Source organism: Leptosomus discolor, chromosome 3 (assembly GCF_034619465.1).
Source record: "Leptosomus discolor isolate bLepDis1 chromosome 3, bLepDis1.hap2, whole genome shotgun sequence".
Classification (NCBI taxonomy): domain Eukaryota; kingdom Metazoa; phylum Chordata; class Aves; order Leptosomiformes; family Leptosomidae; genus Leptosomus; species Leptosomus discolor.
In genome coordinates this window covers 79,942,965-80,085,058 of record NC_141393.1, presented here as the reverse complement: position 1 = coordinate 80,085,058, position 142,094 = coordinate 79,942,965, and the positions used below count along the sequence as shown (strand labels likewise).

The window sequence follows — 142,094 nt, the reverse complement described above, 5'->3', positions numbered from 1 at the left end:
AATTTTGAGAATTTAATAATGGCATCGGAAGTAGTTATCCCAGTTCCTGGGTACATGGGGCAACAAGTATGCTAGAGCTGTGCGTTCCTGGAAAGAAACCGGTGAATTCACTGGAAAGATCCAGTGAGTGCTTGAATTGGAGGCTGGTCTTTTCTGTGCTGGAATGCGGCTGAGCCAGTACTTGGGGAGTGGAGGTTTTGCAGCAAAATGATTAGATGGTGAATCCAGTTGGATGTGCCAGGTCCCATACATCAGTAATGATCGATCATAAATGCACTAAATCTGCTAAGTGTGGGTTTTGCTGTGTGGATAGGTCTAGCATAAACTTGAATAAACTCGGGCAGAAAAATCTAGCAGATGATGCTCCTGCATATGTTGAGGAAGGGGACATTTGATTTAATTCTTCATGGCCGCGATTTATTGTCATGTCAACTACAGGAATACAACCACAGCCTGAACCGAATGTTCAAGTAAGGATTGACAGTACTTGCTACAAACAGGTTTGGGTTTTTTTTTCAGTTCTAAATGTGAAGAGCTACTGCGCTTTATGTATCTGGGGTGAAGATTTGAGAGGCATATTAAACTATGTAAAGATTACATTTTAATTTTAAGGATGAGTGTTCATATGGTTATTTTTTTAAATACTTTAGAGATGTTCTTTTTTCTTGTTTCAAAGAAAGTCATTGATTTCTCCCCTTCCCCCTCAGCCCCCACCAGGATAACTAATGTTGTTGGAGTAGTAGTATTGTGTGGTGTAACTTTGAATGATTTCCACACTCATTTCAGTAGGAATTAGTCCAGTTTTGGTATTAGTTCAATACTGTTAGTAGTCAGTAGTCATACATCTTCAAAGCATTGTACAAGCATTAATTAGGCATAGGCAATGTTACACTGCCCAGTGTAATAATGTTGGTATTTGAGCAGTTGATGCTGTGGTTTGAAGTTAACACTTTTCACATGCTATGGGACTAGAAGTTGGTGCACTATGAGGAGGAAAAAGATGTTATCTTCATGTCAGGCTTCGTGGAAGGGTGACTCATCTAGAGAGCAAGTAATTGGGAAAACAAACAGACTTGTTATAAAAGTAATTGTCAGAGATTAAAGTATTTCTTGTAATAGCACAGTGCTTGGGATTGCTGCTTATGGGCCAGGAGTTGGCTTCATTAATGTTGTGTTCAAGTTTCGTTCTGTCACCTACAGAGTGAAAAACCACAGCTGAATTAGGGAGCAAATTCAATGTCCTTTTTGTTTCAGGTACAAATTTGTTTTCTCAGACAGCAGTGCAGCCCATGGAAGGGAACTAAATTTATCAGGGCAGTGGCAGTGCTAGTAATGCAGAAAAATCCGAAAGTCTTCCTCATCCCATCCTGCAGTAAAGGAGACTTCACTTCTAAAAATGTTAGAAAATCTGTATCATGGAGGAGTGTGAGCAACAAAGATTTTTTTTTTTTCCCTACTGTAATGCAAACAGCTAATTGATACAGCTTTTCATGCATAGATGATTATTTCTCAGGCAGGTATAATTCAAAATGTAAATAAAGACAGTTGCTTCTTAAATGTGCATTTTCATACATCTTCCATATTCTCTCATGCTGTTATGTATTCTATACCTGTGGTAATTAATTGGGATTGCTGGGTAAGGTGTATGCAGCTAAACTCATTACCCTTAAATTACAAATAACTTGTTTTCTTGTTTTCAGTGCGCGCTAATGTTTTGAAACTTGAAACTGTTGGAAACAATCATGTTTTCATGTCTACAAAAATTTTATGGTTTTTGAGATGCTTACAAAATTGTTTTTAAAAATACAGTCCTGAATAAAATTTACACAAAACTAAAGCTTTATAAAGAAATGAAGTTGATTTATCTTTATAAAATGAAAAGGGCAGTTTTTGACTGAATGTGAAAAAGGTATTTATTCTGTCTGCAGGATGTGGAAACACAGGGTGAAACTGTCTGTCACTGCTCTAAGTGAGTAATCTTTTCCAAAGTGTGGAAAAATGTTATTTTACCTGTTTTAAAAGTGTTAGTTGATGTTCTGAGACAATGATCACCCCTCAAACTTTTCTCTTGGGGAAAATGATGAACTGGCTTCCCTTCATAGATGCAAAGGATCTAGGGCATAAATCACACAGTCCTGTGGGAAGAACTGTAGTAGCAGACAAGCCTGGAGGGAGAGGGCATTTCATTGATTGCTTCAACTGGTTTTGATTTAATTGTGTGATTGAGAATTGGACACTGCCCTGAAATGAAATCGCTGGTATTTACTGTGTTGTAATAGCATATCTTAAAAGTCTCTCCTTTATGAACACAGACTAGAGCTGCTGAATGCTGAAGTAGTTTTTTCCTATGTATCTGTGTTTGCACATATTTTTGTAACCCGCCCCGGTGGTGTATATATTCCAACCTTGGGGGCGGTTTGGTCCTCAGATTCAGTCAAATTTTTTACGTGCTGCTGAAAATGGTGTATTTTTTTTTAGTGTGGGAATAAAGGTCATAGGAAATCGTGACATGGTAACTTCTTTTTGTAGACTACCTATTAAAGACACAAAGGTAGTAACAACGCAACTGAACGCTCGTGTCCTGTGTATTTCATTTTCAAACATTATCAGCTGAGGAGATGTGGACATAAGGAGAGTAGTCAAGGTAGCGGTAAATGCAAAGCAAAAACCCCTGGCTATTAGAAGCTGAGTTTGTTAGGGAGGGGAAAAGAACAGTTAAGAAATGGTGTGTATTCTTCCTTTTGCATTTCACCTTGTCTCGGAGGGAAGAATATGCAAAGACAAAGGGGCGTGGGTGGAAAAACTCACTGGGATTCAGTTGGGTCCCTGTTCGATTTGATCTGCCTTTTAAGTCCAAAGAGCAGGCATTGGTCTTCGACTTTAGTTAAGTAGAGCTCAAAGCAAGTAATGTCACAAAAATAAAATTCCTTCCTGAACAAGTGATTTCTTTATTTTTGGTTTTGTTTCTTTGCGGTTACTTGAAAATTTCTGCAGTGAGTCTCTGATCAGAGTCTCACTCTGAACAATAACAATGATAAACAGAGCTGTAGCTGCTTTTATTAATGCAAGGGGGAGACATAGAAAGATAACGGATTTGCTTAGTGGGATGTTCTATGCACAGCACACAGTGTTCTCATTCCTGTTGTTGATTTATTTACCGATTCCTGTTCTTTTGAAGTGATTAATGGTGGGAGGGAGAGAGTTTTCTTGGATATGTGAATTACCTTGAGTTTCCTTCCAGTCTGTGATCCTTTGACAGTTTTTTTTTCGTGCACTAATTAAATGTGGTGTTATGCAACATGGACATCGACTTCCTCGTGAGAAAAGGAGGAACCACCACAGATTTGAAATAGGAAGGGAAGGACACCTGAAATTAAACCACCGGCCACTGAAATGAAATCTTTTAAAGGAGAGGACTTAAGACCTGCGGTTGCATGGAAGGTGGGACAATCAAGGGATCGTTGGCCTTCTCAGTTTCAAATGAATGTAACTCCGACCTCATTCAATGAAACAGGATCTGATCGATGGCAGCAGCAGGAGGTTGGTATTCGGTTCCAGTGCTTGTGCTTTTGCTTGCCACCAGGCGGCTGTCAAGTTCAGGAAATGGCTTTCAGCTGGACGCGTGGAAACTACCGAAAACTGTTAACTGAACCTCGCAGGCTATGGTGACAATTCATCAACCAGTTTTAATTTAAAACTCCTTTAATGGGATTAACCAGTAACCCAGGATACTGATTATGTTCAGATGTTAAGGAAGATTTTGCACAACTGCATACAAATTTGTGTTTCTGATCATAATTTGAAGTCAGATGATAATAAAATATTTTAGCAAGTCCGAAAATGGATGGTGCTGAGCCGAGGCTACACATTCATTTTTCTACAGCTTGAATTAGAATAGTGACAGACTGTCCATCTTTCAGTATTGATACAGTATGTCAATCCATACACCCTGCTTGAAAGCTGCTAGCTAATCGATGCAGGTAACAGTTACTATTCAAGTCTCTGGTTATTATCTCAAAACTAATAATCGTTATGTCTGCAGATAAGATAATATGGTGATGAAAAATTTTGAGCATCAGAATTCACCATAGCTATACCTAACTCTACATCTTAGATCCAGCTCGGTGTTCTTTTAATGCAAGGAAATGTGCAGGGATGGAGTTGGTAAGAGAATGGAGAAGAACTTAGGTTAGGTGAACTGGAGAGACCAGATATTAAGGTAGCAAAGCCCTGGCATTTATGGTTATGTTTTGATATAATTCTGAAAGTATGTGCAATGAAAGCAAATGGATTTATAGTATTCAAGCATTAGAGTTGAAAATCGTATTTTGATACCATGATTTATGAGTAATCCCTTATATTTTGTAATTGTCCAGCCTCCAGCTTGGGATACAGTTGTACGTTATCAAAAGGAAATGCTGAGTGATCATGTGACAGTCTGGCTTCGCTGGCAAGAAAAGAAAAAAAAAAAAAAGAAATTCCTGTGAAATAAGAGGCTGCTTGTACTTAGAATATTGCTAGTTGATGCTGATTGACACCACATTTCCTCTGCTACATATGGCCAAGACGTGCTCTTGGCTATAGTGCAGGCAAGAAGAGTGAACGCAGGATATTTCATAAAAGCAGATGGAAGTTCTCATTTTGCTCTTATTTATAGCTGGTGTAAGTAGCGTCCTTTCAGTTCTGTTATCCGATCACTGGTGATGTCTTTCTGTTTTGCTTGCTGAGACAAGAGAAAAAGAGCAAACATACCTTTCTTCTGCTATATAAAATGCATTTCAGTACAGCCTGGAAAAGATGGGGCGTGTACAGTTGTTCCCACAAAAATTCAGAGATAGGAGAAAAATTAGAATTAGGTGACCCTAAGCAGTGGCTGAGGCTGCACTAAGTGCGGTTTTCCTTCTGCCTTGAAGCACGGGTGGTGTGGTCTAATTGACATCGTTTCCTGCTAATTTTCTGCTTAAACAAAAAAAAAAAAAATAAAAAAAAAAATCAGTACTCAGAGCAAAACTGTAAGTTTATTTTACCTGCTAATTGAAGCAGGAACCCAGTGGAAGTAAGCCTCTCATCAGACCTCAGCTACACACTCTGCTGCTGGTTGTGGTGAAATAACCAGCCTCTGAGAGACAGAGGAAATCTGTGGAGAGCTCAGCACCCACTGAAGTGTCAAGACACGTATTCTTTTGTCTTAAAGTACTTCCTGAGCTGTAAAGTAACGATTACCCACTCGCCACATGAAGGTGACATCAATATTTTTTAAAATTAGAGCACTTGGAGTGCTGGTGGTGGGGGAAATACATGTATAAAGCGGGGAGGGAGGTAAATTCTTTTGGTTTTGAAGCAAAAAGAGATACTAACGGTTTTTGCAACACTTCATTTTCTTTGTGGAGTAAACCCCCAATTTTAATATGACAAAGAGACTGCTGGCTAGCAGAGAAAAGGATTAATGGCACCTCACACTGAGAAAGAGATATTTGGAAGTAATTTGTTTGGTCCTGCTGATTTTTTTGTGGCAGTGGAAAGCTAAGCTGCTTCTGTCTTTAGAAAGTGTGCCCACAGGGAGTGCCAGACAGCTTTTCTGCCACTCCAAATTAATCATGCAAATCGTTGTTCTGCCAAGATAATATCCTTAGGTACACTTGTAAACTCAAATAGAATCTGTTGAGAATTGGAACAGAATTAACAAAATATGTAACTATTGTAATAACGGGAGTGATGTGGATTCATCTAAAAATAAAATGAGGCAGTTTTCTTTTAAAGCCTGCATTAGTTAGCTAATGATTGGGGAACCAGCTAAATATAACAATGAGTTTTCTAAGCTAAAAGTAACTTATCTTCCAGAAAACGCTAATGGTTTACAAGGCTACTAGAACAACGCAGTTTGTTACGAAGCCTTTGCTGCGTGAAGAAAGTACTTAAATATGTCTTTAATGTATTCTTGAGTCCCTTTAGTGAGACTTTTTAAATTTTTTATTTATTTTGTTTTTCCCCTGCTGAAGACTAATGTTTTCAAGGATGTGACTAGAAGAATAAAAATCTGTAGGGTAATATTTGTTTAATTACATCTAGGCCTAGGGCCAGTTGCAATCCCTGATAATGGAAACGGTGTCAAAATTCTGAATGATTAATTATAACGTTTCCAGCAGTATCCCGAGGAGCTGCAGTAGACTCTTCCCCTCGTCTTACAGCTAGGTCATTTCACACCCTGAACCGCTGAACTGGAGGAGAGCACAGCTCAGCGTGTGTATGGGAATCTAAAGCAAGAGTGTACTCAAGCAGGAAAAGGGCCCGATGACGACTGACGTCGGACTTTCGGCTAAGCTGAAATGGTAAGTGATGCTGCCAAGACTTCTGTTTTATTTTTAATGAGTTAATTGGATCACATGGTCTTCATTGATACATTGTTTATGAATTCCAGGTTCTGTGACAACTTACCTAAGTTCTTTTTTAACTAACTTAATCCAATTACCTTTGTAGCTTATTGTTGTAATGACCTACGATCTTCTCTTTATTGATGAAGAGGTGGCTCCTAGTTTAAGTAAAGGTGAAATGCACATCTCTGTATATGTACCTGATACGTGTATGTACTTCTGGTTTTGGAAGAAGTACAGGTTGAAAGCAAACTAAAAATCAGACACCAATCTTGAAATCAGTTGTGCCCATATTTCAGTCCAACACTAATAAAGCCACTGAAATCTGTTGGCAAGAAACAGGCTTTGCATTTGAATTTTTTTGAATCCTGTAATATGAAAACTGCATGAAAGGCATTATGAAGGTTTTTATCCAGTATCACACACACTTGAAAAGCTTACACTGTTTTGTGTGGGTTTTTTTTTTTCCATATTTTAAAATAATATGTCCAGATTAGATTAGAAGTACTGCCTTTCCAGGAATGCTGGAAGGAAGCATTCCTTCGTTTCCTTATAGTGTATATATGTTGTCCAACTCTCCCCAATCCGTTTTGTTTGCTTTACCTGAAGAAGCAATGGGTATCGGCAGGAGCTCAGATAACTGTGAACTGTATCCTTTGAGTCAGATTTTGTGCTAATTCTCTAGAGGTGTTTCTACGTTGCACGGTCAAGGTCCAAGATCTGAGCTAGTTGTGAACGAACTGGTCCAGCTAAATGGCTCATCATGCTGCCACGCAGAAACACTAGGCTGGCTCCCAGAAACAGCGTGTTAATGTGTACGGCTTCTGCCCTGATCTGCCTGCCTTACTTCCCAAGTCTAATCGTTAACCTCTGAACATGAATAATTAGCCAGACTGCAGTAGTGCTCTAATGCAACGATGCAGTTTCCTATTCCGGCGCTAGCTCGTTCAAAGCCAGTGCAGTAATATCTTTTGATTGCTCCTCTGTGTAGCGTACATATGCTCTTAAAAGGTAGGTATAGCCCAGAGGCTGCTGTGTAGCACCTATCCTATTTTACACAGTATTTCAGAGCAGCCTCTCAACCTGTTCTGGAGGTTGTGAAGTTACCCAGAATCTTGGCAACATCGTCCAGCTCCTTGCTTTACCCTAGGGCTTGTTAAGATGTTTTTTGAAGAGAGTTGCACAGAAAGAAGGAATCCTGTTTGTCCTGGGAACACCTCTCCTTAGCTAGAATTAGGCTTTTTAAGCATTACTGAGGAGCTAAGTATTGTATTTATGTGCCTGTGATACAGGTTGCTGTTTCCTTCTAAAATGGCTAGAGATCAGCATAAAACATTCAATTTTGTAATATTGCTCTGAACTGAAAGCAAATCCTGACATGTCGAGAATGTTGGCACTGCACATTTTGCAGAAATGGGAGTAATTAGTTAATTCTTAAATTAGAGTTAAGTAAAAGAACCTGAGGGTTCAGGTATCAATCAACCACCCACAAATATATATATATATATATATATTACACTCTCTTGATGTAAGTTTCATGCAATGAAAGGTCAGTATTTCAAACCCAAGTGCCACGTAAGTGCCTGACTTTCAAAGCTTCTGGATCTGTAGATCTAGAATTTAGGACCAATTTTCCAGTAGATTAATTTTCAACACTCCATTGGGGCTTCTAAGGTTGAAAATTTTAACTCAAATGTTACTTTTTTACATTTAATTTTTAGATATCTAGGCTGAAACAATTGGAAAGATGAGTTTTCCTGAAATTATCAGAAAGTGAAAAATCCTAGCTCTCCTGAAGTCAGCAGCAAATTTCTAGTTCCTTAAATGGTCAGGACTCTCACCCCCAGTGTTTAAAGGTTCAGCCTAAAAATTATGCTTTTTTAAAAAAATGTGCCAAGTCAGGCATCCAAACCCAAAGGTGCCCAGATTGTTGGGTGCATTTATAAACCTTGGTAGTATGAATTAATGCGTGATTAAAGATTCTGAAATCCCTCTTTCTAAAACTATTGCATATGTAGCAAGTTATAGCATAGGTATTAATTTAAGAGGGAGGTATATTAAAAAACATATGAAATGAGCAAATTCTTTTAATTTTTACTTATGTTTTGAATGAGGTTATCTTGTATCATCTGATTATATTTTTTTGAAGAATTGTATGAATGTGTGTGGCAAACAGGTAGCTAAGCAAAATGTTGATTGAAGTTTACAGCATTTAATGGGAATTATTTTTTCCTGATCCTTTAAGGCATGTAAGTTGAGTGAATTCAAATACATATTTATTCAACATTTTTATCGTTTATTTCTGCTTCAGTACCTGAATCCTCCACATGTATCCTGCTTGGTGAATATTTTCAGTAATGCACGCGTTCTACAAACTGAGTTAATGTGTCAGAGTTCAATTGAAGTGTGCCCAAGTGTGGAATTTAATCTCGAGTCTAAAATTTGGGGGTTATATGAGCACCGGCTTGCTAAAACATACATGTCGGCCACCACAGCATGTGGTACATTGAGGCATTCTGTGGATCCCCGCAGACTCAAATGCATTTCTCATCTAAGGTGACTAGCTTAATCATTTCACTCCAGAAATTACATTGTTGGTCCGTGATCTGCTTATTTTGATAAATTCTTGTGTTATTATTATTCTAATGCAATAATTTCATATCCATCTAGAAGAACCTGCATTTTCCTTTCATATGGAAAATAGGACTAAGCCTAAATTAAGCGTGATGCAAAGGAACATGAAACTTAAAGGTGACTTGGAAATGAAAGAATGATTGGATTTAAGCCATTTTTGTTTCATGATATAGACTCATGACAGCAGTATTTTCACTGAGTTTTTATTGCAGCCTACAAAAATGATGTTAAATAAAAATGCGAGGCAAATCAAGAAACTGATGCTTTGAGAGGGGGATCCTATTCAGGTAGCTTTCAAAGCCTTTGCTTTTGATTAGTAGCTTCGTAACACACTCGGTGGAAAAAATAATCTGTGACAAGGATTTAAGACCCCTCTTTTTCTGGTGTCTGAGGAAACTCCCTGTTAGTCATTCAGCGATGTAATTCATCGAACTACTCCATCCAAAACCAGTCATTTTACCTCAGACGTCAGCCTCGCGATTCCTAATTTCTCGATTTATGGTTTACTCACACACCTGTGAGGTAAAAAACAAACCCCAAACCAACCCCAAACCCTTCCTCGTTTCCCGTTCCCGCGCCGCGCCAGGTGAGGGGCGGAGGCCCCCGCCGGTGCGCACCCAGGCAGGCGGCGCTCCCGCCTCTCCCGCCCGTGAGTCAGCGCTTTCCCGGCGGGAGGCGAGGAGGCCTCGCAGCCGGGCGGGATACAAAGACCGGGAGCCTCGTTGCCGCCTACCACCAGGCGACCCCCGCCCTTTCCTCCTCCTTCTTGAGTAACGACGCCGGCCGCGCCAGGAGCCGCTTCGCACCGGGACCCCCCCCCCCCCCCCCCCCCGCCCCGCAGGGACTCCGCCGTGCCTGTGGCGCCGCGGGAGCGGCGGCCTCACCCCGTCCCGTCCCCCCGCCGCCTCAGCCCGCCCCTCTCCCAGTCTCCTCCGCGGCTCTCCCCCCTCCCCGAGCCAGGCGGAGCTGGAGCTGGCAGCGACGTCGTTCCTCGCCGCCGCCTCTCCCCAGTGACCGAGGGCACCGGCGCTGCCCGGCGGGACCCCCTTCTCCGGCCGCCGCCCGACGCCTCATCCCCGCCGTCGCCTTTGCTGGAGCCGGCGTTGCCCGCGAAGCAGCCATGAGCTGGGGCACGGAGCTGTGGGTGAGTCCCGGCTCGCCTCTCATTGTGTCTGGGATTCGCCGCCTTCCCTTGTCTGCTGAGGCGGCTTCCCCGGGGGAGGCGCGGGGCGGCCGGAGTTGAGGCGGCCGCCGGGGCGCTTTGTTCGGCCCTGGGGCGGCGGGCACCGGGCAGGGGGGGCCGGGCGGGAAGGAGGGGGGCTTGGGAGGGGGGACGGGGAGGGGAGGGGGGGCGAGAGACGCTGGAAGCGGCGGAGGGAGGTGGCGTAAGCGTTGAGGAAGGGGGAGCCGCGGAGGGGCGGACGCTCGGCGGGGGCGGTGGGTCGGGGAGCGCCTCGTCCGGGGGGTGGGTGCGCGCTTGCGGCCATGGCGCTCACTGCCGGGGGGGGGGGGGGGGGGGGGGGGGGTAGCGCCGGCCGGCCCTCCGCCGATCGCCCGGTAACGGTCACGGCAGGTCGGGCCTCTTTGTGTGCGCCCCCCCACCCCCGCCTTCCTCGGAGGCGAAAGGAGGGGAGGGCTCTCGGTGCGAGGCGGCTGGGGCCGGCGGCGCGGGGCGGGGTCCCGGCGCGGCTCGGGCGGGGGCAGCGGCCGCGGCCCGCACCGGCACCCTCGGGGCGGCGGGGCCGGGCGGTCGCAGGGCTGCGCTTCTCCCGAAAACCGCCGGACTGCTCTGACGGGTAACGCGGCTGGAGCTATCGCCCCTAATTGGAAGCAGCTATTCTATAGCTTTGTCTCTAAAAGTACCCCAGAACACTGGGCTCGTAATGTATTGTGTTTTATTTATTTTTTTTTTTTTAAATACGAAGAACTGGCAGCAGGGCGACCGTTTGCGCGCCTCTCTCTGCGTTGCGGTAGATCTTTTCTTAAACCTCCGCTCCTCCTCCGGAGGTTTTTTGGAGGGCGGTGGAGAAGGGGCTTCTCCCGGGGGAGTCAGCCGGAGCGCAGCGCGGCGGTGTCGCTCGCAGGCAGTTGCGGGATGTTTTATTTTCTCTTGTCAGGTTTCCTACTGTTGCGGCTGTAACTGGAGCTGACGCTGATCGTGGGAAAGCTTAAGCAAAAAAAAAAAAAAAATCACAGTACCAGGGAGGGTTTAACGTCCCCGTTTCAAGATGCTGCCTGCCCTCTGTTTATTTGCTTTTAAAGGCTGTGAAGCACAGACACTTGCGCTCAGAAAAAATCACAGCAAGCTAAACATTGCAGCTTGGAGTGTATTCAGGAACTCTTCCCTTGGACCTAGTGTTCTATTTAATTTTTTCCTTTGAAGTTGAATTAAATTCCTTTATCAGTAGTTTCTGATGCAGGGTTATTAGTCTCCAGAGGAGCAAAGATCTGCTCAGCACTGAGACAAGTGGTGGCCCAAGTGGACTGGGGAGTCAAAGGCAGGGGGGTGGGGGTGGGGGGTAGGAGTTGGGCCAGTCAGGCTCCTGAAGCTGCCCGAATGAGTCGTGTCTGGCTATGCAAAATGGAGATGCAATAGCATGGCATCAAGTGTACGACGGCGAGAAGCCTGATTTAAAGATATTTAGGGGTTACTTCAGTGTTTTGGACAGTACCTTGTACTTAACTAGGATTTGTAAGCATGATGAGAAGTCAGATAAAATACACTTGTGAAGTACTGACAGCATGGCTGTAACAAAACTAAATACAAGACTGTTGTAATATTAACAGTAAGGGGTAAGTCAAAGCTGTGATTTATATTGGCAGCACAAGTGTGTCTTTGTATACTTCCTATGAGAGGTTGTAGGTCAGTGTTTTGGAAGAGCGGGGTTTTGCATTTTAGGAGGCCACTGAACTTTCTTCTTTGAGCACTTAAGTATGTATCACTTTAGAGGACACGAGTTTTAAGGTTACTCGTCTCTCTTCATTTTGTCAGCCCTTAATTTTATTTTCTTTGTTCAGCTTGTACATGACAGTTAAGGTTTTGTAGTCTGTCTTGTATTCAGTTGTGTAAGAAAGCGTTTGGCTTGCTTGTGCTTAAATATATACAAAAAGGTGGATTTTGACATCAGACTTCCTTTTAGTGACAGGCATTTCATTCACAGTGTCATGGAACTAGCTGAATTTTGTCTAGCCCTACTATATGCTTACCCGCCCCCCCCCCCAAGTCACTGATTCTTGTATATTAGCTTGAAGAAATAATGCCAGAATTGTAAGCTAAAAGTTTTACTGCAACACTTTTATTTCAGCAAAATTTACTATATTTTTTCTTGATATCAAGAGATACCTGCAACTCTACATTAATGAGGTAACTTTATGCATAAAATGGTCTGTTTGTCACTATACAACTAGACTCTGACACTACAACTTTTTACATTAAAGTGTACCTTTTAAATGGGTTATTTTTTGTGTTGAATCTGATTGTACTTTAAAAAAAATCTATTAGGGCTGTAAAGCAAACTGCTCTCATAGTTGGAAAAATATCGAGTGCTTCTCTTCCTGATTGAAAAGAATATTGAACGTTGTGTTGGGCAGATAAAGGTTATTTTTAAAAAATCTGTCACAAAATTAAGTTCATCAAAAATTGGCTTAAATCTGGGTGAAGAACGCACGGAAAACCTGTATTTGTGGAGCTTCAAAGGCAGGGCTCTGAACAAGGAGTGAATAAACTCTTGGATATGTGTGTGCTCTGCTGTAGCTTTCTGTTCATCGCTCCCAGTTGCTAGCCCCAGTGCAGCTCAGAAGGCAGCCCGGACCGCGCTGGGCATGCTGGTGGCAGCAGGGCTCTAGCAGCTCACCCTGTGCAGGGTCTCCAGCTGCAGAGGGCTGCTCTACACAGGTTTTCTGGAGACCTCCTCCAGCCTAAAGCTCTCCCTCATAGCGCTTGCACCTGTGGTCATGGAGTAGAATTTTTCAGGTTTAAGACTGGTATCTAGTTGATAGTTTTTTGGAACATTTGGAAATATGTATGGAGTCTTGGCTGATTCACTGAGGCAAATTTGATGATTTTGTATTAGGTGTTGTAATATCCCCTTAACCCTGCCTTCTGGAATTGTGTCTCTTCCTGCTGATTATTGGTGGTTTATGCTGATGCGTGGTTCTGATAGAATTTTTTTTCTGGAGTCTGAGCATTACGCTCTTTCTGATAAAGTAAAAAATGTGCACGGATGAATTTGGAGACAAATAAAGAGCCAGAAGAAAAATTAGAGGATTAGGAAAGCCACTTATGTCTGGTATTTATGTGGTATTGATTTAATATGGCTGTTCCGGTATTGAAATGATGCATATACCAATTAAATGGTTATAGCAGGGACATGACAAGGGAAAGATTTTCTTTTATGGGCCAGTATTTTCTTCTGTGTTTAAATTCTGTAGCTGCTATTTGTTTGAGGATTATGGGGGGGGGCTGTTTCTGTGGTTTGTGTTGATTTTTTTTTTTTTTTTTTTTTTTTTTTTTTTCCCCGAGCACTTTTTATAAGTACAGCACCATTCTCTGAAGTGGGTGTGCGTCAGCCAAAACATACATGTCTTGAGTAGGCTGAAGTAGTTAGAGGCACTTTGTGCTTTTCGGTATGTCTTGGCTAAACAGCGTGCTCCCTGTTGTGTTTCCTTTGATAGCATTGTGTGAAATAATGTGAAGTAATAATAGTAAAATAAATGTTGATTCGTTTAAGCCATCCTGTCATCAGGCCTGTTTCATTCTACGTTTTCTACACTGTGTGAAATGTGTTCCCGTTTTATGCTTTTTTATCCCAACAAAAAATTTTGATCGATTTTGAAAGTGTTATTGCATCGATAGTTCTGTTCTCATCAGTACATCTGTCTTTATGGTCACTACAGCATATTCCTTGTGGTATGTCCACACAAAACCTAAGATACTCAGTGAACTGCCTTGCATGATAACATTCCCTTAATGGTTAGAACAGAGTAGGGAGAACTGGGAAGTCTAGTCTTCTGTAATCCAATTGAAATTATATTTTCTGAGAATTTGACTGTTGTGTGCTAAATTTTCTGATCTGTAATATGTAGCGTTTTCCTAGGTAATATTTGTAAAGCAATAATCATCTGATGAAGGGAGCGCATAATCGCAAAGTAGCATTGCTGCACTTCATTAGTAGTAGAAAACTGTTGCTGTTTATTTAGATACACTTTTCAGAGTTTTAACCTTTTTTTAACACGCTTTTTTCAAGCGCAGCTTGCTTACGTTCACTTCGTGAGTAGTAAGAGGGTTTACACCTTGAAGCCCTGGCAGGCTTGCAGATTTGCTTTATAAGGTGCCCTGTCTGACTTCTATCAAACTGTGCTGCAATGGCCAAGGCAAGAGTAGGTGAATGGAACTAAAATTGTGTTTTTTTCAGTAACTAAATATTTGGAAATAAAAATGATGGATTCTGGTACGTTGAAGAATCTACTCAGCATGAGCATCTGTTCAGTGTGTATGTTTCTGTACATCTGGAGTTCTTTTTGTGGTGAGCATAAAGTGTACAAAAAACATAGAATATTTAACAAAATGTGTCTGGTTATTGTTGTCTTGGGTTTTTGTGCAGTTAAATTGAATATGTAGTGTACATATGCTTTGATGCTAAAGGCTCCCTGAGCTTTCAAGACTGGAGGATGGTTGATAATGAAGTTCTTGGCTTAATGAGTGGTGACAAGTGAAACTCTGTGATTGGCACTCTGAAGTGGCTTCCTTGGAAATTAATTAAAGAGTTGGTGCTGTCTCTTTAAAAAAAACAGGAAGGATGTTTTTCAACTTTTGATGCACATTCTGTCTTTCGAGCCTCTGTGAACCCCTTAATAGTAGTTGGCAGAAAAAGAGTTTGAATACCATGTCAGAACGTTTTCAGTCTGTAAAACCAGTCTAGCCATCTGTTTCTCACCTCTTGATAAATATTTAAAGCAGAAATTTTGCTGAGGGCTTTTGTGTTAAGATTTCATGATTAAAAAAAAGAAGGCTATAGAAGATTTAATGGTACTATTGTTGTGAGCTCCTTGGGGCCAGAAGCACACCATCTTTTATAATTAAGAAACCACTGGCACTGTAGAATACTATTTTAGAAATGAGTTACATTGGACCAAAGAAAGATCAAAGTGTATTTGGTGATGTGCTCTTTTTTAATCTTCCTTAAGCAAAATTAACTTTGTGCCTAAACCCAAGTTTTATTTAGAAAAATACTAATTTTCAGTTGCATCTGTAGTTTTTCAAAAGCTGTTAAAAGATTTCTTATGCTTTCGATGCCTGTTTCAGATAATGTTTCCTTCTTGCTTTACAGTCATATTCTTTTTTTCGTAGAAGAAGATACATTGTGCGGTGATGATGTCTAATCTTAAAAGTTGCCAAGTTTAATTATATGGAAAACATGCACAGAATGTAAATATGTAAAAGCTGACTTCAAAAAGTAGCGAAGTATTGTGCAGCATATTTCTGTTGTAATAATGTATTGTGGTTTTGTTCACTAGATTAGAAAATTTGGGTTGTTTTTTTTTTTTAGCGAAGTAAACTTTTTTTCAAAGCAGTTTGCAACTGAGAAACCTTTCTCTACAATAAATATGACTGTCTGGTTATGTAGTTACTAACGTTGTTAATGCTAGTAAATAGGGGGTTTAAACAGTTAAAAAAACCATTGAAAATAATTCTAAATATCAAACCATATCCCATGTGGAAGTTCTTCTGTGCTTTTGGATCTTAATCTTTTGTAAACTTCTTTTCCAGGCTGTTAACATATACTGTGTTAAAGGCAATATTCTGTTTAATACGTAGATGTTTGTGAGATGAAACCTGGATTTTTTTTCTCATATTCTCTTTCAACTTAACCCAAAGATGGCAAGTAGTACTCTGTATGAATTCTCTTTTCATTCAGTGTTCTTTGCTGTTGTGGTCTGCAAATGTGTGTGAGGAATGTGTCTTGTGGCTGAAGTATGAAATGACAGAGATTTCCAGATGCATGGGTGGCCGTACGTTGCCTCTGTCACGGGTAAGATACCGGGTAAAATGCTTGACCTCGGTGAGGGTACAGCCTTTCACAAGGAGTATTGTGCAGCTTATCTCATCCTTGTGGAGACCTCTGATTTCCCAATAGATAGTTATGTGAGGAGCTAGTACTTGATTATTGAATGTGTGGTTACTTGAGGGTCCAGAATGAAAACAGCTATATCGAGTTTTAGTTAGAAATAATATTTGTGTGTATTTTTCCAGCAATTGTCTGGTTCATAAACATCTGACCTTTTTACTAATTTTTCCAGGAAGGGGTGAGTCATTGTCTTGAGACTTTATCAGTTTGGTTTTGATGTTGGACATAATTTAAGAATGCATACGTGTTTGTGCCCTTGAGTATCTGTTTAGAAAGGGTTTTTTTTTTCAGTTTTGAAAACTGTTTATCACCTGATATCTATTAAAATGGCATCTGTTTTTATTTATGGTCCTGCTTGTGTATGTACTTGGAAATGTATATACTCTTCAAGGAAGTTTGTACAAACATGCATGGGACTTTACTATAATCTGGAAATGCTGAATGCTGGAAAAATATTTCTGTCTTTTTAAAAATGTGTGTTGTATCCTTATGCATAGTACAAAATCTGAGAGTTGCCTATATCAAGATTCTAAATGCTACAGCTGGCAGTTTAATTTCCTGAGTGAGAATAACAGGAGGTTGGTTGAGATTGCAAGATCTTTTATCTCAGCCAAGGAGAGGATTTCTTTAGAGAGCGTATCTGTCAAAATAATGATGCTTTGGAACAGCAAATCCATCAGAACTTGGGATGGAGAAAAGCATGAGTAGAGAAAAGTCTGTTGTCAATGTGTTCAGGTTTCGCTTCTTGGTGAGGGGTGTCCAAGCAGGTATGATTTGTGCTTTTCAACAGTTTGCAAGTAAATGCTGGAAGACAGAAGGTTTGTCTTAATGCGTGTAGAGCTGTCACTGATGCTACAGACCTCCTGAAATAAGTCTGAAATGTCTAAAAGTTCATTTGTGTATTTAAATTAGTTCTTATACTGGATTGATCTGGGTGAGACCCTCTATTATCAATACAGTTGTTTTTTAGCATGCCTTGATAAAGGCACTAAGCCATTAGTTGAGTAACACAGGGTGGTTTTTTGTTTTGTTTTGATTTTTTTTTTTTTAAATGAAGGGGAGGTTAACGCATTTCAGATTAAATTTTCATTGTTCATAGCACACATGTGCATACTTTTTCAGCAACTTGAATTCTTTTTGGTAGAAAAAGAATTCCCCAAAGTCCAGATATGTTCAGTTTTTTCCTTGTGTTGGTGAACAAATTGTTCAGTGAAAGCTGAAATTCCAATCAGCTTGTTTCATTTAGCCCCTAGTGAGTTTACGTACCCCAATCCCAGCGCTCTCTTGGCAGAAAGTTGGGAGGTTTGTCTTCAGATGCATGTCAGTGCTTCAGCTGGGTGGGAGGAGAAGGGGGAAAAAAAGTATTATGCTAATGAAAACCTTCTGATTTTCATTAAAAGGCAGACCCTCTACACTGATTTTGTTTATGGAATTATCTGCAATAAATTTGTTAGTCTGACTTGCTGTTTTTTCTCAGCTACAAGCTTTGCTCCAAGAGGAGAGTGGCAGAAGTAGTGTATTTCCTGCTAGGTTACAAGAACAAGAAAGGGCTTAATTTCAGGCATACTTATTTTTCTGTTAATTTCAATCATACTGAAATTTGAAATAGTTACACATGAGATTCATGAATACGTTTTCCTTGATTTTTTTTTTTTCTTTAGTCAGAACTGTGCTTCTGCTTTGTCATTTACAATGAAAAGGGCATTAGACTGATAAAACTGCTTTCTGGCATTGTGGTTTGTACGTTTGTACATAGTTTTGTTACTTTCTGTGTCTTTCAAAGGAGAAGTGCAGTCTTACAGTGATCTAAAAAGCTAATATTGCCGGACCTAACTTTTTCTTGGGCTTCACTGTAAAACTCTTGTGTGGTCTTGGGGAAGTAAACTTATATTTGTCTCTGTTAGTTGGGTTGTAAAATTGGAATAAAGTTTGGGATTTTTTTAAAAATCAGAGCAATATTGTAACAATACCTGCATTTGTAGACTACTTCAGCATTCTTTATCGTGTAAGTTCAAAGCAATATAGTGTTTTAAAATGTTAGAAGTAAACCCAACAAGTTCTAATAACTTGGCCAGATTCTCTTTGGTCAGACTGGAAGTAACTATTTGAAACTCTTCACCTGAATGGGTAGAATCTGCTGTGTACTCGCAAGAAAGTTGACCATTTTATCATAGTATCTATTCATGTAATGCTTAGCAAGTATTTGTTCAGGAGGCAGGTACTGTGCAAATCGCTTCTTGTTGGCTGGTACACAAGAAGTAGTACAACGTGCTTTGTTGTAGTTCCATGTTAAGTAAACAATATTTTTTCAGCATTATGCAATGGAGTGACATCCACTTGATTTGAGTTTGGAGTGTTATTTAAGTACTGAAAAACTTCTGAAATATGACAGCAATTGCACTGGAGAGATGAGAGGCAGCCTTACTTTTGGTGTTCGTGGGGGAACCAGATGTGAGTGAAGGTGATGAAGATGGGTGTGCCTTTTGGATTTTCATCTGCTTTGTAAATCCTGTGGAAAGACAGCGTTTGATTGCTGGATCCTTTCTCATGGTGGGTGCCCAACTCAAGTGGATGTGAAAACCTGACTTTGTAAATTCTGGTTGGCAGAGTAAGTGAGGGGGTTTTCCTTCAATGTAGTTGTGCTTCTTGACACTTGGCGTTTCCTCCCACATGTTTAATTTCTTTCAAAGAAGGTAAATAATGTTTTACTTTTCTTATGATGTTTTCAGATAAGCATTTGCTCTGAGTGACATAGGGTTTTCTTGTGGCCGTAAGTAGGAACGTAATTGATACGTGTGAACCCAAGACAATACCTGTGCTACGATGCAGTTGGCTTTCTCTGCAGCAGAGGAATGTTTTGGTAGAGGAAGTAGTAATGTTTCTAATGCCCAGCACTTCTCCCCAGTAAGTGGATAAATTGTTCCTAATTTAGCCATCTGTTACGGCATCTAATTGTCCTGCAATTTTTTCCCCCATTTATACGAAGTCAGTCACAATTAGAGGAGTATTTAGGGTGTTTGACATCTGTAATCAATAGTTGGAGTGTATTTTTGTATTTATTTAGTGTCTAGAACCATTAATCACATGGTGGGCTTGTGCTGCGTTCCACACAGAGTATAAAGACCATCCTCAATTCAGTTAACTTTCAATTCCAGCAGAAGATGGGTCGTTTAGTGATCGTGCCAAATGACATGGTTGTGCAAACCCCCAGTATTGTTCAGCGTGACAAGCAGTGATCTCAGCTGCAGCATCCTAACTGTTTCTTTTGGTGAGTCTTGCAAGCAAAGGGTAGCAATGGGGTGGTCCTTTGTGGTGTTTGCAGGGGATTAGCATGTAAGCAACCAAGGAGAGTGCAGGAAATACTTGTTGAAATGTAGAAGGGAGTGTTGGAGTCTCATGAAAAGCAAACAGCAACCCTTTGGTATAATGAGGTAATAGAGCTGGAATCAGCCAGCAGTGCCCTTGAAAGTGAGGTTAAGAAGCTAATGTTTGATGCAATAGAGAAGGATGCGAAGAGACGGGGAGAGATAATGCTCAAGAAACGCATATGGGTGAAATGATGACCTCTCAATGCCAGAGAAGAGGCTGTTGCTGTAGTTGGGAAATGAGATGGATAGACAATGGATAAAAATTGCAGCAATTGGAATGGTTAGAAAGAGCCTGATTTTGAAAACAAAATGATGTAGAAATTGTTAATGAGTCTTAGGATAGAACATAGATTTGAGATTCAGGAAAGAAGTCAAATGCTCAGGTGAAAGAAAAGTTAAAGGTTAAGACCCTAGTTTATAAAAGATACGAGGCAGTAAAGTGCAGTGGCTGATAAGAGATGGTGCATTTTAATGTTTTGTCTTAGTTTTTCTCTGAAAATAAGTTCACATTTGTGATTAGTAAATGGAGAACTATATGAAGGTCCATTAATGAGGACTGATAAAACAATTTTGTTTATAAGAGTCAAGTGTTGATTCCCTCACCCTCATTAGATCTACTTTTATTTAGGTGCTAATAGTGCAGATACTTGTCTATATATTTAATTTTACCAATATTTGTTCATTTTATGAGCAAAGGTCTCACAGGATCAGTGAAAGTCATTAATGTCCTTGAGAGTAAGCATCGTATATCAGGAACTTTCCAGAGCAGATTTTTTTTTTAAGAGGGGGTAATTGCAAAGCCGATTAAGTCTGCACGTACTCTGGTGGTATTGCAGTACTAATGCGTTCCTCAAGGTAATCTTAGAGGACAGTCTTCTGTTTTTCACCCTGCCTGGCCCCTCCAATGTGTTTCTGTGGTAAAATACGCAGTGTATCCTGGGGTACCACTTGCATTAAGCTTCCTGGCTCTGCCTGTCAGTGGTGGTTACTGCGCTGTGTTATTTAGTCAGCAAAAATTACTGATGTTTTGTTGTTTTCTTTAATTATTTAATAGGATCCCTTTTCAGGCTTATGAGCTCTGACTGCTGTAAAGTGGGATTTAGTAGAACAAGGATATAGGTTAGTACTTGTATTCATGAACGGTGAAAATTTTACTCTGAAGTGACTTAGAATTCATCTAATTAATTAAAAGTTTTATCTTAATAACTATGGTATTTATTATCTGGGAAGTTTACTAAACAGTAGGTGATGACATTTGAGATCTGTGCAGTGCAGTCAAGAAGGTGTTAGAAATTTGTTTGGAGGAGGTGAAGAAAAGGATGAACTTGTGTTTAAAGGTTCTTCAGCATGTTGTAATAAAATGGGAAAAACCAGACTGGAATATCTGGTTAGGTCTCATATCTAAGAAGATTGTTTAAAAGAGGAAAAATTCATTTCTTGAAAATAAATAGTAACTTATCAGGAAAATCCAAATGCCAGGGATTTTTCTACTTCGTAAGTAATGCGAGGGGAATGTAGACTGTACAATTCCATGAAACTTAAATAGAAATGTCACCGTGTGAGGCAAGCCAACCAATTTTGTGAAGTATCCTGACTCTTTGGCATGATACTCAAATATTTACTCTTGTAGCAAGAGGTGTGGTGGTCTGATTAAGTCTTTAGGTTGAGACTAGGGAAATAGGGGTTGCCGGTTATTTGTTTTGGTTTAGCTTGATTGCTTCTTTGTTTTATAAAAGCCGCCAGGCCCTTTGTATTCCTTGTAGTGTTCTCAGTCCTGCTGAAGTGTTGTGTTCATATAACCTAGATTTTTAACCTACCTCCCTGAGTTTGAAGCTCCGTTAATATTAAGTAGTTTTTTCCTGACTGATCTCCCTCTGATAACAAGGGCAACTTCTTTCTAAAATGTTTTTTTAAGCATTTCTACTTCGGTACTGATGCTAGGGAGATAATGAGGATCTCTTTGGAGGAGCAATGTTGCAGTTCCTCCTGTGCTAGCCTAGTGCTTGTAAGACCCAAGCCTGATTCCCTGAAGTTTCAGCTCTACCTTCTGCATTCCGGACAGCGAAATAGTGAGGTACCAGTTGCTGTGTGTACCTAAGAAGTTTTTACTGGAAGAAGCATTTCATCAGTGGATTGGAATTGGAGTCTTGTCAAACCAGGAATTGGCTCTCTATGTTAAAACCTTAGTAGGTGCAAACAAAACCGCTGGCAGGCTGGGTGTGCTAGCTGCCCGTTGTGCTTGGATGGCTTACCACCCGCTGACTTTCAGTTACTTTGGTTCTGTCGTTTAGTTTCGCTGAAATTTCAGCAGTTGAACTGAAGTAATTTTCTTAGACGTTTAGAATAAAATCTTAAAGACGAGATGCCAGTGGTATTTATGCCTAGTGATTCTTGGATAAAACATTTTTCCTTGTTCTGTCTGGTTTATGCTGCAAGGCCGTAATTGTGGGCTGTGTAACAGATACATCTTGACATCATTTGTGTAAAATGCTGTGCAATTTTTGAGAAACTACATAATCAGCTGAAGGTGCTAGTGCTGGATGGCCAGCATTTGTGCTTTTTTCAGCGATGAGATACAATGGAATATCAGTGCTTCAAACACAAGTTTCAACCTTGAGTTTTAATTCTTCTGTTTCATCTTCATAGAGACCTTAGATGGTAGTACCGCTATTAGTGTGTTTATACTGGATGCTGGGAAACTGAGAGCAGTGAATTGCGAACAAAGACCTTATATGCAAATATTTCTTATGATCTTGGTAGACTATTCGTAGTACATTGTACTTAGCATTTTGAACTTTTATCCTGCAGACGTGATCGTAAGTCAAACCTGAAGCTTGTGGCTTTCGTGACTGTTTTTCTTCATTAGGTCATTGGAAAAGAGGCTTAATTTTTTGCTGACTTCTGTTCATTTGTGGGAAGAGGATCATACTCCTGCATCTCCAAGTTAATCTGGCAGTTGTTTGGATGTTGCCTGTGATGCTTTTAGGACTGGTACCAGTTACTCTATGACTCTTCTCTGGAAGACAGCGTAGCTTTTCATACTGTCATTTCTTCCTATCCTTTCTTAGGTTGTTAATTCCTCTTACTCAATACAATGTAGCCTCGAACTTGTTAATAATTTCAGTGGATTTATAGATGACATTTCGGTAATTAATTTCACTGTGTTTCTGTTGTGGAATACTTTCTCTTCAGTTCTGGTTATATATTTAGTTCATTAAACATTGAGGAATGAGTGATGCGTATTTTTAAACTTCAGTAAATTTTTGTCTTGTTATTGGACATGATAATGAAGTACAGAGGAAAGACCGAACACTTGTAGGCTTCATCCTAAAGCAGTCAGTGTAAAACGGTGTTTCATATGGTGTAAAGGGGTTTTTGTTCTTTAAGTAAGGTGGTGAGTTTTACAGCATTTCTTCAAGAGCAATTTGCAACTTTTTAATTGATTTCCGGTTGATTTCAGTTATCTCAAAGTAGTATGGTATGCAGTTTAACCTCATTACAAGAAATCTTTTTTTGTGTGTGTGATATAACTATATTTTGTAGAGAGATGATGAGGGCACCTGAAAAACCTAAATAAAAATCTTATTCCTGTCATAAGTAAAGGGTTGGAGGCTTTGCTTAAAGTTGGGTCTTTTATCTTGCAGTATTCCCTGCCACTGAAAAAGCTAATGCAATAGTGAGTTTATACCAGGAAATGGCACCCTAACATATTAAGCAGTTTTTTGCCATGAGATTCTGCTGCTCTTTTTCCTGAAAACAATTTTTTTTGGTCTTCCATTTGCTGTAAGTTCCTAACGATTTACTTGCTCTGTTTTTAGTTTGTTTAGACTATCTTATGTTATTTTTAGTCACATTCTTTTATCTCTTTAGTTACAATTCATTCTGTTGCTTCAACAGCATTAGTTTCTGTCTTCTGCTTAGTATTAACTTATATTTTATGAGGAAAGTAGAAGAATAAAGAGCATGGGAAGTTAACAACGAAGTAGTCAGTTATGTAAAGTTATTTGTAAGAAGGTCTTCTTTTGGTGTACAGCATGCTTTCAGATGTGTGCAGTTTTCTTCTGGGTTTTGTATGAGCTGTGGTTTGTCCATCTCTATTATATGGTGTAAAACGTCTGCAACATCTTAGAAAGGTGTTACCGAAGGCTTTTGTGTTGATATTTTGGCAGGCTTTCATAATCAGTATTGCCCTATGAACAACGCTTTTCAGTAGCCATCATCGCTTTTTTGAGTGGAAACAATGGTAGATATGTTTTATATAGTGCTTAAATGTGCAGTTTATGAGTTTATCCTTTGGCTTTAAACCTTAAGGGCAGTATATGAAGGGACATTTCCACTAAAGCCGTATTTAGTACTAGCTGACACAGAAGGTAGCACAGCTCATCCAATTACATTCATCTGGCTGGAAACTGTTTACTGTTGCAGCTGTGAGTAGTTTATTTGAATTACAGTTTATATGCTGTTAACCTGCATTACTATTGTGACTAAGTTACACCTTGAGAAAAACACCTTTATTCAGTATTTTCTCCATGATTTTATCTATCTGATTTCACCTCAGTATTTGTGTACTAGTTGTGCATGTACCAATGTTGTGGCCCAGTTTTACTGCTCTTAGGTATTCTGCTGCAGTTACTGGGAATCTGCTTGTTTCTATTTGATTTCTTTACCTATTACATTCATTTTATCGAGGGGAAAAAAAAAAAAGCTATTATTGGTTTACACATTACAGCTGTAAAAATGTATAGTTCCTAAGATACAGAGGTTCAGAAATCAGAGAGGACTATGCAGATGTAGTGATGTGTACTGTGTAATCTCTCCAGTTGTTTGGTGAAATGGAGAAAGCTATTTTGCAGCATGGTGAAAAACATTTTAATTAACATTTAAGTTTATTGTTGAGTTTGGAATCCTTGATGTGAGATGTTTGCAATACTCATGAGCAACAAAGTTCCGTATCAATCAAAACACTTCATACAGGCTTAGTTACAAGTATGATTATTAAGTTGTTAGTATGTTGTATCTCAGCGTGATTTTAAAATCCAGGTAGAACAAATGAAACTGATGATGGTGACAACCATAAAGATGGATGTTGAGAACATTTTAGAGAGTATTAAATTATTGTTAAACTACTGCCCTGTTACTAGTGATTGCCTCTATGAACTGGATGATACGTTCAGTTGTTGCGTGGATGAACCACTTTGTGGAGTGCTAAAGATTCAAGCATTTATATGGGTTTGTGCTACTATGTGTTCTCGAGAGGCATAAAAGTTTTGGATAGTTTGTATGTTACAAAAAGCTAAGAAACTTTAATTTTACTATCAGGAGTACATTTTTAATTGTATCAGATTGATATCAAATGAGTGTTTCCAGCCTAATGGACTAATGCAAAATGTGTAAGCATTAATGCTGGACAACATCTCATGTGAGCTGGTTCCTGCATATACATAATCCAATTTGAAAGCTGAGTTTTTAACAGTTATGATAAAACCAAATCCAATAAAACTTTCAGAGATGAAAATAAATTTTACTACAGTATAGGCTTTCTTTTTGCAATTTAAGAAATGCCAAGAATTAACCTGTGTTTCATGCCGTTGTCATCAGGGTCCCATTCATTTAAATGACTTGGGCTAAAACCCAGCTTTCTGGATGGCTCCCTCAGGTGGGAAGGTGAAATTGGAAGCAATACTCTCTCTCCCGATTTTCTCTCCCTGTGTAAGTCTTTCTAGACTGTACGAGGTTACGTTCAATTCGCAGAGGAGTGCGGTTGTTTCAGAGTAAAGAAATAGAAGAAGTCTAGCATTCTGAAGTAAAAACTTGGCACTGAGGATTTAATTGCTAAAGAGATGTTTCAGGATACCGCTGACAGGTTAAGATAAAAATATATTCTTCACTGTTAGCCGATTCAGTTTTCCTACCTTTGCTTCAGTTTATTAATTTACTTTGAAGCTGGAGAATGGAGATACTTAATCGGTATAAAATACTATTTAATGTATCTCAATTTATCAGTTAAATATTTTGTTTATGCTTCTTTATGATATGAAAACAAATTCTGCTGTCAATAAACCTTGTGATTTTTTTTTTTAATGTGAATTGACTGTTCTGCTCTTGTAGAAGTATAATAATTTTGCTTATTCTTATCAGGCATTTTAAAGCATCTGGGAAATAAATCCTTCATGTGACTGTTTTATGATATCATATGTGATACAGAAGAACATTCCAAATTTATATATATTTTGATATTTTTTGATATATGATCTTTTGAACATTTTATATATGTAGTATTTATCTGAGACTTGTGGGGACAATACTACAAAGAAAAAACATTTATGACACTGTTCTCCTCCTTTGCAGCAATGATAAGTAGTTGTCTTTGACTCTTTTCTTGAGATTTTCTTGCTTCCTTCCCAAACAATTCTCTTCAGAAAAAATGGTAGCTGGGGAGTGTCTTTAATTTCCCATTATATGCTAAGGATGCATTGAATTCAGGTACTGACATAGATAAGGAAATGACTAATTAAATTTTACTTTGTTTTTATGTATGTTCTTTCTAAAAGATAGTGTGTGATGTTTTATGAGATAAAAAAAAAGAGATACTTAGGGAAAAGGCAGTTGTCTTGCATTTTTCTACCACAAAATCCTGCTGTGTTTTTGATTACATTTTGAAATTGGTATGCTTTAATCACTGGTTTGAAGGTAGGATATAAAGTGTTAAGGCTCCTCAGATATGAAACACAGATTTTTTCAGTGGGCTTTTAATAAAGCTCATAATATTAAAAACTAAGTTGGAACTCCCATATACAATTAGGTGTTTCAGCTTTATAGTCAATGGGATAAGAAAAGACGTAGCAGTTTTATTCAGTATCAAAGAAACGGGTTTGTGTTTTTGTCATTATTTCATGTTTTGTTCAATATTTGAGGCTGGTTCTTGGAATTTATTTAGCATTTTATGACCATTCCTAAAACTTTGGTTATTTACTGAGATTTATCACTTATTGTTTATTTTGCTGTTTTATATTTTGCTATTTTAATTCCCTGAGGACTTAGTGAAGTGAGTACTTAGTTAAGACATGAGTAGCACTTTATGGTGAAGAGTGAAGTTACAAATAGTTGTGTTTTCTATATAGGACGTGGCAATGACGTAAAATACAGAGAGGTTCCGCTTCTTTAGGTGAGAAAAAGATCGTGCAGCTTTCTTCCAGTTACAGGTCAATGTGTCGTAAGGAGTGTTAGTTTTATTAGGGTTCTTTGTTTAGGACTGGATTTTGGAAGGGAGATACTGTGGTTCATGGTGAGTTACTGTGCTGCTCTGCAGTTGAATTTTGAACATCTCCAGTATGTTGCTGAGCACTTTCTTACTGTTTTGCTCTTCATTTTTTCTGATTTTGTAATACTGGAAGGTCTTTAGGAAAGAAACCTACTAATTATTTACTACAGTAATAGGTTTTCTGTGGCTGTCATCAATGGAACAAGCTGCTTTGCATAGAGTATAGAATTAACATAGTGCTTAACATGTTGCTGTTAAATTGATTTCCCAAAACATTTCTTGATTAGGGCAGAGAGAAAGTTCTCAGTCTGTGCCTATGGAGTAAATAGTGAAGTTATGTCAGGAGGGTAAATTGTGCAAAAGAGGCTTAAAGAAGGAGTTAAAAGGGAAGTAGTGGATGGACAGGAGATGAAAAAATTAGATTAGAAGATGATTAAAAAATGATCCTGAGACATTATGAGAGGGGGAAAAGTGTCCAAGAGACTTCTATTTCAGTCACAGATAAAGTACCTGGGTTCGGTGCATGTTTGTCTATACCTTTCTGATCTCCACTGTATTTCAGTGTGAATACCCCTGTATTTTTGTTAGTTTAGACAGGAAGGAAGTAACTGCAGAAGGTAGGCTCCTGCTGAAGGACCTTTTAATTTCTGCATTGGCTGTTTGATTTGCTCTCAGAAAGAAATTGGCCCCTCAAAAAGAAACGGGTACAGTCTGGCGTCAGTATTGCCAGATGTGACCATGTTGTTCTATGTTTGCTTGGCCTGAACGTGAGTACTAGTTGTCTTGCTTCAGAAATATTTGCATTGATTATGCTATAGATTTGCTTGCTTTCAGTATTGAACTCCTAGTGGTGTGGAATGTATTTATGGAGCCCATTGTGTTTTTAATACTGATGTAATTGCTATGCTGGATTACAGAAACAGTATGAGATGGAGCTGTGTTGAGTTTGGGCTTTGTATATGTTTTAGAAAGAATGAGAAACATGGTTTAAAAATGTGGGTTTTTTTTTTTTCAGTTTGTACTCAGCTTTTGTGTGTGCAACTTCAGTGTCCAAATGCGTTGTAATAGAGTTTTTTTACCATTTTAAAAATGTAACTTTTCTAATGGAAGTCCATATGCTTATGGTTAAATTACCTCACTCTGATAATTTTTCTTGTAATTTAAAGTATTTGGAAAGTAAAAATAACCTTGTTAACTTGGAAGGGGAACAGTATGTGTTTGTATTACTGGATCTTGCAAAGATCTACTAGGAAAAAAAGTTTTATTAATAATTTTAATGTTATTCTTACAATGCAGATTATGATTCTGAAGTCTGGGGTGAAATATAAGAGGACTTTACTGTGTATTTCTAGGCTCATATCTTAAAAACTCTGAGAGAAACTGATACACAGCAGAAGTTTGTTACATTTTAATGTTATCTGAATCACAAAATCTTGAAAAATTCCGTTGTTTTGAAGATGCCAGTAGTAACATCTGGTTTTGGTTTAAATTCTTTATTCAGTTATGTTAATGTTACTACGAATTTTGCTTTAAAAACAATGAGTGCAGTAGATTCCATTGTGAATAGAGGATGATTTTTGTGGTGGTGTTGTTTTTTTGTGGGGTTCTTTTTGTTGTTGGTGGGTGGTGGTTTCTTTTGTTTGGTTTAGGTTTTGGGAGGGATTTGATGGTTTCGAGTGTGTTGGGTTTTTTTTTTTTTTCCCAGGGTGTTACTTTTATCTGAAATAATGTTCCAAAGATAGGAAGGCTCTAATTTACTGCTGTGTTAATTTCCTGTTAAGTACATAGATATGTGTTCATAATCCAGTTTGAAAATGATTTACTGTTGTTTGCAAGATATTTGTGGTTTTGTATTGCAAGAAAAGATGTGGCTTACGTATTCTTTCTTTTGAACACTAAAATATTCACAGGTGATACTGAAAAGGGAAGTTCACCTTAGAGTAGGACTTTTTACAGAAAAATCCCCTAGTCTATTGAGTTGACAAAAACAAACAGCATACGGTGAATCAGTTAACACAGGAGCCTTCTAGTTCCGTAACTGTTTACCTAACCAGTCCCCTGTGATCTCTGATCATCTGAAGTATTGAACAGTGTCTGCTCCCATTTAATGGGAAGTGAGTGTGCTCAGAACAGTCTCTGTGGTGATTAATTCTGTTAATAGATGCAGCCTTTGCTAAACAACAAAAGGCTAATGATTCAGTTCCATAAAATTGGAGAGCTGATCAGAATACCTGTGTGGGGGTGTCTTACTCTGAGTGATTTAGAAGAGCAAAGATTTGTTGACAGTCTGTACAGTACAGCCGTGTCTTTTGAATACCTGTAGCAACAAATGAAAGGTATATGCCTTCATCTTAAATCTATCCAATGGGAGCTGATAACAGCACGAGACAATACCTTCTTATATTCCAGTCGCATTCACTGTATGTTCCTACATTAGGAATAGAGAGTGGTCGAAACAGCTTATCTCAGAGCTGTGCTAAATAAGGAGATTCTGTCTAGGTCTCTCTGTCTCTGTTTAAAGGCAAAAAGATTCGTTTTTACCAGAAGATCCAGTATGTATTATTTCAGTACCAAGTTCTTGTAGGTTTATTGGGTTTTTTAATTATATCTATTGTGAGAAGTGATCTAAAAGTTAACACCAGAATACGGTTGTTTTATTCCTGTGCTAATTGTTTACTTCAGTTACTGTTTAGAAATAGTGCCATGAAATGTATTTTGTTTAAGCAACTGTTGACATGAGTTTAATATTCTAGATAGCATGCATCTTTATTGAATAAGTATGAGGAAAGTTATACAGGCTATACCTTGCTCTCTGTGTGTGAACAGTGAAGTTCTGCTGCTGATACTCGGTGCTTGAATTCCGTATAGGTATTTTTATGTGTCCTGATTGTCAGAATGATAAACAGTATGATTCAACCCATACCAAACAGGTTTTTTTTCTTTCTACTTGTTCCACTGTGGTAAGGCTTAAATGTGCGTCTTTAAATGTGAAACACACCAGATTGACTCCTCTGCATGGGATTTGCACATCCTACTTGTTAAACACTTCATGGGTTTTAAGTTGGTTAAAAATGGTATCCTCAGAACAGTCTACTTAATAGCTGAGCAGATAAATACAAGGAAGTGATACCTGGATGACAGGGAAGTTGACGCTCTCCCTTCTTTTTTGCCTCCGCCAGCTGGCAGAAAATACTTCCTTGTTTTAAATTTGTATTGCTTGCTGTCACAGTTATCTTGGCTTTTTGGTGAGTTCAGAGCTATGACTGTGGTCTAGTTCTGAACTATAGTCTATAGTATAGACTCTGACTGAGTGATGTGCAAACTAATAGTTGTTTTACTTATGTCATATTTCAATTCTGTAAAACTCACTAAGTAGTGCCATGTAAGCTGACTCTCACGGTAGCACAACTGGACTGTAATACAGCTTGTACGGAGTTGTGCGTGTACATGTCAGGGATGGAGATGGAACTTGATAAGCAATGGCTGTGTCCTGCAAAGCAGTCCATGCAGGCTTATTGCAACAGAGTGAGTAGCAAAGCTGGTGGAACTTGTTTTCTTCTGAATTTGTGATGTAGGGCATATAAGCGTTCTGTAATAACATCCAGTTTGCAAAACCTCTAGCTTTCTCCTGTTGTCTCCTCTGTACCTCTCCCCTTGTCATTACACCTCCAGAGTAATAACCTCCTACTCTCAGGGAACCATTTTGCTTTGTAACATCAATACCACTCCCTTCTTTTCTTGAGCACACTGTTCTAAGTTCACTCTTCGTAGTGTATGGAGAGGAAAAAAGCAGTGCATACTCTGTTTGTTAGACACTATGCCAAACTGGCTGGAGCAGGAACTTAACTCTTCTCTGAAGAAGTTGGCAGTGGGTAGGGTCTCTTTCCTGTTTCTACAAGTTTTTAGAAAACGGATCCTTTGGAATGCAAAAATAGATTGTCTCGTGTGCAAGAACTGGAGAGTGTCAGGACCGCTTGCTTATTCGGTCTCCTGTGAATGCATTTTTAATAATATTCTGGAAGTATCTATAATTTGTAGAGAGGTGTTTAAAAGTTTTTAAAGTTTTCAGTAGTTTAGCCAACAGATTGTTTAGTCATCCACTAAAATACCTTGTACATTGAGTGTCAAACCATGTAATAATCTTTTCTACCTGAAGAACGAAATGATTCTTTACGCAATTTTAAAAAAAAAATATATATCTTGGCACATTGTTTTCCAAGCTAGATACTTTGTTCCTGCAGATTTTCTGCAGGCTAATGCTGGTCATGCAGTAAATGCGCTGGTTTTGTACAGAACTGCTTCGTGTGAGGCCTCGCATGGCTGTTGGTCAACAGCAAATTCTGCTGCTTCATTGACGTATAGCCCCACTGCTGTATACTCTGTGTTACTCCAGTGTTGCTGTAAAGATGGGATTTTCTCCACCTGTTTCTTAGAATGAGCAACAGCATCTCTGAGTGTTGTACAAAGAATATTTTTTTATGATGATGTATCCTACCACGCTTAGTTCTTTTATGGTTAAAGTCTTCCTGGCTCCTTTTGCAAGTGACATAACTAGGACTAAAATCTACTTACGCTTCTGTCTGTTTCTTAACAGCATTCAGCCACTCCCAGAAGACTTGGAAAGTGCCTGTTTTTTGGCTTGGCTATGGTGAAAATAAGATTTCTTAGTGCTGAGGGGAATGGACATAATTATGTCCTTTGTATATGCAAGGCAAGTGTAGTGCTGTCCCTGTGTTAACACACAGTAATAGTGGCAACTATTTTAATCCAATAAGGCTTGAAAACATATTGATATGATTTGTCATCTGCTGTTGTCTTGGTGGTCTGATGTGTGTTAAAGTGGGAATTAAGATTAAAGTAGAACTAAGGGGAGAATTACTGTTTCAGGATTAAGCTTTGGTTCAAGTGCAAGTAAGACTCGAGTGTTTTAAAGATCTCTGTAAAAAGCATATATGAAAAAAAATCTGATTAAGTTTTTTTAAACAAATTTCCTCCCAATTAAAAGTTTAGTGAGATTAAGGAGCTACTTAGGCTAAGTGAGTGGATTCTGATCCAGTTTTCAAAGTAGTATTTCCTGGTATGCATTTTATGTAGGCTTGCATTCTGCAAGCAGGGGTGTATGGTTAGTGGTACCTGCGTTGTGTGTGTGTGTTTTCTGTTTTTGTCAAGTGGTGGTGGTAAGGAAGTCCACTCTGTTTGCTTGGGACAGAGTGTCTTACCCCCTTACTAATTTGTAGGTGAAGATGTTAAATTAAAGCTGATACGTCCCCTGTTCATTGACAAGCATGATGTGAAGAGGCTGCAATGGGTAGCAGAGAGGAATAATGCCTGTAACCGTGTTCTGGCTACTACACACTGTGGTGGTAGAACTTCCTGAGGAGGAGATGAGGAGATGGTGCACTTAGAGATGGCCCTCCCTGCGGAGTGAGGCAGGCCTGAGTCTGCCCTGGGAAGACAGAGCCGGAGAGAAACGGAAAGCGGACCCATGGGTAAACTTGTGAAGAACTGAATTTTTCTTTCCTTAAGTTTGCATCCTGATACAGTGGGTAAATACACTGGTTTAGTTCATTTGAACATGCCCATCCATTAACTGAAGAGTTCTGGAGGTGATTCGTAAGCTGGACAGATAGGAGTGGTTGTTGAGGTGCCCTCTGTGGCAGCACATTCCTTTCCTCTCTTGTCTCGGCACTGGTGTTTGGTGTCCCAGCTGTGACCTGTTTCAACCAATTTGCTCTGCTGGTAGAAAACTAATGCTGTTAAAATCTAATTGTTAGTCCAGCTGATACATTCAGTGGCATGGGTGAACTGGAGGGCACAGCCGTAATCTCTAATGCCAGTCTCTAATGTCTTTCAGCTGATCTCCAGATGAGAACTTGATTCTGTTGTGGTGCTGGCTGCTCATTCCAAAAGCAGTCACAAATGTTTCTGCTCCTGTTCTGTCTGTGGCAGATTCCTGCCCTTTCCTGGAAAACAAAAGTGTCTGTCACACCTGTGAAGTTGTTAGCTGCCAAACAAGACATCCCCTCCTGCCAGACCTGATTTTCCAACAAAAGGTTCCAAAGCCTTTCCTTTGCGGCTGACCTGAGGAGATCTTTAAAGAGAAGAACACAGACTTTGTATTTCTCTTCCTCAATTGTGGCTCTCCATTTTTAGCTTCACTTTAGGAACCTGGCTTGCTGTAAATGTTATCTTACAGCATGGCTAGATCTCCAGCAGTACGGTACTACTTTTGAGTTGTTTGCTCAGTTTATCATGCAAACATTAATCATAGAAATTAGCTTTTTAAAATAAAAGTTGACAGTGGTATTGCTTTTTAAGAGTATATACAAAAGTTTAACAGGCAAATGGATTTTTCATACTGTGTTCATTTATTAATTCTTTATGCCTTTGAGCAAAGTAGTCTTTCATCCAGCTAGAAGTAATTTTTTCATTTCCATTGTTTTCCTTTTGCACATGGTGCACTTCAAGTTTGCATTTCTAGCAGACTTTCTTACTTAAATCTTTTAAAGCTGCAGTCTACAGTTTACTGTTAACACCAGTGTTTCAGTTTTTGCAAGCAAAATAGGTCCATGTCCTGAACATTAGCCTGTAAATGGTTTTCAGAAGTACTTTTTAGGGATTATTTTTCCTTTTCGCGTCTCCAACAGACTAGTAGGCTTTTCTTCATACTGTCCTGCCTGTACAGTCTATACTGAACTTTTGTTTTAATATGAAATTAAAATGCAAAGTACTGTTTAGTTTATGTATGTGCACCTGTAACTTTTTTTTCCCCATCTTAATCTGAGTGTCTCTGCTTTATTTTCAGTGTAGCTATGGCTTTTGATGTTGCTGTGTGAACCTTCTCATTGATATTAATCTTCTAGTCTATAAAATGCTTAGCCTTTAAGTTTGCTCACAGCCACGTTTTTTCCACTCTCTTAACTTTAATACATAGATTGTTTTCAGAGAGGCATGAGGTATAATTTGCAGGTTAGTCTGGAAGCTAAAATCTAGGACTCATAGAAAGCAGAGAAGCAAGACACTTTCTGTTTTGTTCTTGGTATAGAAACAACTCTTTGTTAGTTTTTAGTTGTAAAACTAACAGGATGTTTAAAAAAAAATAAACTACTGTTTAGCTGGAAGCAGTTGTTGTCTGCCAGTTAGGGAGAAGCACATTGCAGTTGTGAGGAAAAAAGAAAGGCCAGAAGACCAAATTGATAATTATAAAAACAAGCAGGCAGGAAGAGAGAGAAGCGATAATCAGTTCAGACAGTAAAATAGAAGAGCTATTATCCTAGGGTAGAAAAGGAAGCAGGAATGCATAGAGACTAAAGTAGAAGACAGAAACAATTAGGCACTGAAGAGGTTTCAAAGATCAGAAAAACTGAAATGTACTGTCACAAGTAGATTAATGTAACATACTCTAATTAAAATGCAATTTTATAATCTAATTTGTCCTGAAGACAAATAGGGAAAAGTGTACTATACTATACCAGTAACTTCTCATTAAGTTATGTCCTATTATGGTTCCCATAATTTTTAGTGTAGCACATCAAGTAATTATTTACACAAACACTGCAAGTTTTATTTTAAAAATAAATTAGTTTACCTGGATTCATGTAAAATGTTGAATCATTTGAATTTAATTCATGGCCTTGATCTGTATTAAAAAAAAAAAAAAAAAGGCAGCATAATGTTTCATAGAAATAGTTCAGATATTTCAGAAGAATTTGATTGAAATCTTAATATATGAAGTAGTCACTTCATAATGTTTTATAACTTAAAATATTTAACTTCTTGAATAGACTTGGATATTTTTGTCTTCTGCAGTACTGCTGATACAGGAAAGAAGGACGTTATGCAGAATTTAGCCTATCATTTAAATTTATCCGTAATTCAGATTCATTTGAGAAACCTTCAGGGGCTTTAATTGAGTAAACAAGAACTGCTATGATCAGTGTTGAGTTGTATAATCAGCTACTTTTTCTCAGTTGGATTACTGTGGGCTTGCAGTTGTGCGGTTAAGTAATTTGTTGTTTTTCCTAAAGTGATAATAAAATACAACATTTCTATCCACAAACGCACCAGGGCTTTTTCAGTGCCAAATGTTTTTGGTGTGTTCCCCCCCCCCCGAACAAACAAGACCTGATTCTTGCTTTTCTATGCTCTGAAAACTTTCTTTGTGGAATTTTGTTAAGGCATAATATGTATTTCCCTATACATATTATATATATATTGTATAAGTATTAAGAATTTAGAGAGCAAAATACAGGATTGAGCTTTTAATCTCTCACTCACTGAATCGGAGGTTTAGACTGCCGAAGCTATGCAGCCTGGAGAACAAAGAATTGGGAAGAAAACCCTAATCTTGTGCCAGTGCTTCAAAACTGCAAATAGGATCACTTGGGTAACTGCAGACTAAAATTGTGGTCAGGTAAAAGTATGGAAATAATGTACAATTGAATCAAAAGAGAGTGAAATGATGGTAGCCTAGTTCATGCGAAGTGTCATGGTTTCAAAATAAAATACTTTATTTAACTATATTTTAAAGATATTGTGGATTTAATTAATTATAGTAATTAATTGAGATAAGCTGCTTAAACTTGTAAGCTGATGTAGTTCTATGTTTGATGTGATTCTTAAGGCTTTCGGCTGTGTTGTCTGGAGATCATCAAAGTGGAGGTCAGTGAAATGGAGGCTAATCAGCTACTCGATGTTGATGCACTCTTTATTGTAAAGGAATAATTCTGTAAAACGGAAAAATTTTTAACAGAATTTGATACCGTAATCCTAGCTTTTAATGCAAGTAGAAATGCTTTCCAAAGTTGGTGAAAGCTGGGAACATTAACCCTTTAAAAATCTCAGTCTGGTTTAACGCCTTTTATTTGAAACTCTCATGTAAAACAGTGTCTGGCCTAGCTACTGACAGCTTTAGGAAGACTAAAGGGTTTGTATTTATGCTGTAGCATTCTCTCCATGCTCATCCCTCTGAAGAGATCCTCCATTTGTCTTTTTATTGGTTCTTGAGGCTTGTTTGGGGAAAAAACAGTGTCTGTCAGAGGGGGAGAGCAAATGTTGAGTTTAACCCAGGAAAGGCTGTTTTGTCTTTGGTGCAGCTTTGATTCAGCTTGGCTCCTTGCTCTGATGCTCCAGCTGCTGTTATTGTAAAGCTTCCCGGTATCTGCAAAAACCTGATAAGTTTAGAACTGCATACCTGAAGTATTCGTAACAGTGATCTGTGGATCCAGTAAATAATCTGGAATTGGAATTTAGGGAGGTAATATTTCTTTTGGAATGGTCTGTATTGACCTACTACAAACTTCATGAAAGATCAGATTTGTTTGTTTATAATATAGAGAGTTTGGATTACCTTCCAGCTTTTGAGTGGGCAGTTTCTACTTAGGGCCACCATCCATTAGCTGGCATTAATCAGTTTAATAATAGTCAGCTGCAGTTTTAATAAGGTTTTTTACGAAAAATTGCCTGCTCAGCTGCTAAGGGGGATGGGGAGTTACTGGAAAAACAGCAATATATATTTGCCTTGGAATATTGTTGAGAACATACTTTGCTGTCAAGGTAGTAGATAGACAGATATTGTAGGATGTGCTGGGGTTTTTTTAATTGCCTTTTGCTGATCTTTAGTTAATGCAGTTTTCATATTTCTTATAAAGGAGCCAGCCAAATTAATACACGGATATATTTATTTTGAACTTTCAGGCTTAAATTTTATTGCAACTATTTGGTCCATCTTCTCCTCTGTACAGTATTGCCTGATTTTTGTGCCTTTTTTCCACTCAAGATATCGCTTGGCTTGTGTCTCAGAGCATTACTTTGATTGCCTCTGTAGCAGCGTGGAAGATTTTCTGCTTGTGTTCCTGGATGAAAAAGAAACTTTTTGCTCTGAGGCCCAGAGCTCAAACGTGGATGCTTCTGGAGAGAAGTTGAGAGGACCATGAGTAAACTTGTGACTCATCTCTAGAAGCCTTTCTGAAAAGGCCATTCCTTTCTGCTTATTCATTGATGTCGCCTTTATCTTCTGCTCATTTATGTCATTACTGAGCAGTGCAAGGTGATTTTTGTGACTGTGGGCTTTCATTCACTGGTTTATTGTTTGTAGACAATTTGAAAAATTGTGAAGCTGATGTGTTTGCTTAATACTTTATCTGTTGAGAGCTCTGTTCCACAGTACCTACGTGACTTATAGGGAACTTATGAGACCTGGTCATTATGTCAAATTTAATCCAAGGAACAAATGTTTATGTGAGTGGTTTTATTTTGAATAGAAATCTACAAATAATCTGTAGATTTTAAATTTTTTTTAGACATCCAATTTTGATAGTTCATAAACCAGTTTTCAAAAAATGCTTTGGTGCTTCTTGAAAGTTGGGGTTTTTTTGTCCTTCATATTGTATACTTCATTTTAAGACAGTGTAATATAATTGCTGACCAAAAACCAGCAGTGAACGAAGCTGTCTCACTCTTCAAAAAAGTGCAAAAGTACTACTGCTACTTTCTTTTAATTCCAGTAAGTGTGGACTAATGGCCCACTAAGTTAGGATTTCCATTCCTTATCTAGGAGATCATTAATGCATCCATGAGTAGTTTCATAGATGTCAGTAGCGGTGGAGGAGCTGGACTAATGTAAAGGTCTGCAGAGTGCTGAGGATAGCTAATGGGTTTTAATTTCTGTCTTACATGGGATTTACTCCGTTCAGGTTGTTCTCTGTATGTTCTGTGCATGCCCATCATATAGGGAGGGAACAATTCTTTTTGCCTTTGAGGGGCTATGGGGTAATCCTGCAAAGCTGCCTTTGCACAGAGCATATGGTTTCTAGAATAGAATCTTTCATAGAATCAGATGAAGAAGAGGAATTGAGGAAAGGAAGAGTTTTTTGCACTTGGTCAGTGACGAAACACTTCTAGTGAAGTGTGAGGGGAGAATAGCATGTCATTTCCATTCCAGTTTCATATGAGTAGCAAAGAATTAATTATGACCAGTAGAGTCCTTTTTTGTTTGAACAAAATGTTTGGAAAGCCATCCTCTCTGGTTACATGTTCAGAAACATAAGTAATGTCGTGTTCTGCAATGCTAATGAAACCTTAGCAGCAAATGAGAGCTTTGTGGACTAAAGAGCCTAAGTAGGACAGCAAAGGCTTTGTTCTTCTGTGTGCGGAGGGAAGTCAGTTCTTCTTGGTGGCATTGGGTGTTGGCTCCATGCCAAAAGCACCTTTTGGATGCCAGGTTAATGTTGTCAGAGTAATTGCAAAACGAGTGCAATATAGAGAATTCTTGAGATTGATGGTGTGTTTTTATGCATATGTGGAAGAGTGGTTTGACAGTACAGCATGGTAACAGTCTCCCTCTTCCCACACACAAACGATGCGTATGCAGCTTTTCTGAAAGCAGTAGCTGGAATGTCACTTTATTTGAAAAAAGATATTTAGTGTAGAAATGCCCGGTTGGTGTGAACAGGGCACATCAGGACAGTATGAGATGCAGGCCATGTTTTCTCAAATGTATTAAAATCCTGTGTTCAGTCCCTCACCTGTCTCTTGGCTGTTGATACGATTCTCTGGTGAAACAGATCAGGGAAGGTCATCGTGGTTTTGGTGGAGAGGGGGATGCAGATGCAGGAGCACGTGGCTGGTAGTGGCACAGGATGGGTGCTTTTGGTTGGCAGTACTTGCATGCCATTGGATCGAAGTGTTCAAGGCACTAATGGCCGTGGTCGTTAGTCTGTGGCGTAGGTTACCAAGCCACAAGGTTACCAAGCCACAAGGCAAGGTTTGAGAGCAACCTTAATCCTGTTACGTTCTTTTTTGTTATTCTTGTTGCTTGCATGGTACCTCTTTTAGTGAATACATTTTCCTTGAGTCTTAAGCCCTGAAGCATTTTGTGGCTTTTTTTTAAATTTAACTTCAGGTCATCCTACTGCGTGTTGAAATTGAGCATAAATTCCTAATACTAAAGGTCGACATAATTCCGTAGGTTCAGTCAAGTTACTGAATCTGCAAGACACGGCTTCTGTGATAAACACCCCTCAGTTTTTTGTCTAAGTTAAATAAACTTTGCCTTTAAATCCTTTCTTTAGCTTTTTTTTTTCCTTTTTCTACTTTTTATTTTTTAAATTTGCTGTGAAGTGTATTTGGATTCAGCCCATAAAGGACATGAAATCTGATGGTGCAGTTGCTTGTCTTTTTCGATTACTAAGTAACTGTTAAGAAAAATTTACTCTAAATGCTGTTTTAAGCTGAAAATTCTTGATTTTTCCACTGTGGTAGACTTTTAGGATAAAATATGAATCTGTGCTAGACTAAAAAATATTTGCTAGGCTGTATTTTGTACCTTTATTCATTCCTGCCTAATTCCGAACCCCCGTATTTCCACTTGTTTTTGAATTTGCAACTTGTCCTGCCTGATGTATCCTCCACCTGTTCATCAGTACAGAATACAGTGAAAGATAGGTTGTGAAGATGATTTAATGTGTTAAAAATCCCCCAGCTGTTTTTGGAAGCATGGTTTATTTTTGACTGTTTCTCCTCTTTGTTTTGTGCCTGCCTTTCTTAATGGCTGAGGACAGGTTTGCTTTCTTTGGAATCTCTTCCTAGAGCTGATAGTGAACTGTGTATATAGATATGTTTTAATAAATATCTTTCACATGCAGGCTACACCCAGCTTAACCATGCAGCTATAATTTATATTCTGTTTCTTTCAGTGGGTAAGCATAAGAGTGGAAGTTAATTTTTTATGTCCAGTGAAGTTACAACGTCTTGTGTTTTGAAACTGCCAAACGCATCTCTTCTGTGGAACGGTCTCTTATTGACCTCAGTGATCTTTGGTTATGTCTTTGTTGTCTTGGTGGAAAAGATCCACTTTCGAATGAAAGGATGGGGGGGGACGCATTTGCATTGTGAAAGTGATCAAAGACTGCATACAACTTAAAAAGCAAGTATTTAGAGCTGTTTTTACAGAAAGAGGTAGATGTGTGACTGCGCGTGCAGCTTACTATTCTGGTGTGTTGCTGATGTATAGATATACACACACAGGACTGCATTATAACTTGAATGACTTCTGTCCAAGTAGCAAGCGTTCCCTCGCATGAATAAATTCTATGCCATTTCTGGTGCTGCTGTGTTTCTTAACTAATTCTGGGTTTTTTTGTTTTGTTTTTAAAGGATCAGTTTGATAACTTGGACAAGCATACACAGTGGGGCATTGACTTCTTGGAGAAATATGCAAAATTTGTAAAAGAAAGGATAGAAATTGAGCAAAACTATGCAAAACAACTGAGGTAAGGATTTTTTTCTTTTTTAGAAAGAGAATCTTAACGGTTACTTAAAATCGCTGTATCAGATGATGGGCAAGTATGTAATGTGATGGATGACCATTTTTCATTTACAGAGTGAATTAGATCAGTAGTTCTTTTCATGACAGACCTAAGTTTTTCTTTACCAGTCCAAAACAAAATTATCTTTGGGGGCACGCTTAATTGCTTGCTTATTTTTGCCTTCTTCCCTCCGTGTCTTCCCACCCACTCTCCAGTTCTTGAACTAAAAAAAGTTTAAGACTTAAATTTTAAGATTCAAAACAAAACGAAACCGTAGTAATATTTTTCCACTGACTGTCAGCATGTTTGTTGCAAAGTGCATTAACGATGTCTACATTTTGTGTGTGTGTGTGTGTTCAGCAATCTTCAAGCCTCTGCTACTAATTAATTTCTCATGTTGAATAATTTCTCATGCTGAATTGGCAAGAGCCACACTACATTGTGTTAAGAAATCTAATTGAAAGCATAGAGTAGAACTGGAGAGAGCAGCAGATCTTCCTGTCCTTAGAGCACGCCCTTTCCGTAGCTGGTCTTGTCCCTTTGGGTGAGACTGTGACCCAGCCACCCTTTGTCTTACCTCTCCTGTTTACGTTCTGTTGGTGCCAAGTGAAACATCTTTTAGGTCCAATAGGAATTTCTCCTCAGGGATCGTACAAGAGGAGTAGCAGCAATGAAATGGCAGAGAAGCACATTCTTCAGAATAAAGTAGGATTGATTTTTACCAAAAGGTGGACACCGTGCTTGAAGAACAAGATTTAAAGTAAAACACTCCTGTGAACTTGGCCTTCACTGTAGTCTTTGCTGTCTTGAATTCCTTTGGGGATTCAGCTGAAGCTGCTGCCTAGCCCTTGTCAGACTGAAACTGATACTAGGTTCTCTCCTGGGGTGCCTTCCATCATTGGCCAACTAGATTCTAGATTGTCACCAGATACAGGCTGAGGAATCCTTCCTCATAAATGCAGTAATGCGGTTCACAGCTGAGGGTACGGATGTTGTCTGTCTAGGCTGCTCATTTCCTTTTCAATTTCTTTACCAGTTTCTTTTGATCCAGTTGTGTATGTTCACCTAACATAATACCCCCATTACATTACTGAAGGAATTTTTTTCTTAAAAGGCAGGCAATAAATACCGCTTCTCCAAAGCTGGCGTAGAAGAACTTCAGGAGGTAAAAGGAAGTTTGAAGCATGCACAGCACCAGTTCACAGCTGACTTATGATTTGTTTTCGGTTGTCTGTTAAAAAATGGAAATGTGTTTTATTTGCACGGATCTGTACAGATCTTTTCATTAAATAGTATGAACAAATGCCATTTTGCTTAATTGTATTTAAAAGTTCGTTCCACAGCTAGCAAGATGAGACACCATATTATAACTTCAGGATTTGACTAAAAATAGGAAATCTCTGTTCAGCATTTTACTCTCTTGGGTAAAACTATTGATTCTTCTCAAAGTGTCTTTCAAAAACGAAAGAGTTATGTCGAGTACCCCTTCTGTCAGATGACTGGACTGACTGTCCATGTGCAGTAAGTATGACAGTTCTGGGAAGCACAGGTCTTGCTGCTCACGTGTTGTGCAGTGCATGCATGCACTTCCTGCCTGCTGCCGACGAGGGTCTGGACAGCACACACACGAGAGGGTGACTCACTGATTTTCTGCCAGTAGACCAGTTCATGAAGCTACTCCTCGATAGTTTTGCCTGTATATTCCTTGGGGGAAGAATTGATTGTTCGTAGTGAACTGTCTTGTGATAACAACTTGATTTAAGCCGTCATTGGTCTTGAGGACACTCAGTTTTTAACCATGTAAACCAGTTGTGGGGCTGCAGGGGAGACTGAGATCAAGCAAAATTTTCACTTGCAGAAGTTAGCCATCCTGTAGCTTGCTCCTGAGAAGGTCTGAGAGAGAAGATCTTGGGGATGGACTATGGTTCTGGTGAATTTTAATGCTGGCAGTGTATGGCCTGTGAGATCAATATTAGTATCTCTGGTAGAAATTTCTGGTCTATCATCTTTTTTTCTTTTGTAAAGAAATAGATTCTGAAAAATAGGGTGTTGAGAATCTCTTCATAATAAACTTTATAACTGAGATTTTTATGCCGTTGTTCAGTAGGTGTATAGACAGTATGGTGAGTTGTCACCTCTTGGTAGTTCTGCGGCTCTCTTAGTACTTGGATGGGAGACCAAGAAAAAAGAAGTTCAGTGAGGGAGATAATACTGGTGATGCATGGTGGTATTTTTTTTCTGTCTTCGTGTCGGTGTGGGCCGTGAACATTCTGTTGAGGTTGTTGATGGATCTTACTTTCATAGCCTGAAACCCAAGGATGAAAACTTGAGTGAATTTTTCAGTCCGTGTCCTGGCAGAAAGTCATATTCACTTTGTGTATACCCTTGCATTTTGATAATTTTTTTCTTAGACTGTCACAACTTAGTGATGAGACTTTCCCAGGTGCAACAGCTGCTCCAAGTCTTCTAGGAGATGACAAGTGATGCATGTACAGTATATGAGGAACTGTTTGAGTTGAACGCACTATATTCTTACTGTATGCAGTTACTGCAGTTTGTGGTCGCTCAGTAATTCCAGAAGTGGTAACTTGTGGGAATCCTGTCCAAATGCTGGTTTTACGTTGCAAGTCATTCCTTGCTATTCTTTGCTAGGCAGTTCTCGATACTGAGAAAAAGTATGAGAAAAATTGAAACTGTTGAGGAATCCTGAAGCATCTACAGAGAAAAAAAAATTGTCTAGAGAGCTTTGCAATGTTCTGAAAAAAAAGCACCTATAGTTCCCTTTTTTGAGCTAACATAAAGGAAAATCTGAAGCTCTGTGTAGCTTAAGTCTCAACTAATGTATTGTGGTACCCTAAGGATTGTGAAGGTTGTTATAAGATGTTACTGGGATGTGAATTAGGACAAACATACTGCAAATATTCGTTGTAGATTAACAGATTTTATTTTAATTATATGATGATCTAATTTGTTCTTATTTTATATTTGGAAAAAAACAGATTTAGTATGTGCCAAATGACTGGGCTCTTGGCTGAATTTTGTAATTGAATTCTCAGATGCTGGTTTTGGTCAGCATTGTTGCTTAAAAGGGGTGAGGTGAAGGTCTGTTTTGTTTACTTCCACACCATCACGCCCAAAATCATTCTGGAGGTTAACTCCCTTTTTGTTCTGGCTGAAGCATGATGACGCTTGGGGAGACAGGGGGGTTCCACTTCCGGTGGTGTCAGGCAGTAACACAAGTTATACCTGCAGTGACAGATGAATCAACTACCGTGATCTCTGTATTGGGTCAGCTGCTCTATTATCAGTTTAAAGAAAATAGCAATGATTGTTCTTGAACTATTTGAGTGTTTCCCTTTAAAATTGTACGCTGTAATCTCTGGAGATGGCTAGTTAATCTAAGCAAATGTATTTTTCATGTTCCTTCTGCATACCATTGTGTGAAAGAGGTTTTTCCCTAAATATAGTATTAATATATGCCTATGTCTAGTCAAATGGAGATGTAGTTACCACATTTTTATATGCAGAATCTTGGAAACATTATTTAAAATGGGTGTGAGCTCAAACATGAAGTTGGGGACACAAATTACCGCCATATGTGTTCATTTCTCAAATCTCTCCTCCTTTGATTGGAGCTGAGAATTTACGCTCTTGGTTATTATCCAAGTGTGGATGTGGCAGGTTTCTTTATAGTGATGTTTCTGCAAGCCAAAACATATGCATTCTTAATAGTTCTGAGGATATTCAGCTTTGTAAACTCAAATTCCACGTTACAATCATCTCTTCACTGAAAACTTTTTTCTGATGATGTGTTACTAAACACGGTTCATTGTCAGTGTTTTCACCCAGTCCGTAATACTGATAGGCAGTCACTGAAGCTATCAGAACCCTATTGAAGGTGTTACTTTACGTATAAATATGAAATGCCTTTGAGGACATACTGCATTTTTAGTAACTTATGAAAGAGGACTTCAGAGTTTGTTCCCAGGCTCATTTGCAATATGATGTAGGGGCTGTAGAGGTTTAGTATAAGCAGATGCTACAGTACCGGAGCTGCTGCCTTAATACAAATCTTACCATATTATATTGATGCTGCTGCTCCTGTGTTTTACATTCTGTATTAACTGGCTGAAGAAAACTTAGTTTTGAGTTGATAAACACAATTTTTGTACAAATATCTGTAAAATTTTATGTAGATGTTCTATGCATGACTATAAATAATTTGGCTTTATTAACTAGAGTGCTTTTTGAAACTTCTGGCTACCTGATTGAGGTACTTCTCTTAAAAATTGGTAGTATAGTGCAGGGTGCTATCTCACTGGTGTTGACTTGAGACCAGTTTATACTGGGAAGAGAGACTGATAAAATGATAGGAGGAGCACAGTTGGATGTGGTTAGTCCTGTACGAAATCTGCTTCCAGATGTCCGTCAGACTGAGTGTGGTAGGAGTCCAAATTGTATTTCCAGAGGATTGAAGTGTCATCAATCTACACACTTTTCTAAGGAACTACAGAACAATTTATCTCATGGATTTGGTTCAGTTCTGATGGTCTGCAGTTACTTCCGCAGTTTTCTTGTGAGCTAGTTCCAGATCCGTGTTTGGATCCTGAGTATTAGACACACATGTTTAGCCAAAAACGTTAAACAACTTAATGCCACCTTAAAGTGTCAGCTGCCCCCTCTTTGAAATAATGCTTCGTTCTTCAGATCCACACTCCTACTACAGCTGCTTGTCAACCTGCATTTTTTCAAAGATTTAAATCTAATTTATCTTTTTTTTTTTTCTAAGTGCTGGTGTTCACTTCTTGGAAAAGCCATTTATGTTTCGTTGTTTGCCTGAACACTGGCATTTTCTTGGAACTTTAAATGCTGCGTTTGCTTGTCGTTTCATATTTATTGACTTTGATTATTGTACCTTGTGCTGTTATTGAACCCTAAATCCTGCTCACACAGTGTCTCAAAACTGTGTGGTCTTGTGATCCCAAGGTAGACAAGACTGACTGATGAAACAGGCTTTTATTAGGAGAAAGGATTGTATGGTATTTTTGTCTTCCTAGAAATAGTTTCTAAAGACATGGTATTTACAACACTGGTGGTAGGGCAAAATGTAACATCTTTCCTGAAAGGAGATGTTGCCCCTTCTGTTGTGGAAATATTCTTATTGAAGATTCGGAGATGGCTGTGGTTAAAACCTTCGACCTGAATGTACACTCAAAGCTTAATTCAGGGGTGGAGTTGTGTGCTCACGGGTATAGCATAACAGTGTGCGCTATTTATATGTTACACAGTGGTCATACATGTGCTTTTTTCTTGCCTGCTAGCTGCTTTTGCATGTGTGAAAAGAATGTTAAATAAAGAGCTCATTATTTCGTGTCTAGTCAGTGTGCAATAGGAGTTTTAAAATAATTACATTGTTCTAGGTCAAAGTGACTTAAAACTTTGAAAATTACGTAGATTTCTGCTTTGTGTTACCTGAAGGACCCTTATAAGATGACAGAGGGAATAGATTTGTTCCTTGAAGTCATTAAAAAGAAGTAATTTGTTCATGCAGTTGTCTGTGTGTTCTCAGAAGAGACTCTAAATTAGGATCTTATTTTCTTTCTTCCCTAATAGAAATCTGGTTAAGAAGTACTGTCCTAAACGTTCACCCAAAGATGAGGAACCCAGGTAAAAATATGCATTTCAAGTTCTGTGTATAAGAAATGAAGTCTGCAGTCCTTTTATGGCTTTGTTGTTTTGTTGGTTTTTTTTAAGGTAAAGTATTTAATTGGTGAAGACAACAAAAGAATTGTGCTTGGCTTCTTATAGTTCTGCTGTAATTCTTAAGCGTGAAACCCGAGTTTAGTTCCATTAGTATTTTAAAGTAGTAAACATGGCTCGTTGTACTTGCTCCATTCCAAATTAATCTTTAGCTTGCTGAAAGTTTGAAAGCAGAAGTTCAGTATGCTATGCAGTCTTGTATTTTTTTTTTTTGTAGTATTCTTTTTTTAGAGAAAAGCGATTATGTGTCCTTAGGCTGCGTTTTTTGCTTAGTTGAGTAGCGTTTTTCAGTGCATTTGTATGGCAATACAAATGTAGCTATACGTTTGTATACCGAAACTTGAGCGTACACGAAATTGTCTTGGTTTTGGCAAGAAGAGCTGTTAAACTGCTGACTTGCTTTGACTCCAGAGAGAAAATAAGTGAATGTCTATCTGTGGAGGAGCAATCTGTGCTAAACAACTTTATGATTATTTATCAGAAGTGCTTGTTTTGCTGTCCATGTCCATAGCCATTTTTTTATTTATTTAGAAAAACACATTACTTTTTTTTTTTTTTTTTCTTTAGGGATAACTGTTCTGAAGGGAAAAAAGTGGGCAAGTTTCAGGTTGCAGCCAGAGCACATGCTGTGCACAGAGCGCTTGAGAATTCACGCTAGGATTTCCTCTAGCTCTTTCGACTATTTAAAGATCCTGGACCACAGGGAACGGGATTTCCAGTGCTAGGGTGGTGTTTGAATTCCCCAGAGCCAAGCCTGTGGAGGTGGCAGTATTCCACAGTTGAAAGAGAGAAAGATGTATATTTTAATGTGGTGCCTGTTTTTTTTTCCTTTCTTCCCTTCCACACACACTTTCTACCCTTTGCCCCTCCTCTTCCCCCCTTTTTAGTGCCAGCCATAGTGGCACCTTACTTCCAGCCAAGAGGTGGGCAGGCAAACAGGCAGCTGTCTCCAGAGCTGATAGCAAACTTGTTCTGTAGATCATCCATCGGGATGCATATGAGTGGTATGATTGGCATGTTCCACCCTCAAGACTACCAAGCACATCATCTCTGCAGCGAGTTCGGCCTCCGAGCCTAGGGACGTATGTATCCGTTCCCAAGCTCAGGCCTCTCAGTTGGCAGCTTAGGAGATACCACTATACTACAGGGCTTTCCAGGTAGTATTCTTCTTCTTTCTTTTCCATCCGCAAAAAAAATCCATATTCTTATAAAATGTGTTTGAAGAGACATTGCGACGTATAGTACGTGCTAGGCTTGACGTAGGCTTTCCCGACTTGCGTTTCTACTATAATTCAATTAGCATTAAGATAAGGTTTATTGTAAAATATATATGATTTGGTTTTAATTTAATCAGGAGTACTGACTATACTAAAAGAAGTCCTTTTAAAAAAACTGTCTCACTTTTTGTATATGTATGTTTGTGCGTGTGTGCTTTCTGTCAGGTTTACTTCGTGTATTGCCTTTTTCAACATCCTTAATGAGCTGAATGACTATGCAGGACAGCGAGAAGTAGTTGCGGAAGAAATGGGACACAGAGTGTATGGAGAATTGATGAGATACTCGCATGATCTAAAGACTGAGAGAAAAATGGTAATTTCTATATTTTGATTTGATAACAGGATATCAAAATGGAAATGTCTTTTAAGGAATTGATGTATTTGTTTACCCAATGTAATGAACTTGGCAATAAGGAGGTTTTGCAATACATTTACGAAACACAAAGTTGTTCTGTATTTTTGTGCACTGGTTTACTAGTTATTAAACCTAAAAATTAAGTGCTTACTGGTAACATTTTTGCCAGTGTAATTTTCATCTGTGATGCTGTTCTTCCAAAGAGTGCTGGTAACGGGTGGGAGATGCTGCACATCACAGTGTGTCAGCTAGAGCAGGGACTAACTAATGGTAATAGTACTAAAAAGATGTGTAAATTAAACTTATTTGTGCTGGTTTTAGCATCTTCAGGAAGGCCGAAAGGCTCAACAGTATCTGGACATGTGCTGGAAACAGATGGATAATGTGAGTTTGTGTTTTGTTTTGGTTTGTTTTTTTTTTCCCCTGTCCAACTTAATAATACACAGTCTGTAAATGGGGCTGTTGTCATCTGTCTTGCTTAGAGTTTAATGTTTAGCTGAATTACTGAAGGTCCAGATCAGGCTTAGTAACGTCCAAATTACAGCTCCATGTATTTGTAGTTCCCTGTTTTAAAAAAATCTCCTGTAAACAGCTTTGGTGTGTATGTTTGAGGGAAGCCTTGGCTTTTATCCAGCGTAAAGGAATCTGTTTTTAACATGGGGACAGATGACTCTGGCTGCTTCTCTCCACAGGCTACTTTTTGTTTAGAGAATAATTAATAATGACAGTTTATTTATATGAAGATGAAATCTTAAGTCACTGTATTTGACTTGAGTTTGAGGGCTTGTTACATGGAGTCTGTTCAGGAATACCACTATAGGCTGTTACACTTTCAGGAGGCAGAATTACTTTCTAACAGAGAAATGCAGGAAGTGAATGTCTCTACAACAGCTCATAAGCTCCTTTTTCTTGAGAGACGTGCTTTTGAAGGTGAGAAGATAGGAAATTCAGCCAAGCGTGTTCAAGATGCGTTCTGATGTTCTCATAGCTTTGTGTCTTAGAAATTTATTGTATCTTTGATCCAGATTATTGCGAAGCAGTACTGTAGAGAGGAATTTGTGTTTTGTTGTTGTGGACCCAGATAAGGAATGTCTTGCTTCAGTGTCACGTCAGAGAGTTTAATTCATGGTCAGAGGATTAGAAGCAGATATGGTAGCATTAGATGCCGTCACCCTTCACCAAGATAATTCCCAGAGTGCACCCCAGTCGGTTGTGTTGGGTGCCCTGTACTCACTGGAGTGCCAGCTCCGCCTTTCAGGGACACGGTAACCTCAGCCGCCTGACTTCGCGCTGAAGCAGGGGGGCAGTGCTCACACAATCTCTGTTGCCAGTTTGTCTCTGGAGATACTAACTTGGGAGCTGCAGCAGTTTTTCGTACAGCAGTTGTCTTGACAACAGCCAGAGATATTGAACATCAAATGCTTTGAATACTGTTGTCTGCGCTGCTTACAGCTACGCCAGCTGGTGCAAACACTGATGGTAATGGATGGGTATGCTGAGAGCTCATAATGTAGATACAGCCTTCAGAATAGGTTAGTTGAATTTATTCAATTAAAGTTGATCACTGAAGAAGGGAACTTGAAAATTTTACTCATACAAATCCAGGTTTAAATTTGCTGCCCCCTAACTTTTATTTGGTTCGTTGAAGTCAGGCTAGAAAGTGGACTTGTCTGTTTCTAATTAACAGCAGATCTCTGTAGTATGTTCTTTTGTATTTTGATTATCTGATATTTAGAGCATAATTACAGTTGTTTCCTTGCTGGTGCTTCAAGGAAAGAAGTTCTAAATAGAAAAGTTGAAAATCTTTGAGACTGGGATGTATTTACTTAAAGGTACCTCGTGAGTTTAAGATATTTAAATGGAAGCTTTGATATTTAGAATTCAGAATTACTGTACAAAACCAGAAGGGGAGGGTGGCTGTTGAAGCAGTAAGTTTGTGGTTTTTGTAGAGCAAAAAGAAATTTGAGAGAGAATGCAGAGAGGCAGAGAAGGCACAGCAAAGCTATGAAAGACTGGACAATGACACCAATGCCACAAAGGCTGATGTTGAGAAGGTAAGAGTGGTGCCATTTCTTTCTTTGCTCTCCCTTTATTATAAAAAGCTTTTATTTGCATGTTTATCATCAGTAGTGGAACAACACTCTTTGAGCGTATAAAATTGGGTATAAAATACGCTTGCTTATTGTGTGCCAAATCAGAGTTACAGTAAAATGTCAGACAGCCCAGAGAGGGACTGTGCTTTGTTAGTCTCAAGATGGTGCCGTTGAGATGATGACTGTCTTCCGTAGGCAAGCTCACTGGTGTTTGGTATCTTGTGGTATATATGTTCAGTCACTCCTGTGGTTTTTAGGATACGCATTTAAGCGACTAAGGGAGCTAAAATAATCATTGTGCTCTCTGTGTATAACCAATGAGGTCTGTAGACTGTCAGTAAATACGAAGTGTCACGTTCTTATTTCAATTACCGGGATGTCAGTTTTGATGACTTGTGATTAGTGTTTTTGCATAGTGGGTAAAATAAATCAAAATAATGCTGTATGTCATTGAAAAGCATGAGACATGTTTGAACTGGTAACACTTTCCTACTAGGCTAAGCAACAGTTAAACCTGCGCACACATATGGCTGATGAAAACAAAAACGAGTATGCTGCACAACTACAGAATTTTAATGGGGAACAGCACAAACACTACTACATTGTCATTCCTCAGATTTATAAGGTAAAATAATCAACAGAGAAAGTATGTCTGATCGTCTAAGGGAGAAGTAGGTTTTAAAATTTAAAACTTTATTTTTGGGATTTTAGTGGATAATTTTATCAAGAAATTAGCATAATCTTGGTACAACCTGTGTTTTACCATGAAGCTGCTTACAGTAATTATGCTTAGACTTGTAATGAAAATATTCTGTTGCATTTTCTGTGAAGATTTTGTATTTTATAGACTTTTTGTTTAAATATTGCTGAAGAGATATGGCAAAATAAACATTTGAGGCATCTGGGTGAGAGCAAACATTTAAAACAATCATTCTAAGGTTTGATCACTAGTTCTGATATTTCTGTGTGAATGCTTTGACGCTGGCAGAGCTGAAGGAGAGTGTGCAGCTAATGGTGACTATTGTGGTGTAACGTATCCCACGTACAGGTATAAAATGGGTGGATTGGAGCCAGAAGTACTCTTCCCCCCGCCCCCCCAACTGGTCATTGCTTGGTCAATATTACCAGCAAGCTGCAGAGCTCTGTAAAAATAATAAAACCCCTTAAATTCAAATTAGATTGTAATGTCTGAAAGGAGTTGGTTTTCTTTTTAACTTAAGTTCTGTTTTGTTAAACAAATAAAAATACTGGGAAAGCACAGCAATTCTGTACTGCACTGTGGTGACCACAGTAACTGCATACATCAGGATCAGGGGAAGAAAAATCTGCAAATAAAAGCTTTGTTTTATCTTTGTGTTTGCAGCAACTTCAAGAAATGGATGAAAGAAGGACTATCAAACTTAGTGAATGTTACAAAGGCTTTGCTGACTCTGAGCGCAAGGTTATTCCGATTATCTCTAAATGTTTAGAAGGGATGATCCTTGCAGCAAAATCGGTTGATGAACACAGAGTAAGTACAATCCAGTGCCTTTTTACATGCGCGTGAGCAATTTAACTGATATGGAAGCTGCTGAGAGGGGAAAGACAGACTTACCCTGTGCATTTATCTTTCTGTTGTCAAATATTTGTCTGCTTGAAAAGTGTTGTGACTTCAGCTTTAGTCTAAGTGGTCACTTCCACTTTCAGTGTCTGTTCTTTTCCTGGTTTATTGCTTTCTGGTGATCCGAAGAGCTTTGACACTTTTTCTCTGTATGTGCTTTTGGACACGTTGTTTTCATTATCCTGAAGCATCCTAGAACACCAGCAGGATTGGTGTTTTCTCCAGTATATAGCATTAAATCATATAAAAGGTGTTTGGTTAACAAAGGGTCGTTCTCTGTCCTGTTTGATTACAGCCGTTGGCACTTTCTTACTCCTTCTGATACGGGTTCTTCCCTATTACATCTTACTACCTGTAGTTTCGTAGTGTTATCTTCATTTCAGTGCTAATGTTGAAGGATTAGACGGTGGAGTAGTAGTTTGGCCCTAAAGCATGTCCTGTTTTAAATTTGTGATAACCTCTGGGGAGTGTTTGCTGGATTCTGGATAGCAGGGTGTGCTTTGATGTGCACCCGTGGTAACACCGCTGAGAAAAAAGAACATAAGTTCTCTTAACTAGATCTGTCTAAAAGCGTGCATTTTGAGCTCTCTCTCACTTTCCCATCTGTGCATCTCTGCAATTAAAAGGGAAAATTTATGACTCCATGTTTGTTCTCTCTCCGGTTCTTGATGGGTAGAACTTGTTTTGCTTTCTAAACGCCTTAATATCTTATGTTTAGGACTCTCAACTAGTGATAGACTGCTTCAAATCCGGTTTTGAGCCTCCTGGAGATTTTCCATTTGAAGATTACAGTCAGAATATTTACAGAACTATCTCTGATGGAACCATCAGTACACCAAAGCAGGAAGGAATGAGAATTGATTCAAAAACTACAGTGGGCAAGGCTAAAGGAAAGCTGTGGCTCTTTGGAAAGAAGCCAAAGGTAACAATTAAGAAATTACTATTCAGAAAATTAAAATGTGAAGAATCTAGAGTGCACGGAAGCAGCAATTTATTTATTTTAAAATAACCTTCCCCTTGCCTGCCACTGTCTTTTAAAGTATGTGTAAGGAGATCTGAAGGTTTGAGTGGGGTTGAGGAGTTATCCTACTAAAAATCAGGTTCTCTCTAGGGGAAGATCTGTGTCTGGGAATGTTTTTATAGTTATTTGATAAAGTAGCTTCCTGTTTCTGTAATGTTTCTAAGTTTCCGTAAAGACTTTCTGCAGTTGCGTAGAAAAAGTGTTAATTGTGAATGTCAAGCTAAAGGGGAGGGAGAGTGTGTTTTGGAATTGGACAGACTTCAGATCTCTCTTTTATACTACAAAAAGCAACCCCCTTCTAAACGTCACATTTTGTAGATGTTTATACATAGGAGTGTTTTGTAGATCTTTATTATACCTGCTGCTAGTTTTGAAAACTCCTGAAGTTTGTCTGAAAACATTAAAATTTATACTACCTCATTGATAAAACTTGCTGTTGAAGCTCCATACAGGTAAATGTCCCAGAAGAAGTATTACTATGAAATAGGTAAAAATACTCCTATGCTCAAGAAAAAATTGAAAACAAGAGAAATTACTCCCTTTCTTGTATTATTATATGAGTTTCAGTTAACACTTTCTGTGCCAGATGCCTTCATGGATCAACAGAAAAGACGATCAGTGCATGCATTAGCGATAGAAATCAGTAATGAAGCACGTACATATTTAAATTTTATGCTAGGTCTTTATTTAGTATTGGAGCATATCAGTGAGTCATTTTAATGTTTCCCACAAATTTCTGTGAGGTGATTTTAATGCTCCAAGTCAGTTTCTACCATTTACTATAGGGAAATATTCTTAGAGCTTGTTTAGTGGTAGGATTTATTTTCTACTTGAGAGTATTCCAAGAAAGCAGATCTTTACAGAAAGAAAGGATATAGCTGATCCTTTATTCCCTCCCCAGTATATTATGTAACTGCAGCTGTGTGTTAAAATGCAGTATAATTACTGATTGGTGATAGTTTAAATGCATTAATGCATTAGCACGTGTGTTGCATTTGGCTGCAGAGGTGGGTGAGATTCAGCCCATTCTGAAGTTAGATCATGATTGACAGTCTGACAAAAAGAGATCTTTCCGAGAATTTTGGAGAGGGAAGCTATGAGAATCTGCACTGGTTTTCAATCTGGACCTTGGCATTTACTGTAGTTGTAAGAAATTCCTTAGAATGATGGCAGCTGAAGGAAGCTGACAGGACTTTCCCTACTCTTTCTTCTTCCCAGTTCGTTCTCTGTGTATGTAGCACTCAGAGAGTCAGCCTTACTGTTGCCTGTGTGGAACCACAGATATACATGCGTGTGCACATACTACATGCATCCCTTCCTTAAGGGCCTTGAGGAAATGAAGGACTTACCAGGAAATACACACTTAATTCCAAATACTATTTACGGGTTTTAGAAGATATTCTTAAATTAGCTCATATAAAAACATGCTGATTTGTTGTAGCTGGGGTATTCATGGTGGCCTTTGGGCCTTCATTTAGCTGAAACGATGGCTGGTCTTGACTTCCAGATACGCATGTACCTATTCTTGATGTTGTCAAAGACACAAAAGTCTTTTGGAAAGGGAAGGAGTTGGGCAGCAGAGGAAATAGTACAGAAAAATCTAACTGGTAGAAAAAGCAGCAGAGGTACGAGAGATAAAAAATGAGAGAAGTAATTTGAAAAAAGGGGAGGAAGAAAGTGGAGGAAGTTCTTGTGGTGATACGAAGAATGCCACGCAGCCATTGTGTCAGTCCAGCTTGAGGGCAGAGATGGAGTATACTTTCTGTTGTAGTCCCTCTCCGTAGATGTACCTAGTATTTCTGTTTTAGCTTATGCGGATGGTGCATCAAAATGTGGAAAGAAACAGTGAGCAGGAATGCACAGGCTTCCAGAATGGCTGTGACTAAAGCTGGGAAAAGCAGAATTTCCTGTTTTAAGAAAAGAGACAGGCAGCTTCGGGATCTTGTTGGGATCTAGTGGAAGTGTCGAGTCTAAAGCTTTTTCAAATATTCCTTCTGTCTCTGCACCAACGTGTAACTCTGAAGATGAATTCATGACAGGAGCCTTTTTAAACCAATACAGTTATCGTGTAAATGTGTCTGGAACGTTACAAGCTGCTTCTGTGTTGGATGGAAATTTTATTTTTGTAAGACAGAATTTTCATTTTAAAATCACTTTGAACATTTGGCTTATTTATTGCTTTCTTTATTTCCACATTAGCCACAATCCCCACCCCTAACCCCTACTAGTTTATACACATCCAGTACTCCTAATGGGTCCCAGTATCCCATATTCTCCATTGAACCAGTGCATTATTGCATGAGTGACATAAAAACAGGGAAGCCCAGAATTCCTTCTTTCAGAAGCCTCAAAAGAGGGGTAAGTTTGATAACAAGTTGAAATGCATGATGGGCTATGAACAGTGTGTTTGTGATGTGGCTTTTCTAATGCTCTTCACCCTCATTATAAGACTCGTTAAAAGTAACACTGCAGCCATGAGGTCACTTTAGGATGCTTGGTTTCATGTTATACAGCAGTTACCAACAGGTTAAAAATAAAATAAAAAATAAAATAGAAAAAACCTCTGTATCACATTCCAAATACTTGTGCCTAAAAGAAGGGTGTTATAAAGAGGGTGCTCAGCATGTGTTTGATACCTTTCTTCATTGTTGTTCACATTCACAAATGTTTTCCTACCATCATGTAACATATTTTTGCAGTAATTTATCCTTGGGTATGTAGTCACCACAAAAAACATCTGACAGCTCAGATGTCTTATTTGCCGGCTTTTAATCGAAATAATAGTAGTTGATTACACGACACTGAACGAAGAAGGGAGACATTTTGTTTCTTTTGTTCATCAAATGCTATAGCACGTGGTGCTTGCAGATTTTGAAATACTGATTGTTGAAACATTACTGTTTTAAGGCATTTTCCGATTAATAAATTGTTCTTGTTTGTCCAAGGTTCTTTTGGGTAAAATTATTGAAAAATTACTACCAAACGCCACCTTTTGAGATTTATCAATTCAGTTACTAATTTATAGTGGCATATTCTGCAAATACAATTTGTTTGGAGGACAGACGTAAAAGGAAAATGTTAAGTGGTTTCCTAGTAACATTTATAGAACTAGTGATAAATGTACTGGCACTTTCCTGTTAATGTCAGTGAAGCATAGGCTGTGCCCCGTTTATGTACGTTTTATGATATTTATTGATGCAAGTATGAGATTATTAGATACATTTGATTATATATAATTCATTATTTTCTGATATTTGAAAACAGTATTGACTTGCTGTGTCATGTGCATCAAGAGTGGTTGACTACTGTTCAGTAGTGTGGAGCTCAAAGTACGACAGTGTTGTATTGCAGTAAAGTTATGATTTGGAAGCTCCCTTGCTGCTGTTCTGAAATATGAGTAACACTTCAAACTTATTTTCTTTAAGCCTTATTTCAGGCCCCCAGGTATCTTGGAAATACCCTTTCTACCACCACCAGTTTTTAGAAAAATTCTTGTGGTCCACTAAGTATTTATGGCGGACAGTTTCTCCTTTCCCCTTCTGAGTCCCTGAAAATTCATTCTGGTCATGAAGTTGATGTTCCTTCTTCAGTACTCAGTGAGGAACTAACTGGACGAGGTAGCTGCTGAGATGGCACAGGTCTTGATTGCACCTCCTTTTTGTTGGTCACTAAACGTAGTGACTCCTGGCTCACACATCAGCACCTTGTTGTATCAGTAGTTCTAGAACCTCTTACTGAAGCAAAAGATGACCTAACAACTACAGAAGGCTAATGGAAGATGAAACCCGTATTTTTATTTAAATTTTTTATTCTCAGAATTTATTGTTCATGTTGTAAAAGTGAATGAATTTAACATAGAATAAGTATCTTCTGTAAAATCAGCAAGGATCGCTAGCGTCCTGCAAATCTGGATTAACTCAAATATCCCACAATATGAAGTGGTTAATCTCTGTAAATCTTCAGGATGAACATTTAATTTTTATACATTTTTTTAAATTCCTTGCAAGCATTTTAACAGACATCACATACTGAGTGCCTTCTCAACTTGAATGTATACTAATGAATTCTAATAGATTGTTTTATCTCTTTGATCAGTCTTATCTTTACAATGTATCTTGGTTGAATGTTTAATAGTTGCTAGTGCACGATGCTGTTTTCCACAGTTTTGTCCCTGGAAAGTGATGTCCAAGGAGTACTGACATGCAGAACTCCCAAGTGGTATATAATTTGCTTCGGCTTCTATCGAGATTTATCCATGAGTTGGCGTATATCAGTCCATAGCCATACCGGTGGTTTTGTTTAACGTGCCCTGCGCAAGATTTCGCTGCAGGCACTGGAGAGCACAAACCCAGACTGCCCTCGTTCTGTGCCTCACGCTTTACCTTTTCCTGTCGTGATGTACAGCGGCAGCAGCAGCAAACAGTAGCTGCAGAACAGGTTGTTGAAGACTTGCTTTGAGCGTAAGCGAGCGTAACGTGCATTAGTAGCGCTGCTGCTGCAGGCTGCTTGGTATCCTTTGAAACCTTAACGTTTCCAGACAGTGTTAGTGCTTATGAGAGGTCTTTGCTCAATGCCGCTTGATAATGTTCCACTATTTAAAGGGTGGCTACAAAGAAGATGGAGATTCCCTTTTTACAAGGAGTCCCACGGCAAAGACAAGGGGTAACCGGTACAAGTTACTCCTGGGGAGATTCCGATGGGACACGAGGAAATTTTTTCATGATGAGAACAATCAGCCATTGTATTAATTCCCCCTGGGTTTAATGGTGGATGCCCCAGCACTGGACACCTTTAACACTCAGCAGGGCAGGACGCTGGGCCAGCTTGTCTAGACCGTGCTCTTGCAGAGAAAGGTTGGACCAGATGATCCCTGAGGTCCCTTCCAACCTGCCATTCTATGATAGATGCATCGTCAGCAGCGATACGTAAAGCTTACTTGTGTTTTCTTAGAAAACTCTTTCTAAAGGGAACAAGAAGTTTATTCTTTAGCCATTTTATGGTTTTGGACTTTATTGAGGTTTCTACCAAAACACCATTTGTGAAGGTGCTTCACTTTCCTCACTGCTAGAAATTGTAACTTTGTGTGCGAGCCCCCATCAACAGCCTTAACAATTGGTGAGGGTCGTAAGTGATGTCGGAGATATGTATCTTCTCAGTTGTCTGGCCATTGTCCGAAGTCGTTGAAAGCATGATAGGTCTTCAACATGCTGTGAAAGTTTAACTAAACCCAGGATAGGACACCTGGCATCCCATGTTTCATTTACTTCCTATAGGAGTAAGTCTTCGTTCTTTAAATGTCTTTATTTTTATCTGGACTAAAACATTTCTACAATAGCAGCAATGACCAAAATGCTGTTTGCAGGAAGTAAAATTACACTTCTAAGCTTGAAAAAGATCTTTGTTTGTTCTAGTTCTACTGTGATGATAAAGTAAAAACACTGTAAAAATGACGGTAGTGGATTGTTAGCTATAATTAACAAATTATTTGCATATGGCTGACCAGTCCATCATCATCATCAAATTCTGCTATTTTGTGCAATGTTGGCTGTGTGTTTGTTTCTTCTTCCACAATAGAAGTTCTTTAGTATATTAATCAAAACAATAAAATTCAGAAGTAGTTTAATGAAGTTGTGTATTACAGTTTTGTAAGTTAAACTACCCATTGTGACCTAGTAATCTTTAAAATCCATAATTCTTAAAGCAGAAGTGCAGTTCTGATTATTGTATTTTGCTTTCCTTGTGCTCATAGTAAAATGTGTTTTTTATAAAGTAAAATTTTAATCCTTAAGTAATATTTTAAAGCTACATTTTTAGGCATTGATCATTTTTGTAACTGGTCGTTGCATGTGAATAATTTCCCGTTTCTTTCTGTTTTCAAATGAACTGTGCAGTGGTCGGTGAAGATGGTAAGCCCGTGTGCTGATCTGTCTGCTGTACTTCTGCTAAGATAGCATGAAAGTGATCTTTTGAAAGTGTTTCCATATCATAACTGCTTTAAGTCAGGTGCTGAAATACATCTCCAGATTTTCCACTCATATACACAGTCTTCTAATCATCCATGCGTAATGTAAGATAATTAGACTTGTGAGCTGGCTGCAACTGAATCGGTGATTTTGGAATTTTAGGGTTGACCAGTATTCACGAGTTGGTCATGACAGAAATACTCGGCGATTTCTCTTTGTCAGGACAGTCGTTAAAGCAATATACAATAGGCGCATGAAAAGACTGCAGAACTTGTGTACAGGAGAAACATCGAATACTGCAAAATTCCCTCCTTTGAATTGAACCTTTTTTGCAGGGGAGATGATCCTTTATGCTTAGGAATATTAGAAAGCTGTTACATTAAATGAAAATGCCACCTTAATCACTACTGTAGTTTTGCAGAGTAAATCAGTAAAAATTCCCAGAAGGACCTCTGTTGTTCTGGTGGTTGCTGTAGGATACTCTGGTTTTAACTGACCTGTCAGGAAGAGTGATACAGAGGATGTGATTGTCTTTTTGTTGCCCTGTGGTGTGTAAAACCACCCGAAAGGATTTTAATTATTTTTTTTTCCTCCAGAAAGAAACACTTGTGCTTTAGTTTGGAAACAGCGTATCTTGATTTCCCTCCTTCTATTGTGTCCTGTGTTCCCTTCTTAAAAAGCAATGAGATTACAATTTTACAAGTGCAAAAGAACCAAGAAGTTGAGGGGCAAGAAGACCTTAAGAGGGGGTAGTAGAAACTTGGCACCTGAGCCTACGGCTGCTTGTGTCAGAATCCCGACGGGCAAGTTTCTTCGTGACAGAAGAAACGCTGTCCAGTTCGGTTTGCCTCCACGGAGTGTACTGTGACGGCAAGCGGGTTTCTTGTGCTAAAACCAACTTTCTTAGGCAACTAGGACCAAATAATGTAACTGACCTTTCTGTGATTAAGACGCGTACCGTATTTCCTTTGTTAACCCTGTTGGTGTCGGTCACCCGGAGGGGAAGAGTTTTCACAACAAACTCTCAAGATACGTAAAAATCTCTTCCCATATTTTTCACACCCAAGTCCTTCCATCCTGTTTATAATCTCGGCACAAGTTTGCAATCAAACCTTTGCAGGTTGAGGCTCATAATACTTGAGCTCAAGCTTTGATTCATATTAACAAAATTAAGTCAACTTGGGTGTTATAGAGGCTTTTTCTGGGCTCTGTGAAACAGTTTTACTCGAGGTAGAATGTGTCAGAACTTTGTAAGTTTTCCAGCAAGATCGCTGAGCTTCCGGAAGAGAACTGTGATAGTACTTTGGAATGAAGATCCAAAATGCAATGTTTTTCTTTTGGTAGCACCCAAATTGCCACAGAACACACTCCAGAGAAAGAACCAGTTATGTACCTGTTATTATATACACATCTTAGATTTGTGTTCTGACTGAAATTACTCCGTAGTAAGTAATTCTGTCCTTTAAGTGCAGTGGGTGTAATAGGAGGTACATGGCTCAGCTTTTCAGAAAAATAATGAAGTCCATGAATTTAGATTACATCTGTGAGCCAACTGTTACAGAAGGCAGAAAGAACCTTGAACGAGTGACTGCCGTCTGGCAGCAAGAACTTGCATTTATTCTGTTGCGGTCGTTTATAGAGCTGTGTGTCGAGTAGAGTTTTTAAGAAGGTCCATCCTGCTTCCAGTGAACACTGTCCGTGTGTGGGTATGTCAGTTCAGCTGTCCCGGTACGCGCGCGTCACTTGTTTAACAGGGTTTCTACTTGCAGGGCCCTGCACTAGAAGACTTCAGCCATCTCCCTCCGGAACAGAGACGCAAGAAACTGCAACAGAGAATCGATGAACTTAACAGAGAACTACAGAAGGAAACAGACCAAAAGTGAATGCATTTTTTTGGAGTTTTGTCCTGGCGCGCTCTCTGTTTCTTTTGAAGTCCTCCACCTAAGCCTCCGTGCTCAGAAGTTAGGAGAGAACACACTAGGCCGGGCTATTGCAAAGCGTTTTTTGGTTCATGGTTTACTCTATGTGGGTTCTGTCGGCATCGCCTCCTCCTGCTTTACTGTAATAGACGTTGCGATCCTAACGTTGCATAGGAAACACTGGATCTAAAAGCATTAAAGACAAAGATCAGTGCGTAGGTCTGTGAGCGAGAGAGCTGCGACTTAGTGCTTTAGGAAAAGAAGGTTGTCAGTATTTAGGAGATTGTGTGTAACAAACAGTACAGAAAATGGTATTGAGTCTGGAGAGAGGAGAGTCCAGAGCTGGAGCCCTTGTGTGCTCGTGCACGACACAAGTGCTAAGGTGACAGAATGGGAGAAGGATTTAGGTGTGGTGTGGGGAGCAGCAGTTCCTCGTGTCTGTGCTTAGTATCCCGTCATGGGTCAGGATGTCATACACGTAATTTTAGCTTATCGCAAAGTCAGAGAATCATTAAGGTTGGAAAAGACCTCTAAGATCATCAAGTCCAACCGCCAACCCCAAACCACCATGCCCACTAAACCATGTCCCGTCAGTACTGATGTATGTAATTTTTATAACTATTGTTGGGTTTCGTATTTAGAGATGCCCTCATCAAGATGAAGGATGTTTATGAAAAAAATCCCCAGATGGGTGATCCAGGCAGTCTGCAACCAAAATTAACTGAGACCATGAGCAACATGGACCGTCTTCGGATGGAAATACACAAGAATGAGGTTAGACTCTAAAGCAGTTCCTTGGAAAATGTAACTGAGAGGTAAAATGGTAGTTTGCTTTATGGGTTATAAATACAGCACCCAGAAAAACTGCTTGACTTAAGAAATCCTGGTACAATTTTTTGTGGGGTGCCACATTTTCAGGTGCGTTCATCTAGCTAGAGTAAGGATGTACGTTCTTAAAGATGTAAACTGTTTAGAATTTCTTATTAATCACCTAATCTGAAATTCACATGTGGTTAAAGATTATTTTTGTCCTTAAGACTAGTAAGGAATTTAGGCTAAGCACGAGGGATGGGTTCACGCTCCACGTATAGTGATGATGAGGCTTCACATGTGAACACAGTCTCTGCAGGAAACTGTATGCAGTTAAGTGGTATTTGCTGGTTTAGAATCAAGTTTTCTTTGACACCAATATTTGTTTTTTTTTTCTTCCCCCCCCAAGGCCTGGCTCTCTGAAGTTGAAGGTAAAGTAGCAGCCAGAAGCGACAGGCGGCACAGCAGTGATATCAACCACCTTGTAACACAGGGCAGAGAGAGGTCACTATTCTGTCTCTACTGCTTTTGTACCTTATGCTAGCGTCAGTACGTCTCTTTGACAGTAACACTGGGTGATGGTTGTTGCTTACCCTCTGAAAGTTTATGTCCTAAAGAAACATCTTACTGGTTCCGAATTCTGGAGGTCCCTTCATGTCATTACGGTAACATTAAAAAATAGTGAGTGTAACTGAAATGCCCCCTCCTGAAATAGCGGTGCCTTTTAAAGCTGTCCTGTTCCACTGCACGAGGCTCTCCTGTGGAGACAGGTACGTCAAAAGTTACGTTTGTTTTTGCAGCAGAACTCAGTCCAAGCCTTTAAAGGTTCAGCAGTGTTTTCAGAAACCGCCTCCAGCGGTAAAGATAAAAACTACGCACGGGCGTTCCCAGAGCGATGGCCGCGGCCCGCCCGTGGGGATGCCCGTACGGTCTGCGGTTGGGCTGCGCTCTGCAGGGCCCTCACGCCCCAACCGTTGCATTGCAGCCCTGAAGGGAGTTACACGGATGATGCCAATCAGGAAGTTCGCAGCCCCCCGCAGCAACACGCGCATCCGACCGAGTTTGATGACGAGTTTGAAGACGATGATCCGTTACCCGCTATAGGACACTGCAAGGCAATATACCCGTTCGACGGTAAGGTTAACGACGTGCACGGCCGTTCCTTGGCTGTAAGGCGGGGGTTGTTTGTCAGAGAGGAGACAGGTGAAGTGACTGAAAGTAACTGAATTGTATGAGCAACTAGTTGCTCATAAGACCACTGGAAATATTTTATAAATCGCTGTAACTCACGAGCTGTACTTCGGTGCTGTTTTAAGATAAATATTAGCACAGCTATTGGCAAATACTCAGCTTTACAGATTGGAGTGGGTTTTTGTCTGTAAGCCTGTTTGACCATATGTTCTCTTGCACAGCTTTTTGCTTCTTCCTGTTTATATATAATCTGGAAACTATGCCCTGGGAAAAAGAGGACTCGAAATTCTGTCTGGACATTGAGACTTCTTTGCCTCTTGTTTTTCCCAGGTCATAATGAAGGCACTCTAGCAATGAAAGAAGGGGAAATTTTGTACATTATTGAGGAAGACAAAGGCGATGGGTGGACAAGAGCTCGAAGACATAACGGAGAGGAAGGCTATGTGCCAACATCATATATAGATGTAACGCTAGAGAAAAACAGCAAAGGTGCAGTAACCTATATCTAACAGTAAACGGGCAGCTTTCAGTTGTACGTTCCCCAGGGAAAATAGTGGCAAAATAGTAAGTTACACAGGCTCATGGAAAGCATTAGAAGCCAGCGATGGTCTGTTGTTTGCCATGTGAGTGTGCTCTAGTTTTTTTCAGAGATGACCACGCATCTTACACTGGTCTGTAATTTTGACCAATGTCTTCTGCTTTAACTGATCTGCGTTCCTGCTTTGCAAAGCACTTAATCCAATTCAGCTGTTAAACTGAAAAAGACCAGGATTCCTGCTTGTCCTGGAGAATACTCTGGCTTTATAGAGAACTGAAAAATGACTCACTTTTAAAGATCTCTTAAGATTTACTGTTCCCACTTCTGTGGCTTAAACTATATGCTTAAAACAGAGGGGTTTTTCCTGTAATAACTAACTGAACTCAGTTACTGAAAATTATTAATTTCCTTCCTTAGCGAACACTTGGCAGCTTTCACTTCTTAAACAGGAAAATGTTTTCTGATTCTGAAAGCCCAACAAAATACTCAGGAAAAAACACTATGGTTAAGAAGGACAGAAAGTCCACTGACCTGCCTCTCCTTCCTTTTCAGTACTTGTAATGTAGAATGTTGTGTATTGGACACAACGTCATTGTTTTAACTCTGGATACCCTGAACACACACAAAAAAGAGCCCGCATGTAATGCTTGATGTCTTACTGAAACCTCTCTGCTCCTGGAAAAGGGAATGATTTTATATTCTTAATCTGTGCCCGTAAGCTCAGTCTTTGCATTGCATCGTTTAGTTTGAAACCAACGTCTTAAACATACAGTAATTCCCCTCGTTTAATCACTGAGAACTGGAAACTCATTGAACTACTTGATTACTAGTTCAAAAAACTCGCTAATCTAAAAGCTGGGGCTCGTAGAGCTAACGAGAGTTTGTGGCATTAAGTACAAGGCTAATGTGTAGCCACTGAGACTGGCCTGTTAGAACTGAGCACGCTTCTCTGTCTTCTAAAGGCCTTCAGTAACTTTGTTCTTTTCTTTTTCCTCTTGGACTGCAGGTTCCTGAAGCGGGTTTCTGAGAAAATGGGCGAGATCTTGAAGGAGGTTACATGCAGCTGCTGGGGGGGGGTGGGGTGGGGGGGGGTGGGGTGCTAGACTGGGAGGCCCAAGGGGAAAAGCTAGTTGCATGAATGCATGCAGACATACATTTAGTCACTAACATCTTAGCATCTCCATACATAGGTAAGGGTGTGTTACAAATTCTTCCATTTGTGCAGGAAAATAGAGTTCCATTACCAGAGTAAAAAGGCTACTGCTCCTGAAGTTGCTTTATTTCATTGTCCTAGGTTGTCCCAGATGCACAAGCTGTATTTTAGCTTGTGCTACGTGTTGGTTATATCTCAATTAAGCTCTTTTCCAACTCACTTTAATTGGCCGTCACTTAGAACCATATGTCAGTTATCAGTCTGCCTGTGCCACCTCCATGCTCGCCGTTAACCTCCTCCTGCATGCCTAGGACAGTCGGGCATGTCTGCATAACACACTGTCGTCATTGCTTGTCTTATTTTGTAACAAATCATTTTCTTCAAATATCTTCAGCGCTAGAGTTTCATCCCAGTATCCATGTATGCTGCTATAACTATACCACTGCAACCATCATTACATTCCAGTTTTTTGGCATAACTGATAAGAGACCATAACGTGTTTGTGTTGATTTGGGGAAATAGTACATCTCAGCTCTAGCCTACAACGCAATCCAGAGAAACTCCGAGAACTGTGGTCGCTCTTCAGCACTTCAGTAACCCGTTGTGAGCACTGAAAACCTGGAACACCGGAGGGATTCGCCACTGCAAGCTAATGACTGTTCTCAGAAGTCAACCACTTGCCATTCAAACGCTGCCTTAAACTAAGAGTGCCTCAGTCTGTTGTTTGCCAACACTACCCTTACAGTATCCCCCAAAGGGCTTTGTGTCTCAGCTCCTTTCACAGTGCTGCAGCTGCTGAGGTAGCCACGGTAGGTGTTTTCTAGAGCTCTGCTTTACTGGATACATGGTGCGTCATGAATTTTATACATTGAAGCGTGTATCTCTTCCTTTGACTTTAATATTTTTTTAAAAGATTTTTATGGGAACTGTCTTTTAGTTTTCCACTATGAAGTTCCAGTTTTAATTACGGCAGTGCTAGGCCATTTCCAGGCGATGCTTCATTGTATGGACCAGTTGAAATTTGAGTGATACTTCGTAATGATCTATGTGCACTTTTACTTGTAAACAATTGAAATTTGGATATGTTTATACGTGTAAATATAGTTGTCTGCAGTGCCCCTATTGCTTATGTTGTCTTGCCTCCCCTTCGTGGTTCTATTAATAACTACATCGTATCTGGTTTATTAGGGCGGTAAGAATTAGACTAGAGATGTTGGGGGAGGGATCCTTGTATCAAAGCAAGCTTGTCAACCCAGCCACCTGCTGCTTGGGGAAATGAAAAATAATCAAAACATCCTGTTTTTCTGGGGTCTGAAGCAATAGCTGGATGCAGCAGTGCTGGATTCTTTTTAATTTCAGTGTTATTAGGAACTGTACTACCAGTAAAACCGAATTTGAGTGACTTGTGTAGAGGTTTATTCCTTTTGTTATGTATGCCACTATTACACAGCTTGACCTAGTGTATCATGGGGGCCATTAAACTCTAAAGTTTAGATTTTTGGAGCTTGTATACAGGGTTATTTATATAATTATGTGACATTACTCAATACTGACGAAACTACTTAGGTAGTTTTTTGGGTTTGGGGGTTTTTTGGGGGTTTGTGGGGGGGTTTTTTGTTGGTTTGTGTTTTTGGTTTTCTGTTCTGTTTTTAAATCTAGTGCTTTTTTATTTTGAAGTTAGAGAAAAGGAGGAAATGTGATCTGTGTATTTTCTGCTCAAGGGTCTGTGGTTTGCCTGGCTAACAGCCTTGCAGGTCAGTAATAACACTTCCTGGTTCAGGACTAAACATTCTTTTCACACTACTGTTTGTTTCTCTAAAACCAGGATTTGCTTCCTTTGGAGGCAAGTTGCTTTCGTGAGGGATAGTGCAACTTGTATGAGGGTTATTAAACATAGGAAAAAAAAACATTTGTACTTGCACAGCTAGTTATAAATCACTTATTCTAAATTCTGAACGTGAGTTGTCTTAAAAAAAAATCTTACATTTTCCAGTAATTTTTAATCCTTTTTTGTGCACATGTTGATTTCCTAAATGTTAAATGCTTTGTTTAAAAATAGTGTTCTCTGTTGAGAATATTTTCATGGAATAAAAAAATCTTTTCATGGTCTAAGTAATTAGCTTCCCATTTGTCTTCTGTTAAGATTGACAGGGAGATTTTCAGCATGAAGTCTGGAAACTCCCGTTACGGTGGCAGAACCTTTGCTACGACTGTAGGTGGGGGGGATGGATAACACCCTTTTGGTGCTGGTTCTGTGGTTCACCTACTCGAGTGCTTTCAAATGCTGTAAGTGACATCTCACTCCAGAACGAGGCTTACTGACAAGGAGCACATGCAGCAATAACCGTAGTTCTTGCTTAAATATTTACACAACTTCTGAGGATAATGCTTATACACCAGTTCTGTATGTGACAAAGTGGAATTTGCTGCTCCAGCACTCTTTATATAAACACCATGCACGCTGATTTCCTATGAAAAGTGCTAACAGCTTATGCTTTGTCTTCATCCAAAGGAAAAAAAAAAACCCAAAAAACTACTTACCAAAGTGATTCACCTCAGTAAATGAAGCAAGTTTAATATATACATACACCCACACTTACTCATATCTGAAAGCATTTTAATTATCTGGAGTGTTTGTTCTTGCCATTTCATCATTCATTCCTGGCAGCACAGCTGTGGTGCAGGCTCCATCAAAAGCCAAAAAGTACTACAGATGCTGTCTCAAAAAAAAAAAAAAAAAAAAAAGCAAGCCTAAGTTGTCCCAACACATCCAGAACTCATTTCCTACTTCCCTAGGTGCGGTGAGATTTGAGCCTTCTGTTGCGGTCACAGATAAAGGATCATTTCTGCAACCTGCAGTACTTCTGCCATCTGCAAATAATTTTGTGTAAAGATACACTTTAATACACAATTCTATGTACAGTCGTTTCTGTTCATTAAAGGAATATTATACAACAAATTTTCTGCAGTGTCACATACTTAATCTATCATTTTATTTACACTGTTTGCTTCATTTTAATATTACGATGCCAATGCCCTTGCTCCTGGGCATTACCAAAACATTGCAACTCAGGAAATGCAAAAAGCTGTAAGACTCTCTTACAGGGACAACCTAACTGTTCAAAGGGATTATTAAATGACTTGGTGACACAGTAAATAAATAATTCTTTGCTTCGTAATCATCAGTAGTTTTAACAGAAGTGTGCATTGTGCAGTTAAAAGTTCTAAACATCGTGTGAAACGCAGGAAGTTTGTGCAGTACCAAACTGCCATCCGAAAGCTAGGGCTATTTCAAGTATATCATTTAAAGAGTGGTGACAGAGTCTTATATACTTAATAGTTCCACCTGCTTCACTGGAGGAGGTTCCAGTTTTCGTGAAAGTGCAGTTAAAATCTGGCTGAATTTCTCGTATCTTTCACTTTGATTAACTTGGGCTCCTTTGCTGCCCCAGAGCAATCTCATTTGAAATTCTGTCTTGAAGATCTCGCTCATCTCTTCATCTGGCTGGAAACCTAAAGTGAAAAGAATCCCACAATGTCAGGCAAGGTTTTTACGCAGAAAAAAAAGACTTTTAAAGCGTATTCCCTCCAAAGAAGCTCAGCTTTAGCCTGCTGGGTTCCTTTTGCACAATGATTCCAACAAGCCAGTCAAACAGTAAAAATCCTTTCCAGCTGTGACACTCCAGTAGCACGCAGTGGCTCTAGGGACACGGGCTCAGTTCTGATGGTCAAGACCTGTCCTTGTAGCCTGACCTTAGATACAGTTCCTGGTGTCTACATGCTGCCTGCAGAAGTACTTCCATTTCTCTCCCCTCCCTTAACTTTTTCACCCCAAGTTTAAAATACAAAGTCACATTATTAACATGTTGCTGCTTGCGGGCTGCAAGGGGTCAAGATCTCAGTGTTTTGCTTCTTGTGCTGCCATAAAGACTCTTAGGATGACGGGGGGTGGTTTATTTGCAAAAATCAGAGTAGGAATTTTAAACTGTAGAGAAGAGAGGAAGTTCTCCTCGGTCCTCACTGTACATCTATTCGGCTGCTAGGAGGGTCAGCATATTAAGTCATGAGAACTTTTACGTTTACCAAAAATGTACGCTGTGTTGCTGACTGCAGAACTAGAACGATGAGGAGTAACTTACTGCCTGCTTTTAAACAACATGGAGGCCGTCCTCCGACGGAGGTTCTCGCGGGACATTTGCTACCACCTCAGCTCCCATGAAAGAGGGGAAGAATTCCTTGCACTGACTTTTAGTGGCCCTTGGGCAGAGACCTTATTCTTCAGACACGACCTGCGCGTTCTGTTGACGTGCAGCAGTTTCTCCTACCAGCGCTCCCTACCTGCCAGCAGCCGCTCCGCCGCCGAGCTGTACAGCGCCGCGTCCTGTGCCATCTGGCGAGCTGCGGCCAAGTGCTTCAGCATTATTTCGCAGCTTTGGTCAGTGCTTTCCCACAGGTCCACGCCTTCAAAAACGACGGCCTGTCGCTCCATCAGGGTGATGAGAGGCATCAGCAGGGGCACTGTCACGTCGTTCTGTGGAGCACTGACCGTCTCTGGGGTAGACAGAAACAAACAAACGAATCGTATCACCAGACACTGTAAAACCTGCCAGTTGAAGAAGGTACTGCAACTGCAGTAGTCTTTCCAAAGTTGGAAACTACTACGTGTCTTCCAGCTTTCAAATGAACACCTTCCCTCAGGGTACACCTGTCCTACCAGTTTCCAGTGAAGTGGCTGGGGGAGAGGCCAAGACAAATTACTGTGGAAAACTGTATCTGCTACAGCAGAAGGCTCTGCTGAATTATTGGACAGTGGCACAGGGATTGTAAACACATTGAGAATCTGGGTCATTCCACTAAATTCTGTGAGGCTAAGAGGTTTTCCTTCCCTACCCCTTCTCTTGGAGAAGTGTTATCTCTGCCTTGCACCCCTTTGGAGACTACAGCTGCAAAGGATCTGACACGCACGACACCTGACACGATCAGAGGACAACTTGACTACCCATTATTTGCATTTGAGGGTTCATCCTCTGATGTAATAGGCAAAGCAAATAAAAAGCAAAATCTGCCAGAAGTAACTTCCCTCTGAGGAAGAAGAAGTTTTTGCCCGTCTTTGAGGCAGGATGATGCAGAGTGTTTCGGTTTCTGCTCCACAAAGAGGGCGTATGGGTTTGGGCAGAACGTTACGTTCTGCATGGGCATGGGCACGTGCACACACGACACTTGGCTGGCAGACTTGGCCAGTTCCCGTAGTCACTCTGACGGGACGCACAGCCTTCGGAACAGCAGCTGCCTCGGCTCCCGACACAGGCAGGCAGCAGTGGGAGAGGCAGAAGACCAAACAGAAACCGGCGTCACTCATACTCACTGTTCCACTCGTCTTGTCCTTCATGCAAAGCTTTGCTGAACGGCTTCAGCTGTTTTTCATACGTAATCGCAGTCTGGGTATAATGATGTCTTAAAGAGGTCCAGGTTTGTTCTAACCTCGTGACCTGTTCGTACAAAACAGAGAACACCCATTATGGACTCCGCAGCAATTCACAGGAAAAGTACACTGCTAGCGACCAAGGTTCTGCTCTGATGATCTCTCTAGTCTTGGAAGAAAACGCAAAATAAAATAAATAAACCGCCAAACAACTCCATGTTTTAGAACATAAAGAGAAACAGAATTTTACCTGTGGCATTTCCAGCGCTTTCATAATGGCAGAAAATGCATACAGATCCCCCAGCGAGTCCTTCAGCTCCACGGCGACCTGGATGATCCTGTTTAACGTTGCTGCCCTATCTTCGAGACTTCCTGTGCAACCCAAGATATCCACAGCTATTCCTATTGCCATGGTATTGTGCCTGTAAGTGGAACCATTTATACCACTGGTTACAAATTATTAAAGCTCAGTTCAGAGGTGTATTTCAGTACCTTGGTGTGCCCAGCAAACTTACTGCTACCAGCATCTTTGTAGCCAGCGCAGTAATGCCATTACATGGAATACATATACATTGGCTTTGAATTTGTGTTTTAATACATTTAATAAATTTTCCTAAGATATTGCTACTATACAAAGTTCTGCTCAAGCAATGAATGAATGAACAAACACTTTGAGGAAAACTGCCCCAATTGCCTTTGTCCTCCACACTCAAATCTTGGGACCTTCCCCCTCAATTTCAACCGAACTCCTGAAACCTGAAGCAGAGAAGCAGAAAAGGTAGATCAGGGATAGAACACCCTGATTGTTCCCCCTTAACTTGTGCAGAGGTGTTATAGAAAGCTTTGCTGATCATTTTTTACTTTACTAGGTCCTCTAGCCTCCTCCCCCGTTGCAGAAGGCTACCGCCTTCAGTCTCTTCCACAATCACATGCCCAGCTAGATTCTAGGTCCCCTCAACTTCACTCTACCTGAGCTCTCAGAGAGCTGAGGGTGTTCAGCAGCTCTGAGGACCCTGCCTTCAATACCATTCCCCTTCCCCTGTATTACGTGCGTGGAGTTGCCTCGTGACCTTAAGGACCTTTTCCAACGCAAAAAGAAGTTCTAGGCCATCTCGCGAAATTACCTTCTGCGCACAAGAATTCAGAAAACGTGCAGGAGAGCACTCTTTGAGGAAATGCAGAGTACAATGTGGCAATGCTCTGATCTTCTGGCCATCTGCCCTGGAAATGAGTAACAGGAACCTTTACCTTTCAATCAGGTCAAGGCGCAGTTGATGTCCGTAAGGCAAGGTAATCAGTTCAAGACCAGAGTTCACTCCCATACTCCTCCTCATCTCTTCAGAAACTTCTAGTATCCTCGCCACCTGTGAAGTGCAAAGATTTGTGCGTGAGTTTTGAAACTAACTGAAAACCACCCTAGCCGTGTAGAATTCCTCCGGGTTAGTGCAGGGCATATAGAGCTAAGGGCACTGCGTGCAACATTAGAATACAGTGAGCTGAGAAAAAATTAATTAACTTACGCACATTCAGTGCCTTACACAAAAAGACCAATAGAATATTTTTTTTTCATGATTCAGCCATCAGAAAACACGTAACAGGTGTGACCAAAATGCTCTATCAAACTTCCATCCTCCACTTCCAGAAGGAGATTCACAGGCAAGCTCCAGGAAATGCAGTGCTCTCGGCCTGATCCTTGCCAGGGTGGCACCGCTCTTCAGCCTTCGAGATGCACACGTTTGCTTTGTCTTCGTCATGTCTAAGACAACGACTGCTCAGAACGTGTTTGGATCGCACCACGGGGTCCTCACGAGGATTAATCAGCAAAAGGACTTTAAGGAGGACACTAAACATTGAGTGCCTAATGAGGTTAGTACGTGGAAGGTGACACCTCACTGATTTGGCTTTGCTTTTTAAAGACACGGTATTAGCTGCTGGTTATATCAATAACAATTATATATGCTAATTATAAGCAAAACCACACTAATACGATAATGTGAGATTATCTGCTGGTTTAAGGCCTGTATGTTGACACGTTTACAAACCAACCTGCCTGATGTTTTCTGATACGCCCATCACAGGCTTTCTTGGTTACGACAAGATGAAAGCAACCTGGGCCCCACCACAAGCCTCACTGGTACGAAACGGAGCACTGTAGAGAAATCTGTTCGCTGCGAGAGACGCAGGAGAGATACAAAGCCCCTGGGGACAGACTGACTGCTGCTCCTCCGTCACAAATAGCCCTCTCAGGGGTGCAAGTGGCAGGCAATCACTCCATCGCTTCTTTCCTCATTAGAAAGGTCATTATTTAAAGGCAAACTGAGCTACTGATGCCACAGGAGAAGACCTGCCAACTTCCACCTTATCACCAGTCTGGGTACAAAGCATTTATTCTGGCCCAGTTCGCATGCCAATCTCCTTGTATCACGCAGTTCTTATCAGTGCAGTAGTACGCAACAAGTTACCACTGAATGACAGGCAGTGGCTCCCAGCACTGCAACAGAGTTCTCTAGGTGTCCCGGCTAGTTACTGTTCCTGCTCCAAGCCCCCAAAAATCTGTTTCTGTAAAACACTCCGGTCACTCTTAATTCTGCTGGCTCCCACACTTCCAGTAGGCCAGTTTCCTTGGCCCCACTCGAAAGTTTATAGAATTTAAAATAAGGAGACTAATACTGAGCTAATTGACTATAATACATATATATTAAACTCCTTACTACCTCTCTAAGGCATGCTTATCCTGTGCCTTCAAGCAACATACTCTTTACCAATGTATTAAAAGACATTCTGGTTATTGATAGTAGGTTGAAGCAGGAAAAGGTGAATTTTGGAACTAAAATGTTAGAGAATGCTGTCACTACTCTTGGAACCATAGTAAAGAAGCCGCCATCTGTCCCTTCTGAGAAGTCCAAGCAGTTGTGGAGCGGAGTTTTTCTGAGTCCCCGAGTCTGCATGAAGTCTCACTTAGCAGCAGCCAACACTGCGACTGGGGAGAGAAGCTGTTTGCCGTTGGCAGGAGCCCAGCAGCTGGCAGGCACTCACACACACTCATCCCACTGCTGCTCCAGTAACTGCCCCCTTCCCAGCCCTGGTGTGGATCCGTGCAGCAGCACTAGCCGAGCGCTACAGACACCTTTCTTCCGGAGCACCACCCTTCCCACTTCCTTTCTTGTCTGCAGGGGAGCTGCCCAGTAAGGAGCCACGTGTGTTGCTTCTCAAGCTGCTCCTAATAAAACCCAACCAACCAACCAAGCCCATGACAGTCGGTTCCTGCAGCCGCTCTCTGGCAGGTAGAGCGCTCAGTCGTCCCAGCAACGTGGTGCAGATTCAACTGCAGTTGCATTTCTTTTAGTACACAAAATCATCTCCTAAGTAGATGACTTCTGTCTTTCCCTACTTCTGACCCAACAGCTGATCTCCCAGCCCTGTCAGCTGAACAAAGTCTACGTTGTGAAAAATAGTTCTTTGTGTCTTTACATCTTTCTAAACAGTTCTACTAGCAATACAGTTCTCTCATAGGAGAGAGATGCAGAAGTCCTGAGAGCTAAATCCCCACACCACCTACCCAGCTGTAAGACAGTGACTCAGACAAAGGTCAGAAGAGCAGCTAATTTTAGAAATATAAATATATTTAGTTCCATTGACGTCTTATATTACGGCCAGCGGGATGGCAACCAGGTAATGTCTGTCCACTGTTTGCCCTGGCGAGCTAATGAGCTTTTTCCTGTCACGAGCAGTTCCTCCCACAATGGTTTACAGCACAGATAGCTCTTCTGCCAGTGCACAGGAAAGGCTGAATCACAGATACACACCAGCTGATAGGAGATTAAAAAGATGTGTGGACCCTGAGAATTTGAGTCTAAAGGCAAGGATGGTGGGACACCTTTAGTCCAAAGGGTGTGTTAACAACCTTGTTCTTCAAATGGAAAAAAAAAAATACCCCACCCTAAAAATTCCTGCCAGCAAGTCAGTACGTTAATTACATTAGCTGCAAATCTACCCACTGATCTTTTCAAATCAGTTCTTTAAAAAGAATATAAAATAAAACGCAAGAAAATTGAATTTATTTTGGTTTTACCTTGCAGTCCATTCTAAGAATATGCTGTGCAATAATTTTTGGATTGTTGTTGGTGAAAAGCTCCTTAACTCTTCTTAACATTGATGTTTCCAATGGCTTGTTTTCAGGAGGAAGTAGTTTGGAGTCAAAATCATTGGGTTTGAAACTAGACACCGTCTCAAAAACAGGTGCAGAAAAGATGCTGTCGTCTTCAGCCATCTCAGCTGAAGCTTCTAAAGGATCTGCAGAGTTCGCTGTCAGGTCATCTTCCAGGATCAAATAGTTTGTTTCAGAGTTCCTGAATGAGTGCGTTCCCCTCTCCTTTCGCGTCAGATGTTCCACATAGCTGGCTTTCTGACATAAACGTTGTTTTGTCACTGCAGGATCCCTGGCAGGGCTCAGTTCACAATAGTGGCCTTCCGAACTGTGGGAAGCCAACGGAGAATCCGGAGGCTTCATCAGGGGTGCTTTGCTGGGTTTAGGTGGAGGCTTCGGACAGAGCTGACTGTCTGATCCTCTAAGAGCTTCCCCTACTTGTGACTCAGGGGTGACTTTCTGAACAACTGTGGGGCTTAGAGAAGGTTCACTGCCTGTTCTAAATGCCGGAGAGTTTGGGCAAGAGTCTGCATCTGCTTCAGGTAATCGAGATGGATGTCTTGAACCTGCGGGGGAAAATGGTATTTCAGAAGGCTTAAAACATACACAATTCCTGATGCCTGTCCCCGGGTTCATCTCTTAACGCTATTTCCTGAGGAAAATATTGTCAGATCATGTCAATTATTCACTGATGAAAATGTATATGAAATTATATTTTGAGGAATGAGCTAGCCAGCAAATTCCGTTCCTTTGCTGATCCTCCCAAAATCCCAAACACACAGAACAGCTGCACCATAATATTATTCTGTGGTAGTGCTGACAATAATTCCAGCCCCTGCTGCATACATAGGCTATACTGTCAGAGCTGGATAGTCTCCATGGCTTGAAATAGGAGGTTTCTTTGTAACTTGATCTAGGCTATAAAAACACAAACTTCCAGCCACACCACATAAAAGATGAGTCATTTCTGAGAATGACAAGTTTGAGATGAAAGAAAAGCTCCCCAAAGTCAAGCCTGAACCTGCAGTAAGGTATGGAAGGAATGAATTTCAGGGATGCTAATCTTTCTGCTAAACTGTAGCTGATCTGAAGAGCTGGAGAAACGCATCCAGATACTTCTGTGTATTTATGCCTCATCCTGTACTCGCTGCACATGCAAACCTCCGCATCCAATACAGGACCGAACCCTGTACCAGACATTCCCAATCTGCAGTTCTCAGTGCGTTTGCTGGTATCTACAGCGAAGTGGCTGGTTGCAGCACGTGGGCTTTACTGCTTGTTTCCAGCTGGCTCGCAAAATCTGCGAATCACAGCCTGCCACCGCTCATAAGCGGTACGATACCAGGAGCTGCTCGGAGGACCCCAGGACAAAACACACAGCGGTGCTCTTCAGGTTAACTGTTGTAGTACCAAAAGAAACGGTTTTGCAGCCATGGATTGGAGTAACACCATCAATTCAACTACAGATGGACAGAAACTTGTTTTATGAATGTCTGCCCATCCCACTGTTAAACAGAGGAGCACACCCTTTCTATCAAAACGCAGTCGCACGACACAAATACGTAATGTTATCTTTGTCTCAAGAAATCTTTCCACAACAGGCACTACAAATTCTAACGGCTACCGTTGTCAAAATGACCGGCAGCCTTGGAAGTCAAACACTAGAATTTGTCCACATGGGAACAGGTCCATCGTTGCAAGCTTCTTTACACAGGATGTTAGTATGGAAACAACTCCTTAAACCTCTGAAGAATCTGAGAAAGAAAAAGCCACGAGCAACAATTAAGTGTTGGCACACCTTTTACCACTGGAGGAAGACAATGACAGTGGCTGTGGAACCAGACAGCAGCAAAAGGAATGAAAAGCAAAAGGGATGGGGAGGGGAGAGAGAAATTGAGAGGGAGAGGAAGACAGAACTGAGTAAAAAAGCCACGGTAGTGCTTTTCTCCTGATGAGGAACGCTACCACATCTACACGCTTTACCCTAAGAAAAAGCAGATACCAGGATTTCCATGAAACACCGCTTCTGCTTAACAGACTTCTGTCAGAATGACATCAGTGAAATAAGTCAGTTCTTGTAAAGTACAACTGAGGAACGGTAATACTGTCAGAAAGGATATTAATGCCAACTGTTGAGTTGGGTGCTGGTGCATTGTAACTGTCCCAATGACCTAAAGAGCAGGCAGTATGCTAACACAGCGTACACTGGCCATCAAATACAACTGTACTCAGAACACTCAACAGTCTGAACTGTAACAGGCCACCTGGGCACAGACAGATTCTAAATGTGAAACACTGAATTACAAAACATACCTATCAGCAGATAGCTCTCTGACTGGTGAGCCTTTAACGGGAATCTCTTCTCCAGAACATGATCCAAACTAGCTGGCTGGCTACCACTTTTGTCTTTGTTTCTAGGGTAAACAAAAATGCAAACAAAAACATGTCAATACGTCCAACACTCTTAACATACATACCTCATTGCCAGAATGTATCATAACCTGTGATCATTAGCTTTCCACTTGGGCAGCTTGTAAGAATAAAAGGTACTTGATGCTGTTGTGGTAGCCATGAAACGGGCTATAATAGGTGTGAACCCGCAGCATTCGTGAGGGTGTTTCTTTGAATGCTGAGACATTTGATTTGGACACTGAAATTAGGATCCATTATCCCACACTTGGTATTTTTTACTGCAGAAGTCAAATATGGAACAGAAGACTTCTCTGGAGCAGCAGCAAGATTTTACTTTAATCCTCTGTCTTAGCCCACCCAAGATTTGCCAAGGCACTGAAGAACAAGTTGCACCACTGTTGTGCTTCCAGAGCCTCCATTTGCTCTCGCTCTGTGGATTTGCTGATTTTTAGCAAAGGATTTTTTTTAGGTTTGCTAAAAATCAGCAAACCCTCACGCCTAGTCTTCCATCTAAAAATCAGAGTGAAAATTCACGTCACCTACAGCAGGAGCTGATAGAGTTACCTCATTTCTCTCCAGAAGGACAGCAAAATTAAAGTACCTCAAAAGATTTCCTCTGGGTATGCTATGCTCCGGGGACTGCATGCTGGATATACCAAGACTCAGCCTTTTGGCAGTTTCTGCTTTTCCTTCAGGGATACTTGGCTCTTTTTGCCGGACTGGAGTTACACCGTACTTTTCTTCTAGACACCTGAGAGGCACAGTCCTGTTGACGGGCTGAAAAATAATTGCTCCACTCTGCTTTGATATTGGTGTGCGATTCCCAACATAGTATCTAACCAAGCCGGGGATACTGTCGAAACTTTCGAGTTCAAACTGATACTGAACACGGCAGTAGGCTTCATTGAGTCTTAGAACTGTTCTGTTGATTTTAAAATGCTGAGAGGTATTTTTCCACTGACAGGTAAGAACAAAGTTCCCAGGACTGGAGAGAGAATCCCTAATGAGAAAGTCTCCATCTCTCTGAACTAGGCTTTCTGCCACCTTTGAGGAAAAAGAATTATACCAAAAAAAAAATACTTTCAGAATCAGAAAACAAGTAATCGAACACCACATCACAACAAAATATACCACGTAGCACTAGAAGAGTCGGAGAAACCCTGTTTTCCTGCTCCGAGCTAGTGCTTTCATGCGATCAGCTCCGCAGCTGGCAGGGAACTTTGGGCGCGGTGCGGGGGGCTGCTGTGCCCGCTCCCCCGCTGGGAGAAGGGAGCGGGGCGGCGCGGGGGGAAGCCCGCAGGGGAGCTCCGGAGCTCCGGGACCTGAGCTCCGACCCCGCGACAGCTCTAACGTAATTTTACTTACGCTTGTTAAGGGTGAAAATTAAGCTATTGCATAATTTTGTTGTGGGGTTTCTTCCCTCCCACAAATTCCAAGTGCAAGGAAAAAAAAACCAAGCATGAACATTTTAACTTCGGTTAAGAACACTGAACCAAACGGAAGTCAGTGTCTGAACAGTAAGTGGGGACAGCATTCTCAGATAAAGCTTAAATTCCATTTCTGCCTTTATTCAGTGCACACAAATCCTGAAATATCTGTATTTTCCACCAATGTCTGCCCTGAATCCTTCCCCAGCTTCATTTTATGCCAAGCTGTGATAAACACCATAGCTTTCACACAAATAAGCATTACGTCTCTACCAAATCAATGCAGACATCAGAGAGGTGTATAGTACTTCAGTGCAATTGGGCTTGTCCATAAAAGCTGGAAGCACATTTGGCAATGCAAAGACCACGTACCTGCCGAGGAATACGTCCATGGTACCAGGCATGGCTACGCAAGTCCTCACTACTTAGCTGCAGTTCTTCCTCTAACTCCTTCTTCAGTTTTTCTGGGCTGTTGTCCATAACTTGCCGCTCCCTAGAAAACTGCAATAAAAGATTAAAAGCCTCAACTGTGCCAAGTTTAGTGATTAACATTTTACCTGGGTTATAAACTCCCATCACATGATCTGCTCTAGCCACTGGAATGCAGGTGCTGCTTTTAGCAGGCTGGCTTGGCTGCGCTCGCTGGGCTGCATTGGCAAAATCCAGCGCTCAGTGAGATAACGTGATTGTTATACACTGGACGGAACAAAGTGTTCCGTCTGTACACCAAGCTAGTAATGACATACCTACAAAGTCACTTCTCTTACTTCCTCTTGCCAATAAGAAGCTTAACTATACCCAAAAAATGGAGCTGGACCTAAATGCCCTGCTCCAATATTCTTCCTCCTGTTTAAACTTCCATGTTAAATCCAGACTCTTCCCCCTCCAGCCCCCTTTGAACCCATCCAATTAACAACATTCCAAACACATCAAGACAGGCTAACCTGTCTTGGACATACATAGTTGTTCAGTATTTCTGTTGCACTAAAAACCAGTTTGCCACAGTAAATTTTCAACCTTTTAAGGGCTTCTAATGGTCATTAAATCTGCATGTCCAAGATATTCCCCTCCTAAGAGGGAAAAGTTCTTCTTGCCCCTTAGCACAAAAAGCATGAGATCTGCTTGGAGATATCTCCACCACCACTATAGAACTACTACAAGATTTTCTGGAAAATTTCCATCCTCATCTCTTCTGGGAGTACAGCTTCCATGCCGGAGCACTCTGGCTCATTAGTCCTCCGTGTGGATGCAGTGTTGCTAACACAGTAAGGCGCAGTATCTCCTCTAGAGAGCTGTCATGCACTCTTCCACAAGCACTCCGAGGAGGGAAGTTCTTTGGACTTACATTCTCCAAGGGCTGGCAATCCAGCCCATCTTTACTGTTGCTGAAGAGTTTCAAAAGTCCAAGATACCCAAGGGAAACAGGCTCATTGCAGGGAACGTGTTCTATATGGATTAAAGAATTGGAACACACCCTCTCTGAAAAGAATGTACATTTTTCAAAAACAGAGAGGGAAAGAGGGAGAGGGGCCTCCAGCTGGAGAGCGGACTAAAAGGCAATATTTTGCCCCAGTGCATTATGGATTATTTTTTTAGCTCTGGATACGAGCCAAAGCGCACAGGTTCCCTTCGCTGACACGATGATGTAAATATGCAACACACGCATGACTTAAAAAAGAACTGGGAACGCTCGCCCACCAGTCCCATTCTTTCTGTGAACGCTGCTCTCCGTAGCATTTTCTGCTTCATACTGAGTACTCCCAGCACCTAACCGTGGGAGCAGGTGGCACACATTTAGCACTTCTTTCAACAACCCTCCCTGAAATTTCAAGCAGACTGAATTACAACAGATTACTAGACAGCGGATTTCTGGTGGAATGATGCCAGAAGAGGCATCCTGCTGCCAAGACTATTTAAACATGCTGTGAGCCCAGAGAAATTCTGAAATAAATTCTCCTCTTGTCTCTGCTTTTCTCACAGAAAACTAAGGCTTCTCTTAGACAAACACAAATGCGCATAGTAGCTTATACAGAAAGGCAAAAGACAAGAAACAACCTGGTAAAGAATCACTTTTCACCTCAGTTTGGCTGAATCATAACAGGGTGGTATTTATCCACACAAATGTGGTTCAAAATGGACAATTGTTTTCAACAAGGAGTAAATCCTTTGTGCTTTTGTACAGTCAAGTTCTTTCACCAACTCTTCCCAAGCTTTACAAGAAGAAAAGTCTGTGCAGGAAGAAACCAAGCCACAAAAAAGGATCTTCACTGCAAGGGCTCTTTCATAAAACCATGTGCAACGTGAAGAGATTAAGTTACCGGGTGTAGAAAGAGCCATAGAAGAGGTTTGGTGAAGACTCAAGTCCAGAAGCATACCGAAGCATCAAAACAGAGTCAAGGAAGGCCAAAAACCCCCGCTCCACTCCAAACCTCTGTGACCTATCAGACTAACAAAGCTGAAGGACTAGTGGCACATGCCTGCCACCTTTATTTCCCGACTCAAATGGCTGGGTACCGTTTAAAGCTGACTGGCACCGATTCCAGAATTAACAGTTAGCCATTTCACTGCCGCATCTTACAGAACGACAGCAAGTATTATAGCATTTACAGCAGCTGAAGGTAGAGTGAAGAGCACACAAACCGAGTGGGCTTTTCAAGAGCACCTTTCCCCTGACCGCACAAGGAAGTGGCTGGAGAACTTTTAAAGTACCCCGTCCAATCTCAAAAACACGGTATACAAGTCTCTTACCTTCATAGCTGCATACGTTGCTGATCTTCTGATCTACTTTAACGTGAATTATATTTAAGTTTTTGAAAGATGCTTTTGACTGGATAGAGATCTTAAAAACCCCAAAGCTACTGCAGAAATTGTTGCCATCATTCCAAAAGCACCTCACTGTATCTCAGTGGTAGGCAAAGCTACTGTAAATGGAATGGACCACAGCATACAAATGCAGTAACTGAATTTGCTTAGGAGAGCGAGATTCTTAACCAGCAAAAAGAGCTATAGGTCTTTGCATACGGACTGATTTCATCCATTGTACTGACACACACCATCTCAATAAAACAGAATGATCGAGTTACAGATACACATGAATTACAAATACAGCGGAGAAATCCAGAATTTCTCCTGGTGGTTATAAATGGATTTTTCACTACTTGAATGAACGTACTGAGACACATACTGCACTTGAATTACATCTAGCAACACAACAAGAAAAACATTTCGGGAATCCAAACCAACTAAAATTGTTAACATTCATGATTATTGGTTTGTTAAAAATCCTCTCCACCATGGTCTACCACACTGAGCATACTCTGATTGCCAGAGGTCAGACATCTCCCGAGGTGAAGCAAACATGCTTAAATAACCCTTATGCAACTCTGAACTCAGTGGAAGAACTCCTGTGGCTAGCACAAATCCCAAAATACACAAGGGGGAAACTGCCTAGGTAAGCAAGTTTAGTAATAGCATGTCTTCCTGGACAGCTTTTTGTTGGCCAAGAGTGATTTCTCATGCAGCCTACGTCCATTAAAGGAGAAGTGTGACTGATGAACTGTCTGTAATCATACCAGCCCACGCCTTTCTAGGCTAAACGCTATACCCAAGGCCTCTGGTCCGGCAAGAATCTCTGCAGACACTGAACTTCACAGCTTGCAAGCAAGGGCTCCAAAATCACTCCAGGCACAGCCTGCACAAGCATGTTAGTCTGTAAATGAGGAAGAGCGTAAGCTTAGAACAGCGTAATTAGCTATGTCAATGGGCTTTCTTTCAAAAGAAAAGGTGACCTATTCCACACAAGGTGATGCAGATATTTCAGCCTCATTTCCCAACAGCACCCAAAAGTTAATGGGCAGTAATGGGACGCTGTAAATTTGCACTAACTTCATAGTGACACACTTGCATTCAGTAGCATGCCCTCATTTTGTTTCTTTGTCCAAGACAATTTGTTGGCTCCTACCCAATGCCAGAAAGAAACCTGAATTTACATTTACAGCTAGATATTGAAATGGATGGTAAAAAGAAATTTCAAAAAAATCTAGGGCAAAAATTAAAGACCTCAGTGTACCCCGCAACAAAATACGGTTGAAGCGACGCAGGGAAGCTTCCAGTTTAAATTCTTTAAGATTTCCAAATAGTAGCAACTCTGTCAGAGATCCCTGGAATATAAAAGCAAATCAAGTCAGCAGAACTCTTTTCAAATACAGATGCTCTTCCTGACCTACAAAGAACTCCCCCCAAGTATGTGCTTTCCAGAACTGTTTGTTCACATTTTAGTCGCATTGTTTCCAGTCCTGGTGCTATTTTAAGATATTCCTGCCAGGCTGAGTTTTTGTGAACAGGTCTTTAAAAGAAAAATACTAAACTATCTAGAAATACAGTATTACCAACCTCTAGCAAAAGCCCTCAACCCTACTTACATACTCAATGGAAAACCTAGAGAGCCAAGACTTTAGAAAGGGGGGCAAAATTTCCAGTCAGTGCAGTTATTTTAGTGTTTTTAATGAATGCCACGCAATTTTATTATATTTCACAAAGGATTTCTACTTCAGGGCCATTAAACTAAAAGCAGACTGCGCTTACAGATGTAACAAGCTACCTTTGATGTTACATATTATTTTACATTTTTTCAGGCAAATATTAATCTACTGTACTGAAAACTGGAAAATATCAAAGTTTAAGGAAATAAAACATCAAAATATGATCTTATGTAGGGTAAATTTAAAAAGGACTTGACCTACCACAAAGCTTGTGAACACATTTTAATAGGAATTTCTCACAATAACCTGTTGTTTGTTTATCCAAGGCGTTACTTTCATTTAAGTGGCATTCTCCAAAGGAAACTCACTATATAGAGCCCGTGTCAACTATCCTAGTTGAATTTATCACATTAAACTAGAATAGTTTTTAATTGTGGTGAATAATCTACTGTATGAATTTGGTGGTAAACAAAATAGAAGTCCCACAGTTTCTTCTGTCACCTACTGGTACTGGATTCTTTCTCCAGTTCCTATCTGCAACAACTCCAGTGAAGTACATGTACCAATGGAATATGAAAATAGCCGAGAGGAGAATCGTACTGGTTTCTACATATATATACCCAAAGTTGTATCTTACGTGGGCTAGCTTTCATGGCTTACCTCAATTGTTACTAATTCCTCTCTAAGGTTGGGGTTTTTGCTTGGTTTTTTGAAACAACTCAAATTATGAGGGAGAGACTTTTACTTTTTAGACACAGTTTGGAAGTGGTCCAAAATCTGTCATGCTGGATCATCTCCTTCAGTTCTGATAATGTGGAATTTCTTATCACCGATCTTTGTATCCTTCTGGCAAAGTATTCTTTACTTAAAGCACAGCCAAGGACTGTTACAGGTACATCACTACACATTTCCATCCAATCTCAATTATTTCCCGGTGCTTTGCACAGCTCTGCCAGCTGACATTTAAATCAGCACAACAGGCAGCCTTGGAACCACCCGATTGCCTGTTGCCTTGAAGGTTTCAAGAAAAAAAAAGAAAAAGAGATAATTATTAGGGATAAATGAGAACAGCTCTGTGAAAACTGAAGTGTGATCTGACTGAGGAAGTAAGTCCAGCCAGTACCTTTCCTAAACTTTTAATGAAATGTATTGTACGTATCTCAGCCAAATCTATTACAGCTTTCTCCCAAATCCATCTTTTCTCCAACACTGGAGACCTGCTACGTTTGCTTAAGTGCACCACGAGCTCTGAACTACAACTTTTTGACTTTGTAAAATCACCAGGTCCTACAGAATCTTCAAACAAATGAAGAGAGATGGGAGATACTTTGTGATTCAGCAAAAACTTAAATTCTGTGAGACTGACATAGCTTTTAGCCAAGTGGATAGTTTAACAGAAAGACCAGTTAACAGCAAATGTGAAGGGGATGCTGTGGCAGGGACAGGAAATACCAAGAGGGAAGACAAAGATTTGAAATGAGAAAGAAGAGACGGGATGCTCTGACACAGGACACTAAAAACATCTGGAAAAGTGAAAAATTAATGAAATTTTTCTACTTCCAAACCACTTGAGAGCAATCAACTTGTTAATACAGAAAATGAACATTTTATTGCCAAAGTTCCAATTCTGGATCAAGATATACTTTATTGGCTGCAGGGATCCCTTAAGACTCTTAATCCTGTGCTCTTGAGATCCCAATCAGACTGCTTGTCTGGCACCAGCACTTTAAAATATACAGTTACATCAATTTATAGTATTTTTTAGTTTTATTTATAATGAGTACAACTATGTATTTCATTTCACTTCTAACTCTACTAATCAGCCACCAAAACCAACAGACTCGCACGAGGCATTTAAAAGAATACCCTTGTGGAATCAGACTCTCCATCTTTGTTTGAAAATACTCTTGTCGGTCCTAATTTTCTCCTGTACACAGAAGTGGTATCATTGGCCAAGAACTTACAAAGTGACAAGAACACATGGACAGAGTTATTTCTGAAATAGTTTTTTTGAGAAAGAAACTAATGGGCAAAAGGGAGTTTCTAAATTCAGGAAACCATTTTCTGATTAACTTGGACATTTTGAACTACAACTGTGGCAACACTCTTCACACGGCAGTTTTCCTTAATCCACCAGAGTGCACAAAGTTCACACGGGACTATAACAAGTGCTACGTTAAGCGATGGGAGGTAAAAATGGGTGATAAAAGTCTCTTTGCATAGATGACTGCCAACTTCTGCAGGATTTTATTTTTATTTTCCAGTGGCTTAATTAGTTGGTTGAGACATAGAACAAATATAAACTTTCACCATGTCCAAGATATAGGAGAGAAATCTCAAACTACTCAGGAGAGATTAATACATACAGGAGAATGGCAATTTTGAAGCTGCAAGATTTCTGCCTGCTGGTTTAGGTAACAGGTGACAACTTTTGAGGTTACTCATGAAAAGATAACAAATCACCGTGAAAACTTCCATCGTGACTGTGACGTCTCTTTAAAAAAAAATCAAATAAATTCCACCATGCGCATGTTCTCCGTCTGCCACTAGGTACAATATAACCTGCCTGACATTCACAGAAAAGCGGCCTTTTATTATTAACTAATAAGCGAGATACTTGTTCGGGAGGAGGAAAGTAAAGAAGGCTTTTAGTACCAAGTTCTGTCCAGTCTTAACTGAAGGTAATGCAAAGACTTAATTCTAGTGGACTGGGCTCTGCATCCGCCTTCCACTACAACACTACACTAATAACAAATCCTTAATTTTCTAGGTGGTCACACATTCAGAGCTAGGAGGTCAGCCTCATTTCTAGAATACAGATCCTGAGAAATCCTGAGTTTATAGTTAGTCAAATCCTCATCTCCTCACTCAGTGACCCTGGCAATTTTGATTACCAAATCAAAAGGATTTTAGAAGTTGTGTAGGGTTTTTTATTTTAATCTGAGAAATACCTAGATGAAAGGCATTACCAAGAAGTTAAATGCATGAATATCCACTGAAGAGTGTTCCCATTCCCATTGAACAGGGATTGCTTACAGAGCACCAGTGGTCCCTGTGCTATCTATGGATTTATAATAGAGGGTATACTGCAGTGAAAGTTTGACAAACTTTTAAAACTACCATGGGAAACTGATAAGACCCATCAAAACTGAAACTCAGCAGCAAGACAACAGGGAATCAAAGTTCAGTGAGCTATACAAAACTTCATATCACTTTGATAAGTCAGTCTTTTCCCATGCGGCCCTCTCCAAGAACAAATCCAACATCAAAAAGGCAGACCCATAGTGCTGGGTGGTGATGACTCGTAAACTCATGTTATCAAATCCAACTGCCTCCATGTACATGCTGAAACTGATACATGAAGCCCAAGGATGCCAGTGAAATAGATTTAGATCATCACATACTGAAGAAATATTAATTAAGATCCACTATCTATAAAAAGCGTTTGCAATTCATCCAAGATAAGAGATGGCACTCGCAGTAAGTAGCTGCTTATAAAAGGCTTCTTATGCATGCCACATTCATAGCATTAGTACATTACCCAGTAATGAGGTAGATCAACGTGCTGGAAGTTTTCAAACTTGGCAGTGCTGACAATTTCAGAGGCTTTCCCCTTTTACGCAGCTTCAGCTGAGGTTGAATCATAGCAGAGAATTAAGAATGAAAATACTTGAACCTCAAGGTTGTTCCCTCTGATCATGACAACCATACTAGCTAGAGCTAAAAAACCCCAGTCTTGTGGCAAAGTTAACTTCATTAATTTAGACCTCTCTGTTTTTTTTAAGTCACTGTTTATAACTGATTTCGTCTTAACTTAACTCTTAACTCTTATCTCACAAAAATTAAAGAACAGTATTTTGGCGTGGAAGTGGCTTAAGTCATAATTTAGAATTCTCTCTTCACTTTTTTTTTTTTTTAAACCTCAAACAGGAACCCTTTGCCCTGAAGTTTCTCTTTATTTTCCTCAAATGTAGAAGATGACCTTAGCTGTCAAGAGCTATTAAAAGCAAATGGGATCGTAAAATGTACTGACACATCATGATTGAAAAATGAGTTTAATCCAAGTTCAGATCTCCTGCATTAATCATTATATTTCCTATTAACGTATGGGAAAACAAACCAAGTATCTGCTACTGAGATCCTAATTTCACATGCTAAAATTAAGTACAGCAAAACATGAGTGCTCAAGTGCTGTACTGTTTCCTGTGCTTTGATGGGACACAACAAGGCACCTCTGAGCTCGGCCACACACTGTTTTCAATTAAACTGGACAACATAATTACAATGAATTTGCCTCGGTGCAGCAAAAAATACCTGAATCTCTCAGAGGTAGCTGTGGACTTCAGCACGCTTATTTAAGGATCAATTTGGTATTTCATTCCAACTGCAATTACTATTAACAATAAGAATCAATCTCATCTAATTACACAAACTGATTTTGCTTGAAGTGGTATGTTTCCACAAATTAACTAAGACCACCACTTAGGCTCTGGTGTTCACACATCCTAGGCACTTCGGCATCATTTGTCCGCAAGGTGCAGACCTTACTTGATTTGACCACCAGCTGTTTCTACACCTACAGCCAAGTTCTCTTCAGCAAACGCACCCCTGTTTCCTACCATCAGAACTTCTTAAAATAGCAGTTCATCAGATTCAAGTAATGCCAAATCTGCATGCTGGAACACAGGCATTCAAACCTATTTTAAATGCTGCAAATCTCTTTAAATAGAACCTTATTTTTGAAAGGGCCCAGCTGTAATTTGTTTCTACATAAAAGGTTTTATTTTTTACCCTCCATAAAGCAAACACTATTAATGTTTCAGTTTCTCTAGAGACTATATGGATTAGACTAAATGGAAAGTTGCCATGACAACACCACCGTTATTTTAGGTATTAGAAATTCATGCCAAGTTAAACAAAGGGCATGCATGGTCAAGAACAACGGTTTTATAACTGTTCTGACAGCCAGCAAGCAAAGCCAATGCCATTTTAAAAGTTTTAGAACAGAAGAGTTAAGCCTTATGCTTAAAATTGGAATGAAAATTAAAACTATTGTAACAGGAGAGCATCTTTGGCGCTCTGTTCTGGTGATAACTTCTGACATTTGTCCCAGTGAGAAAGAGAAGACAGCCTGATCGGAGTCACTTTTTCAGTGTGCCCAAAAGACTGAGCCCCACACACGACTTTCAGAAACAGACAGTCAAAAGGCTAAATCACTGGAGGAGAGAGAAGGGGGGCAGCTGTTCCCAACTCTTAAGTGCTTCCAGCGAAGTCTGCAAGCCGCCAGGCCAGAAGACAGCAACCTTCACATCCTTCCTCACTGCAAGTACTCCAGAAAAATCTATACACATTAGACAGTGACTTACAGAGCTGACACTTTGTTATGCAAAGCACAATTCAAGCATAAATCTTAAATAAAAAGATTTAAAAGCTTAGGTGTAGCTCACAGATCCTCAAAAGTAGTTAGATACCCCACCTGATTACAATTCAATTCCCAAGTCACTTAGACACTACGGTAAGTGTGGCTCGCAATGTTTATCAAGGCTTTTGTTTTGCATATAGTGCATTTTTGCATAAAATGAAAGATGTCCCTGCCCACGGCAGGAGGGTTAGACTAGACGATCTTTAAAGGTCCCTTCCAACCCAAACCATTCTATGAGTATATGATTTTGCGTATTTTCTAATTTAAGAAGTTCTAAAATATAAGGTCAAGTCCAAAATTGTTTGAAGTGCTCAAAAAACCTGAGCTCCTGAGCACAACTGTCTGTTTTCAGCAAGTAGGTGAAAAAGTTAGGGAACCAAGTGGTCCGATCAGTTAAATACTGGAAACCTGAAACTTTGCTAAAATTCTCTTCAGCAAGTCCCAAACCATGGCGTTTTTAACTTAGTGCCTAAACATAAAGAAAGCTTCAGGCTTGTAAAACTGAAAGTTGTTTAAGCTTCTCTGAGACAATGGTGAGTTCTTAAAGATGTTCTTCAGAACAGAAACACACTGTACCCAACCACTGTATAAAAACAAACACTTCTGAACAAACCCTAAAAGCATTACTGACTTACACACTGTGTATTTACTGTTATTGAAAAAGGGCACCTACCTTGACTCTGAAAATAGACTTACGATGATAAAAGCAGCAAAGTGCTGCAATCAGCATTTGAAAAACATTATAATCCTTCGGCATTTTCAGTTCTGCTGTTTGTGGTTCTTCAAGACTGAAGATAAACAGTCACTATTAGCAGTTCTCAGAGGTTTAGCAAGCTCCTTAGTATTACCACTGCCTGCCAGAGCTGCTACACCCCCCTACTCACGTATCAGTCCGGGACGCTTTCCACAGCTGAAGCTGATACTATCAATTCAGTGGCCACTGGCACGCTTGCTTCCAGCATGCCATATAGAGAGTGCCAGAACCCTCATGTGACCCGTTCCACTCACCAGTGAAATCCTAGCTCCTCTATCTTGGTATCCCCTGGCTCGGAGATGTATTTAAGCCACCAGCTCAAGGCAAACTTCTCTTCTTGATGAGATACAATACCTGACTGTCTCCCTTGGCTGATAAAGGCTTAATCAGTTGCTCCAGCTTAATCATGCCACGTCTCTATCTACATCATCAATAATATACACATAAAACACACAAAAGAAAAAAAAATTAAGAGGGAAAGCAGTTGATTACTGTTTGACAACTGTTACTCTTCATACTCAAATAAAAATTACAACCGTAGAGCTTAGGTAACCAAGGAAAATGATAAATCTGTTTATTTTTAATTAGGAAACTTCTGGCAAGCAGTCCTTGATAAAAATAGGAAGAAACCAACACTGTCAGCATGGCCAGTATTAGTGGTGCAACCAAGGTACCTTTAGCATTTAAAGCTATCAGTGGACAGCCTTAGCTTGGGGATAGTCCCACGGGATTATGCAAACTGCTAGAGAAAGAACGAACTGAATTCAAGAACACCTCTGATTCGGCAAAGCTAAAATAAACACTGAAACAAAATAAAAAGCAGCAGTTATATTTATGCCTGTGATTCTATCTCTCGGACAGCACAGTCCATAGCTTACTGACCAGTACACCACTCGTTAGCAAAGAATCTGTCCTACATACCTCGAGGCCCTCTCAAGAATTAAGGCAAAAAAGGCAAATAACTTGGCTAATTATAATAGCTGTTAGAGACAAGAACTCAATGCCATAGCAGCCCCATTAACAGACTTGGTGAAAGGAAACAATGTGCACTGGATTGAGGGGTACAAGAAAGCCTGTAACACTTAAGAAGAGAAACTTTGAAGAGATCAGTCATTTATAACTTGGATGGTACCAAAAAGTCCAGAAGTCACAGGTACTTCAGATCAGGTTAAATTAGTCCCAAGGAGTGGTTAAAAGGAAGAGTTACTTGTCTTTTTCATCAGCAACAAATATATTCCACAATTAGCAGGGCACATATATTAAATGCTTATTGATGTCCGCAGGTATTATTTGCAAGGCACTACTTCTCACCTAATAATAGAGTACTTCCTTCCCACATTGACTGAACAATGTCAAGTGCCTTCAGTGCCTGCATCAAGCAATGGGACTTGGCACACAAACCAAGCAGCGGCACTGAGCGAAGAAAAGACATAAAACATGCATTGCCTTTTGAGGCAAGTGGGATGGAGGACCTATCCAAAGCAAAAAGGCAACCTCAGTCTTGGTAACAAGGAAAAGGAAGTGTCATGTGTCAAGTTCTCCTACCTGTTCGACCACCTCAGGTTTGCAGGTATCTAGCACCAAGTTAAGCACTAAACCCAGAATGTTCATAAAGCTGGCCAGAGTACTTGGCCATATGTAGGAGATGTAATGCCTGTGACTCTTTCGAGAAAAGGAAAACACTGTAGGAATAAAAGATCAGAGCATTAAATGGACTGAAAAGTGATCACCCTGGTAAGATAAAGGATAAAATATTAGCTCAGAAAAGAGAAGCAGAAAATAATGACTTTGAAGATGGAGTCCTGCTATAGCTGGGGGGAGGAAATGCCTCTCCAAGTAGTTTATGACAAACTCAGACAATGAATGAGTAGATAAAATACTAAGAATGTGAAAGTATCCTCCTCTTATCTCCACTCCATGCTGCAGCATACTTTAATTCACTTTAAGTTCTTTTTCCACTTTGAGGAAATCCATAGGATTGCTTTAAGAGGTAGCCAGAGAAGAGAGGATGAAAAGATACCCTGCACAACTCCCAAACACAAAAGCCTCAACTGTGACAATCTTGTCTGGAGTTTTTTGGTACTGTAGGAGGACACCTCATCAGGGACTGTATTTTTGAAGAATCTTCAAGAAGCTCTTCTAACACCCTAATCCAAGTTACAGAATGGGGTGGGGGTGTGACAAAAAGGGGAATGAAATTCAAGAACGCATCAGTTGCAGCATTTCTGCTTTATAATGGTGACAAGAAAGTATTAGTATCACTGCACAATACACTGAGGTTTCACTTGGAATATCATGAACAGAAACGATCAAGACAAGTAACTCAAAATTACAGCAGGTGACAAAAAGGGCTATTAGGATGACTGATCTATTTTGGCAGCAGAAACTAACTGGTTTAGGAATGCAAAATAAGGTGGGCTGCTTTTGCTCTGAAAAGAACTAAAAGTTCCAAAAATGAGAGGAGTTCTTTATGAGGTTAAAAAAAAAAAAAAAAAGGATGACAAGAAGTATTATGACCTAGCAATGAGTAAACCTCCACTGGAATTTAGATAAAGGTTCTCAGTCACCACCAACAATCAAAAACCCCCAAGTTTCCAAAAAACTGAGGGTTGGAGTGGTAGTTCTAATAGAGTTCAACATGAAGCACTTTATAAATAGAAAAAAGCAACACCCAAGTTCCCATAGTGACACGATATAGTACTTGTAACAATAGAGGGGATGCGGTATCCTTTATGTACCCATGTTCTCCTACTTTGTCAAGTTCTAGGTAGCAAATCCAACCATTACCGTAGTTCACTAGCTAACACATGCCTATTTTCCCAGGCCTCAATAACGTCACGCATACATTCATGTCTTACAGAAAGACGTATTAGTTTTGCAACTTCTTGTGCGACACATTTACCCAGGGATACTTACTGGTATAGTTCTATTGGTCTAGTTTGAATGATATAATTCTCACTATGGTTCTTTCCCCCGAAAACAAGTACTCAAAACACAAGGAAGGCAAACTGAAGTTTTTGCATACGAACCATCTTCCCAAACCTTTTCAACAGGACCTAGATTCCCCCCCTAGTCTTTTCCCTACTGAGAGCAAAGGGACATAACGGGTATAGTATGTCTTCAACAGATTCCCTGGATTACAGCACAATCTTCACCCTTCAATGGGAATAGCACAGCTCAATCTGGAAAGTAAATTTGGCCTAATACGTATTCAATATGGGTATGTCTATTTTTCATTTGAAAGGCTTGTTACTAAGCAGCAGTGAAAAAAGTTTAAGTGTTACACCCACAGCTCAACATGAACAGCAGGGCATAAATTACAAATGGTAATTGCCAGTTCCTTATTTCCTGTCTGTAATGGAGTAAGTAAAGAATCAAAAATTATGTACGCTGTGAGAATGCCAGAAATAATGAACCTTAAAAAAAATAATACTGTACAATTTCATACAGCAGCTGCTGACACTCTTCATCAACAGCATAACCAGCAGGCGAGGGGGTTCTTCGCTTACATAGTGAATCTGATTTTTTTAAAACAAAACTAAGGGGATTTTTGTTTTTATTAAGGGTTAACATGACTTCTGCACATATAGTTCAATGAATGGATGACACATTCTTAAGACTCACAAGCAGAACCTTTGCATGACACTGTGATACAGTAGTATGAAAATTAAGGCTACCGGAAGAATCTCAAAGAGCACATGAGAAACCTCTGGGTGATAGTACGCTCCTTCCTGCACTGCTGGCTATCATGGAGCTGTTTTCAGCCAGCATGACTGAGAATAGCCTTCGGGCTGCTCCCAATCACACTTCATTAACAGGTAAGATTTACGCTTGTAAACACTGACTCAGAGAAACAAAGGATGGTTTAGCCACATTTTCACTCTCCTGTCCTGTGCCTTTTTGCTGGTGCTTTGGGTTCTTGGACTCTGCACATGAGAAAGAAACCATCTGTTTCCTGCACCTTAGAAACATCAAATACAATCTTTCTGCTAAGTCAATCTATTGATGTATTTCTAATGCTCTCCAGCATCAACAGATCGACCATCAGCTTAATTTCTGTGTTTTCAAAGATTCTTGCCAAGAATCTTAAAATATCTGATAATCCCTTAATCTGTTTCTAAGGATGGCTGGCTAGAGTGGTTTTGATAATTAAGTTTATCAAGAAAAGATTTCTAAGTTCATAGAATTCAAGGCCACACGAGTTTAAGGATACTTGATCATACATTCTGTGTTCCTAATAGTCCATCAAGAAGAGAAATTAAGGTGACTCTGCTGACCCCATCCGTGTTATTACAAAGCCTCTGGAGTTATTTAGGGTGTTTTCATGGTCTGGTTTAAGTGACACCCAGCACTGCACATTGGGACTGTTCCCCTGACACACGTAAACTGTGTCCAGTTCCACTCACAGCACACTGCACATGCAGGGGATCGAAACCTTCACACTGGATAGTGTGAACCTGCTCTGGGCGAATCCTCTTAGGCTGCTTAATTGTACAGGTTAAACAAGATAGAATGTAAGGATAATTTCTCGGGGGGGTGGTGGTGGTGGTGGTTTGGTTTCTTTTTCTCTCATCACAAGAGAAAAATAACTCTCTGGCTTCAAAGTTGTAAATGGCTCAAGTAAAGCAACGGAACTCCATAACAATATAAACACTAGAAAACCCACCAACAGTCTGAAGTTATCAAAACAGCCTGCAGATCTACAAGAAGCTATTCTGAACCAAATACCACTCATGTTCATGGGAGCGCTTGTAATTCACACAGAGAATGATGATTTGTGATTTCACATTACAGAGAAATAATTTCAGACTAAATTAGATGAGGGAATTGGTGGCTTGCCGCTGTTTGAGCTACATCAACAAATCATTTAAGCATTTAAATCAGTCTAACAATATTCAGTGAAATACATGTAATGCTTTAGCTTTCTCTCCACTAACCGAAAGGAAACAGCCCAGGCAGAAAGCCAGCTGTAAATGAAAGAAGGCATGGTGTACAGTACAAGGGTCAACAACATAAATCTGATTTGATACAGCATACAACCAATCCAGAGCACACTGCTCACTGTCGCTGGACTAATGACGTCATATGGAATACATATACGTCCCGATTACACAGTCCATAAGCACAGGCTAACTATGGTTGTGAGGGCCTATGACTATAAAATGCCACCCGTAAGGTTGTAATAAAGTACAATATGAACAAAATTTGAAAGAAAAACCCCAAAGAAAATCAAAGCATTTAAACCTTCAGATTCAAACATCCTTCATTGAATACATAAAACTTTTCTCTATAACTAGTTATTTGTTCTTTTTAACGTAAGAAAAAAATCAGGAAACCAGGGACAACAGCTGATAAAGAATTTGTCCATGCAAACACCACCTTCACAATGCCCGCTACCATTTCGTCTTAGTAGTTATTCCTTCAGATATGGCCTGTCGCCTCTAACAAAGTTCTGCAGGGGGACAACTTCAAATACAGGTAGTGCCCAACTGTTCACAGCTAAACACTTTTCTAAAGTGTAGAATAAGTAGAAGAAAGGGTATGACAACACTGTCAGATAGTGTTGCTTAATCTGTTCCTAACTCAACTGTCTACAGGTGCATAAAATCCCACCACCCAGGTCATGTCCTACCATTCCTGTGTCAATTCTTAATAGAACTGTGTCTTTCGTGTTCTCTTCTATAACCTCACTTCCTGCAGGCTGTGGTTGGCACAGCTTCCCATCATAAATCAATAGATACAGCTGCAATGGTAATTACACTTGTTTGCATTGCACGGGCGTGGTATGGGAGAGGTCAGCATAATTTCTTCCTCCTCTCTATCACAGTTCCGTGAGGCGAAGTCAGAAATACGCTGCAGTTCTACAGGAATAGTGAGAAAACAGAATTTGCATCTATTTAGTTTTGAATGCTGCTTGAATAAATCTCTTTGAAAATCTGACTCATATAAAAACCCAGATTGGCAGCTACAAGAAATAAGCACCCAACCCGCTTATGAGCTTCCTAATTTGCACTTTAAGACATCCAAATACCTTTGAAAAATCTGACCTTTTATAACTAAAACATACGCACTTTCAAGTCATCTGGCGATAGGCCTGGTTTTCCTACTAGCCATCTTCCTATTAAGAAGCCACCAGCAGGTTTTATTGATCTACCAAAACTTAACACACGTATTCTTGAGCTCCATCTACTGTCTGCCAACCCATGTACAAACATGAAGCAATTTTGTAATGTCTCACCCATCTTCCCTTCAATGTATTTCTTCAATTGGGGAAAAAAAAAAAAAAGTAAAAAATGAAAAGTCATGAATCTGCTTTTCTTCAAAATTAGTTCACAACTTACAGCTCATATTTTCGTCTCTTTCCTGCTGACTCAGCTGTCATTAGTCTACCTTTAGCTTTGTTGGGACAGTGCACAAGAGCTTTCTCACATAAAAAGAAGCCATTAATACAACTGCTAACTTCAGATTTCTGTTTTTGAAAGCCTCCCTAGTCCTGTCAAGGTAAAGTGTTTGTTTGCCTGTCTGAGATTTATACCTATTCCAAATATAATTCAAAGATGAAAAGATTACGTTAGTTCACCAGGGTAAGTGAATGCATTTCAAAACCAGCTATTTATCTAAAGCTCCTGAATACCTAAAATACTTCCCTGTTATACAAAGGGAGACTTTGGATGTGTAGCACTTGAAAATAAAACTCACAGTTCACTTGGGCTCTGTCAGAGCTCAGTTTTTCAAAAGTCTTTGAGTTTGAAGAGGCCTGTCTCCCTCCTGCATTTTTGCACAATACACTTTGATGAAGCAAAAGCAGCAAGCTCACCTCTGCTCACATACCTCCCTTTCAACATTTTACTAACAGAAGGATTTGAGGGCATGGAGGCAAATGACCTCTGAGTACTCCAGATGGCCAACCTAACGTTATACTCCCTCATTTGCATAGGTGCTTAGTTCCTAATACACAAAAATCCCAGACAAATGTGCTCCTTTGACAGCACACGTTAATAGATGGCATCCCAACTGAAATGCACTTTGAAAAATCTGACCTTTTATAACTAAAACATAGGCACTTTCAAGTCATCTGGCGATAGGCCTGGTTTTCCTACTAGCCATCTTCCTAGTAAGAAGCCACCAGCAGGTTTTATTGATCTACTAAAATTTAACACACATATTCTTGAGCTCCATCTACTGTCTGCCAACCCATGTACAAACATGGGTTTCCATGTCTGCTGCCTTCTCCACAGGCCAAACCATATCTAAACAGCATGTCTCCAAAACCAGGCAAGATGTACAGACACACACAATGTACCAGTCTTACTCTAATTATCTACAAACAGAGCTGCAAGAGATTAGGAGCTTTACCTCCACAGGCTTTATCAGTAAGAGTACTTGAAATGGTTATTAATAATCTGCCTGCCACAAGCTATATGCTCACTCCCCCTTGTGGTTCATATGCTTATATACATTTAAAAATAAACTTCAGTAAGGTGTTGCTATGAAGGAGTTAAATATAAATATTTTCAGGTCCCAGTCAGCTTTTGCTATTAGTCAGTCTTCAAAATTCTGAAAAGGATCCAACCACATCAGTAACTATTATCTTTAAGGCACAGTTTCTGTGGAACAATATAGAAAGCCCAAAATGAATAGAAAAATAAGTATTCCACACAAGAGAGACAGCTCAGAAACAGGTAAGAAAAGATCAACACAAAAGATGGTAGACTGTAGTCAGATCTCTGCGGTTATTAAGTTTAAATATCTCACATGAAAAAAAGAGTAAAATTCTGTGTGACATTCGTACCTTTTATATACATATATATATATGTATATAAAAGCCTACTGTAAGCTGTAAGAATTCCAGCTGATGACATCACACAGACAGAAAGATATCTTTTTCTTCTCTTTGTGTCAAATGATGCAAGTATTTGCACAGAAACTGAAAATGGAAAGTAAACCAAACTCACTTTACAAGTAGATTAAGTTTCATGCACTTCACTGCTTAGTCTCCACCCAAATCTTCAGATCCTCTTCATATGCATAGGGTTGCTCTTATCAAGATAGACAAAATGTTCACTACAGATGAGGTAGAAAAAATTAGGCATGGCAATACCATAATTCAGCACCTTCCTTTCTTCCCCACAGGTACCGCTTCTGTGGGAAACGGCATGTTCTTTTCTAGCAAATGAGGCAATACCAGTAGTGCCAGCTGCAACGCGATGATTGGGTCCAGGATTACACCTTGGCTTAATTAAGTACAGGAAAGCACTGTTTGCCAGAAATGATCAGTCATTTCACCGATCACAGAATACGATAGAAGATGCAATAACTCAGTTTCCAACAGAAAAAGATCAAGAACCAAGGTGAACAAGACAATGACTTAAAAGTAAAAACCACCTTTTTTTTTTTCCTTCTCCTTTCCTGTGAAAAGTAAACGCATGTCACCATTTACTAGTATTTCCTTTCCCTGACACCGTCATTTTGACTTAGGGATAGTATCAATAGCAATATATAACTATCAGCATTTGAGAGCCACAGCCATAAATATTTTATGAGAAAAAGGGTAATTCATTCAAATGCAAGTTTCACAAGATCGCAAGAGACAAAATAAGAATATTTCTTTGTGCCTCAAAATTTCTATCCTGTGGTTCACTCAGACCTTTCCAGTTTATGTTTCTCATCTGTGAATAAGGCTTGATAGTAGTTACTGATCATCTAATAAAGATCTTGAAAAGATCAACTAAGTATCTACTGCCACTAGTACTACTACTGGTGCCAAGGAAATCAGTGCAAAGCAACTCTTACAGCCAGTTTTCAACTCAAAGCTCAGTGCACGTAGTGGCTTTTGATGTCTCCAGATCAGACATAATTTAAGAGTTAATGAGGAGTAACACAAGAAGTAGAATACAGACATTAACAGGGTCAAATTCATGATAGGACAGATGTAAGATGAACCCTTAGCATGCAAATAGAGAGAATGCACGTATGAATTACCAACATTTTAGATTTACCAAAGCATACTCAGCATTACCAAAGATGCTCCATAAGCAAAATACCCTAAACTCCACTTCAGCACCAGCAGAAGAGAATGCAAGAGCCACTGCTAAAAGACTTCACAATAAAGGCCAGAATAATTAGAAAGCCACTGTCCACTTGACTGAATTCATGTAAGGATTATCATTCACAAAGAAAAAAAGTCCCTCCTCACAGTATGCCAAAACCAAAAACAACGCAAAACAACAACAACAAAACCCCCCAAACCCAAACCAACCCACAACCCCCCCAGATCTTAGAGCTAATCAGGTCATTCAGGCATTGGGGGCTGGGAAAGAACAAAAAGTCCCAAACAGTAACAACCTAACTTGGGAATCTCTCTACTAGCAAACATGAACGGGGAGGGGAGACTGAAAAGTGCACTGTCTTGCAGAGTGGTTGAATCACATCTCCTGCATATGTACTGCACACACCAACTTAAGATTTTATTCAGCACTTTACATCCAAAAGATTACAGAACTGCCGACTCAAAACATCTTTTCAGATGCTGGTCAGACAAAATTCAACGTGAGAAAATACTGAAACAGGTGTAAGACTCCATCACTGATTACAGATAACTGCCTTCTATCAAACAAAACAAGTTTTCTTTAACTCCAAATAAACAGGGCAAGATTCTAATAACGATTTTAGAGGAATTAACTACTTGAGAGCTGCTGAATTTCAACTACATTTGTAACTCGTTAAGTCTTTTTTTGAATTTTCCTAAGCTGCTGAAAGCTTGTAGGAATAACTACCATATGTACTTAAAGAAATAGTTGCCCCTTCTAAGTAGAGAAAGGGCACATGTTGCAAGAAACAAGTCTGGTATAAGGCTGAGGAAAAAAATTGTATTACCTGAAACTTGACTACTACCAGAACACGATTAAAAGTGCAAGACAAGATGATTTGTCCAACTTATTGCAACAGACAAAACTTATCCCACTAGAATATTAAATCAAGGTAACAAAAAAGACAGATGGACAAAAAAAAAAAAAATCACCTGTATGTACAAAAAATATTATTTACATCACATTTTAGGAAAAACTTTTCTACACTAACAATTAGACTAATCTAATTTGGGAGGTAGAACAGATTACCTTGGGAGGCTACAGAATCTCCTTTGCTGGAGGTTTTGAACCAATCAGAACATCTATTATAACAATCTCACTGACACCCCTACAAAGAAATTTCTCAAGTTCCCTCTAGGACCCACTGCTATAACCTAATGGCAGGGAGAGGGGGAACCTTTCCGCCCCCCATTCTGTGCCTGTGGAGAAAAAAAGCAACCAACCTCCAACAGTCAGGCTACAGACTTTTTATCGCCATAAAAGTTACAATGAAACAATTGTGAAAAATATGATTTTAATAGCCATGACTTGATTAAAAAAATAATACACTTAGTGTTTTTTCTCCAGCAGAGGGCAGTGTATAACTAGCAACTACCTAGCAAGCACCAAACCTGGAAGTTTTCGTTATAAGATGGATAAACATATGTTTTTAACATTAGATTAGCTCTAATAGGATCATCTCTTTCTGAATTACACAGCTTGCACACAAGAGGCAACTGCTGTGGAGTGAGGTTTGTGAAGTGGAGAAACATGGCAAAAATGGCAAATATCTAACTGAAACATCACTGACACCAACAATAATCTTTAAATTGGATGACAAATCTGTAATGACTTTACACATCTCTTTTTGTCCAAGTCAGCTGCACGCACATACTTCTTTTCTCCTCAACAAAATACATTCCATCTGATAATTCCACGTTCTGTGATGCTGTTGCCCTTGCTGCAGTTGCAAAAAGGGAAGGAAAAAAAAAAAAAACCCAGCTACAGATTCTAAAAGAACCTCCTGATCATCTGGTGCCTTAGTGTCAGGCACTCCTCCAAGCTCAGATATGTAATGTAGAATATTGCCAGACAATGCAGTAACCCAACAAACTTTCTGCTCACAAGTCACAACTTGCATCTCAACAGGCAAGTCTCCACAGGAGAGTGACACGCAGCAGCTCACGAACAGGTAATAGACTGTAGTTGGCAACTCTTCCGGTGGGGTGGGGATTTCTTTAATATACTTCCATGTCTATAAAAGGCTCCTTGCAATGAAATTTCAATGTCATCAGGAAGAATTCTTTCCCAAACTGTGATTACTTGTTGGGCTGACAGATTTTTTTCTAACCTTTCCCAAACACACACACACATACACACACACACACACTTCACTTTTGATAGTATTCTTACCTTACCAACTTCTTGACACAGCCATCAGAATGATGAGAGTCAAACACTTACACATATATTTGATTAGCATCCACAACATTATGAATTTGTGCGATTAACTATACAAACTGTGCATCAATAAACCTCATCACCTGATCAAAGTTCCTTGAAGTTGAATTAAACCCACAAAATATTGTCCTGTCTTGCAAAGTTACACATAACAACCAACACTTTGGAATGTCATCAAAACTTTATTTTCAGTTGCGCTCACAAAAGCCACCATCAATGACAATAATTTCTATGACTGCTTTCTAACACAATCGAGGAGAAGTAAAAATAGGGAAAAAATTAACATTATGGGGCTGAGACAAACAAGAAACCTTCAGCAGAACTTCACAAGGGATTAATGTTTTTCTGCAGCTGTTATTTCCTTAGACCAGTGATCGTTTTTTCAAGTCTGAATCTAAATATAAACGTCCCTCATGATCATGCTGAGCAGACAATCAGTCATAAGTCATTGTAATTTTTCCGCTACTGGATTAAGACACAACTCCAAAACCTCAGGCCATAATCATAGTCATCAACTCATTGCTGATAAGTATTTCTCTAATTTTTAGCACTATTCCCACAGGAAATGCTGGGAAGGTTTCCATGAAAGGAAGAGAGAAATCTGGTTTTCTTTCTTTCCACCCTAATACAGCCTTAATGATTACAGCATAGACTTCTGTTAAAAGACTCTGTTAAAAGTATTTATAGTGAATAGAAATGGGACAGAAAGCTATCTTCAGTTCACATGAATTTGATCAAAATGGCTCACAAGAAGCTCTCCAACACACTCGAATCTGCCAGCACTTGATCCTTTCTCCCCTGCAGGAGTCTATTCTGTGGATGTGCAGACTCAGGGTGTGGGAAGAACCTGCTGAGACTACCAATGGATCTATTATTTGGCTCATAAAACTTGTAAGAATCTCACAGAATGTACAACGTGCTATTGTGTCTGTAAATCTCTTTCATTACTTGGTTAGCAGCCTGACTCAAAGCAGTCTGGCCTGTTTTCACTTCTACCATAAAAGGGTTTTTTGAAAGAGCCATTTAACTGTGACCATGGTTTCAGCAACACTGTGAAGACAAAGGAAGGGTTGAAGCCATATGGACATTTCAGTACTCAGACTCCAGCAAATCAGTACTACTTTTTTTTTTCTCTTAGAACTTGCTTTTGCATAATTAGCTCTCTTTATATACTGAATGAACTAATACATCAATATTCAAGACGCAGGAAACTGCCATTCGTGAGTTGTAATTTAAAGTATTAGAAACCACAGTGCATCGATAGAGAGCATTCTCTTAAAAGCCTTCAGAGGATTAATTTTATAATCAGTGCTTTCTGTCTTGTATATTGAACAGAATAAAACAGGAGAAAAACCAATTTATTTTGCTTTCCTCTGTCCAGAGTATTTCTAAATACAAGGAATTATTTATGTTACTTTTAGTCACCAGCTTCTAGCAAGAAAAGGTTTGTATAAAAAGCAAATTGATACATTCAGCTTCTAGGTTTACCATCAGTCTTTCTGCCCTATACAGCAATGCCTGCTTGTCATTACTACTCCACAATAAACATTATGATATTCTTTTCACTGTGAAACAGAGCACACTGAACCAAAAAAAATAACAGTGTTACTTCTCCTCAACGAATTCTCCGCAATCTATTTACAGTATGGTCCAGTTCTGAGGGGATGTTGATCACTCCCTAGCAGGAACACATTCTGAACAAGTACTAATTATCTTTCTTACAGGACTCACAAGAAACTCAAGTAGGATGCTTGCATCACTGCAGAAACAGTGCTAATTTGCAACTGTGACGCTGCAGGATCAGCTCTGTGCCCAGCTTCCCTTTTTAAAATTACTTTTTAAATGTAGATAGTTTAAAATCAGCTGCTTGTCTTGGAAACGGAAGGAGACTAGGCATGCCTGTGCGGCCTGATGAAGTGGAGGAGTTATGAGGATGGCACATACTTGATCATACAAAACAGCCAGCTACAATTAGCACGTCAGGGAGCAGCGAGAGCGGGGCTGCTCCCTACGGGAAGGTGATCTGGGAGCACAGGGTGGGCAACGCACTCGCCGACAAGGTGCAGTCCCACAGCACCAAGGCGCAAGCAGGCTGAGCGGGGTGACGGCACCAACAGGGCTTCTCTCAGTCCACTGAACCTCAGGCAGGACAGGGAAAGTACAAGGCCGGGCTCCAGGTCCTGGGCTTCCCACACAGCACTTGACGAACAGGGCTGGGGCAGGCACACCTAAGGCACAGCGCAGGCAGGGCCTGAAGGCTCCAGTCTAAGCTTAAATGGAGACCTTGCTCAGTGGGTGTGGGTGGAGGATCTAAGTGAGGGTACTCAGGGCACCTAAGGCCAATTAGGGCCCTCGGGCCCTGCCACAGTGCACTTTGCTTGGGACTGTAACTCTTGGGTAGAATCACCAGCAGCCAGACTACCCCAATACAACTTAAATTTGTGCCATGTACCTCTTTCAAGATGACACAGTTTTTTACAAGGCAAATTAATCCAAAGTCTCTCTTTCTACAGTCTGAACAGCAAGATGAGAGAAACAAGAATCAGTATCAAGGCGTAGCGTACAATTAGCTTGTTCTAGTTTTGATGTATGCTTGATGCATCATACATGCTTAGTACTCAAGTCTACATGTTTTCAGTCAGTCAATCAGCACTTCCCTGTCTAGGGACAATACTAACTATATTTCCCTGTGCAACAGAAACATGAATCTCTCTCAGAACTCTGGTATCCTGAATCAGCAAAATAGGATTCCCAAAGTGCACTTGTTGTTTTCTCCCTCTTCTCTTACTATCTATCTCTCCTTCGTTTAAAGGCTTTTTTTTTTTTAAACAGGCAACATCTGTCAAAGCCTATCCAATTGGCACCATATCTGCTTGCTCAAACTAAATATGCACACATTATATGTCAGACTTACACAAATGGCATTGTTGGTGAAAGCGTAGTGAGATGTTACAAATAATCTATTCTTTCAGTTTTGTAACTTGAGTAGGTTAGTGTTCTGCAGTTTATACCCAACTTAGCACTGCCATCATAATTTATTCAAGGAGATGGAAAATTCATAAACACTTAATAAAATAGTTACCATAAGATAAGTTATAGATGATAATGAGCACATTGTCACTTAAACTTAAGCCAACAAAGGGGGTTCCAAGATCCTGTTGTTATGAATTCAGCCTCAACTTCTACAGTCATAGTAACAAATTATTGATGACAGACCTCCTTTGTTTGGCATTAATGATCATTTTTTTGCATAAGAATATATTTCTGGAATCAGTTTTGTTAGTAACCTGGCCTTTTACAGCCAAAAAATGGTTTTTGGGGGGTTATATTTATTAGAAAGCAATTTCTGCATATTTTTCAAAGTTGTAGATTTCTGGTCTAGAATCCCTGTTACAATACTGGGGACCAAACTGACAGTTCACTAAAGGCAGGATACAGACAGGAAAAACTGAAAGAGGAAGGAGAAAACAAGGGGATGGTAACCCTCATAACCCTCACATTGTTCTCCCTCATAAGCCTCTTTTCCCCAGGCTTTCCTCCCCAACATCAAAGTTTTAATAACTAAGCTTAGCACCACTGCTATTGACATGAGTCCAAGACAAGCTTCTACTAGAAAAGTTGAAAAGATCAGAAACCACATTTATAATACAGAACTTGCTGCAACAAGACAAGACACACATATTGATGAATTGGCACGTGAAACCCCTGCCTTCTACTTGGCCCTATCATTAAAACTGTAACAAGGTACTCTGTACAGCACAGTGCAAGGTACTCAGTAAATTAAATAGAGCAATTAACATGTCCACCACTTTGTTGCCTTTGGCATCCCCTCTTGTACAGCACTCTTCAGAAAGTTCTTGGCCTTCTCTGTCTCTGCTACTTCACCATATCCCAACTCTAGACTGGGATTGAGGCCAGGGACCTTGCAACACTGAGCTGTTTAGAGTGGAATTCCAGCAGCAGTCCTCAGAGTCCTTTGGCAGCCCCTTTTCCATGGACCTTCATGTTCTGTTCTTCCCCTTCTCTTCTTCCAAACCCTAATTCCTACCCCCACCCCAACCCTTGGCAGAAAGTCCAGCAGAGGACCCCTCCTCACTGTCAAGCAAATTAATTCTCAGTACTTTCCTCTGGCAGCCCCCTCTCAACATTGCATCACATTTTCCTAGTTTACTTCTTCGATCAGCCTGAACCCTAACCTGGACACCCCTCTGTTTCCCTCAACTATGAACACCCACAGAAGGAGTTCTAGCAGCAGAACCCAGTTGACTGGCTCTCCTCAGTCTCTTCCTCACCCAAACTCTAACCTGAAGCAGAAATTCAGGTGTCCGAGAAATTCAGGCTGTCCACATGAATAGCTACAGAAATATCCTACATTCAAGGATAACCTGTGTTTATCAGACACTCTTCAGAAGATTATGGTCTTATAAAAGACAGGGAACAAAGCCCAGTAATTAAAGCAGTCCATTGTTGAGAGACATGATATAGAAGCCAGATTCTTTCAAGGTTCTGAGAAATAATATTCACTTAAACAAAACATGTTGAAAGGCACTAATTCAGTGAAAATTACAGCACTGCAGGAGACTCCCTGTATAGAATCACATCCCCAAGGCTTCTTCCAAAGTTTCTATATTGCCAACCCAGGACTGATTTTTGAATAAAATTTACGAATGCTCCACAGTATTTTTTATTTACTCTAACAAAATACACCTTTTTTTTCCCCAGCACTCTAATCTTGTACAAAAGGAAAACAGAACTTACAATTCTGCCAGGATTCCAGTTACTTTTTGGACCAGAAGTGGATTTTTAACTGCAATGTTAGTAAATATATTGCTAAAACCATAAACCTAAATCTGGCATTTTTATGACCTTTTCAGATGTGTTTCTTTACTTCCCCAGAAATTCATAAGAAGAATCCAAAGAAATACGGATTCTTTCAATCTGTTAACAAAGGCAAGATCTTAGGTAGCCACCATGTAACTGAAAAGAGGCCCCTATATAAAAATGCAACCTACTCCCAAAGCACAATGCCCACAAGTATTTCACTGAAGCACGCAGAAAATAGTCTGACACAGACGACTAGTTTTTCTGTAGCAAAAGACTGAAGCACTGTTTAACTACAAATGACTGGAAATGCTCTGGCAGTAATCAAAAGGAGTATTTTGAGGGTAAGAAATGGTACCTTACCTTAACATATTCCAAAGTAGGATCCAGAATATTCTGATCTCTGTAAGAAAATCAGCCAAGGAGGGAGGAACAAAGGACATAAAAAAAAAAAAAAAAAAAAAAAAGGTGAGTCCAAATATAATCTAATACTGAAGAGATGCATTCATATGAGCAATAGGCTACCAGGTCATGTTAAAAACCTAGTTAAAAACTGTGTGCTACAGCTAGATGGCCTATGCTATCTAACTTTTAACAAATACATAAAATCACTAATTTCTTCTAGAAGGTCAGGTAGTGGAGCCACTAATAATTAATTTGGGAAATAATTATACAGTTTTAAGCAACGAAAAAACAATCCTGAATTTTAACAGATGGCTGAATATACTCGCATACAACCTAAAACATCTGAAATAAATTTAAAAGAGAGCTCTCCCAATGGCTTCTAAATTTTATCTCTTTGCTTGTATGTATTCCCATTTAAGCTACTGCTACTGATAGCATTGAGAGGACACTGCTAACAGAAGAAAACAGAAAGTAAAACATACACTTTTTATATAAACAAAGCAAAGAATTCATAGATTTGTAAAAGCAGAATGTTTTATTTTACATTTGGAAAAATAAATACGGTTCTTGCACTCTTTGAAAAAGTTCTCAAAATTATCATAATTTCAACATTACAATTATTGGAAAGCCAGATAATCAAGTCATTGCCTTATTTTAAAAAGATGTGTTTGCAGGTTTTCTATACATACAGATGGCAAAGGGCACAGAAGCTTAAGTGAAGACCCTGTGATCAATTACAACTCTTTCCATAAAGAGAAACAAAAATAAACATACATTTTAAAAGGTTTTTGCATATTTGTTTTTGTTTTGAGTACCAGCAGGTTAAAAGTCTGTAGTACATGACTGGATGCTTTCTACAGAACCTGGGATGACATACATGGTGCTGCCTTAAATACAAACATGTAACAGGCACAGTGAAAAACCTTGCAAACTTACAGAGGGATCCAGGAGCTTGTTAGAGCAATCAAGTTTGCCACATGGACAACACATGCCCCGTAAATTTAGAAACAGAAACCTGTTTGGTGGAAGTTGTTATGATGATGTAACACTGGAAATGTAGTAAGCAGCTTCCGACATGCAGAAATTGGGTTACACTGGGATTAACCAACCCAGAATACAGTCACAAAATTTTCTGGTTTGATTTCAATGGAATTGTATATCACCTGAAACGAAGTTGTTACTATTTTATACTTGTTTTTTAGCCTGGTTCTCTTAACACCTTTTAATCCAGAATACCTATACAGAGGCAAAACAGAGCCCTCCCACTATTTAGCCCTGCCCTTAAATGATGGTGCTCAGCTGTTCAGGCTGTATCACAGGTTACTGTTTCATATTATCCCAGTATTTACCAAGGTTCAAGTTCCATTCCCAGCTTAGTTCAAAACCATAACAATAACAATGCCGCCAAATTAAATGGAAATAGAATTTGGACCATTTGAAACTTTGTCGTAGCCAATACACAAAGAGGAGGCAGCTTTGTAACTGTACGCGCATAAAATACGTACAAGCATAGAAGAGAAAACAGGGGTGAAGCACAGAGGAAAAAGGAAAAGGAAGTTTCTAAACAGAAAAAAAGTTTCCTTTCTCAACACTTTGCAATCTGATTGGGGAAAAAAAAAAATCCCATTCCTGATCAGTTCAGCGAAGCCATTAAGCATAGCTGAACTCCTCTCACATTCAAATGATGTGCAGGAAGTTGTGCCAGCACCACATGCTTCTGAAAAACTTTGCAGTTTAGTTCTTTGCTTGCAAGTGGAATCTTTCAGGGCAAAGAGTCTACCAGCACTGCATATGCCACATGCTCCAAAAGAACAAACCTGAGCAATAAGGCTAACATCTATTTCACTTGCTTACTTTGGCAGCGACCATGTCTTGTTATGGCCTGCGTTTACAAACTCCACTCCTGCAGACTAGTCTTGCTACAGACTCCACTGTTCCCACCGTGAGGTACAGGACAAAAAAGTCTTTAGGACAGATCAAGCCAAAGGAAAATGAAAGAGCTGGAAAAGCTCTAAGACAAAGCCGTCTATTTACTGCTATATAAAGCAAGAAAAGCAGAAGAGAGAGGGAAAGGAGTGACCTACATTTCCTTCACCATCCACATGACAAAAGTGCTTTGAAAATTTTGGCTTTAGAAAATGGATGGTGTAACAAACAATTCTCCAGGCCTTTAGCATCCTCACAGACATATCAGCCACAATCATAAATTAGCTGTGATAACTTTAACAAAACTCAAGTGTAGACACAACAGCATTATCAGAGATGCCCAAATCCTCACCATCATTCAGCTATCATATAGATATTCTCACAGGGACGGAAATTGCTGAATGGCCCTGAAGCAGTTCTGTGCTACTCCACACTTTCATAAATGCACTTGTGGGAAAACCATTAGGACACATCGCCACTACCTGACGCATGAAACTATGTTTGTTCGTTTAATTTAAAGTACCTTTGTCGGGGACATTTTCAAAAGCATCTCCTTTCTACGATACTGAAAGAGTGATCCCGAGAAGAACAATCTTCTCAACAGTGCCAATGCCAACAATGCCAACACCAAATCAGAATGAAGACACACAGGCTCACAAGTAGCCTGAGAAACTGAAAATGCACCAAGCTGTTGCATGGCTGCTTACACAGACAGAACTGCTATAAAGAGACAAGATGGGATCAAATGCCTTCTTCAGTTTGTGTCTTTGAAATCTCTCCATCTATGCAGATTTAAGAAACACACTGCTACTAAAGTATGAAGGTGCAAGTCTGAGCATGCTAGACATGCTCTGTTTAAGTATATGTACTGCAGACTGATGTTATGTGTACTATAAACTTAAGTAAAAGATTCAGTGATTTTATCCTCCAGCAGCTTCTGCTTCACACACATGCTCCTACTACATTCCTAAGGCCATTCCACCCTTCTGTCTACAGCTGCACAACACCATGGACATGAGTCATTCAAACACTAGTGGAAACAAGTGCAAACTGCTGTGACTAACTGCCTAATGACCTGCAGTTCACACAAGAACAGTAGGGACTCTTCAGTGATTAAAACCCAAGAAAAGATACAACGTACTTTTCTCTGAATTAAATGAAATCTCAATTCATCCATATTTGTTCAGAATGCCCCTGCAGAGAGAATGTTGCAGCCCTTTACTTTTACCACTTCAATCTTCTGCATCCCCACGACTTGCTCCATTTTACCTATCACAGCAGAAAGATCTACCCTATTTTTTCTGCCTTTTCCAAATCAATTTCTGCTTCTGCACCACATACAGTAGTGGCCTCTACAACCTGTTCAAAGGCTCAGAGTAGGCACCCTCATTCTTTTTCTTTTATTTTCCTTAACATTTGGGAGTCCTAGAGCCAAAACTTTATTCTTCAAAGTCCTTCTTAAAATCTTCTATTCCCAAGACTGTTGCAATGTTGTCAAACTAGCGGTTGGGCAGCAAGAATACTCCTTATCCAAAGTCACTGTTTCCACAAACTTCTTTATATGTGTGCTGTCACCTGTGGACTTACACCTTCAGCTGGCATCTCTTTACAGTCAGTGCTTTAGTTCCTGTAGTTACTCAGAATCCAGCTTAGCAAATTTTTAAGTGTTCAAAAATAATCTAACCTTGCAAAATAAATACGCACATTCACAAAAGACTGACAAATGCTCAGCAGAATCACAGACTCCACCAATTAATCTGAAATTCATGTAAATCTAGGCACACTTTATTCACAAAGCAGGGCTGTCACCCGGCTGATATGTCTTTCAGGAATGTGTGTTTGGACTGAAGCACAGGGAAGTCAATCCTTTGCTTTAGTACTGAATGAGATGATGGTGGGAGGAAGAACTATCCTCCCTGTCTATTCCCTTACCCCAATTTAAGAAGCAAATTGCATCAAATGCCTCTCTACACTGGATATTGCAAGTGAGTGTTATGAAAATATTCCCCTATGTGACATTTAACTACACTGGGAATATTCTACTCAATTTCACTGATTTTCTGCTAACTAACAGAAATTCATAATCCTGTATTACAATTGATCACTCACCTCCCCTCCCCACCTCCCACCATCAAAATCGATTGTATTTTGACAGGTTTGCACCAGTGAGTCACAAGCTCAGAACAAAACTCTGCGAACATGCAACCTTAGCACATAAAAGTGGCAAAAAGTGGGCACAAAAGTAATGTTCCTTTATCGGAGCTGGTTAGCAAACGCTAGGGATACTTGATTTTAATTTCATTTATGTTTCTGTGCTAAGTGAACTCGTGTCTGCAGTAGCAGCTGAAATTCTTTAAATACAGAAGTGTCAAATTATTACCAGAACAGCCATGAAAAATCCACTGGGTCTACACTTTTTCTCAGCTACAGAACAGAAAGACTGAAAGCGCCTTTAAGAAGAACAAATTGTAAGTGTTACAAAGCAGTTCTAAGGTATTAAGAAGGATAGCAAGTGTATGGAAGAAGAGGAGTTGTGAAGAACTGACTGTAGCTTCCACAATACTTTCAGAGGCCAGCAGGTACCTCACAACCTGTCATAAAAATACCTATCAAACCACAGCACAGGAGAAATTGCAATGCAGTATTATCTTTTGCTGACAAATACTTCTTGCTGAAAGGAAGAAATACAGCTACAAATGGTAGTTTCACCCAGACAGTGACAGATTAAGAGGTGTCTTGCAGCATATATACCATTGGTAAAACTTTTGATATAGAAATAGTCTATCATGACCTAAAAATTTAAGACAGTTGTCCTAGCACAACATTGTCATGTTCTCTTCTGATTTATTGTGATTTAACATGACCTCTAAAATGACTGCCGCCCTGATTAAGAAAAGTGTTTACCAGAAATAAGCACCTAAGTGCAAGTGAAGAAAGGGGTATTTTAAAATTGTAGTGTCTTTTTGCTATGCACTTTCTACCTGTCTTCATTCAGAGGCTGAAAATAAAACAGTCACTTCCACATTTATCTGCAGGATTGCTGGTTGTTAGCCGTAGGTACCAATATACTGTTGTTATGCCTGGTGGTAGTCATGGAAAGTGAATTTTTAATTAAAGCATAAAAGGGGTGGAAGGGAAAATAAACGGTCACATCTGGACAGGAGGCAAGCTGAGGAAGCAATATAGTACTTGGCAGGAGTGAACAGGGTGCTCCAGAATCTTTACAAAAGAGACCAGGAAACAGCAGAGCTGGGAGAGGAAATTTGGACGTGATGGCAGGAGTAATTCAAGAAACTTTCCACTTCATCCAGTGTCCTCTGCCCAAAGAGAAAACATCCTGAAAAGAAAGATGTTTTCAGGAAGTTTTTGAAAAATAACATATACTCATTTTGGTTGGGGCCTTCAGGAATTTGGTCTCAAGTTTACCTGGGAAGTCATTCATTAACAATAAGGTCCTGAACCCACAAGTAATTTCAAATAATGATACAACTATGCCTATCCCATATGGCACTTCAGTTCCTCTGCTCAGAAGCTGAAGGACTGGAGTTTAATTAATCTCTAATACTGGAGAAATGGCCTCTCTTTTGGAGACATTTTGTCCCATTACCCTCATCTCCCTCCCCTCAAGATCTCACACAGGGAGGTTTTTGATAATTGCCACCTGTAACCAGGTTCCCAAAATCCCCATAAAAAGCAAGAAGTGAAGCTTTGGTTCTGCAGGTCTGTGTCAAGCAAGCAAAGACAGCAGATGTGAGCATCCAACGGGAACAAAGTGTTGAAGTGTCCAGTAGAACTTCACAACAGAAGAATCTGACCCCAACGGACAAAGGGGCTGGAAAGGAAAGTAAGACAAGCCAAAACAGAAATGACCCTGAAAAGTTAAAGGATAAGATGATTTGGCACTGAATGTAAGCATAGAACATTAGCTATTCTCTGCTTACACAACAGAGCATTCCTTCTACCACAAACATCTACCAGCTTTAGTGGGCAGCTCTGCTCCACCTCTGAGACAGCAGAGGTCAGATTTGCAGGTGTGTACGTGAACAGGACACATCAGGAGAAAGAATGGGAAATACTGGGACAAAAACATGAAGCTTTGGCAATGTCTAAGGAATCCTTCCTTTTGAAAAACCATTTATGTGTGCATGGAAGAAGTCAATGAGACATTCAGTAGCCCTCAACTCACCATACTTGTCTTGTTCCTATTAAAAAACACAACCACAAACTCCAAAACATTCTGGTTCAGGTTTTTTGGAAAACAAAACTCACACTAAGAGGAAGTTTTCAGGCATTATATCAAACCCATAACTATTTTTACTTTAAAAATTCTGTGGTTTTATGAAATCTTCCTCCCCACCTTACCCTAAAATTCAAAGGGAACCAAAGGTGTTAATCTTGCAAATACTTTCATACCTGAAGAACTACCCTGTATTCTATAAACCCAACAAGCAGTATTATTTACTTCTCTCCACACAGGAAACACATAAAATACTTATTTTATATATTCAAATTTTAACTTGATAAAGTTTTATTTTTATTTTAATTTTCAAAGTGCACCTAACCATATGCTGCAAGTGAGTGCACACACAGTATTCGTATAAAAGTAACGCATATTCAAGCTAAAATTATCCAACAATTAACTAGTTAGAACAAAAGAAATGCTGTCTAAATACTGGACCCACCCCACTCTCAGAACCCGAAGAAAAACAGAATTTGCAGCACCTGGAAAAGCAAAATGGGCTGCAAATTCTGACAAGGACGAAGCAAATCGCTGAATAGTGTGCTCCTCACCAAGTAGTGCCTTGTCAGCTCTTTTCCCTTACAAATCAACTGTCAATTCAAGGACTTCAGCAGGTCTTGTTTATTGTGACAACACCACTAAGAGGAAAGGAAAAGTTTCAGGAACCCAGAATCCAGCCACTGATGGCTTTATACCTCCAGTCTAACACCTTGCTAACTTCCAAGGCCCTCCAAGGACACGGTCCTGCAGAGGACAGTGTGCCTGCTTAACTCTATGCTCCTGGAGTTACCCACGTCAGTGGTACTAGTCAAGTTTAAAACTAAACATATTTTTATTATTTTTCCTGGACAGTTATGTAAGACCAGACAAGTATGCAAGTCTCACCCAGCTAAACACGCCAAGCCTTGAAGATCAGAAGTGTTAAAGAGTACAGAACATCCTAAATGACCAGATAAACTACACTACTCTAGAATAACTCTGCTGCAGCAACAGAAAGTCCAAAGCTAGATAGCACCTGATCTGAAATAATGGAGAAAAAAGCTGACACAGAAGAACAAGAGGAAAAAAAAAAAAACCAGCCTGCTGACCCATACCCTGAAGACACAGTCTGGAGTCTAGCTAAACAGACAGTTGGACACACATACTTTCAGAGCTACAGAAACTAAGCGTATTCTTAGTGTCTGTGTGTAGATACTTAGAGCTACTCTATCAAAGACATTTTAGCTTGCAGGTTATTTGCAACATTTTCACCTTTTCCAACAGGATTCAGCCAGCATTGGAAGGTGTTAGAGCTACTGGTTTGCCCATTTCCTCAGTGAGAGAATCAAGCTAACAACTTGCCCCCACCCCCAGTTCAATTTTTCTTTTTTAACATGCCTGAACCATGTTAAAAAAAATATTGCATATGAACATTTCATGTTTGCAATTTTGGTAGAGTAAAAAGAAGCTGTTATGCCTTATCTACCTACAAAAAAGAATAGTTTGTAGTCACTTCAATAAAACCAGAAATAGTGTTATAGCTACAATCACATTGAGGACTTTCAGCATAGCCAGGAATTTACAGGGCTTGAAAACATAAAATTAAGACAAGAGAAAAGATTAAAATTATAGGTCTGTAGTTACAACTCTACGCTTCTAAATATATAGACAGTTAAAAAGTGAAGCTTCAAAAACAGGGGAAAAAAGTCTAATTCTGACCAGCTGGTAGGTCAGAACCTCTCAGGAACATTGATAAAAGCATTCAGGGCATTATACATAATTTAGAGAAACGTACAAAGTATTTTGAACCCAAGCCAGTTAACAGTGCAGCCCTACTGTTTACCAGTGACTATTTTTGAAATGTCATAGACAAAGAATGGAATTTGGACAAAAAAATTGTATTTGCAAGTGTGAACAGATGAAATTGCTACTGAAAAGATAGTTAGTAAACAGGAATTAAACCATCACATATACACAAGCGTGCTGTACAATGGGGAACAGCCAGTGTAAATTACTGTCAACTTCGTTTGAAGGCTTTAATTAGCATGAAAACTTAGAGTGATTATTTCTGGCAGATGGTGAGCATCAACACTTCCTAGGGGAGGGCTCAGGAGAGGGAAGATAGTGATTTAATGCAAATGTGTGACCACACAGTTTCTCCTAAAATACCCAAAGCTCTACTCTTCAAAGAGTCCCAAACCACACATACAGGGCAAGAACAAAATTAAGTCATCTTTCTTTCCATCAAATGCTAAATTTCTCATACACATATTATCAGTCAAGTATCTTTTTTAAAAAGTCTGAGTTGGACACACATGAAACACTAAGGGCTTTAAATAGCCATGTTACTCTACAAACTGCATAAAAAAATTAATAACCTTATTCGTAACAAATTGTGCCTAGCTTTGATTTTACTACCGTGCTAGATTATCCATCCTGAAATTTGTATGAAACTCCTTCAAAACACCATGAAGAGAAAAACAAAACAAAACAACAATGCCAACTTTGTGCAAATTTGGGTCCTGTTCTGGCCTCTTGACAGTTTACAGTTTCACACCAGAGCTGTTATTAAACTGAATTTCACTTAATTCTGTTGTAAAGCCTGTTTGTTTCAACAGGAATACGGGCTGGGTCTTTTTCCTATTACTTTGCAGGCAAAAGAAATCACCAGTATTGAGAAAGGAGTACCTGTTTTCTTTCTTTCACCATGCTTTAAACTGATCGTGAAGATCACATCTTTATTCTCGAAGAACAGAATGTTGAAACTATCATGCCACTTGCATTATTTCTCTCTCCACAAAAGAACTTTGGGACTAATGACCTATTATTATTGGGTACCAAAAATATATTTCTTTCTCACAATTTCAAAAAACAAGTGGCTAGAGGCAGCGGATGGAATTACTTTCTCCATAACAACTTGCTAAAAGGAAGACTGGCACGAGGTTCAAAATGTATTAGAGAATCCACGTAAGAAGAAACACTATGACTATCCTAACCATGGAAAAAGTCTTAGATTATTCTATACTAAGTACTAAGAATACATGCAGCAGCACCCATGACCATGGAATGGATTTTTGTATGTCTTGTAAAAGTACAAATTCCAACTCAAAACCGTAACTGGAGGAAAACCCTTCAGACTATGTCTTATGTTTCTCTTTCTTCTTTCCCTGGTATGTGGATTGGCTTAGCAATAATGGCTATTATATATGCAGCCCTATTGAAATTCAAACAAAACATAAGCCTTGTATGAGAAACATGTCTTTTGGATACAGACTCTGTTAGTTTTTGTGAAGCTGCTTGTTATTTTTTTTTTTTTTTATGAGGAAGTTCAGGAAAACAGAATACTATAGCTGTCAGCTACCAGACAATCCAAGAAGCCATTACGTGTTCTGCTATCTCTTGCAATCACACTGCCTCATGAAAGAGCGCACCATATCAATACTGGAATCTGCTTTTGCTTTGTAATATTTGCAAAACATTCTTTGCAAAAATCCTTGCTTCATTCCATCTTCTTAACAACCCTCAGAAAATCCTTGCACCTCCAGAATGAGGAAAGCTTTAAGCATGTTCATACCAGAGCCAGTACCAGGGACAACTACTACCTTAACCCAAGACTATGCGGGTACTGTCGACATTCAACTGAAACGGTGCAGAACGTTGAAATTGGTCTTTGACAGCTGCCTTCATCAGTACATTCAAACCCACTGTGATAGTGCCAGTTCTGCATTGCTTTTTGGTCTTGTTTATCTGAGGGATATTTGGCTACATTAACAAAAAAACATGAAAATACCACAAGTCTGTTAAAAATGGAACGTCAATCCGGGACAACCATAATCAACCAAGTGCACAGGTAACTCCATTTCTCCTGTTAATCCAGTGTAAGTTCAAGTTTGGGCTTTTAACAACATGAGGCTACGACTCATTATCTCTCTGATTTTTGCCCAAATGTAGGGACAACAAATCTTCCTAACAAGGACTGCAGACTTGTGATGTGACTAGTCACGGAAAAATTGAAGTGAGTTTGACATTTCCAACATTCATTTATTTGAAATTAAAGATGCCTTGTAAGATCTACAGACAGTTTAAAATTATGGAAATAATTGAGCTAGCATTGCCTCTGAAAACTAGGAAAGTATTGGGGCAGGGGGGAAAAAACACTTACCCTTCCCAAAACACCAGAATTAAGAAAAAAGATTTATTCCACTTCCCTGGAACAGATACTAGTCAAGATGGCTGCACAAGACCATGAGTATCAGCATCGTGAAATGAAGCATTTGATATAGCAAATACAGCCAGTACTCTTTGACTCAGTAAGAGCAGCAAGAAAGATGTCTGGGCTGACCCCCTTCTTCATCCATACAAGTGTGAAATTTTAATAATTAAAAAGAGCTTGGAAATTCTGAGTTTTCTGATGGCAGTCACAGGACACAGGCCAAAAAAAGACTACAAAGTCTAGCAACAGATATGCATTTGAACGACTTTTCTATATAAGGCAAACTGAACTAAACAAAGATAACCCATGGACCCGGTGTCAAAGGGAAATTCCAATTGGGCTTTACTTGGGTTTAATGGTCAACATCAGATAACAAAGATCATTACCCACAAGCAGCTTTACAGGCTAAAATAAGAATTCTCTCTTGAAAGTTCTTCAATTTCAAGAAAGAATTCCTATTTGAGCCAATACAATGAACTTTAAAGAACTTCCAAGAGCTCAGCTGCTTCTAACTTTGGCCATTTACTTATTTCTAAGAGACTCTAAACATCAGATATAGCCTTTCCCAAAAAAGAAAACATTTTTTCCCTTGAACTAACTAGCACAGGTGTACATTCCCAAACCAAACAGAAGCAAACACAACCTTACTGTATTGAAAGCTGACAAAGTAATTTCTCTAAGTTTTCAGAAGTGCCATTCAGGTTTGAAGAGACTTCATCTCTTGTGGGTTTTGTTGTTTGGTTGGTTTTTTTGTTCCCCCTGAAACAGCATGAGTTAGTTACTGCAACACTAGAAGAGTGTTGATGATGAGGGGGCTGGAGCATCTCCCCTGTGAGGAGAGGCTGAGAGACCTGGGGCTCTTTAGCCTGGAGAAGAGAGGACTGAGAGGGGACCTTATCAACACATATAAATATCTAAAGGGCGGGTTGTCAAGAGGACGGGGCCAGGCTCTTTTCAGTGGTATGACAGGACAAGGGGCAACGGGCACAAACTGGAGCACGGGAAGTTCCGCCTCAACATGAGGAAAAACTTCTGTACCCTGAGGGTGACAGAGCACTGGAACAGGCTGCCCAGGGAGGCTGTGGAGTCTCCTTCCCTGGAGATATTCAAAACCTGTCTGGACACAGTCCTGTGTGACCTGCTCTGGGTGAACCTGCTCTAGCAGGGGGTTGGACTAGGTGATCTCCAGAGATTGCTTCCAACCCCTACTGTTCTGTGATTCTGTGAAGAGTGCTTTTGTACATCAGAATTTTATTTTTCCATGTTAATCCAGAAGATACTAGAAATTCCATAAAGACATACTATTTCTGGTCATATAGTGTAAAATCCTAACAGAATATAATCCTACAGATAAATTACTATATAGACACTTCATCTTGGCTGCAGAGTAGTGCAATTAGGTAGCTGTAATATAAGACAGGAGAAAAGCTTCTGGAAATCAGAAGAGTTCCATTAGGGAATGTCACAATTCATTATCTTTTTCCTATTCTTCTCACTTTGGCTTATTTTTTGATCCATAAAATTAAGTGTTGTGTATTTACATATTAAAGATTATATTACTAATTTTGAATTATTGAAAATGTTATCATAATTATGTTTTTTTAAATTAGAATTGATCAAACAAACTATGACATGCCCGAGTCACAGTTCAGTATATAACTGGATCCATGTGCACATGAACACTGTAATCCTAATGACTATTAGTTCTGGTCCACTGACACCAAATACAGCACTTGGGTTGAACAATGCATCATGAAAAAGTTTGACTAAAATGCGTGTTCACATTTTTAATTTTTCTAAACAGCATTATGGCAACGAAAGACTGAGTTACTCCTAAATGGGAATATCCATGTAACGTTATACTACTGAAATAAAAATATTACAGGGCTTTTTTGATAAAACTCTGATAAGGTAACATGGACTTCCCTATACTATTAGTCCCAACTAATTTCAACGTGAATGTAAGCATTAGAATATATACCTTAGCATATACGGCAGAATGCTCACCACAGGAAAATCAGACTTGCTGTCTTAATTTTCTTTTAAGTATAGTAATGAAAGCTGCAGAGTCATCCCAAGGAGACTCAAGAAGTAATGTATTTGCTGACTGGCGTGTTGGTAGTGTCTTCTGCTCTAATACAACTGGGCTGTCAGGTCATGGAGCAGAATAAATAAAGAGCCATTGTAAAAATTAAAGAAAGCAAAGTTAGTTGTTACCATAGCATTCCGTGTGTGTTTTAGCAAAGCAATTGGAAGATCAAATACAGGAACAGCACTTGCTGCTATGACTCAAAAGACGCAAATTCTATTAACAGGCTGCACTAACAACATCCTTTGAGTCTCTTACTACTTCAAAAGCAGAACTTCTTGACATTTTCCTCTCAAGCATTCTGTACTTTTGTTGCTTGTGCAAAAGTGTTCTTCACAGGACAAGGGAAGTTATCAGTTACAAGTACAAATATATTTAATATGGAGGCTTCAGTCTCTCAAGAAAAGAAAACATCTCTTGCAAATCATGTTTAGTAACTGCTCTTGAGAAGGAAGATATAAGATAAAACTTCAGCGTATATCACTGTATTCTTTCTAGGGTAGCAGCCCTGGCTGCTTGCATTCTCTAAAAGTATGCAAATCAAAGAAGGAAATTATGTTAAAAAGCCAGTTCACGTAAGCAGGTACATCTCAAAGATCAATGACAAAGGAATACTAAAGACACTGAGGCCCTTTCTTCTTTCAAAGCGAATAGCGTATAGAGAAGAAAGACTTATTTTCCAGTGAGAAGCAAGCTTGATCCTGTATGCTGCAAGCAAAAAGCATACCAAAACCACTCTACACACGCAACCCCACATAATCAGAACTATCCTTCCCTCACAAGATTTGAGAACAAGCACTCTTATAGTGATGGACACAGCAAGACTATAAATGCTAATTCAGAAGTTGTCATTTGGTTATCTTGACCTTTAACTCTGTCACCCAAGCAACCTAATGCTCATCTTTGTGCCTTTAACTGATCCACTGCATTACACTGAATTTCTCCTGTTAGCTGGAAATTTTTTCACATTTTATAGACCTCAATATCAGAACAAAAAAAAAAAAAAAAAAAAAGGACGTTTACATTTACAAAATTAATTACTTTTCTGTAAGCAATGAAATATCAGTGATGATAAGATTCACAAAAGAAATGCTAGCTATGAGAGAGTATAATTCTTTCTCAAGAGTCAACATTATAACCAGGAAGTCAGGCAAAAATAATAAACAGTGATAATTTGCAATTAGCTCAGTATATGTTGGGTTCCACTGAGTCTTCAAGAAAAACAGCTCACGCATAGCTCTAGCTTGGAGGCAGCTGGAGCAGCACTCTCTCCTTTTCCTCTGCACTCCATCCATATAAGCATCGAATCCAAATCAAAAGCAAGTTTGACTTCTTGGTTAAAACTGCTCTGTTAGAACCATGCAAAGGGTCATTTCAAAGCAATTCAGTGACTTCTAAAAGTTTCCTCCATGGGAACAGAATATGCAATACTCTACCTTTAAAACATTCTGAGACAACATCTAGTCCTCAAAAACTACACACATGTCAAAAGAAAGCCTAAAAGTCCAAGTCACTAGATCCCACAGAAAGAGTGGTATAGAAAGATATTTTAAACAGGCATGAGTACTTAACGGCCCATATGACTAACTGATCTTATCGGGAAAGGGAAGTTATTTTGAAGGCTGAGCTACTCAGCAAGTCAAAAAAAGAAGAAATTCTCAGAATTCCCTAAATCTATGCATCAGATTCACTCCTCCCCCTCCCCACCCCGCACATGTTTCACACTGGTTTTTATTTGGCTTCTTCCATCCAGACCTAAGTGGAGTACTAGGGAGAAAAATCAACCTCTGTTAGAATGCGGAGTTATAATAAACAGCTGCACCTATAACTGGACATTTAGAGGTCTAGAAAAATACAGAATAATTCCTATGCAACAAAGATATGTAAATTAAGGTTTTACAAGGTACCTGGCATGGAGTTTGTGGCTCTTCCCATTTTGCGGAGGGTACTCTTCTATAACATCCTGTACAAAAGGTGGCTGCTGCCGGTGCGTCCTGGTGTATGGCAATGTTCCCATGTGGCTAAACATATCACAAGACCTAGTGGGAATTGTCCCCTTTTTCTTCCTGGGGAGAGTGCCATGGATAGAGATGTCTTGAAAGGAGTCTGAGCGATGCTCAGTTGGCGAAGGTTTAGTGGTCAAAAGGTCCATGGAAGAAGCTAATGAGAACTGGTGGTTCACTGGGCCATTTCCAGGAAGACTTGAAAATTTTCCTGCAGCTATCATTTTTGGCTCTGGAAAAACAAAAACAAGATTTATCATAGCACATTAATCATCAAAGCCCCCACTTTAATAGAAGTTAAACTGCGTTACTAACAAAGGCATCTAGAACTGAACTTCTGCTTTGCGCTGAGGCAGTCACTTATCTCAAAATGTAGCCTGTATTATAAGCCAGTCCCATTGCTCCCAACTGCACTTCGAGCACACGTGTATATTAACTTTTATACACATTAAAAGTCACAACAAAAAACATCTGATCTGGACACACATGCAAGAGAAAGCCCTGAGCGACTCTCCATTTTTATCCACAGAGTTCCTCTTTTTTGCTTCTTCACATCCTCTGAAGACTCAGACATCAACTTAGAATCATTAACAAAAAGCAAAGTTTAAAGATCATTTTGACAAAAGCTAAAGGACACTCTACAGCTTGGTTTGGAGGAACGCGTTTCTAAACCCATTAGTTGGCACGCTGTGAGGAAAAAACTGTTTCTGACGAGTCTTGCTCAGGCAGTAAATCTAGCAGAGAACTGGTCACATATTTCTAACAAGCTGTAAACTAAAGGGCTCTACCCAAGAGATAAGGGCAGGAGCAGATTACTGGAATTCTCTTCTTCAGTGTGCAGGGCCTGCTGGCTCAAATCGTTGTTGACATTAGGGATTTGCATAGCTGTCAGTCTCTTGTACAATCAGTTATAGCCTGCCGTACAGTACAGGGTTTTCTGTTACCGTGAGCAAAAAAATTCATGAGACAAACACTTCAGGCATATTAACAGACTGCTGTTCTGTTCCTCAAAAAATGCGACCTTGTGCTCACTTTATAGTGTAATATTACAGAAGACAGGCTGCCTCATCCTATCCAGTCATATTAGCCTGCAAAAGCCAGTCTTTGGAACATACATGCAGACCTAAGGGTCAGCCAGTCCTACGTTATTTAACCTAGGTGGTAATCAACCAGGTGCTTCCTATAAAAACTGGAAAAGCCACAGGAGCAGCAGAGATTGATATGAAATCAGAAAGCAGAAGAGCTTTTGGAAATAACAGTTAAGGACAGGGAGAATCTGTTCTGACCTTGACCAAGTTTCATGCTGAAAAATAGAAGAGTAGCACCCTGAAGGCCCAGCAGCCTGGAAGCTTACAGCTGCAGAGGAATTCCTCTGGTTTTGGGGAATGCACAGGTGTCGCAAGGAAAACAGAGCTGCCTCTATAGTCCTCCTGCTCCCTTCTCCAGCCTCAGCATCACAGGTACTATCAAAGTGTTGCTGCACTGAAGCTACTGTTACTGCTACTCAGAGGTTATCGTAATAGGCTTAGTTTTACAGTAACACTAAACTGATCTCAAATTTATGAAAGAATTCCGCTATTTCCTGTCAGCTGTTGCAGAGACACAAAGGCTGGATAAATTTTCCAGACCCCAACAACAAATCCCTTCCCACTTCTTCCTTATTGAAGGCCCTACAATACTCATTAATTACGGATGATAAATACTACTTAGTTTTGGGGGGGGGTTTTAATCTTCAATTTGCCAGGCTCTGTCTGAGCACAGCTACTCTGTACTATAGTAGAAAAGCCTCTGGAAATAGCACCTCTGCCCAGTGAGAATCTGTTTGATTTTGGTCAGGTTTCTCATTGAAAAGAGTAGAAGAGAGTTGAGAAGTTAATAAGAACTGACGTTTTTAGTTACATAGATCCAAACACAATTCAAAATCCTAAAGAAACCAGACCATACTCTAACAAAAAATCTGCCATAAATTATCATATGGGCCCTTGATATGAAATACTAAATCACCTCTCCATTTATCACGTGGTTCGAGGACACAGTTTCTGCTGGCTAATATCAAAAACATCACATAATTATTTTCAAAATAATAATTTTTTTTTTTTAAAGTGCTGTAAAGTCAGTCTTGCATTACAATTGTTCTAAGCAAAAGAACTGGTCCAGAGATAGGAAGATCTAAAATGCAAATGATTACCACAAAGCTACAACCTCCTATAGCTAAAGCAACTGACAGAGCTTGTTTCCAGTAGATTCAGAGGAATGATAAAAATTACTTCAAACGGGGGTGGGGAAAGAAGCTTCTTAGAATGCACGCAATCATTTGAAAACTCAACTTTACGTGTTTGCTGTGGCAAGGTAAAAACATCATTTATAGGGTCTGAAAAACTGGAGGCCAGCTTGCTCATGTTGCCTAAATACGCTGTTATTCTCCTTTTGGGGGCTGCTGAGATTCTGTACTTAATAATAGTACTTTCTTATTGGCTGATTAAAAACCACCTCCAAACCTCTGAATTCTGACTATTTAAGTGCAGGTCATCCAGCCTGAGAGATGTTCCTTAGGCTTTCCTGCCAGATTACCACCACTATGGAGGAACGAACACATGACATTTCATGCAAATGGGTATCAAAACCAAGTAAGTATAAATATAATCAAGAAAAGCTTCAGTTTAATAGGTGACACCAGGTGAGTCCATAACTGTCACGCACTTCATGTTTGAGGATCCATAAAGAAAGCTGAGAATTCCCTCTCCTAACCAAACCACAGGATAATTATTATAGCAATGCAGCAGGTTTCCAATCCAACAGTCTGAGAATTTAACAAACAGCGACCCTCTGAAGCACAGCATTTTGCATTTAACCTCCCCTCCAAAGAAGCCCTTCTTAAGAAAGGAAACCAAATTCCTTCAGTTACGTCCTACTCATGGCAACCTTTAAGTTGCTCTCAGTAACATCCCACGGTTTAAAAATTCAATACCCAATCCTCAAATTCACACCTGAGTTTGGTTTTGAGGAATCAGGTTAGAGTTCCACAGTTAGTAGGAAATGCATACATTCAAGAACTTGCAAGACATTTAGCCACAATTACCTGTGTACAGAAGCTTTGACAATATTTTGAGCAACCCTCCCTGCAAAATCCCTCCAAAAAAAAAAAAAACCCAACAACCAAACACACACCACCCCCAAAAAAACCCATGTCTGCTAACTTCTACCCATAAATTTACCTGCTTGCCTGGGTGCTGCTGTACTATGTATTCTTCATAATCGTAAACCAAGAACTACAATATTACCTCTGTAACAAAAGTTCTGCCAAACTATCCATACATTTTTCTCGTATTGAATGTAAACACTGCAAGGAGGGAGCCTCTTCAGCTGAAGACTCTGGAATGTCTCAAATACTTTAGCATATGATTCAAAGAATGTTTGACTTTACAGATATAGAAACCCTGAAAATTTTACTCCCTAAGAGACAGTGTGCTTTGAACTTCTGCCATCATGCAATCAATAATGGAAATAGTAGAAATTATAGCAGAACAATAGCCCAAAAGGAACTGAAATTGAACTGTACACATTCCTGTTTGTCAAAATGCAGCATTCAACAAAAGAGCAGAGTTTGGAAGTCATATGTTTCTCCTAACTACATGCAAACAAGGTTGACTCATGCCAATATAATGCTAAAAATGCTAGGTGAACTTGTGGTTACAGAGAGTGGCATTTCTCCTTCTTCAGTCTGTAATTTTGGAAAGTATATGGGAATGGAATTGGCAGGAGTCAGATTGTGAATTCAGAGAACCAGAGGGCATGACAGGTTTCCAGGTGACTTCTGACATGTTCTAGTTTTTGTTATGAACGAGGGTGAGGGAATATAAAGGACGAAGTCTTTACAATCAACATGTCATTTAGGAAAACAGTATGAGACTGGACATAGAGTAAAACACGTATCTGGTCGGCAAGACCAAACGTGCACTAAGCTCTAATCCGCTGGGGGGTGCATCTCTTCACATCATTGCTCAAAACAAAAAACAATCACATGAACAATTAAAAAATAACGTTTGCTTCACCAAAACAACATACTAAATACCCTTCTACTCATGCCCTCTTGGCTTTGGGATGCAAACACAAACTTTTTGGCTCAGCTTGTCTTCATGAAAACTTTCTGATGTTCACACAGTCTGAAGAAGTGTTCTGATGACTCATTTAACCTGACACAGGTACAAGAGTAAGCGCCCCTTCCATACCACAACGTAACACAACTAGTGGCAACGGCTGCTACTCTGTAGTTTCAATACATTGGAGGAGGAGGAGTGAGGGAAAGGGAAATCTCCAGTTCAGCCTCAGAGATTCACAAATGGCATAACAAACAGTACAAGGCTGTATGTGCTCACGCTAATGGAAACCTCATAAAAGGAAATAGAAAAGTGATTTCGGAGTTCAAATTCAGACTCCCAAGCTATCTCAAAACTCAAGTTCTATCTAAACTAGTTCTGCACATTAAAAGATTCACACTTCTCTCAAAGTTTTATTGATCTGCAGTCCAGGTGATACTCCCTGTTAGATCAAACTCTCTGAAGTCTCTACCTGGTGTTATCATATCACCAATGCTACAATACTTTGCTCAAAGTCTTACCATGTCTTTATCGTTACATATGCTATAAAGCTAAGAGGGCTCGGACACGGTTTAATACACTCAACTGAAGAACAACTGCATTATGTTCTCAAGTCTTTACAAGATGGGAGTCAACTTTTGAGAAAACCCTACGTACTTTTGACACATCACAACCTCCTCACAACCTCCTCTCACCCACCTGCCCTCTCTCCTTCAAAACTAGTAACAATAAATTATGATGACTGGAAGATACATTACATTAGTCTCTTCTCCCTACTAAGCTACTCTGCACATTTGTATCCACTATGCAGATGCACATGGGAAATAATGAAAGTGATCAACCTTAATGGTGAAGAAAGTCAAGTTCAGCACAAAAACCAGATCAATTTCCTCAGATTTAATTTTTGTGTAGTAAAAGAATAAATTAGAGAAACAGAAAAATCACGACTGAAAAGCCACCAAAGTTAACGTATCATAGGAAGAAATACAGTTAAAACTACAGCCACTATAAACTCAAGGTAGACTTCATGTTAATTGTCTTCCTAGAAGCAATGTAGCTGTCTTCATTAGTATAACAAAAAAAAAAAAAAAAAAAAAAAAAAAAAGAGGCTTCCTTCTCCCAAAATGGCTGAGGAGCAGCTTTCTGCAACCTGTATTTTTCTGCCTTTTTTTTTTTTTTTTTTTTTTTTTAAACCAGTTAAACTGATGCAGTAGCTGCTATAGCAAACACGTTACAGGACTTTGAGAAGAATATTAAGGTTCATAAACCCACAGCCTGTTATGACATGGAAGAACAGATTGAGAAAGCATACGCAATAGTTCAAAGGCTTTAAGCTACTATCAGAAAAAACACGTGCCTGTCAAACATCAAAAACTCCCCAAAAGATTACAGCCAGGTCAGTGCTTCCAAAGGGTCCTGAAGTGCTATCAAAATGTTCACGCTCTCTTTCTCTCTCCTTATATATGTCATACAATTTCCACACACCACACATCCTCAAACTGTAATCTGCAGATCTATTTTAAATGTTTGATGGGTTTTTTTTTTTTAACAATTATTGTCAGGCAACAGAAAGCACACAGGCCAGAGTAAGCTATCTTTGAGATTTCTCTGTTTTGAGATGAGAGAAACAGATAAAACTCCACACTTCGTGAAGTTTCACACGTAGAATGCGATGGTACCTATAAAAAATGCCATGAAAAAGTGATCGTTGAAGAGGATTCAATAATAAGTAGAGATCTCCTCATTTGGCCTATACTATGAAATTATCTCAGAAATGTAAGTGCCAAATCAGTTAGCTCAGTAATCCTGAATGGTATGAAACCTTGACTCGAAATAAACATTCTCTCCCCATTTTGCTAACAGAACTAGAGGACTTCACCAAGGCTACAGTCAAATCGAAGCATTTTTCAGCTAATGCTTCAAAATACAAGCTTTTGTTCCTCCTCTAGCATAGGAAGTCATTTATTATTTTGCCTGCTCCTCTGTTCCCACGACGTTACTGAAAAAAACCCCACGGAACAACCCACTCCGACTGAAAATGAGGCATTTTAAAAAACCTTTTCAGCAGTAAGTATGCACTTAATTATTTTGAACTAACAACCTACTTATGGAAATTACAAATCTGAACAGAAAAAAGCGCTTTTATATACGCTCCTCTGACAAAAAAAAAAAAAAAAAAGAGGACACAGCATTTCCTTTCTCTCAGTGAAGTATCTTGGAATCTCCAGCACACCAGTGTTTCATACTTACAGAATACTTACTAGATTTCCATAGGACCCATTCCTACAAAACCTAAGCAGGGGATCAAATGTAGTCCCTGTAGTTTCTGCCGCAGCTATGGCATTGCCGGTAGCCCGCAAGGCAACCGCCGCCGGGGTCTGGGCTCGCCCCGCTCCGCCGCTCCCTGCCCCGGCAGAGGCGGGGGCCAGAGGGACGCTCGCACCCCCCCAACCAGCTTTTCAGTCTCTGCCCGAGGGGACACCGCCGTCCCCGCAGTTACCGGTCCGACCGCTGCTCCTTCCTTCCAGCCTTCCCGGCGATTAGTCGGAGGTTTCGTCCCGGCCGACCGACCTCCCGGCGGCGAGTCCTGTCCGGGTCCCTCGGGGCGGCGGAGCCGGGGGGGAGCGGGCAGCCGCGGGGGGGGTGGGGGGTGGCCGGACCCGCACACCAGCAGCCCGGAGCGCTTCCAGCAAACGAACTGGGACGTTCCCCGGAGAGCCCACGGTGCGGCCGCCCGCCTGCAGCAGCCCGCCCCGGGGCCGAGCAGCCCGCGATAACCGGAGGGCGGGTGACTCAAGCGCTGCCCTCCAGCCCCGCTTATCGCTCCCTCGCCCGGGCTGCGAAAGCACGGACGCGGCTCCGCGACCCTCCCGTGTCCGTCCCGTCCCCCCCCCCGCCCGGGGCAAACGAGACCGACTCCCGGGCGCCACTCACCTGCCAGCGCTGCCCCACCGGCGGGCGGGGGGTGGCACCGGGCCGGCCCCTGAGCGGCTCCGGCAGCGCCTCGGCCGCTCTGAGCGGCCCCGCCCGCGCCCCGCCGCGATTTACGGCTCCCAAGCCAACCCAACCCCACCCCTCCGCGGGCCGCCGGGCCCGGGGCTCGCCGAAGGCCGGCACGCCAGGCTTTGCAGCGCAGCGACCTCTCCTCGCACTTTTCCACGGACCTCAGAACTTGGCCTCCGGAATTTCGTTCTCCCGAATTAGCACTGCAGCAAAAAATTAACAGTTTTCCTTAATGCACCCTGTTCACGGGCACTTCAGAGCCCGTTACAGACCTCACACGCACACAACTGCGTGACTCGAGCGGGCTTCGCCCTCATCCCACCCTGAGACACGGAGCTGTCTGTGCAACAGGTCGGTGGGATAAAACGCGTTTTCTAAAACAAAGGGTCAAAGAGCTGTAAAGGATCCAGAGCTCCTGCCAGAACAGAGGGCTAGCTAACCTTCTCTGTGAAATACACCCTTTAAAACAACTAGGTAACTATACCTAGAACATTCATTTTTAACAAATTACCCCAGGTACCTTCGGCTGTAGCACTGGCTCAGGCAAAGGGCTTTTGCTGAAACAGAAATCAAGGCACACTCAGTTGACTCTCAAAGCACGGTCTAGATCAAATTTTTCTTTAACGTTGTGTTTGTCTCTTGCGTGTTGGCTCAGTCTTTCAGGCTGCCTGGTGAACATTTCTCTGGTTTTGCTGCAGTTATTCGAGTTGTCCAGAGCCATTTTGATAATGCCATTCTTTCCCCTCTTACCAGAATTCATAAGCCAAGATTCTGCAAGCCTTTTCACAGCTACCCTATTTGCATTAGCTTTCCGGGGGCAAATATTTCTCTGCCTAACCAAACATTTAATTGATTTTGACACTAATTATTTGATCCCTACGGGCTGTACGGTTCTTCTGTTTTGGGAGATCCTCTTCATGCACTATTTTCATTTCACTTGGATGTTCAATCCTTTCACTTTCTTTCTCCATTTTTACCAGGCCTAGCTTTAATAAGCTGCTTCTGATGTGTCTGCTTCAGAGCCTGACTACATGATGTTGCTGAAGTTGTCATCCTAAACTATCTAAATGATAAATGTCATTTATTTATTATTCATCTTCCAGGACCTCTATGTATTATCAAACCAGTCATCAAAAATAAATGAAACTATGGTATTCTCACTCTAGACAAGTTAAGCTACATCTAATGATGACAACAGCAGGATTAAAATTCCACATGGTGACGTACCATAGTGACATCTCTGGGTACTGGGTAGAACTAGGACATCTGCCTCTTTGTAGCTTGGGTTTTTATGCATTGTCTACAACACTGGACTTTGCTGTCTGAGCTATCTAAAAAAAATCTTACAACAACATGAGGTCGTTTTAAAAAAGATGAAGCAATTCAAGACAGAAAGAGCACTGAACCTTCCTTTGAAGTGTAGCTACAGCATAAGAAACATTTAGCTCATCAAGACAAGATTCTTTAGCCATCACGTATGTTGCAGAAGTAGGTATTGGGAGAGCAAGGTTCTTGGAAAAGTCTGGCAATTTTCACAGATATAAGTGGAAACTTTGCATAAGAAAGCTCAAGTAAGATGAAGTTTAGTGTAAAATAAGAGAGAAAAAAAACCAAAGGCAGAGTGCGCTCAAATAGATAGTAAGGGAAGAAGAGGAGACAGAAGATTAGAAAATTAAATTTATCTAATACACCAAGATAAAAGAAGGTCACAGTGGCATTTCTGAGTGGTGCTCCCCTTCCCCCAGCAACCTCACTTTGATTCCTTCAGGCAGGCATGAGCAGTAGGAAAGCATTATCACTGTTGGTATCGCCACGCACCTTTTACCATAACAACTTCCAAAACAGAAAAGTTGAAGTAAATGTCAAAGACAACAGTTTCCGAAAGGATTCATTCACTGGTGCCAGGACGTAAGTCACCACTCGTGACATGCTGATGGACACAGACTTCCACACTTCGTAACTTTCTCCCCCCAAATTACAGAAAATTGTAACATCATGCTGACACTCAACAGAACCTTGAAGTTAAGATCTAAATTCAAACCGATTTCACATAAAATGAGGCCTAAAGGCACAACAAAAACTCACTCCCATCTTTTTTTCAGTTAAGTTTTCCCCCAAATGCAGTGACATTAGAGCTTCTGATGAACTAGGAAAGCTAGACAGTCTTGAATAGCTGATGGCACTCTGCTTTTGTCATTGCCAGTTGTGCAAAACCAGGTCAGTACTGAGGACATGGAGGTACCAGAAATGTTTCAGGCACAGTGACAGATTCCAGAACTTCACTGTCACAAGTAACAACCTATGGAGATTTCCCATAGGGTACTTCAGGCACAATCTTTCTTCAAAATATACCTAAAAGAGGGAGGGGAAGAGCAGGGGAAGGAGAAAGGAACCAAAAACCAACAGACTGTGATCTCATCTTGAACACCAAAATGCTTCACTAATACATCCTGTGCAAGAAAACCGGAATTCTGGTGGGAACACAGAAAGAGGAGTTGAGATACCTGGATTACACTTTCAATTCTAATATTCTGACCCACTTACTTCCTGTATGAACTATACTTACGTTTTTGTAACATACGTCAGTGGTAGATACTTTTCACAAGAAAGACTGTATAGTACTTTATCAGCTTATCAAATGGAAAATGCTACAGAAGAGCACAGAATTATTTACCTCATTGTATAAAGGAAAACATCTCACTTCTCCATCTGAACCACACATTCCACAGTTCAGGTAAGACATCTAAAATCATGCCAAAAACTCAGAACTGTTAGCACGTAAGATGGTCTCTATTGACTGATTTGAAAAACTCAGGAAATTTTTCAGCACTGACATTATGTAGGAAGTAATGTCATGCTTCATTGTCATGTTTTATGAGTAAGAACCAGAAAAGGAGTAGTAATTTCCTTAGTAACATGACCCCATGCTAAGTAATGGGACTGGTAGCTGCACAGCCCTGCACAAGCTGTGATTACTCTTGCATGAGTCATTACATCCTTTTCCTAGAAGTTTTATTTTGTCTTCAGATGAAATTGAAAATTGTTTTTTGTCTTCACGTATGACGATTTACACAACCCATCCCTGTACATACTCGACACAAAGCTGTTAAAAAGAATTCGCTTGCAAGCTGTAAGAATGAAGAATTCACAGGACTGCCTACACTAGCTACATTAGTTGTGATTTACTTTGAATTAAGGTAGATTAGATTCCTCATTGCTTTTTTTTTTTTTAATTTTCATACTTTATATCTAGGAAATGGGTTTACTGAGATGTGGGATGAAGTCTGGAAGCACCAGTGTCCTGAAACCTCTGTCAAGCCCTCCCCACCAGCATTCTATGTTGACCTGCCATACCCCTTAACCATGGCACCACGCTATCTGTGTGGCACCTTGCCACAGAAGCGTCAATGGTGAAGCACTGCCCTTTGTGACATCAGGCGAGGGGAGGCTGAGAAGCCAGCAGCATGCTGGCCATTGCTGACCACACATCACACACTGCTGTGGCCTTCTGTGGTCACCCTTGACTCCTGCTTTCTGAAGGAAGGGAGTACGTACAGGTGCATCTTTCCACCTAGTGCAAAGACACCCATACCAGCAGCTATCTAAACAGATGAGTGAGGAGGAACATAACTCGGATGTAGGTCCCAAGACCTGTGATGTTGTAGCTTGCGTATCTTAATCATGCCAAGAGCTGGGTACTTGCCAGTTTTTTCAAAATGTGCCTGGCTTACGGTAACAAAGGAGATGATGGGACAAAACAAGAGGATTCATTGGAACCTTTCAGTTTGACCTTAATCGTCAGGATTCCAGTCTTCCTAAAATAACCAGGAGAAAACACTTCTATCTAAAAGCAGTGCTGTGCAGCTGCAATGATAAAATGCAGAAGTAACTACACAAGATGAGGACATGGTATGCATGGATTGCTCACACAGCAGTTCTTGTAGATTCCCTGATAAACAAAAGTCAAAGCAAGTTTCTACTGTAGACTTGTCTTAAAAGAGAAAGGACCCAAACAAACAAAATGCTGCATTCCCTCAACTCCCACAGATACCACATAGAAAAAAATAATGATCAGCATAACTGTTGGCTAGAAAATCGAGTTTATTCACTGGTAATTTTCAAATTAATCAAAGACATATCAGGCCAAATTAGAATGGCAATACAAAGTGAAAAATGCTCCAGTATTTAAAGTCTGACAACATTTAGTGTGAAAACTATGAGCTATGGCAACTGTGCTTTCTAAGGTGCCCCCTGGCTGCCAACTGAAACAGCCAAGTTTTGTCAGCAGCTACCCAGACCTCCGTAAATAAAACCACCAACATCCAGTCTTGCTATTTGGTCTGTCTTAGGTCTGGAGACCCTAGGTCTTTCAGAAACTCCCACAGAGCTGTTACGAGTCAGAGTCAAGAAGCCTTGCGATCCCTAGCCTCAGAAAAGTTTCCAAGCAGAAATGTCCCATAGCTGATCATCCTGGAAATGATGCTGTAGTAAAGTAAAGCAGGAGAGTTTGAGGAGTTACATAAACCTCAGCTCATTCCGTGACAAACTGGAGCATGAACATGCTCTGGCTTGCTTGAGTTTCTGGCTACAGCACATTTAATTTTTTGCAGACCTGAAAGAGTACAAACTGGGTACATACAATACCAGATGTCTGATCTACTGGCTAAAAACTATAGTTCTGACAAATCAGTATTTTCCAATAGGAATTGGTTTACTGGTAAACTCCTCTAATCTATAGCTCACTACTGTAAGTCTTAGGTCAGAAAGAACCCAAAACTTCTGGAAGGATTGGGAAAAAAAAATATTTCACTGTAGCTATTGGAAGTTCTCAGAGCTACAGAATTCCATGTGTTTTGAATCAGCTGGTATCAGCCACTGCTAGAACTAAAAAAAAAGCAAGTAAAGCCCTTGCCAGATAGAATATAAAAACCCCCGAGTATCATCTTTAACAAAAAACAATTAGCAATTAAAAAAATTTTGTAAAAATATATTATCGCATATATACTGTGACAATAATGTGTTGCGTTCCTACCCCACCGCCTTCAATTTGGTATTGAAAATCACATCAAGCAACTTGTACTGGTATAGATTAGACAGACCTGTTTCAGAAGTTTGAAATACATGGGTAAAATGGCACTAAAACCAGTTTTCCTTTATTGACTAGTTTTGGTAAATGACATGTTAAACTGGAAGATAACACCAGAAAGAAGCTGGACAAGGTTTTATGGGTTCCTTTTTTACCAGGGGGTCTATTTTCCTGTCTTTGCTTCTAGCAGTGGAAGAGCTGTTACTATGGAGCTAAGATTTCCTTGTAAGCTTCTGGTTTTCCATGTTTCTGTAAAAAGTCTCAAATACAAGAGAATTAACAGCCTCTCTGCACGTGACAGATGTTGAGGAGTTTTTCATTTAGAACATAACTGATGTAGAGACAAGGATAAACAGAAGGCCAGAAAGCAGCAATAAACAAATTTGGAACTTTCAACAGACGAAATGGTACAGTCAGAGGAGCGTGTTTACAACTTTGTAACAACATCTACATTTCTGACCTCCTCAAACAGAAATGGCAGAAACCTTCAAATCCTTGTATCTCTCAGTGAGAGCAAAATAGACCACACAGGTAGCAATGCCACCTCTAACTATTATGCAGATGGAAGTGTTCAAAGCAGCCTCCTCTCCATCTATTGGCAAAGCTACCAGAATACTTTAGCACCAGTCTGGAATCTGCCAGGTTGACACTACATACCACTGCTCCGAAGCACTCTCGTTGTGTTTGCAATGTTTCAGAGAAGCAAAAAAACCCAGAATGAACCAACGGGCTTTATCTGAGAGTGACAAAAGCAAGATACTTGGGTTTGACAAGGCAAAACAACTCATGGCTTTATGCTAATTATTTTGGCCATCTAATAAAAACATAAGGGAGTCCTTCAGTTGTCTTACACCTTCTTTGAAGATGGACTTGGCTCTATTTATATTGTCCCAAGCACAAGCAAGGATCTGTACTGCTTGCTCATCTTCCTTCTTAGGAATATGCCTTAGGCATACTCGTTAGGTCTTCTGTATAATGAATAACAGGGACAAGACGGCAAGAAAGCACTTCAGATTCAACCTTACACTACTGCAGCAGGGCAAGAAATACAACATATGCAGAAACAGTTATTTAAGAATTTAAAGGCAAGCAGAAGTTATGGAATATTAGTTACATTTAATATAATTTAGGTTTTGCATATTATTTTATATTCACCCACAACAAATTATGTCAATGAATATATTTTATTTAAATCCATCAAAGCTGGCCTTCTTTGTATCACAAATAAAATTACAAAAGAACTAAATATTATCTATTAAAACTGCAATCTCTTTGTATAAAAACACCTGTAAAAGACAAAAAGGAAAGATTCTTTATACCTTTAGCCTCTCAAAGGAAAACACTCTTAAGATGTTAATGAAATCACATTAAGCCATAAAATGCTTAATGTGATTAAGCATTAACCAGAATTCAGCTCAGTAAAAGAAGGTCCCGGAAAAACAAAGTTCTAGCTCTTCAAACACCTCATTACAAAAACTTCTTGTCACTTAGCTTTCTATATATCTTTCCAACTCAACCAATGATGTATAGAAAAAGTACATAATGAATACTTACAAATATACACAAACATTTTAATAGTCAAAGGACACAAAGCTTTCCAAAATAATTCTATGTTTAAATTCATGGTTATAAAGGAACCAAGAAAGTCTTCCATGTTTGGCAATCTCCAAGGTATTTCTTTACTATATCAAAATAGACATTCACGTTTATATATTTACATTACCCCCTCAATAGGTAACGTTTCTACCGCACTGAAGGAGCTGGTCACATCATGGTGGGATTCAGCAAGTAAGCACCCTCAGTATGTTTGCAGATGACACCAAGCTGGGTGGAAGTGTTGATCTGCTTAAAGGCTGAAAGGCTCTACAGAGAGATCTGGACAGGCTGGATTGATGGGCTGAGGCCGACTGTATGAGCTTCAACAAGGCCAAGTGCCAGGTCCTGCACTTGGGCCACAACAACCCCATGCAGCGCTACAGGCTTGGGGAAGAGTGGCTGGAAAGCTGCCCGGCAGAAAAGGACCTGGGGGTGTTCATCAAGAGCTGGCTGAACATGAGCCAGCAGTGTGCCCAGGTGGCCAAGAAGGCCAACGGCATCCTGGCTTCTATCAGAAAAAGTGCAGCCAGCAGGACGAGGGAAGTGATTGTCCCCCTGTACTTGGCACTGGTGAGGCTGCACCTCATACACTGTGTGCAGTTTTGGGCCCCTCACTACAAAACAGACATTGAGATGCTGGAGCATGTCCAAAGAACAGGTCTTACGAGGAGCGGCTGAGGGAACTGGGGTTGTTCATCCTGGAGAAAAGGAGGCTGAGGGGAGACTTTATTGCCCTCTATAACTACCTGAATGGAGGTTGCAGTGAGGCGGGGGTTGGACTCTTCTCCCAAGTAACAAGTGATAGGACAAGAGGAAATGGCCTCAAGTTGCACCAGGGGAGGTTTAGACTGAACATTAGAAAAATTTAACACCAAAAGGGTTATTAAGCATTGGAACAGGCTGCCCAGGGAAGTGGTTGAGTCACCATCCCTGGAGGTATTTAAAAGATTTGTAGATGTGGCACTTCAGGACAAGGTTTAGTGGTGGACTTGGCAGTGCTAGGTTAATGGTTGGACTTGATGATCTTAAAGGTCTTTTCCAACCAAAATGATGCTATGATTCCTCAACACATCTGAAGCATGATTTATTCTTTTACTATAGGTCATAAGAAATCATAACAAAACTACACTCCTAAAGACAGCACGATATGGTAACATGACTAAATATCACTCTGTCCCAATCCCACATAGCATCAAACTCTGTTGTAGTTGTATTAGATGATACTGAGAAAACCACAGTTCCTTCCTGGAGCACTACTCTGCAGGTACAGGGCCACAGCTTTCAGGGTGTCTGTCTTGAACTGCTAATTGTTACAGGACAGAGTGCTATGCCTCACGCTCTGGGAAGGAAGACCCTTGTGTAATACAGGAGTCAGAGTACACCTAATTTGTCATCTGTTTCTCTCATACCAGAAGCAGCTACTTCTAGAAGAGGATATTACTTCCTGGCTTCTTCGCGATGCCAAACGAACATTCCTAAGACTACAAAAAGGTGCTATGTAGCTGCTGAGAACATTCCTATACACACAGGCTATATTTTGCTTTACTTAGGAGTGGTTTAGTACCCCAGTTTTGGATGCATCTTGATTCCGTACTGGGACAAGCCCAGGCAAGCTGCAGGCCCCACCCTCTGACTCTCCAATTTCCCTGGAACAGAAAACAAAAGGTACACCTCAAAGGAGTCACAGTGTGCTATGAATACATGTAGGGATACTGGCCTAGATGGCAGGACACCAAGATCCAGAATGTGCTGCAATGCACATCAAAAGGTAAGTCAAGATACAGGCAAAAGGATTGTGGAAAGAGTATTTATGGCTCTTCACATTCATACCTTTTTGAAACTTCATTCTTTGTTAGATTAAATGCTTAGAGGCCGAGAAGGTATTCTGAGAAAGCATCACCCCGGGTTGGCGTGCTCTATCGTGTTTCACTTGACATCTACTTTGCCACTACCTGATACAAGATCCTGGACTTGAGCAGCTACCAGTTTGACTCAGTACAGAGCCATGTGGTCTTCTGTTCATGAAACAGTGGTATGAAGTTCAGAACTGGTGACAATTTTGAGCTTAGGAAGAGAGTTTGCAGAAACTGGAAGCATTTTTCTGCTTATGTACTTTGATTCGCAAGAACATGAAATACAGTGATAAGCCCTAAGCAAATATTTGAGATCATCAGGATTTAGAGAAAAGGAAACAAATGCTTTCTTGAAATCTGGAAGGCTGGACTCAAAAGATGAGATGAAATGTTCCAGGCCAACAGTAGTTGCAGCTTTTGAGGCCAAAATTCATTCTACCAGCTGTCAGCGCTTGCTGAGTGATCTGCCAGAAAGTCAGCCATCCTGGGATATCTCTACAATCAACAATAACAACAAAAATATAGACACCTACATACGGTAATTCAAACTGAAAGTAGACTGAATTATCTGCTGAACTCATCTGTCTCTTTCTAACACCTAGAGGGAGCACAGAGTGACTTGCCTTCTAATAGAACACCTTCAGCTGTGGTTTCACTCTAGGCAGCAGAGCTGTTTCAGTCACCAGGGTCACCTCTGATGTCTCTTCCTTGTCAATTCATACTTGTACAAGTGTTTGTGCAGCTGAACAGTGAACTGGCATGGGGACTTGATCTGGATGAACATGAGGGGAAAAAAGTTGTTTTTTCAGCCAGACAAATTTCCCAATGTGTTCCCCACACAGCTGCAGGATAGTTTTACTGACCACAAAAGGAACAATGCAGAGATGGGAAAAAGCAGCTAAAGGAAAGCTGAAGAGGGCACAGACTGCTTAGGCTGGCATTTTGGAACCCCAGCTTCAATTAATGTCCTGAGTCAATGGCACAGCAGCCTTTCAGTTTTCTAACAGTGATGAAAAATATCAGAGCCCCATTATTCAAAGCACTGATCCACTATAAAATTCATTCTGCTGGACTGAAGTGGTTTAACAATTTTGAATGGTTATTTTTCTACTGATTAGCTAATGCTTCTCATCTCAAACCAGTTATTCTAATCACTTCCCTACCATTGGCTGGCATAAAGATAGCCTAAGAGCATAAAGGTAGTGAACTTTGTATTGTGTACTCTGCCTAATTGAACAGATATGTGATCATGTGCACATATTTGATCCAGGTCAAATGTGTTACTGGGCATTATGTCAATGCCCAGATCTTAGTATTAATTCTTAGTATTAATTACTGTGGAAACAGCCCAAGTAGCTAGAGTTAGACAGGATGAATCCAAATCTTAGTGTACTGAGACATGTTCTGTTCAAAATAGTTTCAGAACCAGGTAACATTTTAGAAAATGGAAAATGTTTTGACCAAATTTTCCAAAAAACTTAACTTCACTGTACAAAGAAATGTTTAGTCCTATAAAATTAACCTTGTGAAAATGCTTACATATTAAAATGACTTATCACATCAAGCACTGTCTGGAAACCGTTGAACCAGCAACAAATACAATGCTGTTGTTTAAAGCTCAAAATAACAGCAAACAGAATAATATAGCCTTTGCTCTGTTCTGGTAAGTAGGTACGACATTAGTATTTATTTAACAGAATGGAAGATTTTTTTTTTAAATCTTTTTTTCTGATGTCTGACTTCAGTACAGTTCAGTGCTGGAAAACAAGCATTTCAGTGTAACTGATTAGGCACTTTGCTCCTAGACACAGCACTCTGCCAAAGACAGACACAAAACAAAACCATGTCATAATAGGCTGGAGACTAGATAACAACCATTAGTCCCTACTGTGAAAACAAAACAGTCTGCACTTGTGTATGACTGACTGAACCGATCTGTTTTGCAGCCTTCCCAGAATTCTTTATTACAATAGGCAAAGCTATCTAGAATGTAAATTTCCTGGTGTAAACAGAACAACTCAGAGATCAATTTGGCTCTATTTTTTCAAGCGCATAATTCAATTATACACTTAATTATTTTCATTAGCCAAAACCAGAGAGCAAATGAAAACATTGCTCACCAAGATAAACATCGATAAAAATATGACTTGAACTTAGCTTAAAGAATTCTAGCACTTAACTGCCAAAAAAAGAAATCAATGGCATCACACTGTCACCTTGCAAGACATATGTCCGGAGGTAAAAAAATATATTTTATGTCCAAACTGGAGCCTATGTTTGACTCAAATTCAGAGTCACTGAACTCACTGGTAGTGTGGCAAGATTAGATTTAGCTTAACCTATCTGAAGCTGAACGATCACAAGTCGTAGGTATATTAACAGAATTTGGAATGTTCCAGTGAGTTGATTGAAACGTTACATAACTACCTACAAATCAATTCACCACATGAATGACAGTTTGAACAGTCCTTTCCTATGAAAAAATGTTACATTGAGAACTGTAACATATTCCTCGCTCCAGTACCTGAAAAGGTCACAAAATGCAGTCCCCAAAGCCACATGAAAATAGATGCTAATTGCAGTATGTCTAGTTTCACTGCAGTAACCAACGGCAATCAATTTCCTATTCTGTTCACAGTAGCAGTTACAAAAATGTCATATTTATATTCATATTTCAAGAAAGTTAAACCAATGAACTGTAGAAGTTACGTAATTGTTACACCAATTTTGAACTCCTCAGAAAACATTGATAAATTACACTGATCTGCTTGTACACAACTGGTTCTAGTTTCTTCTGAAAAGTTAAAGTAGCTAAACACATTTTAGGAATATCCCATTTCTACAGATGCTCCAAAAGTCTTTTTATCTTGATGAAGAGAGGGTAAAAGCAGGAATGTCAGCCAAGTAAATCACTGCTTCACATTAAATTTGTAGAAGCCTTAGGCAGTGATCTTTAGAATTATTGGGCAGACTGCATCATACTCGTATGTTGTTATCTTGTTAGCTATTCTCAAAATATCCTGTACAATAAGTCATAGTTGAATATCATCTCACTATACCCTTCCGCTCAGAATAGAATGTCTTACAGGGCTTGTTCCAACTCTGACGAACATCGAGTTGAATTTTGATACTGAACTGATAAAAGCATCATAAAAGCAACAAAAAATGTTGTGATCAAGTCTTAATTCATAGCAAAGCCCCAAATGGAAAAGGAGGAAAGGAGGGTCAGGACTGCTTGTGTAAGCTTCCTCTCTCCTCACTAGGGATGAGGCAGCCCGTACACAAAATAGCTTGGTTTAGACCTTTTGATATGATCTTTCCAAGTGAGGAAGACATTTGTAACACCACCTTCCATTATGGTCTGTTAACATTATTGTATCTTGTTAAGCTGAAGACCAAGAGAGCAATAGAAAGGGAAGTGAAAGCGGAGCCTTTTCTAAATGACAAATGAAAAGTACGCGTTACATTATTTTTTTAAAACCCTGCCAAAAGATTATAGTTTAGCTATTCTTCTTATTGTCTATGTAAAGTACCTCTGTGATCTGTATTCAGAGCAGTACCCTAGGCTGAATCACAGTATTTGTTTATCATCTCTATGTGACAGGAAAGCTTGGGTTGCCTTAATTCATTCTCTTAGTCTTTAGGAGACAATACGGAAATCTTACCTCTCTTTTTTTCTACCTCCTGAAGCAGCAGGATATTGGAAATGATGTGTGTTCGGTGGACTTGATTTTCAATTCCCATTTTTCTAAGATCAACTTCTGTAAGATGGAGTAAGTCCTGTAGCAAATGCCAGAGTAAGGAACGTACTACACCTATTAGTCCAGGAGAAGTCAGATTTCTTTCAGACAGGTCTGCTGTTTCTGATACTGTAAGCTATGTAACAGCAAACATAAGTCTGTTTATGTGTTACACGAAGCCCCTTTGTTGTGATAAGCTATGGCATTGCAGGGATAAAGAATTTTTCTTTTAAAACATAATTCATTGTCTCTATTTTTTTTTTTTCTCAAATCTCCCCCGGTCAAGATAGCTGGAGAGTTTCTAAAAGCTATGACACCTTTGAATAAACCCCCACCCCCAAAGTGCTAGTATGCCAACTGCACTTAAGCTAATGAAGGAAGATAAATCTCAGAGTGAACTGAGGGGCATTATAATATTGGAAAGGAAGGTTTTGGATAATCAAGAGGATGCTCACTATAATTAATAGATGACATGGGTTGTGACACTGTTTTCAAGAATATGAATTTCCAGATAATGCATTTGGGTAATCAAACCTGAACGGTTCGCTTCTCTTTTTCTCTTCACAAAATCATTACTATTTTATTTTCAAAATAAGCTGCTGAATAACCCAGCATTATTTATAAGTCAGTATAAAATTTCAATTTGATGTTAATTTATAGTACAAAATTTCATTTGCTGATGACATCTTTCAGAGCAAAAAGAAAACACATCCAAAGCAGAAAATTTATGATCAAACACATTTGTTATTTTTACTGGTCTGTATTTTCACTGTAAATCAGATACAGAGAAATCCACGTGATGTACTCCATTCCACTTTGTTACTGGCAAGTCATATTGCTAAAAGTGGCCTTTTCTAATGGAGATTTGATGAGTCAGGCCTGGGACCCTAAAATACCAAATCACATTGTCTCACTGTGTAAATAAGACAATTGACACAGAATTTCTACTCTGAGTCACTGTTTTTGAAACTGTCATTTAAAATTCTTTCTTTCCAACTAAAACCACTGCAAAAACATGACATTCTTTGACTTAGACCGAGTAGTCCTCTAATTGCCGAAAGCCTCAATTTTTTATGTCACTAGCTGTAACTAGTGTTCAACAGCTGTTAAGGAAATTTACCCGTGCCTAAAAATGTCGTATTAAGTGTTTCTCAAATGATACCTCATATCTATCTAATGACATGAAAGAAGGGAGTTGAATAATTATTACTCTTACTTTATCCCTTTCTAGGTTTACTGAAATGCAAAAACTGGTAATAATGATGAATTAACATTTCAGTAGAAAGGATTTTTCAGCTTTGGCAACAGCGAGAGAGGCTCCCACTGCTTCTCTCAAAACCCCCCAACAATCTCCCCCCAAAACCCCAAAATCATGCTCCAAGAAAAGCTACACACAAAGAACTACAAATACAATATGCCTGCTCTCCAAACTTTAGGAAAAAGCTTGTAAGGAGGAACACAAAAAGAGCTGGTGTTAACTCCAGTACTGAACAGCATATGCGTAGGGTAACACAGTGGGAACTTTTATGGACACATTTTGTTGTGTGGGGGTTTTTGTTGGGTTTGTTTGGTGGTTGTTTTTTTTTTTTTTGAGTGGGGAAGCGTTTCAGTAGGTTTAAAGAACTTGCTCATTTTGCAGAGAACACTAATATGTGAAAATTTTATTTGTCAGTGAGAAGTCTCCCACCTTGGAAGTCTTTCTTTCTTCATTCAAGATCATAAACACTTTCTGGTCTGGCTTAAAAACTGGGTAGAGCAGTTGACTGAAACCCAGAACTCTGTCTTCTGCTGCCATGTATTTACTACTTAGCTAGGAACAATTTAATTCAAGAAAATGTGCATCACTGTCCTCAGCAAAATGGGTATAATCACATCTTCTATTGCAGAGAGAAAAACGCGAGTGTAAATAGTTATTAGTAATTATTTTTAAAAGTAGAAGACATCAAAGGCAATTACTTAGACTTTCAAGGACTTAGAATCTTGGTTCAACACGGCTCTTAAGTGTCTGCCTAGTATTAAGCAGGTTATTAAGTATGTGAAATTAGAGTAAGTCAGGCATTTTCACAAATTAAAGTTTTGTTTCAGGAAAATACTCAGTTTCACTAAGGAACTAAGAAATGATACAACACTTGTAATCTGCAGATACTGCAGAACTGAAATACTGACCCATGGCCTTGAGTTTAAAAAAAAGTCCATTGCATCCAGAATGATGCATTAAGCCTATTTAAGTTTTGCATTTCAGCAAAAACTTCTTACAGGCAGCTTTCAGGCTTGGTAAGCTGTAAACTATCTTTGCTGCAGGTTTTTTTATGTTTGTTGACTGTCAAAATGGCTGTCCCATGGTTACTGTCTTCAGTGTTACAATGGTAGCATGAATCACATTAACAACATTTTCCAACGTGCTTCTAAGTCTTACAGACCGAGTCCATTTGGGAAAGTAGAAAATGCTGTCCTTTTCCTAGTTGTGACAAATTCTACTTGCATTTAAAACCCTTTTATTTTTATTTTGCTTGGATTATGAGATTACCATAACACTCACTAAGAACTCTGGTATAAAAGCAGCACAGATGTGACATAGAAGCCAATTTTAAATAAACTTTAGTGCCACTTCATGAAACTTTGATCAGTGAAAAAAAAATTGTAAAAAAATTGTTTACAAGTCAATCCCACAATATTTTGAGTGGATGAGAATATTCAGTTCTATTTTTTACATTTATTTTCTGAATTAGGAATACAGCAAGCTAGAATTAAAACATGTCAAAGCATCATTTAATTGATGATATAGTATGTAAGCGTCAATAAATTTGTACATGGATGTTAAGAACTAAAAACACATAACGAATAACAAAGAGGGAACTTTGCTTAAGTAAGACCTGTGGGAAAAGGACTTCCTAAGAATTTCTAAATAAATTTCTAGGGATCTTCAAAATGACTGATGTAATGTCCTTCTGTAATGTGGTATTTGTTCAAGGAGAAGATTATTCTTAAGCTACATAGTATCCATTTGCCTATAAGCAACTTCATATAACAATTTGCACGCAGGTTTGTATTTTATTTAGTTCTGAATTTTAAGAAAGAAACTTATTTGTTAACTTTTGCAGAACAAAAGTTATCTGTGTTCTTGCTCTGGTCAACACGCTCATTTGCTACAATCTGAGACAGCCATGACTAATATAGGACAAGCAGCATTAGAAACAGTAAAATGTTCACTTCACCTAGCTCACCAGTAAGTGACTCCATTTCTCTGTGAGTTTTAGCACACAGTTAGAAAAGACATTGGTTTTATTTTCCCCTTTCCTAAGACAAAAGCAAACTATCAGCCTCTAGGTTTTTTTGCTCCAGCACCATATGACTGAATATTAATCACTAGCATATATCATCTTGCTTGACATTTTCTCAAGAATTTTATTGGAAAAGACAATTCTTACCTCTATGGCATCATACTGTTCAAAGAGCATGCAATATTCTGCAAGGCCAAGCTGGGTCAGCCAGGTAGAAATGGGTAGATACTTCATTATCTATTCCCTCACCTCACAATGCCTTTGACTCTGAAAAAAAAAAAACCCAAACCCAAAACTCAATTACAAATACTACTGCTTAGGAATGTTAAATGACTAAACAACTCACAACACACTTAACAGCATGGAAGTTCTACCATTATGGCCGAAGAGATGAATACTTTCTTGGCCACTTGGTAATAGGTAGTTATCTATGTGTTAAGAGTATTACATTTAATTCGTTGTTTCATTGCAAACCTCATACAAAAAGGGAATGTTGAAGGCTATATTTTGTTTACGTCTCACAGCTGAATTAATCTTTTAGAAGATGAATCAGAGTCACTCAACACTGTAGTATCAATTTAAAAATATTCAGCCTTTCTATTAAAAGAGAATGTTCCTCAATATGCTCACTCAGTGATAA

The 142,094-nt window shown here is 39.8% G+C and overlaps 2 protein-coding genes across 2 annotated transcripts; one reads left to right on the top strand and one right to left on the bottom strand.

Moving 5' to 3' along the window:
• The first annotated feature begins 38,459 nt into the window (after positions 1-38,459).
• Positions 38,460-62,566, top strand: FNBP1L (formin binding protein 1 like). The gene is made up of 16 exons (XM_086463058.1): positions 38,460-38,525; positions 39,917-40,032; positions 45,682-45,735; positions 47,271-47,418; positions 47,782-47,844; positions 49,410-49,514; positions 50,050-50,178; positions 50,917-51,063; positions 51,872-52,075; positions 54,374-54,532; positions 58,066-58,080; positions 59,907-60,016; positions 60,698-60,830; positions 61,276-61,370; positions 61,852-62,000; positions 62,388-62,566. Exons 1-16 carry the CDS (start codon positions 38,460-38,462, stop codon positions 62,564-62,566), a joined length of 1,872 nt encoding a protein of 623 aa, XP_086319184.1.
• A 4,507-nt stretch (positions 62,567-67,073) lies between these two features.
• Positions 67,074-141,688, bottom strand: BCAR3 (BCAR3 adaptor protein, NSP family member). The gene is made up of 13 exons (XM_086462742.1): positions 141,602-141,688; positions 138,099-138,213; positions 118,703-119,030; positions 104,307-104,346; positions 77,529-77,657; positions 76,331-76,773; positions 75,631-75,731; positions 73,243-73,883; positions 70,419-70,534; positions 69,421-69,592; positions 69,114-69,237; positions 68,087-68,299; positions 67,074-67,261 (listed from the first exon to the last, which is right to left on the bottom strand). The coding sequence occupies exons 1-13, from the start codon at positions 141,686-141,688 to the stop codon at positions 67,074-67,076; spliced, it is 2,697 nt and encodes an 898-aa protein (XP_086318868.1).
• Positions 141,689-142,094: the final 406 nt, after the last annotated feature.

What these genes read in the sequence shown, in the direction of transcription:
- FNBP1L (XM_086463058.1), top strand. Translation starts at nt 38,460, where the DNA reads ATGGCCGTGGTCGTTAGTCTGTGGCGTAGGTTACCAAGCCACAAGGTT. An exon ending in TCTTTGGAAAGAAGCCAAAG is followed by an intron (nt 52,076 to 54,373) that starts GTAACAATTAAG and finishes TTTCCACATTAG; the next exon opens with CCACAATCCCCACCCCTAAC. An exon ending in TGGAAATACACAAGAATGAG is followed by an intron (nt 60,831 to 61,275) that starts GTTAGACTCTAA and finishes TCCCCCCCCAAG; the next exon opens with GCCTGGCTCTCTGAAGTTGA.
- BCAR3 (XM_086462742.1), bottom strand. Translation starts at nt 141,688, where the DNA reads ATGAAGTATCTACCCATTTCTACCTGGCTGACCCAGCTTGGCCTTGCA. An exon ending in ATGGACGTATTCCTCGGCAG is followed by an intron (nt 76,774 to 77,528) that starts GTACGTGGTCTT and finishes TTTTCCTCAAAG; the next exon opens with GTGGCAGAAAGCCTAGTTCA. An exon ending in AAGCGCTGGAAATGCCACAG is followed by an intron (nt 69,238 to 69,420) that starts GTAAAATTCTGT and finishes TTGTACGAACAG; the next exon opens with GTCACGAGGTTAGAACAAAC.